Raw genomic sequence first — 144,179 nt, 5'->3', positions numbered from 1 at the left:
TTAAATTATTAAAAATAAATGATACACGTGAAACAGGAGCTTAAAAATCTTTTAAAAGATTACCTACCGATGAAAAATGTTTTCTTTCTGAATTCATTAACTAGTTTTGATAGGTATTATATTCTTATGTTCTTTATTATTTTCTATTTCCAAACCCAGGTTTCTACGCATCAACAAGTTTTCCTCATACAGTATCAATGTCATAATCACATATCCAAAACAGTTTGATTCTATACTTTATAAGTTTGCTTGCATTGCTTGAACAGACATTTCCAAATGTTCATCACTCATAGCACTTTTACCTTGAGCAAAACATTTCTTCCATTCTGTTGTCAAATTGCCACATTCTTTCAAATCTTAGGGACTTGGTTGCACAATGTATTAGGTTTTATGTCTCACTAAGAAACAGTTTGTGAATTGGACCATCCCACCCTAACAAACATAAACAGTTGATAGTATTACTGTAGGTAGTTGCCTTTAGTATGCTAGTCATAACAGTACAGGTTTTAATGCATTTGAAATCGTTTCGGTAATTATTGTTATCTCCTAAACACTATAAAGTGCAGACACTCGGACACTTGGCAATCTTCATCTTAAGTTTATTTCAGTCGACTGAAATAAACTTAAGATGAAGATTGCCAAGTGTCCGAGTGTCTGCACTTTATAGTGTTTAGGAGACAACAGTACAGGTTTTATAGGATCTGCTTATTTTTATTATAAAATTTATTGCGAAGCAAAGGTAATGGTTGTACAGATCCATTAGATCTGGGTTACTCATTGTAGAATTAAAATTTCTGAATTTCTGAACGGAATTGTTAATTTAGGAGTGGTAATCTTTTGCCTGTAAATAGTACCATAAACATATCTTAGACATAAGTATCTAGATATGCGGTATTCCTATATATAAATTGTATTTTATTTTCCTAATATTCAACTATACATTTCAGAATAATGGAAGTCATAAAACAGTATCTCAGTGTGGGTGACAAAGCGAGAGATGCCGCGGCACTTCTTGCTTCTCGTTTTTTGACTCGTCCCGACATGAAGAAAGAATATTTACCGGAATTTCTGGACTGGGAAATTAAAGTAAGTAAATATTTGTGAAAAAATAATTCGTGGATTAATTTAAAAAGTTTTCATATATTGAATATATGGTATGCAGAAAAGTAATGAGATTTGTATTGTATAGCACTGTAGTTGTAACTTACCTACAGATCAACATTATCTCCTTCAACATAGTTTTCTTTAGAGACTGTCAGAGGAACTCAAATCAGGTGAATAGGAGTCTGGAGGACAGCTGGAATTTTTTTTTTTTGTCAAATACATATGACCCCGCTTAATGTGGGGGATGCGTTCCTAGATGACAAACTGCTAAACAAAACAGCATTAAATGAGGTCGTTTTGACATAGAGTAAATAGGCAAAGGGAAACACGCAAACAAAAATAAACAAATTTTACTGTAATTTTAAGTTATTTTTATATTAGTTAGCATAATAATAATATATGTTAAATAACACACAGAAATGTATAGTTTATTTTTTGTGATGAGGTCCTGTCTCTTCTTAAATTCTTGTTTTTTGTAATAAAGTTGTGTATCAATTAATAAATAAACACGCCTGTTTTATATTCACTGAGCTTATTGTTTTATTGCGAATATAAAACAGGTGTGTTTATTTATTAATTAATTTAAACAGTGCTGAGAAGGAGATAGTTAGATAGATAAAGTTGTGTAGTTTCATTTTTCACTTATTTTTTCTTTGCTTAAGCAAATGTTGATAGCAGAAGATCGCATCCAAAACGCCTTGTTTTGTTTTTGCACTCCTTTCAAAATCCGGATCATTTGCTACAACTTGATCAATGATTTTGGTGGTTATCATTACAGATCTTCTACTAAGGAAATCTGTAGAGAAATTTTTTGGGTTCTTTGTTTTAAAGATTCTTTATTTTCCAGTTCTACATGAATTCCTTGTTTTTCCAGTTCTTGAAAGTCGTCATTGATAAGGCTCTCACCAGAAACCTGCAGTAACTCTTCAATATCCTGCTCATCTAAATTTCCTAGTCTTACTGTATCAATTAGGTTGAACCTAATTGATTAGCTTAATTAGGTTTTTCTTGTTGAGAATTCTTGGATACTTTCAGCCATAACTTCTTCCACACATTGTTCATGCATTTATCAGTTAATTCTTGCCAAGCGAAGTAAATATTTCCAATGGCATCCACAATGTTATATTTTTTCCAAAATTGCGCCAAACAGACTTAAGGAAAGTAAAGTGCTACAATGATTTGCCGATTGGTTTGTGTTTGTAAATAATCACATTACATACAAATCAATGAAACACTGCGATAATTTAAATCAGCATAAATTTTGAGCTTTTTTAGGCTTCGAGCAAACCTTGTTACATTGAATCAGCGTTAAGTGGGGTCTTACTGGGGTCAGAATGCTGATTGATATAGAGCAGCATCATTGTTTAGCATCAACTGTCAGCTTTGCTAGGTTGGACATCATGAATCTTTTTCTTAGGCATACTGGCACTTCACAATATTAGATTGACTAGTGGTCTTTTCCCATAATGTCATCCATTTTATCAAATGTGGTGGGGTCGATTTTCCACTTTCACAACTCTCTGTAAATGCCTTATGCCATCTAAACACTTACTGCAAATAGTGCAATCTGTAGGCTTGTTTCACTTTCTCATATGTTTGTGTTGCATTTTTAACAAATCTCACACAAGATTTGATTACACAGCATTGTTTTAAATGTCACTGTTCCATTTATATAATGGAGCACTTGTGCACAAACTAGAGTAAATTGCTCTAGAGGAAAGTAATATACTGCTAACTAGTTTCAACTTTTACCAAAGGTCAAGTGAAGGTGCTTTTCTCGGATGGTATCGGTTGCACAGCTAGTGTTAACACTCTTCACTGTGCACAATATCACACTACTTTTCTTAATTTAAAAATTGTTTTTTAAATATCATTAAAATTAAATTAATTTTATAAGTTGTGTAATGTAATTGTGTTGTATACATTATTATGTAATAATTATGTTATGTGCACTTCAATAGATGCTAAAGGAAATAAATTCTGAAACTACTGCAGCTGCAGAGAATCTTCAAATAGGAATTCTAGCAACTTTGGCACTTTTATTCAAGCTCGGTAAACGTGAAGACATGAAACAATACGGCGCAAGCGTACTGAAAAGTATATTAGAGTGTAATTTCCAGAATAGCAAAAATGCTCTCGTTCAGAAGTTAATGTTAAAGCTTATTCAAAGAATAGGTAAGACAATAAAATATACTTACCGTACTTTACGGACTATAAGACGCACCTTAATTTTTAAGCAATTTTTTAAAAAAAATACCTATAAGACGCTACGGACTATAAGGTGCACCTTAATTTTGGAAGCAATTTTTTGAAGAAAAAAGTGCGTCTTATAGTTTGTAAAATACGGTAATTGATTTGAATGCCTTAACTATTAAATTGCTAGCTGTAAATTTAATTATATAAAATATATTAATTTAATAAAGTAGAAATGCAATTTATAATATGACATGCAAGCTGATTTATGCAATTAAAATGTAATAAAAATATAAATTATGTGAGAGATTGAAAAATAATAATAACGGTATTATACTGTTTATTCAGTATCATAAATGGTACTTCTATCAGTAGCCAGATATTGCTTCTTACTTTCCCAGTATTATTATTCATTCTATAAATATTTATAGAAATATACAAAGCTTAGCACCTCCATTAAAACAAAACTGCTTACTTAAATGTTTCACAGATACTAGGAATAATTTCAACTGAGTTTAGGCCATGTTCAAATGTAAAATATGAGTGTTTGCTATGAAAAACTGGCTACCACAGACAGCATTCTTATTTCACATTTGAATTTATTCTGAGAATATCACAAACTGAAGTTGAAAACATTCCTTAATAAGGACCATTCAGAAAGCATATTTCACTTGACTGCAAAGAACACAAAGAAAACATTTTGTTTCTGTATTTTCTAACATTTATGTATGTATTTACTTATTTTGCAACATAATCACTTCTAATATCACGAAACTTTTTATATCATGACAAAAATGGAGAAATGCATCTTGGTAGGTCTTTTACGAGAAATTTACCCTTATTTAGGCATTAGTAATGAGAAGAAACCTGAAAAAAGTTCATGTGGCCAGCCCATTGGTTAGATGCGAACCGACGACCAATTACCAGTGTTCAGTGGTGTTATCCACTGATCCAATGATGGGTTGCTAAACTGGTAACTTTTCATTTTTTCAAGTTGTAAGATTTAGAGAGTAATAGAACTTATCATGGCATGAGTGTAATGTATTTTATAGAATAGCTTCTCTTCTTAAAACTAAATCAGTTCTATGTAGAAATTCAGATTTTGAGGATTATCTTTTCTAGTGGTGTGAAGCGTAATTTACTTTTTTAAATGACATGGAAAGTAATCATAAGAATGATAACAAAGGTCACACATTTTCTCATAATGCTGTATATATATATATATATATCATATTTTATATATATATGTTACCATGAAAGACCAAAATTAGAGAATGTCAGTATTCTTTGGTGAATGTCGACACATACAAAATACATCGATGAAAGACTAAATATTTAGTTATATTATTATACATTTGAACCATATGTCGACAAGCACGGATAAGTTCAGGTGGAGGTTGAAACGACAAGCTGAGAAGACAGCCAGAGAGAAGCGACAAAAACTCCAAATCCTTTGTTCTCTCTTGCTAAATTCTCTGCCATGATTGAGGTCGCGTGGCATGTTTTTGTCTTGAACACTGCTGTTTGTCAGTCTTATGCAAGGTTTGCTAGTACATACAACGTTTGATTGATTTTTATCTTTTTTATCCAATACCCTAATTTATATTGAATGGTTACTGCAGTGAACCGTGATCCTATTTTTGAAGAGTTACATGCATTAATTGCAAGTAAACAAAAAGACAATTGTTTTTATTTTTCTCAAGAAAAATACTTTCTGAAGGGATTTCTGCTAAAACTAAGTGCAGTATACCTTTGGATTACAGATGATTAAAATGTTTTGACATTTTAAAAATTAATGAAGAAGAGAAGTTAATTGTACCATTAAAACCAAGAGAAACAAATATACAGTATTATGTTATCAATAATGAATCGTTCAGTATACTATCCAAAACTCATATCACAATAAGCCATGGAGGAAGAACACGTATGCTTAAAGAATGGCAAATTAAATACAAAAATGTTACATATGAAGTTGTAATGTATTTAAATTTATGTAAACAATGTCAAATGGAACATAGTGCACCTAAAAAAGGTATTGTTGTGAAACCAATAGTCACTTCGGAGTTAAACTCAAGATGTCAAGTCGATTTGATATATCTGTAGTCACACACGGATGGCGATTACAAGTTTATAATGGTATATCAAGACCATTTAACGAAGTTTGTCCAGTTACGATCTTTAAAAACTAAGACAGCTGAAAAAGTAGCATATCACCTTCTTCAAATATTTTTAACATTTGGTGACTCAGCTATATTGCATTTGGATAACGGTAGGGAATTTGGTAATCGAGTCATATCCGAACTATGCGCTATGTGGAAAGTTGTTAAGATAATTCACGGAAAGAAAGACTCGTCATAGTCAAACACAAGGCTCAGTTGAAAGGGCGAGTCAGGATATACAGAATATGTTAACTGCATGGATGAACAGTAATGATAGAAATAAATAATCAAATGGTTTGCCTTTTGTTCAATTGGTCAAGAATATAACATACCACGAAGAGTCCTTATAAAGCCCTGTTTGGCGTTAAACCAAAAAGAGGCATAGCATCGTCATCTTTGCCTGGTGAGCAAGTTGCAAATATTAAAACCGAAGAACAGCTCGAAGAAATTGTTAATACTTTTGAAGAAAATTTGAGCAGTGAACATACCAAAAACCATATTCCAAAGGAAAATATTGAAGAAGAGCTGCAACCTACCATGTCTTCATATCAAGCACTGACCGAACAACACAAGTTTATTTCTATAGAAAGAGCAGCTGCAAAAGAGAATCTTCTACTGCAAGCGACAGAAATGTTACGAACCTCAAAAAGAAAATTTCCTTCTGTTCAAATTGGTGATACCGTACGAATACAAGTCCCTGATTTTGACCATGGTCGTACAGATTCCCAAAATGTGTTGGCTGTTGTTGTTGGAATAGAAGACTCCAACTTTTATAAATTAGCAAATGAAAATGGTACCCTCAAACAGCTATATACCCATAATCTGTTCGTAATTTGTAAAGAAAAGTTACTTTTTATAGACAAGGTTTCTTCTCAAGAAATGTTTCTGAGAGAAGCAGCTGCAACTAATTGGAGAAGTGAAGGACAAGGCTATACATGCTGTAATTGCAAAAAGAAGTGTTCCACAACTAAATGAAGTTGTAAAAGTAAGGGACTCCTTGGCAATTCAAAGTGTCATAACAGTTTAAGTTGTTGCAATAAATAAGGTTATATAACATTAATCACATAATTTATGTGTAAGTTTATTATTGGTATTATTTTCTTTTCTGATTTAGAATGTACTGTTCATTTTAGATTCAACAGTTTATTTACATGTGCTGTTACTTAAGCTTTCTCCTATTTTGACATATATCATATATTAAAAAGTTGCATTTCTGTCTTAACGTAATAAAAATATTTTTATTCAAAATTACCATCAGTGCATGCTGAATGTCGACATTTGCCGGTGTAGGTGAGAAATAATGATATTTAGCAAATATTTCGTACATACACCAAGTGACTATGTGAATGCTGACATTCGCCGGAGAATATCGACATTTGCCAGATATCGGTCTTTTACATTAACATATACATATACATATACCATATTAAATGAAAAGCGGTCTGTGAGACTACAGGATGACATTTATTTAACAGATTATGATGGCAGTTAAGAGTTAAACTTATAGAGTAGATAATGAAATATATCTCATTGGAACTTTCAGTAGTGGGCTCATTTAACTGGCAATATGTGGTTGTGCATTGTTAAGAAGTAACTTAATGCCTGAGCTGTAGATCTTTCTTTAAACTATACAATAACAACAATTATTTTTGCTCATTTCAGAATTTCCAAATTGCCATTAAAGTTAAAAAATTTTTATTTTAATTAATTATTATTTATTTCTTTATTTCAGGATTAAGTTTCATGCAAAGTAAACTAGCTGCCTGGAGATACAGTAGAGGCAGCAGGTCTTTAACTGCCAATTTGATTAGTCCAAATAAACCAGATAATACAGGAATGTTCAATCATACCACTGAAGATAAGTTAGAGGAGGAGGAAGATTATGACATTCCCGGAGAAATAGAAGATATTATCGAACAGTTATTAGCAGGATTACGGGCAAAACAAACAATTGTCAGGTAGTTAGTATGTATTTTAATTTATGTCTATCATGGAAAATACATGCTAATTCAATTTTTACTTGATCAGATGGTCATCTGCTAAAGGTATTGGTCGAATAACCAGTCGTCTTCCATGGGAACTTGCTGAAGATGTCATATCTTCGGTACTAGAATTATTTTGTCTCGGAGAAAGTGATACAGCTTGGCACGGTGGCTGTCTTGCTCTAGCTGAATTAGGTAGATTGATATAATCTTTTTGTATATGTATTGTATATGTTTTAGAAATTCTCTACAAGGTTTTGTAATTACACAGGAAGGAGAGGATTGATTATTCCTTCACTCTTAGAGAAAGTAATACCTGTTATATTGAAAGCTTTAGTTTATGATGAATTACTCGGAAATTATTCTGTTGGCGCACACATTAGAGATGCGGCTTGCTACGTGTGTTGGTCTTTTGCACGTGCTTTTGAACCTGTTATATTAAAACCTTATGTTAAGGATATCGCGACTGCTCTTGTTGTTACATCCATATTTGACAGGTACGTTAAAATAGATGACTCAGACAATTTTACAATTAATGAAATTATATTATGATTTAACTTTAAAACAGATGTATTTTTAATTCAGAGAAATAAATTGTCGTAGAGCGGCTTCTGCGGCTTTTCAAGAAAATGTCGGCAGGCAGGGAACTGTTCCTCACGGAATAGATATCCTCACAACTGCTGATTATTTCTCGGTTGGATCTCGTCCGAACGCTTTTTTAAATATCAGGTAAGTTCATTCCAAATTTAAATAAGTTTATTACCACTGCTATTGCCATTGTACTGTTTATTTTTTGATTTACTCAGAGTTTCAACTTCAAAACTTGTGATTTTGAAATGATTTCTAAGTAATCTCAGGAAAATTTCAAAAACTCATGAATATTTGAATTTTATAAACAAGAATTTCTGATCTAGTAAATAACACAACCTTGTAATTTTCAGTTACAATAGAACCTTGGTTAAGAAGTTTCCTCATTAGAAGTTTAATATTAAAAGTCCCAATTTTCCCTTATTAGAGACACGTAAATTTTTGTGATGTAAAATGTTTCCATTTAAGACAATATCCCACTGAAGTAGAAATTTTTCTCCATGACTGGAAAATAAGCTTGCTGAAGAAGTTTTTTGACTGCATCCTATCAGAAATGTTACCTCATACACATTTAATTGGATATGGACAAATCAAAATAATTATGTTTGGAAATGCACAAAATTTTGTATATTGTTTCATGTGAAACTTTGGGCTACTTTGAACATGGTTTAAGTGCTATTAATACATGATATTTGTTGTAAGTATTCAACAAATTTTAATACAGTAGGTTATTTGTAGATCTGTGGATTTTTTTTTTGGGAATAATAAAACATTTCATAACAAAACAGATGAAGAAGGCTACATTAGACAGATATTTCAATAAGTAAATATTGTAAAAGCCTTATTTACCGTAATGTACCAGAATATCATTAAATAAATATGAGTTATTGGATGAAAGGCTATATTATTTTCATTTCTGTTTACAGTTTTCAAAGTCTTCTTAACCATGTTCTGCCATATTGTTTTTGTTTAAATCAAGTTTTATTCTGTAGAAATATATTAGATACTAATATTCTACCATTAAAAGTTAAAATAATTTTAGAAAAGCCCTTGGTTACAATACATTATAAATTTTGAAAATTACCAAGAAAAATAATTGGTTATTAAACCAATTTTGAGAAAAATTCTTAACTTTCTACTAGGAAATAAGTCTGAAGATGAAAGTGATAAAATTACAGATCAAAATAATGAATCTATTGTAAAAAACAGTGCAACTAACTGAGAAGTTATCATATTATTCATATTGTATCAGTAATATAAAAGAAGCGATTAATAATAGTGCATAAACAAGCACCAAACTTGAAATTTTTATTTAATCTTACAAATACATTTTGATCTCTTAGTCTTCTTCAGGTTCAGGATTAAATTTATAGTATAAATAACCAAAGGTAGAAAGTTGTATTTTTATACTTTCTATAACACCTATGACCATGTATACATAAACAGTGTGACTGAAATGTCACCTGTATAATCGTTGTTGTTTCAAGTGCAATAACAACCAGAAGTAATCAGGCTGACTCTTGTGCAGACAAGTGCAGCTTGTTTTCATCCAGGACAATGAATGTTTTCTTAAATTTTACCAGGATGTTGCCAACAGCTGGATGGCAATGGTGGAATTCCTGCACAGCTACCCGTGTTGTTCTGTGATTGTCTTCGCACAATAAAACAAGCTTCCTCTCACTGTTTGATGACCTACATGATTACTTCCTGTTGTTACTGCACACAGAATAATAAGAACAGTGATTACTCCCATTTGGCAAGTGACTTTTTGGCTCCACTGTATATAATCTTGTAGATGAAGAGAACAAACAGCTTGAGATGTATTTGTAAAAGATTAAATAAAGATTATGAATTTGACTTCGGTTTATATCCTGGCCTACCTTTGGACAGTTATCATCAATCATTCCTATTTCAATTATGAAAGAAATAGTTCTTCAACTCATACATAATCATTGACAAGTTCATACCATATTCAAAGAAATATTCTTAAATGGAGGAAATCCTCAATTACATTATAATTAATTTACATTTATAACAATTTTTGTGTGCACTTGGATAGATGAAATAAAATATATATAGACCTCAATAGAAAACAATAGATTAAATCTGCTTGTCACAATGGATTTGAATAAAAATACAGTGTTTGAGAATATTGGGCTGCAATTGTTTGTGCGCATAACAGCCTGTCAACAGTTAGTGGATATATTTTTGCTCAGAAATGTAGTGTTTGTTTCCTTTGTCCTTATCGTAATCATTTTTAAAAATCTTATTTGTTGATAATAGTACATAAAACAATAATAATGATTAGAAATCATAAAATTTACTAATTCAGAGTTATTTCTTTTCAGTGTGTACATTGCACAGTTTGAAGAATATGCTCAACCACTTATTGACCATTTACTAATGCATAAAGTTAATCATTGGGATCAAACATTAAGAGAGCTTTCTTCAAAATCACTTCACAACTTAACACCTCGAGCTCCCGAATATACAATAACAAATGTTTTACCAAAACTTCTGACGTTATCTCTTTCTATGGATTTAAATACGAGGCATGGAGCCATTTTAAGTGTTGCAGAAGTGATACATGCTTTATATAAATTGGCTAAAGAGCAAGGGAAAACTTTAGAAGATTTTGGAAGTAAATTATATTTTAAAATATAAATATAATTTCTGGAACTATAAATAAATGATTTTTAAATTACTTTTTATTTTAGTTGAAGATTGTGTACAGAAAATCAGGAATATCATATTTATTCTGAAAGATAGAAATCTATTTCGTGGATTGGGAGGAATATTAATGAGACAGGCTGTTTGTATTCTGATAGAAAAGGCATCCATTTCTGCGTTACCTTTCCATTCGGACACCGAACTTTTAGGTACAGAACAATACATTTAAGTAATGAAAGGTTAAAAGATTAAGAATAAATCTATAAAATTTTTTTATGATCTAATTAATTTGAGTTATACAGATAATTGGCAAGAATTAATAGACAACTGCCTTAGTCAAGTAGATGGAGATGTCAGGAAAACGGCGGTATCAGCTGTTCCTCACTTCTGTTTACAATATTATGTTAATGAGGAAGAAGCGACATTGCTGCTGGATAATTATCTACAGAAACTTCACACTGGTTCCGAAGAATCTCGTTGTGGTCACATCTGTGCAATAGGTTATATTTTAAAAGTGTATTTATAAGAGTTGATCAATAAATAATCACTCAAAAGAACAGCATGGCTAGTTATTTATTGATCCACATTTAAATTAAATTTAATTTTTTGAAACTAAAATGAAGTTTAATCTTTTATTAATAGGATCATTGCCTAAACATGTTTTAATTGGAAAGGTGAACAATGTAGTGGATAGTTTGATTCGCTGTACAAAACTACCTGAAAGAGAGGAGACGTTGGTCGAAGTTAAACGAGACGCTCTGAAGGCATTAGATAGCGTGTGTCATACGATTGGTATAGAGATGCCCGGAAGTGGGGATTCTATTCTAAATAGGAATCACTTGCAAACAATATACGATTGTCTCGTAGAAGCATTGAACGATTATACATTGGACAGTAGAGGAGATGTAGGGACTATTGTTAGAGAATCAGCAATGGTTGCTATTCAGGTAAAACAAGAAAATAATTGATTAATGGTTAAGAACAAGTTTTAAAATAAAATGAAATTATTTTATGACATTAAAATTGCATTTATTTATTTAGGACATTACTCAGTTAATAGTTGCTAGAGATCCATTGTCTCTCACTGAAAACCTGATATCTTCAATTTTCTGTGGTATTTTAAAACAATGCGTAGAGAAGATCGATAGAACGAGAGCCATTGCTGGAAAAACATTTTCTACTCTACTACATTCGTAAGTCACAAATAGAATTAAAATATTTTTATTTAATGTTATGCATTAGTTTGGTAAATATTAATAATTCTGTTTCTCTGTGAGTAGATGAATTACATAAACCTACACAAAAGCCAAGAATCCAGAAAAAATTTCACTTACACAAATGTTTTTGTCCATATTCTATTGGACATCATCAGACTGTAGAATTTGAAATAGAGCTTTTCCGTTTGAATATTCGAATGCAATACATTATCCTTCGTTGATTGATGGAGACATTTCCAATCTGAGCTCTCACTGATTGGTGGAGACATTCCCCATATGGTTTATTGGTGATGGAGGAAAATTTCCACAGGTTGGGGAACGTGTCATCGTCGTTAAATTTGATTGCCTTCTTACGCTGAGTGGCCAAAAAATTAGAGACATCCCTTATTTGAAAGTAAATCAGTCCGACAGTGATGTAGAGTGATGTAACAATGCAGAATTGCATATATAAGGTAATCTCAGCTTTGGACGACATAGTTATCATGGAAGTTAATGTCAAAATGGGTAAGATGAAAGATTTAAATGGCTTTGAACGAGGGATGATCGTCGGTGCAAGAGCTGATGTCAGCATCTCTGAAACGACAACTTTTTTGGGATTTTCTTGTCCAATTGAGAGAATGGCAATTGAGGGAAAAAAAGTTTGAGCAATAAGGACAATTCTGGTCGAAAAAGGTTGGTGAATGAGAGGTGAAAGACGATTAGCATTTATAGTTCACAGCAACAGAAGGGCAACAACACGACAATTACAGCTGAATTCAATGCAGGTGCATCACAAAGCATATCCCAATGCACGACAAAACACACTTTGCAAAGGATGTTCTTTAGCAGCAGGAGACCATCAAGAGTGCCTTTGGTATCACAGAAAAACAGGAAAAGGCACCTATTGTGGGCCCAGGAATGACGAAATTGGTCACTTGAGGCAGTGGCGTAGCGAACATAACTGGCACCCAGGGCACAACACTTTATTGGCGCCCTCTCCCCCCTCCAGAAACACATACAGTTTGTCTTGGAGACCATTTGGGTGCCCCTCTGCAAGTGGCACCCGGTGCATGATATACCCCCTTGCCCCCCTCGCTACGCCACTGACTTGAGGACTGAAAAAAGTAGCCTGGTCTGATGAATGTTGTTTCCTGCTCCATCATGCAGATGGCAGGATCAGAATATGGCTCAAACAGCATGAATTCATGGACCCCTCCTGCCAAATGACAACTCTTCAGGCTGGAGGTGGTGGAATTATGGTATGGGGAATGTTTTCCTGGAGTACACTGGGTTCCTTGATATTTGTGGACACATCACTGAATAGAACAGCTTACCTCAACATTGTTGCCAATCACATACACTCATTTATGGCTGTAATGTTCCCTGATGGATATGGTCACTTTCAGCAGGACAATGCACCTTGTCACCGTGCTCAATTGGTCTCAAGTTGGTTTGAGGAACATCACTCATATTTTAACCAGCATCCATGGCCAGCTCAGTCTCCTGATCTCAATACTACAGAGCATTTGTGGGATGAAGTTGAAAGATCACTTCAAAGCTTGGAAACGCCACCATCCAATCTGACCCAACTTAGAGCTGCCATTATGTTATCATGAGCCAACATTCATCAGCAACTTTATTGAGTCCATACCAAGAAGTATATCGGCTGTGATCAGAGATAGAGGTGGACTAACTCGTTATTAGAGGGTGTGTGTAATTTTTTGGCCACTCAGTGTATTCATATGTCTAGAGATAAAATATAACCAGGAATATAATACAATATATTTTTTACACTCACATAGTACATAATTTCATCTTACAATTGCAACTATTATTGTTTTGTATGGTGTATTTTGGTCCCGTTTTATAATTACATAGTACATAATTTTATAAATTACTTTTACAATATACTTTCTACAATAAATGTTATTATAAAAAGTGTATTGTATTATATATATAAAAGGGATTAAACCAAGTATATGTAAATGCTCGAAATAATATTTGTACACAAGCCTAAAACCTTGCAAATAATAAACATTGCACTGCAACTGTATTTATCATGCTTTCATCCTAAAGAAACCAGCACTTGGTGTCCATACACAACTTTCAACTACAAGTAAGTTGGATGGTATTGAAAAGCACGAGTAACAGAGTCGCCCCATCTAATATCGGCGATCCTTTCTTTTATTTTTTTCTCAGTAAAACTATACAAACAGTGAATTATTAAGGCACTATTAATAATGGATGTTCAAAACTATTTTTATGAAAAGTACTTAAATGCCCAAAAATATTCAAGTTCACAGATATGTACAGTACAATATGCATTAAAATATCACCGAGATGATTCAGACATATGTCCACACCTGGATTAAAAGTAACCAATAATTTTGCCCTCACAAGACCATATTATATGGAAAACCTATATACTGTAGACAGTTTTGACTTAAAACAATTTGGCTTAGTGCAATACTTATACCATCCATTAATAATTTAGGTCGTTGAATGTTAGATTAAATTAGGCTATAGTTTGTTTGTTAATATTTGTTTTATAATGTAAGCTTTTTATTACTCGATTTTTAGTATATCAGATAATTTATGCTATTGTAATGTTATATGTAACAAAACACCAAACAATTGCCTAAATATTGAGTTACAATGTGGCTACTTAAATGATTGGTACAGAGTAATTTGTCACTAGAGGCAGACGTTAGGCGTCATCTCTTAAGTAAAGTAATATTTAATAATTTATTTAATTAATTATAATTATTAATTTACTTAAGAGATGGCGCCTAACGTCTACCTCTAGTGACAAATTACTTTGTATCAATCATTTAAGTAGCCATATTGTAGCCCGATATTTAGGCAATCGTTTGGTGTTTTATTATGTACTCATCTGGCATAGTGATATTATTTGTTATATGTAACATATATCATGTAATTAACTTTGTTTATTGATTATGTTTAGTGAGCCAGAAATTCCTTACGTACCATACAGAAAGGAGCTCGAAGAAATATTTCCTAAATCACTTTGTGAAGAGATAAATTGGTCATCACCTGCCGACACTTTTCCCTGTTTTGTGCAGCTGTTATCATTTGAAAAATACACTTATAACTTATTGTTGGGTTTGACCGTAAGTGTGGGTGGATTGACCGAATCGTTGGTAAGGCCAATTTTGAATCATTATTTATTTTACTATCATAGTTGTTCAAATAACATACTCAACAACAGCTTTTCAAATTTTAGGTAAAACATTCCTATTCTTCTCTTGCAAACTATCTTAACGGAATTAAATCCGATTCCACACATCTGAAGTACATATGTGATACATTGGTACAAATTCTATCAAATAACCTTCAAAACGAACGGATAATAGTGTCGTACTTTAGAATGACAGATCTTCTTCTTACGTCGGGAACTCTGATTTCGAGTGAAGAAGAGAGTGCCACTTTCTTAACAGATATCTTAGACTTGTGCTGGAAGGCCTGCTCCAAATCAACAGATCCCCAAAAGTTAATAGCCTCCGTCGACGTGTTCTGTGATCTCTTACAGTTCAAATGCATCTCCCAACGCTCTCTGAGTTACCTCACGATATTTCTGTGTCACAGGTTTCCAAGAGTCCGCAAGGTCACAGCTGGCAAGATATACGAAGCCCTGCTGTCCTACGAGAACGTCGTACCCGAATCTTCCCTGGATGAGGCCATGAATATACTGAGCGACACAAATTGGGACGATTCTGTAAATACTCTACGTCCAATCAGGAATAACTTCTGCGAACTCTGTGGCATCAGCCCTCCCAAGATCGTCAAAAAAACTTAATAAATATCATTTGACTAATCTGCCTTCTGTTGTAATTTTTGCCACACCCATTTTAAAGATCTTGAATATTTTTATTACACACGCTAATGCTTAAATAATAGATTTGATGCTTATAAGTTTATATATTTAATTGTATTATCTGTAAAAAGGTCTATTAAAAGTTATGTTCCGTAAATAAGCGGCATAAGTCTCGTATTTTCAACAGCAATACAAAGGCTAATGAAGTTCAGTGTTTATACTTCTGCAAGACTAGAATAGGGATTAATTTGTATCGTTCTTCAATATACTACATTGAAGAGGGATACAAATGGATAATAGTGTCATGCTTTAGAATAATGGATCTTCTTAGTTCAGGAAAAAACAGCATTTTTTCTTTACTAGAAATCTGTTTTTCTAATAAATATGCTAAAGGCTTGCGTCAAATCGACGTATTCATTAATAGCTGCCAGAGCCAAAATTTAAATTTTAAAATGGTAAATATACCATATAAATATCCAGTTGTTTAGTAACATTTAAAGAAATATGCAAATTATGTTTTGCGTCATCAAAATTTCAGTCACATTCTTTTATTTATTTTGAAAAGTGAATAATTATAATGGAGACATCAAAATATTTGACCTTTCTGATTTCTAAGTTTAATTATTCAGAAACAGTACATAACATTCCTGAAATACATTTATAAATTTTGCCAAGATTGCACTGTTGATTTGATGAATAAGAATGCAAAACATGGATGATCTGCCAAAAGGCTCCCTCGAGTACTTAACAGTGTGATAATAGTTCACAAGTGGTGGAGTGGATAAAACTACTGAATGGTTGAAGGTTTGTGCTGAACTGATAAGGTGACACATGGAATGTTCTGACCGTTATTTTGTATTTAACACCTAAATGTCCACCAGTGGCCAATCGGTCTTCGTACCTGAACACTGGGAGTTCGGTCATCGGTTCGCACCTTGCTCGGACGGGCTGGCCATGTGGAGTTTTCCGGGTTTTCTCCACATCTATAACGTCGGCCAGTTTTCCTTAAAAGACCTCCGTGAAGGCATCCCCCCTAGGCAGATCGCCCAAGTGTTGCATTGCCGTAACTTAATAAAACAAACTAACACCTAAATTGGGACCAGTTTCCAATTGGACTGGTTGCATAGTTTGCCAGGTTCTCTTCTTTTAACGCCTAAGTCAGGCCAGTTTTCCCAAAGAAAATCATTCACGAGGGATCCTCTCGGTAGATCACCCATGTTCTGCATTTCCTTACTCATTAAAAGTTAATGCAATCTTGGCAAAACTTAGGAGCATATTTCAGAAATGGAATCTACTGTTTGCATTTTAAGTTTGGGACCCCAAACCAATCTTCTATGAACTGAATACCAGAGTAAAAATATCAAAATTTAAATTAGGGCCATATCTGGGGTCTCGAGATTGCTCGCAGGGTGCATTGGTACAACTCAGAAGTAAATCAGCCAGAGGTCGCATTAATTTGAAAACAAACAAAGACGCCGATGGATCCCTGAAGAAAAATGTTTGAAGTCAACATGGAGCCAATAATTCAAATTCCACGTCCCACAAAACATGCATATTTATTCATATATTAAAGTATTCATAACATTCATATATTAAAGTGTTAAAGGATTTTACAAGTTTAAAGTATCAGAACAGGTGACTTATAGTTAAAAAATGCTCACTGGTCTATTGATTTATGTAACTTACCAATTTTGTTGTTTACCAAAAATTATGCTGAAGCTAAGTCCATTATGAACTCGGAAAACTTTATTCATTCATGTATCAAGTGTGATAAAAGCCAGAAATGAAATGAGAGAAAAAGAATGTCAGAAGTGGGGTTCGAACCCACGCCCTCATACGAGGACCAGATCTTAAGTCTGGCGCCTTAGACCACTCGGCCATTCTGACTACGTGCTACAGATTTCTAAACAGTCTATAAATTGCTTTTATATGAGCTGAAACAACAATAGTTTGGCTCTTGTTTAATAAAATTTCATAGATTTGACATCATGAAGTGAATATTAATTCGTAAATATGCAGTAAAGTATTAATGTTCTATTTCATTTCACTTTTTTATTTTTATGAAATTTGTACGTTTAACCCTTTTCTAGTCATTCAATGCCGAAACTGGTTGGTTCCCATTTTATTATTTTTTTAAACTCTTTTCACCCCGTGGGCACTAAGAGGGCCTCTTTTAGTAGGCCCATTATGGGTTCGGCCATTCCCACAATGGGGCGACCGGGGCCCGACATATCCGAACGGACCACTCCCACAAAAAACTTCTGAGGATTATTCGATCCCGGTCCCCCAGAGCGGTAGGCTGCCACCTTGACCGCTCGGCCATCCGGCCGCTGGTTGGTTCCCATTGAAGGTCATTGGGGTGAATTTACTTATATTATTTAACGTACTATCTGATAGTATACTATTAATTCCTTTTTATATTCAAGTATTAGTATACTAGCAGGTAAACCCGGCGTTGCTCGGGCAAAAAGTAAGAATAGCGAAGTTTAAGATTATTACTAGTCCCCGGATTTATCGGACAAGCCGAGGATAGTTCCGAAAATAACATATTATGTTTCTAACCGACGAAAATGAACTTTTTACATTTTTTGAACCGAAATCAGCAAAATTACTCGATTTATTGGATTTTCTTGCAATTTTTAAAATACATTCATAATATTCAGAAAAATACTCTCGTGTATGCGGTCCTTTATGCCATTGTTGGAACCGAAAAACCATTTCGAATTTCGTATCAGAAGCAGAGACACCTTTGGGCGTCGTTTTATAAACGTGTTGCCAAGTTGAATTATTGGCGTCTTAACTATCTTTTGAGCTAATTTAATTTTATTTGGTTGCTTTTTGGCTACTTTTTAAATAAATTATTGGTGACATTTCCTAAGACTTGGCAACAGTGTGAAGTGCAGAAGTGTGCGCAGCCTTTAGCTTTTATATTCGGTTACAGCTAAAAAGTTTAATGGGTAAGCATAAAAGTTCTGTGCTTGGACTTTTGTTGAAGTGGGTGAAAGGAGCGAAGTTAGCCGAGAGAGACTTTACAGTGGATGGCGCAAAAGTGTTCTGCCAGGTGTGTGAAAATACATTTGTGTGCATGAAGAAAGAACATTTTAAGGATCGTGTGCGTTCTGCAAGACACATGCAAATTTGGTGCAGCAGCATCTGGGATGTCGACAGGATCGAACATCCCAGATGCTGCTGCACAAAATTGGAATCTCAGGAACAAGGAAATATATTTTTCTTAGATACAGCAAGAACCCTTATAGGATGTAATATAGAATTGAGTAAACTGAAGCATCCCTTGTTCAGGAAGTACTTAGAAAAATCTCCCCGAGGAATCAACACTGCAGAAAAAGTATCTTCCATGTGTTCACGTGGAAGTGCTTGAAGAAATCCGCAAATAAATTAGTGACAATGCTACATGGTTTGCTGTAGGTGAAACTACAGACTCGTGTGGACGACATGTTGCTTCAATGATGGTAGGAAAACTTGGCAGAAAAGACTGCACGACTACACTGAATTTTGCTGGTTAAAAGCCCATGGGGCGTGGATATAAACGGGGTTGTGTATATCTCGAGTAGGGAGAGATATAATGACGATTTTACCTTTGAGTATCATTTACAATTGTTTCAGAGACCAATTCCTGCTTTCGAAATTAAGCTCTTTGTTATTTAGTAGTACTCAAAATACAAAAATGTTAAAGATCATAAGTAACGGAACCATTAAATGTTGCAAGAATAGATAAGTAACTCGTTGCTGAAATTTTTTTTACCTATTTACTTGTGTATCGTGAATAAAATATAACCAAAGAATGAATAAAATGTTGCGAAATGAGAAAACAATTGATGAACGAGAGTCCTCTTTCTGATGTATCTTACAGAATATTATTGCATTATATCCAGTTTACAATCTCAAAGCTGAGCAATTGTTTGAATTAACAAAACAAGTGTTGCAAGTTCTAGAAAGCATTGGTTATAGAAGTGTTGAACACGAAATTAACAAAAAGCATTGGTTATCAAGTTGTTTCCGTGATTGCCGATAAATCGTTAAATGTTTACTCTTTTTTGTGGTAGTGAATTAAAAGTATCTGTGAAGAATCCACTCTATTCTTCACAGATACATTTAAAGAATTAATATTCTTTATAATATAAACATTAATAATTGCAAGACTTTTGGTATCTTTATATGTTTAAAACTTGATATAATAAATTTAAAAGTTAATCATGCAGCGTTGTTCTTTATTTACAAAAGTTTTTGTTTTTACTTAAAAAAATGATTTAATACATTTATAACATTTAAATATTGCATCGATAAATTAATTTTTAAAAATAATTTTTTTGATGAAATATATTTGATTTAACATAAATGACCAGCAACACTTTGATGATCGGCTAAGGAAATGACCAGTACTGTCACGTCGTAACACTTACTTGAATGACGATGGCCTGCGGAACATCAATACATTAATTAATCTAGTGATGTTCTGCAGAAAGCAAATTATGAAAAAAATTCAGACAGGAAATAGAAAGCGATATCAAAGGTAGTAGAAGTGATAATTCCCTTCTGATATTTTTCACTTCCTTCTTTGCGTATTTCAACTGCTAAAAGATTTATCGTTTCCTGTTAATAAAAAATGGTTTGATAAATTGGAATTTGAATACTCTCTATTTTATTATTCATTCGTGTACTTGCATACATAATTTACTTTTTAACAACAGGAAATAAAAATTCCCTACAAAAAATCTATCGTTTTTAAATATTCTTACAGGAAATGTAAATCTTTATGGTCAGAAGAGTATTATAAGTCGTGAAATGAACTCTTCATTCAAAGATTTAAAAAACAAATAATAGAAATCATGTGAAAAAACAAAAGTTTCTATAAATATTTCAACTAACTCAAAATAATTTTATTATAAATTAATAAAATGACCCATAGTTTTTAATATTATTATTTGTTTTTAATATTATTATTACGCTCTTTTAAACTTTCTCTTATACATATTTTTCTTTTGATACGAGATTTTTCCAAATTTACTTCTTCGTATTATTTTACGTAATTTACCGTATGTAGGGGCTTACTTAATGCTCATTTACGTAAACGCACTTCTATTGCTTCGAACAGTATTGTCATGTAAGGAAAATCTATATATTTTGAGTTTATTTCATCCGGTTTTTGATCCTGTTGACATTTTGTTCTGTTCTCTATTGTTTTTAGTACCCCGTATTAAATACATTTTTCTAATATATAGTAGAATGTTTGAGTTATAGTAAAAACGTTGTGTTCTCTATTTGGTTTTTGTTATGGTTTAAACTGTAACTTGTCTTTTCTTCTTCTTATTGTTATCTTGCCGCATGATTTACATGTATTATAAAAATATTTAAAAGTATTAAACTTTTATATAGAACTTTTTTCTGTTGTAAAGGATAAATTACGTATGCAAGTACAGTACGTGAATGCAAAGTAAAATACAAAGACGTCAAACTCTAATTTATGAGAACGTGTGTATTTACCGGAATTTATTAATCTTTCGAACAGCTTAACGATGCCAAGAAGGAAGTAAATATCGCAAGGGATTATTACTTCTTGCTAATCCTCTGTTATCGCTTTTATTTCCTGTGTGAATCTTTTGTCGTAATTTACTTTCTGCAGGGCGTCACTACATTACTTAGTTATACACGTGGAAACTTTGAATTCGATCTCATATATTACTTCCTTTAAATAAAATTCTGATAAGTGATTCTTAATCATATGTAAGCTACACAAGAAAATGTGTTCTTGTTTTTCACTTGTTTTCTCTTATTCGACCATTGTTTTTATTTTTCTTGGTAATTTATTTTTCTCTTGAAGTTAACCTGTTGGTCCTTTTTGTTTTTATACGAGTCTCCTTTCCATTTTGAATGAATGGATTAGAGATTTGGGAATTTTTAGACTCCAAAAGTCAGAGAAGAAAGGAGAATTATTTTTCTGTGTACTGGCTAATAGTACAATTTGGTAAAGACGTGACTTTCAATTTCTATGGAACGATATTTAATGGGAGGTCTCTATTCAAAACACTTTCCACGTTTGTTTTACACTTACATGTTTCTAACTCTGTTTTCCAGACTAAGAAGGGACAGGACCCGACAGACCACGGTGGTAATTTTTTGGTCTACAATTTTTTTCAAATGGCAGTCTAATAACGTTGATAATAATAAAAATAATACCTTTGAAGCTTCGTAAATCTTTTATTCTGTTCCTTGTATTTGTAAAAATACTTATTAATATGTGAAGAAGTCTAAAAACAACTAAAGTACGAATAAAAGAACATGTAGGAGGTTTAAAATTTAAAGTAAACACTACACTTTTACATAAAGCAATAAATACAGATAACAGGAAATTTAAATATGTATATTCATAAGTGGTATAGAAATAGAAGACACTGCAGAATGTAAATATAAGAATGAAATGTAATGCTGACATATTTTATGCTGACAATTTTTGCAATAACAGCGCTTCTTACCGAGAGAAAAATTCACGAGAATGTCTAACACAGTGTTTCCCAACCTTTTTTGTGCTATGCCCCACCTAAGCCTTTCAAAAATTCTTATGCCCCCTAACATATACACAATTTTTAATATTCGAAAATTGAAACGTTCACTAAAGAAACTTGAATGATTGGTTTTAGGAAGAAATCACTAGGAAATTATTGAGAAAACACAGTAAGTAAATTTTTAAAACATATAATGGAGAACGACGAAATTCAAGTACAGTGTACAAAATAATTTTAATGAAAGATTTTCTATAATATTTTAATTATTAGTAATTATTTATTATTTAAATTCAGTGAGACACTCGCTCTCGATGCTCACTGCAGAGAGATTTTATGTCAGGTTCCAATTTAGTTAACTTTAGTCTCGAGTCTTCCCGTTTAGTTATATCCGGCCGATTTCTTTTTTTTTTTTTTTAGCAGCAAATCATTTATGGCACTAAATCCGCATTCGGATAAATATGAAGATGGAAAAGGTAACAATAGTTCTTTTGCACAATTGGTTGCATTTGGATATTTGTTTTCGGTTTCCTCACAAAGCCATGCCATTGCACCTTTTATATTAAATAATGTTTTAATTGACTCATTATTTTGCATTTCTGCGAGATCTTCTTGGTACTGCAAATTTGAAATATCAGACAAATCCACTAACATTGGCTGCATCATCCAAGTTGGGAAATCAATTTTTTTCAAATCAGAAAATCTTTCTTTTAAATCAGCCAATAAAATTTTCAGATGATCGACAATAACAAGTATAGCGGTATCGGTAACTTCACACTTTTGGAGCCAATGAAACTTATCAAAATTTTTGTTGTAAATATTTGTGACATAATTCAATAAAGGTAATGAAACCAAATATCTTCACTTTTGCATCGACAAGAATTTTGGTAAGTTATAAGTATGGCCTCACTGTCTCTCAAAGTCGATTCATCCATTTGCGCCAAGAATTGTCTTGATTTCAGCTTTTCGACAAGTTGTTTTTCAATATCCTCACTCATTTTGTCTATTCTTCTGCTAACAGTATTGTTACTTAGTGGCATAGCTTTAACATCTTTGTCATCTTTGTCCAGAACCGTTTTAAGAAATGCTGATATTGATGGTTTGATTAAATTCTTCCCTATAGTATGACTTTTCCCAGATTTAGTGATGAGTAATGAAATTTGATAACTAGCCTCCAGAGTACGATTGATAGTTTCTTTATGAGCAGCAAATAGGCATAGAGGCTTTAATGTTACTCTTTTTTCAAAATCTTTCTTCAAAATTTGAAAGTAATTTAAATCTGAATTAATATGAGCATTGTGTTTTGCCTTCAAATGTGCCTCAAGACGACCTCGTTTCATTGATTCGTTGGTCAAGATCGTTGGCATAAAAGACAAAAAGGTGACCGTTCATCGTGGACAGCGGGTCATAAAACCAAATTTTAAATATTTCTCCGAATACTGATGAACTTTTTTTCTCGCTTGCACCACTTATTTCCTTATGGGCTAGAAAGATGTATATAAAATCAATTAGAAACTAAAAAAAGATAATATGATGTTGGATTCATGTGAAATGGTGTAGAGCTGTAGACCGACAAAAGAAACACGTTTCAAAGACTATGTGACAGTATGGTCAACAGAGTAATTTATTTTGCATAAATGTACAGGTTTTATTTTATATTCCAACTCCACGATATTATAAAATAAGTAACAATAGTACAGTGCAAACAACATATACCGTTTGCAACAATATAAAAACTATAACTAAAACTTATGTACTAACTTAAAACTAGCGATAGAAAAATTAGTAGGAAAAAGATAAGATAGGAAATAGAACATAGAAAAGATTGGAATACATGGGTTTTTTCTTGCTGAACTCTACAATCTCTGGGTAGGATACCACGTTGAACATTTTTGGAAGGTCTCTCGTTGTCGTGTTCGTTGAAGTTTCTCTCGCACTTTCTCGTCATTGCCAAATGTGACCCGGAACAACACAACTCGCGTCTGTCCACCTTGACGTCTGGCAAAGAATGTCCTTTCTCTTCTTTCACCGGCCTCGGGGCCTCGTTTATCTCTTTGTTCTCAGTGGTTCCCAGAATTGTTAATCCCACCCCAAGGGAAAAGGGTTATAAACGAAAGTTCTAGAAGGAAAGGGAAACAAAGAAGAAAGAAAACTAAAACTAACTTAAATCAATATTTACAATAAATATGGCGTACAGCAGCTATACGGTTAACTTAAACTCTAAACAAGTCCATTTTGAATTGCCCCCCTTAAAGATCAAATTGCCCCCTTGTGGGGCGAGGGCCCCACGTTGGGAAACACTAGTCTAACAAGTGCCGATGTTTTCGAATATGTCGGGCCCCGTCCCTCACCACCCGGTCGCCCCATTGTTGGCCTGGCCGAACCCATAATGGGCCTTCTAAAAGATGCCCTCTTAGTGCCCACAGGGCGGAGAGAGTTAATTAATTTGTTTCGATTTTTACTTTCTAATTTACTCCCGGATTTTAGAACGTATCTAAGAAAGCGCTAATCAATCCATAAATTTTAAGTAAACGTATTATTGACAAAAAAAAAAAAAAAAAAAAAAAAAGAAACACTGTTCGGGGACAAAAGCGGAAACCAATTTCTGTCTGTGCCAAACATCTTTAAAAATATGTTGAGGCTGAAAAATTCAGGTGCCACGGCCAACTCATTAAGTAGGTATTTTGACTAGGTGTGACAACGTCACCCAGCGACACATGCCTGAGATAAGTCAATGGCAGGTGTCAGAGAATCTATGCCTTCAGGTAACGATTCTGACAAGTTTTCACATAGGAGGACGACAGAGGTTTGTTTTACAGAGATTTTTCTTCAAAAAAATTGCCATTATTTCATTGAGGAATTACTAAACTTTTACGACTTTCTGATTAATTGTTTGCTGTAGCCAGCTGGAAAATGTCAAGTTTAATCTGGAACACATCTGTATGTATAATGGCAGTCGCCAGTTGTTTCTTGCACATGCGTTTATCTCTGCTGTCACTAGCGGCACATTTGAATCCGGAGATGGCTTCACTGTAGAACAGAGCGCCATGTCGTGAGTGAATGAAACCTTTGTTTTTCTGTTGAATTTAACGTTGGAAAGATAAAAACAACATAAAATTACTATATTATCAGGTATAAATCTCGGTTTATTTATCTGCCATTTCAGCCAGGACTCTCCCAGGAATATTTTTTTGATTCTCTATCCGATTTTTCAATCAGGTGCCTACACATAGGTGTGAGGAAGCAAAGGATTATTACTTTAATCATGTTCTATTAAACTTTAAAACACATCTTCAGAATACCTTGCATTATCATCATGAATGATTTGCTAATACTAACAAAATTATTTTTTGTGAGAAATGTATTTAAAGTGTTTTCTGTGACAGTAAATATCATGACAACATCTGTTGAAGGGTTGATTAAACCACCAATTGATTTTTGAAAAATAAGAAAATAAAATTCTAAAGTTCCAAGTAAACCATCAACACAAATAGAACATTCAGTTTTTTCTGCAACCTTACGTGCAACAAATCAACTACAATGTGGTATTACACATGAAAAAAACTCTGTTATTGGAATTTTAAACAAGGCAAGAACATAGAAATGGTATTTCTCTTCATACATCATTTCAAGTGGAATCTCCAGGTAATCCTTCTTGATTGTTTGACTGAAAACATACAACAATAAAATCTCATAAAATGGCAAACAGTTTCCATTTTTTATTATTTTGGATTAACAATATTGTAAATGCTGCTTTAAATTGCTTGCATGTGGTATTATTGCTATTATAATCTCCTAATCTCCTAATGCTACTAAGGAATGTTTATAAGTTGTCTTGACTGAAGCCATAAAAAAGCAAATGTTGTTGCTGTCCAGTTTCAATAATTTCAACAAACAAGCTAGAAAAATTTTTTCATGCAAGCTAAAAAACCCAGAAAAACCATTTTTCGATTTGATTTGCAAATCAAATTTTAGTTCTTATCATGCAAATTTCTGAAATACTCTTCAGCTATTGCGAAAAATTTCTTGCAGTCTTTTCCATTGTTAGTTTGCATTGGGGCTTTCCATTCCATTCCATGTGGATTGATTGCATTCATAACGTCAAATTAATCATGAAGATTCCTTAAAAATTTTACTGTTGCACTAAAATTCTAAAATTGTAGTAGGTGAAAATATTTGTCACAATATTTAACTGCATCTGCAACAGAGACTCTGAGTGTTTCTGCTGCATATTTTACTTTCATTTTGTTCTTTTACCATACAATATGTGTTCTAAGCTTGTTTCCGGGATGAAGGTCTTTATTGTCTTCACGGAGTTCTCCAAAAATGTAGAAAAGAATGAACGGTGGATAAATTAATAGTTGACCTAACAAATGTTGAGGTGCCAAGAGATTATTTACGTTAGATGTCTTGTGGCTGTAACATGAACCTATTGATACACCCAAAATAAATTGAGATTGTAGCAGAAATCGAAAATGCTCTCCTCAAGATCCCTGGAATAAATGAAGAAAAGAAAAAACTAAAGACTACCTTAAAGACTTGTGGAGATACAAAGGTAAATATAAATATAACAAAAATTATATAGTAGACACTAAAGCAGTCGAGATTGTTAACAAATCAAAACGATTAACAAAATTTAAAACATAAAAATAAACTTTCTATTATTAAAGCAGACAAATTACAATAATTGCTTATACTCAGAACGGCAGAATTACAATCTACGAAATTAGAAATTGTGTCAACAGATGAAAACGAACTTCTACCGAAGGATCGTATAAGAACGAAATTGCAATGGGATCCGGTATCGAATCGAAATTTGCGCCCATCTGCATGATTACAATAGACGAAAAAACATCACATTTTAAAGGTATTTGTTACTGTGCGAAATACGTCGATGATATTTTAATAATATATGATTCACGAACAACCACAGCCAAAGAAGTCGAAGAATACTCAAATAAGTTAGTGTGCAATTTAAAATATTAATAACTTTATTAGTATTTGTGATAGAAAAAGTCTGTAACAAATATTATAAACACTAATGCACCCAGATTTAAATAAAATTATTTAGTAACTCTTTAACGCAATAATTTAACAATTTTTCGAACCTTTTATAATACTTTTTTTAGTGTTACGTGTGACTCGTGGCTTCAACCGAAGAAATACTAAACTGTGTCCTTTGGTTGGCTGAACTGTAATCGATTAAAACCTCGATAGTTAAAAGACTTGAAAGATAAAATAACTGATGTGATTTCAAGCATTAGAAATGAGAGGAAATGCAAAAATATTCTGGAGTTTCTTTTGTATCAAAGGATATTAGTGTATATCTGTTTGAGGGGATACGATTATGTTCATTTTCTTTGAAATTTAATAATTTTTGTAATGATAATTTTACTGGTTACTTTCATTCACAATTTTTACAAAACCCTCAAATTTAAGTTCTTTTTTATTTTAGAATAATAATATAAATATAAAGGTTTTTTCTTTCTCTTATACACGATGAAGCGGTGTTATAAGGAAATAGAATGTCAATACTTCCACGTTATTTTATATTTATTGCCAAGACGTGTTTCGGGTATAAATCCCTTTTCTTTCGGCTATAAATATACAATTGTAAATACTACAAAATTATTAAAACGCTCTTAAAATTGTATGACATACCTTGATATACATTGTTTCTTCCTTTCTTAAATCACATTGATTTTAATTTTTACAATTTCCTATAAATTTTAATTATTAAGTTAACAACAGTTTATGCACTTAATATTAAAACTTTATTTTTTAGTTTTTAATATTCCAATATTTTATTTAAATTCCCAGTTATGTATATTTATTGCTTTTTATAATAGTGTAGTGTTATCTTTATATTTTAAACCTCCTCCATGTTTTTTTATTCGTACTTTTAATTTTTTACTTCATATATTAATGAGTATTATTACAAATACAAGGAACAGAATAGAAGATTTACGAAGCTTCAAAGATATTATTTTTATTATTATTAACGTTATTGAACTGCAAGTTGAAAAAAATTGTAGACCAAAAAATTACCACCGTGGTCTGTCGGGTCCTGTGCCTACTTAGTCTCGAGAACAGAGTTAGAAACATAAAAGTGTAAAACAAACGTGGAAAGTGTTTTAAATAAAGACCCCTCCATTAAATATATAGGATCGTCCCATACAAATTAGAAGTCACGTGATTTTAATTAAAATATATTTTTCTGAAAGAATGACCACTACGAATCCATTTATACTGTATATATATATAAACGTGTCTAAATTAATAACACAAAAGAATGCATCAAAACGATAAAACTTAAAACAAATAACGAAGATAATAAACGATAATATAATGCAATATTCTTTATTTTGCGTTTATTCAGAGTAACATTACATAAAAGTGATCGTTCTTTAATACAAATTAATGCATTTTTTTCTGTTTTTTGTTTCTGCAGGTGTTATTATTCCTGTCGAAGACTTTGGCATTCGATGGAAGACCTTTACAATAACAAGCCAGAAACAACGCATAGCAATAGCCTCCGTTTGCCTTTAATGACTGGCAGTAGGTATTACACTAATTGGTGTTTAAAAGGCAGGAAATTCTGCAACCATTTCCACCAATCGGGAAGCCATTTTTACTTTCTACGATTACATCTGCAAAAACATAAATGTAGAAATTAGTTGAGCCTGTAACTTTCAATATGTCTGTACGAATCAATAACTCAAACGTGCATAGAAAAAACAACCAGTTGCTTAACTTTCCCAGAATCTTTTGGTAGCGCGATCTCTTATCATATTTTATTTTAAAATTTTCATATTTTTAACTATTATAAAATGCAAAAACCTTAATTCTTAAAGTAGTGATAGGTTATATAAAATCTCTCAATAATAATAACGAGTAAAATCGTAATAAGTCGGATCCTATTGGCGATACACGCGATCACTTTTATCTTCTCACTCCCACGAAGATCAATCACCAGAATATAATAACGTCGATCCCCCTAATCGACAGAAAATTTCAGAAGACAGCACAAGAGTCATTCACCTTCGAATAGAAACATCCATACATACAAGAAAAAAAAGTAAGAAAAGAATCACGAATTTGTTTGCATTTCAAAGTGCTTTAAGTCAAAAATGTAAAAAGTTTGGAGGGGTCATTTTTTACCGATCGCCATACTTTCCCTGTTATGTGTATAACAGACAACGAAGTAATAAATAAGTCGACTTAGAAAACCTTAGTTTCTACCTTTACAATTGAGTTATATTTGAAAACTGTGATCGTCTTTCATTGACTTATTGTACAATAAACTGTATAGTTTTACCCATAATGAGCCATAATTCTCAATGCAGATCATTACGTTATTTGTTGATGTCACGGAAACGAGCCCTGTTTTAGAGAGTGTACATAAATTCATGAGGATGTAAATTTTATACGAACGCTCAGAGCATTCCTCGTATCTGAACGATCGCACTACAACAGGACGATTATTGTATACATCATTGGTTTTTTTTTCAAATTATTCTAAAACGTCTATATAGTAATTTGCATTCTTTGCAAAATATTTGTAAAATTAAGTATTAGAATCCCTGTATATAATCATCTTTCGCAAATTTTCTTTTGTGAATTTCAAAATGAAATAAATTGGAAATCAAAATTGAATAAGAAAATTTATTCAACTTACCCATTACCATCAAACAAGAGATGAACAAAATGAATCCTTTCATAGTGAGGACGGATCTTAGACAGCTCTTCAATTAATTGACAATGCGATTTACTTCTTTTTGTAAATTATGCATCTATACATATATTATTTTTTACGAATACGTTATTCTGATTGGCAATTTTCTACTAATCCGACATCATGTGTTTATTTTACTTATTGTGCTTTATCCAATAAAAGCTTTCGACTAATTAATCGCGTGCGATGGATCATTTAATACATTTTCGCAGTGGCGTGCCGTCATTGGAAGCGATGGAAGCGCCGATTCCACCTTTCAATGACCTTCCCTTGAATTTTATAAAATATAAATTTTCATATTTTAACGTACTTTGCATTAATTAAAATTAATATTTTATTATAACTGCATTATGTATCTTTTACAAATTTCTATACTACATGTGAAAAAAAAAACGATAAGATTGCTATTGTATATTCGAATAATTCGGTGGCGGAAGGAATGTCGAAACCGGCTTTATATCCCGGAGCGGTTGTGGGCTGTTAGCCGTCTGCTAGATATTCGGCCACCCTCGCCCGATTATGTGAATCACGAGCAGACTAGATCAACGGCGGGCAACCCGCGGGCCAGCTACGGCTGGCGAAAAGTTTCTATCCTGCCCGCGAGATCTTTAATAGATTATTAAATTGGAAAAATAACTAATTAATAGTTATTTTTCCAATTCTTTGTAATTTTCGAAAACGATAAGAGAAATAAATGTAGTAATTAACTTTTTATTTATTTATTTCATATTTGCAGACTAAAAAAATTACGAGTCACAAGAAGGCGTCAATTAACTACTACGGCGCGGAAAAAAAACGTAAAATTTATTCTGGCCCGTGTTATAAAAAGGGTTGCCCACTCTAGACTAGATTTATAACAACCCAACCGATAGGAGTTTACTGGCACGTTTTTATGATAGTTCTGCATAGTTGACGGGAGTTTAAAAAAACTCCATTAAAATATTTGATATATTTATTCTGCGTTTATTCCGCTCTCCCATCTTATATTACTTACGGATTTCGATGTTAAACCGGTGATATTACGATTTAGTATGTCCCATCTGTAAGGGGATGCAGAAAAAACGTGTACAATTCTAGTACAGTGTTAAAAATTAACTGTTACTTTGGCAGCATCATTTACAACCAAATTTAATGAATGAGACGTACAGTACATACAATGGTACAAAAAAAAGCTCTAGAATTTATTTTCCTTAAATTTACGATTTATATATCCGTTGTCATAAAAATTTGTCTTTCCACTGTTTTCCCAAGACTACAGATATTCAGGTACAAAGTAACTGGTTTCGACTTATTTCTACTTAAGAAGTGACTAAATAATTAAGAGATTAGGGAATGAGGACATAAATAAAACCCTGTTGAAAGAGCCAGAATTTTACTTCAACAAAAGCTTAACAGAACCAATCACTCGCTCAGTACAGTGGGAAACTGATTTCCGTGTACACCTGGTATTAAAACGAATTAGTTAGAAAACGAATGACTATTAAGTTTAACATAATTAGATTTTTACAGCTACGGTGAGAAACGTTTAAAATTTACAACAGCCCTGTGGCGTCCTTTGAGATATACTAGTGATGCGACAAAAGAGGCATTCGACATTGACCGGTATCGGCACCCTCGGGATTTGGCACGCACACACACCTACCTGGACCGGCACTAGTTCCATCCATTAGCTACTCGTATCAAGATATTTGACTAAGTGGATTGTTTTAAGATTTAAAAAGTAAAGACTATTTTATGTTATTTTTATGTACGTTTCTTTACAAAGCTATATTTTAATTATAATTTTCTTTAAAAGTATATTAATACAATCGAACAATACATTGTACCAGGTATGTATATCCATCGCACATTTTATTTCACCGAGTAAGTTTTTATAATTTATTTTTAATTTTAGCCCTTATATCGTGGCTAGCGATTCAGAATGTAATTGTGATAGTAAAAATACATTTAGAGAAGTCTACAGTTTTTACTGGCTTATCGAACAAATGAATACGAATGGACCCTAGACCAGTGATTCTTAACAGGGGGCCGCGGCCCCTGGGGGTCCATAAGAAGTTTGCCGGGGGCCGCCAAATTATGCAAAATTTCCTTCGGAATATAATAATAAGAAAATTGATGTATAATCCGAATATCGTATTGAAAAGTGAAATAAGAAAGATAAAGTTTTCCTATTTAGTTTTTATTTATTTATTTTGTATTTCTTCCTACATACAACTTTGTTAGTACAGAAGAAATAAATGTAAATATGCTACTTACACCGCAGTATTTACTTCTTTTATTCCAAAGCAATTTTAAGAAACTATTAATGCTTGGAATTTTAAAAATAATTAGGAAAAATAGTAGGCTTTGAAAATTTAAATATTTTTGCAAAAGATATGCAAAATCCTTACCACAAGTGGGCGTTTTAGTTTTAGTTTAGTTTTAGCATCGACATTGGATCGATTTATCGACATGTTTCTTATTTTATTTTCTGTTAAAAATTAATGAGTTTTCGTGTTTAATTGTGAAGTTTGAATGTTATTTAAATAGATAATGAAATAATAAAGTTATGATTTACATTTATTATATAAAAAATAAAGCAATAATAAAAAAATCAATTTATTATAGATAAATTATCAAATTATCAAATATAAATTATTATTAAAAAATGGGGGTCAAAAAAATTATGAAATATTTGGTGGGCGGCGAGTATAAAAAGATTAAGAACCACTGCCCTAGACTAGACCATCACTGACGCGCAATTAACTGATTGCCATTGGAAGTCGGCTTCTTACAGAAACACAGCTTCCCTGTCATCAAATGTCACGGCACGCCACTGCATTTTCGAAAACTCTTTCTATTATTTTATTTATTATTTTATGGCCCCAGGATAAAACCTTTGCGACATTGTGATGTAATTTAATTTCTACACTTTTCGCAATGTATATATTTTAAAATATAAACGTTTATATATATATTTGCATATGTAAGGGCTCTGTCCTGAATAAGTATTCTTTCATTACTTACCAGAATTCTATTATTTTAAATACCAGTTTAGTTATGGTTGTATTGTACGTGCTGATGAGCAAACTACTTCGATTTTCGCGATTTACAATATGATTGTCACAAGTTTGACGATTAGTTTATTTAAATTACGTAATTTAGTATAAAAAAAATAAGTAAAATAGTAGCAATGTGTTACTTTCTTTTACGAAATCTGCGTGTATTTTTACTCTGTAGGCTGTTATATATTACCGAAATGAAATACGGAAATCAGCCGAAAACGACACTCCACAGTTTTACATTCCGTTTTTTATTTTATGAATGTTAGTGTGTGTGTCGGAGGTACGATATTGTTTATCCTCATTAAAGCATATTAACTCCTGTGCTTTTTGTCGAAAATTTCTGTAATTTTCCAAGGAGGTTTGCTTATTAGGAAAATTAAGGCTAATAAATTTTCGTGGTTAAGAAACAATAGGGGATAAAGATAAAAAGAATTTTTATCATCATTAATCTGCCGAAAAGATTCGTGTATATCTCGAGTAGGGTGAAATATAATGACCGAAATTACCCGTTTACATTTTATATCGTCTATTCCTAATTTAAAAACTAGTTAAGTAACGCTGCATCAGCGTGTAGTCGGAACGAAGCTGCTCGCACCTTTATTTTCCAGATTATGAGGGAAAAAGAAACAAAGAATCATTAGTTTTCAACAATATATTTGATTTCTATTGGATCATTTAAAGGTACAAATATAAGGTCAGAATAAGCCATTAATTAATTGCTATGCGAACGTCTCGTGAAATTCTGTCTTTCACTACGGGTCTTGGACTTACAGACTCGTAGAGATTTCTATTGTAACTCTTTAAAAATACTGAGTCATAAGTAACATAGGTAAGACCGATAGATGTCTCTTTTTTCCCTATATCTATTTTGATTTTTGGAAGAGTTAATCCCTGTGATTTATGTGTAGTCATCGAGTATGCTAAGGTAAGGGAAAACTGTCTACGAGATCGCAATTTACTGCCGTCGTTCAAAGAGCGTGTTATGGGGATTATTTGAAACAGATTACCATAGATGAAAGGTCCTTGATAGCTATCGAATTCCACTAAAATAAACAGAGGAAGAGCTGCAGGGCGAGCATTAGGAGCATATATAATGCAGCGTATAGTTCCTAGTGAACCATTGACGAGACCTCCTTGCACCCATAAGTTGACTCTCAGCATGATTCAAATACTTGGAAAGACCAAGAGCAGAGTCATCCTTGGACGCATGCGGGGCAATATCTGGAGAGTTTTCAGATGCTATATAAGCAAGAGGGCATCAGTTGACTGCAAGTAGTTTTCGTTGCTTTGTTTAACTTGCTCGTTTGTTGGATATAGCTCTACTCCCGTTTGGAACTGATCGAGTTCATCTCTGGATAAACAGGCTCGATTTCTCGTCGTCAGAATGTTCAGATCTGTATCAGAGAAATCACCCGAAGCTAGATGTTGTAAGACATCTGTGAAGGAACTATCTGCGCTATTTTTTCTATGAGAATTACTAAGTTCAATGAACTTCTCAAAAGAATCAAATGCGAATGCAAATGTAATGTAATTTAATGTAATGTCCCAACAGGGTCCCTACCTTTTTGGGACATTACACTCGACTAGAGAGGAGTATCTTTAACAGGAGGAAGCTGATAAAAATCACCAAACAAATAGATAAAGAATCCACCAAACGGCTCATCTTTCTCGGGGTTTATCTCCCTCAATCTTCTCTCGATCATGTAAAGCATTCTTGCACCAATTATTGACATTTCATCGATGATGACGAATTTGAGCGACTTCATCTCAATCTGGAATCTCTGTGCATCTCCATTTAGAGATCGTAATTTCGTACTAACGATAGGAAGTCGAAGGAGAGAATGGATCGTAAAGCCATCAATATTGATCGCTGCTGCTCCACGTTTTAAAAATAAAACTTTTTAAAACTTATTATTCTATAAAGATTCTTTATATTTGATGTGTATCTAGTTAGCGATAACGTTTACCTTTCAAAATTACCGTTTTAATGGTTGTCATATTTTCCGACCACTAGATAACGCTTCTACACGTGCGTGCAGGAAGCGACTGACACTTGACTTCATGCATTCCTTGTCAACATTATAACTTTAGAATGAGTTGTCCGATCTTGATGAAATTTTCTAGGACGACTCATCGTCACTCAAGGATGAACAGATTAAAATTTCAACTCTCAAAAATAATCCATACTGAAAAAAAACTCCTATCTTCAGTTCCACAAAAACGGATCATTTTTGAAAGTTGAAATTTTAATCAGTTCATCCTTGAGTGATGATGACTCGTCGTAGAAAATTTCATCAAGATCGGACAACTCATTCCAGAGTTATTTTGTTGACAAGGAATGCACGAAGTCAAGTATATGTCGTCACTACGTTCCGACAATTAAATCGTTTTCATTTTATTATAATTAAAAATGTAACAATTTTAAAAATAAAATATCGTAAGAAATGGTGCCACCAAGTAATGCAGAAAAAGTCAAGCAATTCGTGGCAGGAATTCTTTTAAACTTTTTTATTTATATTTCATGCATAAAAAATTACCAAGAAAAATAAAAACAATGGTGGAATACGAGAAAACAAGTGAAAAACAAGAGCTACACATTAAGTGATTCTTAATCATATGTAAGCTACACATTTTCTTGTGTAGCTTACATATGATTAATAATCACTTATCAGAATTTTATTTAAAGGAAGTAATATATGAGATCGAATTCAAAATTTCCACGTGTATAACTAATTAATGTAGTGACGTCCTGCAAAAAGTAAATTACGACAAAAGATTCACACAGGAAATAAAAGCGATAACAGAGGATTAGCAAGAAGTAATAATCCCTTGCGATATTTACTTCCTTCTTGGCATCGTTAAGCTGTTCGAAAGATTAATAAATTCCGGTAAATACACACGTTCTCATAAATTAGAGTTTGACGTCTTTGTATTTTACTTTGCATTCACGTACTGTACTTGCATACGTAATTTATCCTTTACAGCAGAAAAAAGTTCTATATAAAAGTTTAATACTTTTAAATATTTTTATAATACATGTAAATCATGCGGCAAGATAACAATAAGAAGAAGAAAAGACAAGTTACAGTTTAAACCATAACAAAAACCAAATAGAGGACACAATGTTTTTACTATAACTCAAACATTCTACTATATATTAGAAAAATGTATTTAATACGGGGTACTAAAAACAATAGAGAACAGAACAAAATGTCAACAGGATCAAAAACCGGATGAAATAAACTCAAAATATATAGATTTTCCTTACATGACAATACTGTTCGAAGCAATAGAAGTGCGTTTACGTAAATGAGCATTAAGTAAGCCCCTACATACGGTAAATTACGTAAAATAATACGAAGAAGTAAATTTGGAAAAATCTCGTATCAAAAGAAAAATATGTATAAGAGAAAGTTTAAAAGAGCGTAATAATAATTTTAAAAACAAATAATAATATTAAAAACTATGAGTCATTTTATTAATCTATATATATAATCGAGACGAGTTAATAATAATAATAATAATAATAATAATAACTCTCCCATGGTCACCACCTGGTCGTGGTGGGAGAGCCCAGTAATTTTACTGATCCATAGGGCAATGCAGGCTGGAGCATAAGCTCCTGGTAGGGACACCCATGCCAGTAAGGTCTATGGGGAGAAATGAAGCTAAGAGTGACCATACCCACATTCTGTGGAGATATTTATTATGGTGATAACTAGATCAAAGTGTGATACCGGCTCGGACGTCGCCCGGGTTAACAAGGTCCGCGTTCGTGAGTTAGGCAGAGGCTCACGTTCGAAAAATAGGCCACAGTCTCCCCTGGTTACCGGTGGCGAAAGCAGCACCAGCCCAAGCATGGCTACTGCAATGCCCTCAACAGATGTGAGGAACCAACCCAGCCTTGGTGTTTCTGTGGCAATGCATCCACAGACCACAAAGGCTGGAAAACCACGCCAACGGATGAAATAAACAGTAGAAATGAACGAGCTTATCATCCGTACTTACTACACAATCACAAAACTTAAAACAAACATGACAGCATACAGACAACAACTACACCATAGATTCACACAACAGTATCCTCACCTCACTGTTACCGAACAAAGGGTTGTTGATCAAAAAAGAACAATTATACACAACAACCTTATTGCACAAACAACACTTGAACTTATCAAACAACAGGTTGCTGATCAAATACATCAACAGACAGAAACATCTAACATTAATGAAGATCATGTAACCTGTCAGGATAATCCAGCAACAAGCATTGATAATAACACACATACAACAATTACCACTAATGATACTACAGACACTTCCTCATCCATCACTGATAACATAGACTTGGATTTAGTTAATACGCTCTCACTTATATTTCAGGAAACACTCACTAAATATACAGGTACAGATCCCACACAACGACCACGAATACCAAAAATCAACACGTCAAAGGAAGTAGGAAAAACACTAAATTATGTAAACACTCACTTACTACCACACTACATTCATTCAATTTCTACACTCGCAGACATTCATACATTAGTTTATGCTGGGGCAGTCACAGTAGTGACACACCATGGACTGAAAGTACAATCACAGACAAATACACAGAAAACACAATTCTATCACAAGCCTGCCTGGCAGAGAAAAATAGAAACACAAATAAATGACATTAGACAGCAATTAAACAGGCTAACACAATACACTAAAAACAACATAACACCCAAATTAAGGAAACAGCTCAAAAACATTTTTAAGAAAATAAAAACACGCACAAAACATGAACATCACAACACACACATTACAGAATACATTGATACACTAAAACAAAAACTTGCTGCCAAAGCACGTAGACTCAATCGATACAAAACATGTACACTACGAAAACAACAAAATAAATTATTTACAAACAATGAAAAACTCTTTTACAGACAAATTAATAACAAAGCAAACACTGATACACAGCACAGTGGCACACCAACAGAAGAAGAACTCACAACATATTGGTCTTCTCTTTGGTCCAGTGCTGTCATGCACAATGCTGATGCAGGCTGGATCGAGGAGGAGAACAGAAACTTGCACAACATACCAACTATGCCCTGTGTTGAAATAAACATACATGATTTCCAATACACTGTTAACAGAACACACAACTGGAAGACACCTGGTGTAGACAACATTCACAATTTCTGGTACAAAAAGTTTACATCACTGCACCAGGAACTAGCTAAACATCTAACACACATCATCATCAATCCACAAGACATGCCAAAATTTCTTACTCAGGGCATCACCTACATGAAACCTAAAAACAACAATACCACAGACCCCACACAATACAGACCAATTACATGTCTTCCAACACTCTACAAATTATTGACATCCTGTATTGCAAACAAAATATACAAACATGTTGAAGAACACGACATTCTAACAGAACAACAAAAAGGTTGTCGTAGAAACCACAGGGGATGCAAAGAACAGTTACTCATAGATTCAGTCATTCTACGGCAAGCACACAGACAACACAGAAACATACACATGGCATATATAGACTACAGAAAAGCATTCGACAGTGTTCCACACAGTTGGCTGCTACATATCCTACACATGTACAAAATACATCCATCACTCATTGCATTCTTTCAAAACACTATGCAGCACTGGAGAACAACACTACATCTCAGAGTTAATAACACTTCCATACAAACAAACCAAATTTTTATTAGGCGAGGAATTTTTCAAGGAGATTCCTTGAGTCCTCTCTGGTTCTGCTTAGCCCTGAACCCATTATCCAACATGTTAAACAACACGCAATATGGTTACAATATTAGACACAAAAAAACAACACAGTTTACACTGTCACATCTCATGTACATGGATGACATAAAACTTTATGCATCCACACAAAAACAACTTCATCAACTCCTACAAATCACACATTCATACACCAAGGACATACAAATGGAATTTGGCCTAGATAAATGCAAAACAGTTCACATAGAAAAAGGAATCCTGAAGAAAGAAGATTTTGCACTTGGAAATGGAGACATTATTGAATCCATGGAAGAGGGCGAGTTCTACAAGTATTTAGGATTCCAACAGGCCAAACTAACAGAACATACACAAATAAAGCAAAGATTAATTAAAGAATACCAAAGTAGGTTAAATGCTATTCTCAGAACACAATTAAATGCAAAACACACAGTTAAAGCAATAAACACATATGTCATCCCAGTACTCACATATTCTTTTGGAGTTATACATTGGACTCACACAGATCTTGAGCAACTCCAAAGGAAAACAAGAACAACACTTACTAAGCATAAACAACATCATCCTAAATCCGCCACAGAAAGATTAACCCTTCCACGTAAAGATGGCGGACGTGGCCTGATTGACATAGTTAACCTTCACTACAAACAAATACAGTCACTGCGAGAGTTTTTCTACAAAAAACAAGAAACATCACAATTACATAAAGCAGTAACTCTAGCAGACTCGAATAACACACCATTAAACTTACACTCACATCATATGGACACAACACAACATATAAAAAGCATAGACACCATTAAGCAATCGTGGGCTCGAAAGGCACTCCATGGCAGGCATCCTTATGATCTGGCCCAGGATTTTGTTGACAAAACTGCGTCAAACAGCTGGTTAGCTCGGGGATGCCTCTTTGGGGAGACGGAAGGATTCATGATTGCCATACAGGATCAGGTCATAAATACTAAAAACTACAGAAAACACATACTCAAAGATGCAACACTCACAAATGACACATGCAGAAAATGTCACATCATGCCAGAAACTATACAACACATCACCTCTGGTTGCAAGCTCTTGGCACAGACAGATTATTTACACAGACATAACCAAGTAGCAAATATAATACACCAAGAGCTTGCAAAGAAACACAAATTAGCAGACATCCACGAACCATACTACAAATACATTCCACAGACAGTATTGGAAAACGACACGCACAAAATGTACTACGACAGAGCCATAATCACAGATAAAACAATTTACCACAACAGACCAGACATCACACTCATTGACAAACACAATAAAATTACATACATTATAGACATATCCATTCCAAACACTCACAATATACAAAACGCATGCACTGAAAAAATTAGCAAGTACACAGAACTCGCCCAGGAAATAAGGCATCTGTGGAGGATGGATAAGGTGCTTATTGTACCTGTTGTTCTCTCCTCTACAGGTGTCATACCACACACACTACACAAAAGCCTGGGCACATTAGAATTGAATAGAAACACATACATCACTCTACAGAAGGCCACTATATTGAATACATGTCATATTGTGAGAAAATTCCTGAATACAGACACACACACTGATACACTTCTTTAATTTCTGTTTTGGTTACTATGCCTTGACTTTGGTCCGGCATAGTACTTAGCCACCGGTGTTAACCGAGTATATCTAACTTAACCCAACATAATAATAATAATAATAACTCTCCCATGGTCACCACCTGGTCGTGGTGGGAGAGCCCAGTAATTTTACTGATCCATAGGGCAATGCAGGCTGGAGCACAAGCTCCTGGTAGGGACACCCATGCCAGTAAGGTCTATGGGGAGAAATGAAGCTAAGAGTGACCACAAACCCACATTCTGTGGAGATACGTATTATGGTAGTAACCAGATCCAAATGTGATACCGGCTCGGACGTCGCCCGGGTTAACAAGGTCCGCGTTCGTGAGTTAGGCAGAGGCTCACGTTCGAAAAATAGGCCACAGTCTCCCTTGGTTACCGGTGGCGAAAGCAGCACCGGCCCAAGCATGGCTACTGCAATGCCCTCAACAGATGTGAGGAACCAACCCAGCCTTGGTGTTTCTGTGGCAATGCATCCACAGACCACAAAGGCTGGAAAACCACGCCAACGGATGAAATGGACGGTAGAAATGAATGAGTTTATCATCCGTACTTACTACACGATCACAAAACTCGAAACAAACATGACAGCATACAGACAACAACTACACCTTAGATTCACACAACAGTATCCTCATCTCACTGTCACCGAACAAAGGGTTGTTGATCAAAAAAGAACAATTATACACAACAACCTTATTCTACAAACAACACTTGAACTTATCAAACAACAGGTTGCTGATCAAATACATCAACAGACAGAAACATCTAACATTAATGAAGATCATGTAACCTGTCAGGATAATCCAGGAACAAGCATTGATAATAACACACATACAACAATTACCACTAATGATACTACAGACACTTCCTCATCCATCACTGATAACATAGACATGGATTTAGTTAATACGCTCTCACTTATATTTCAGGAAACACTCACTAAATATACAGGCACAGATCCCATACAAAGACCACGAATACCAAAAATCAACACGTCGAAGGAAGTAGGAAAAACACTAAATTATGTAAACACTCACTTACTACCACACTACATTAATTCAGTTTCTACACTCTCAGACATTCATACATTAGTTTATGCTGGGGCAGTCACAGTAGTGACACAACATGGACTGAAAGTACAATCACAGACAAATACACAGAAAACACAATTCTATCACAAACCTGCCTGGCAGAGAAGAATAGAAACACAAATAAATGACATTAGACAGCAATTAGGCAGGCTGACACAATACACTAAAAACAACATAACACCCAAATTAAGGAAAACAGCTCAAAAACATTTTCAAGAAAATAAAAACACATACAAAACATGAACATCACAACACACACATTACAGAATACATTGATACACTAAAACAAAAACTTGCTGCCAAAGCACGTAGACTCAAACGATACAAAACATGTACACTACGAAAACAACAAAATAAATTATTTACAAACAATGAAAAACTCTTTTACAGACAAATTAATAACAAAGCAAACACTGATACACAGCACAGTGGCACACCAACAGAAGAAGAACTCACAACATATTGGTCTTCTCTTTGGTCCAGTGCTGTCACGCACAATGCTGAAGCAGGCTGGATCGAGGAGGAGAACAAAAACTTACACAACATACCAACTATGCCCTGTGTTGAAATAAGCATACATGATTTCCAATACACTGTTAACAGAACACACAACTGGAAGACACCTGGTGTAGACAACATTCACAATTTCTGGTACAAAAAGTTTACATCACTGCACCAGGAACTAGCTAAACACCTAACACACATCATCATCAATCCACAAGACATGCCAAATTTTCTTACTCAGGGCATCACCTACATGAAACCTAAAAACAACAATACCACAGACCCCACACAATACAGACCAATTACATGTCTTCCAACACTCTACAAATTATTGACATCCTGTATTGCAAACAAAATATACAAACATGTTGAAGAACACGACATTCTAACAGAACAACAAAAAGGTTGCCGTAGAAATCACAAGGGATGCAAAGAACAGTTACTCATAGATTCAGTCATTCTACGGCAAGCACACAAACAACACAGAAACATACACATGGCATATATAGACTACAGAAAAGCATTCGACAGTGTTCCACACAGTTGGCTGCTACATATTCTACACATGTACAAAATACATCCATCACTCATTGCATTCTTTCAAAACACTATGCAGCACTGGAGAACAACACTACATCTCAGGGTTAGTAACACTTCCATACAAACAAACCAAATTTTTATTAGGCGAGGAATTTTTCAAGGAGATTCCTTGAGTCCTCTCTGGTTCTGCCTAGCCTTGAATCCATTATCCAACATGTTAAACAACACGCAATATGGTTACAATATCAGGCATGAAAAAACAACACAGTATACACTGTCACATCTCATGTACATGGATGACATAAAACTTTATGCATCCACACAAAAACAACTTCATCAACTCCTACAAATCACACATTCATACACCAAGGACATACAAATGGAATTTGGCCTAGATAAATGCAAAACACTTCACATAGAAAAAGGAATCCTGAAGAAAGAAGATTTTGCACTTGGAAATGGAGACGTTATTGAATCCATGGAAGAGGGCGAGTTCTACAAGTATTTAGGATTCCAACAGGCCAAACTAACAGAACATGCACAAATAAAGCAAAGATTAATTAAAGAATACCAAAGTAGGTTAAATGCTATTCTCAGAACAGAGTTAAATGCAAAACACACAGTTAAAGCAATAAACACATATGTCATCCCAGTACTCACATATTCTTTTGGAGTTATACATTGGACTCACACAGATCTTGAGCAACTCCAAAGGAAAACAAGAACAACACTTACTAAGCATAAACAACATCATCCTAAATCTGCCACAGAAAGATTAATCCTTCCACGTAAAGATGGCGGGCGTGGCCTGATTGACATAGTTAACCTTCACTACAAACAAATACAGTTACTGCGAGAGTTTTTATATGAAAAACAAGAAATATCACAATTACATAAAGCAGTAACTCTAGCAGACTCGAATAACACACCATTAAACTTACACTCACATCATATGGACACAACACAACATATAAAAAGCATAGACACCATTAAGCAATCGTGGGCTCGAAAGGCACTCCATGGCAGGCATCTTTATGATCTGGCCCATGATTTTGTTGACAAAACTGCGTCAAACAGCTGGTTAGCTCGGGGATGCCTCTTTGGGGAGACGGAAGGATTCATGATTGCCATACAGGATCAGGTCATAAATACTAAAAACTACAGAAAACACATACTCAAAGATGCAACACTCACAAATGACACATGCAGAAAATGTCACGTCATGCCAGAAACTATACAACACATCACCTCTGGTTGCAAGCTCTTGGCACAAACAGATTATTTACACAGACATAATCAAGTAGCAAATATAATACACCAAGAGCTTGCAAGGAAACACAAATTAGTAGACATCCATGAACCATATTACAAATACATTCCACGGACAGTATTGGAAAACAACACGCACAAAATGTACTACAACAGAGCCATAATCACAGATAAAACAATTTACCACAACAGACCAGACATCACACTCATTGACAAACACAATAAAATCACATACATTATAGACATATCCATTCCAAACACTCACAATATACAAAACGCATGCACTGAAAAAATTAGCAAGTACACAGAACTCGCCCAGGAAATAAGGCATCTGTGGAGGATGGATAAGGTGCTTATTGTACCTGTTGTTCTCTCCTCTACAGGTGTCATACCACACACACTACACAAAAGCCTGGGCACATTACAATTGAATAGAAACACATACATCACACTACAGAAGGCCACTATATTGAATACATGTCATATTGTGAGAAAATTCTTGAATACAGACACACACACTGATACACTTCTTTAATTTCTGTTTTGGTTACTATGCCTTGACTTTGGTCCGGCATAGTACACAGCCACCGGTGTTAACCGAGTATATCTCACTTAACCCAACAAAATAATAATAATAATAATCAGCGCAGAGCCCAAACGGTTAGGAGTTGAAAGTTGAAATTTGGTACATAGTTAGGGTACGTCACGAAAACGCACACTAAGAAGGGATTTTTTCGAAATTCTTCTCCACGGGGGAGAGGGACAGGATTAAGTCTTAACACTTCCATCAACAATGGAAATGTTAAGTAACAATGTAAGTATTAAGTAACAATGAAAGTGTCAACAATGGAATTGTTAAGAATGGAAGTGTTAACAATGGAGGTGTTACGTAACAATGGGAATGTTAAGAGCCCAAACGGTTAAGAGTTGAAAGTTGAAATTTGGTACATAGTTAGGTTACGTCACGAGAACGCACACTATGAAGGGATTTTTCGAAATTCTTCTCCACGGGGGAGAGGGACAGGATTAAGTCTTAACACTTCCATCAACAATGGAAATGTTAAGTAACAATGTAAGTATTAAGTAACAATGGAAGTGTCAACAATGGAATTGTTAAGAATGGAAGTGTTAACAATGGAGGTGTTACGTAACAATGGGAATGTTAAGAGCCCAAACGGTTAAGAGTTGAAAGTTGAAATTTGGTACATAGTTAGGGTACGTCACGAAAACGCACACTAAGAAGGGATTTTTCGAAATTCTTCTCCACGGGGGAGAGGGACAGGATTAAGTCTTAACACTTCCATCAACAATGGAAATGTTAAGTAACAATGTAAGTATTAAGTAACAATGGAAGTGTCAACAATGGAATTGTTAAGAATGGAAGTGTTAACAATGGAGGTGTTACGTAACAATGGGAATGTAAAGAGCCCAAACGGTTAAGAGTTGAAAGTTGAAATTTGGTACATAGTTAGGTTACGTCACGAGAACGCACACTATGAAGGGATTTTTCGAAATTCCTCCCCACGGGGAGAGGGACAGGATTAAGGCTTAACACTCCCATCAACAATGAAAGTGTTACGTAACAATAAAAGTGTTAAGGGAAAGCGACGTGCAAGACGCAGATGGAGAAGAAACGGGCGCTGGAGGAAAAAAAAATAGAGTAATATGTTAGAGCATATTCGATTTTCAAATTCGACCTTTTATTAAAAATATTTAGTTTGTTGATGAAATTACTATCTTTCTTTTGTGACTATAACGTAATAATCTTAATCTTCGCTATCGTTACTTTTGCCCGAGCAACGCCGGGTCTACCTGCTAGTTTATAATAAAATTATTTAGAGTTAGTTGAATATTAGCAATAAACGGCTGTGATTAAAAGGTATACTAGAGTCTATAGTGAAATATTTATAGAAACTTTTCTTTTTTCACATGATTTCTATTATTTGTTTTTTAAATCTTTGAATGAAGAGTTCATTTCACGACTTATAATACTCTTCTGACCATAAAGATTTACATTTCCTGTAAGAATATTTAAAAACGATAGATTTTTTGTAGGGAATTTTTATTTCCTGTTGTTAAAAAGTAAATTACGTATGCAAGTATGTGAATGAATAATAGAATAGAGAGTATCCAAATTCCAATTTATCAAACCATTTTTTATTAACAGGAAACGATAAATCTTTTAGCAGTTGAAATACGCAAAGAAGGAAGTGAAAAATATCAGAAGGGAATTATCACTTCTACTACCTTTGATATCGCTTTCTATTTCCTGTCTGAATTTTTTTCATAATTTGCTTTTTGCAGAACATCACTAGATTAATTAATGTGTTGATGTTCCGCAGGCCATCGTCATTCAAGTAAGTGTTACGACGTGACAGTACTGGTCATTTCCTTAGCCGATCATCAAAGTGTTGCTGATCATTTATATTAAATCAAATATATTTTATAAAAAAGCGCCGCTTTCCTGTAAGCCTAGAAGTTCGACAATGGCGTTTGGAAAGTCAGTGGAATTATGCTCGACATTCCAAACGCCATTGTCGAACTTCTAGGCTTACAGGAAAGCGGCGCCGAACGTCCGACGTATACGTTTTCGCGTTTAAAACTTTGGCCTCAACCTCGCTATTAAGTGATCTGGTTTCTCCAGAAGTTTTACATTTTAATTAATAAAATATTCAGCAGTTGCAGAGTAGACAGTACTATTGTATGCTGCTACAGTAGTTGGTCGCGAGTTTTCGGATAAATACACATGGTCTAGTGGCTCTGTGGTTTTTTCAGATATTTTTCACGAGTCTCACATCTATATAGGAGCCACTTGTTTATAGAAAAAGTCCGCGAAACATACCTTTTTAACACATCGCTCAAGTGTTGCTTTGCTTTATTTTATTAATCCTACAAAATTCGTACAGATCGCATTAATATAGTTTTTCCCGTAAGGTCTGCCTAAATTTTGAAAATTTTGGTGCGGATTTTGGGCGATATTTCGATTGTAACTTCAGGTGGAATTTATCTGGCAACCTGACAGTAGCACGTGTGGGGGATAGTAATGGCGGATGATACGGACGAATCGGCAGGTAACGTGGAAGAACAAAAGCCGCAGAAAAAGGCGGCTAAACACGACAGCGGAGCCGCAGATTTAGAGAAAGTAACAGATTATGCGGAGGAAAAAGAAATAAGTTCTCAGGACATCGCTGGAGTAAGTATGGAGTCGTTTTTGTTGTTAGTCACGTGGGAAGCATTGAACTGGCAAAGTGCTTTGGTTTGGTCCCGAAACGGTACAAATGTGTCTCAGAATGGTCAATTACGTATTGTGACGTCACAATTATGCAATTTTTAATTTAAAAATTACGTGATTTCCAGGGTTCAATTCATGCTCCGAATCAAACGGTTGGGACCTCATACCTATAGGTGCAAAAAAGTCAAAGGAACCATACGTCTACAAGCAACCCTTTGCTAGTTAGACCCCCGAAATTGGCTTACTTCCAGATTGCATGCCCGTTGACTGTTCGTGGAGTACTTGATGTAGTTTTAAGGAGTGTGTGGCTCGCCCTCGTGCAGGTACTGAGGTGCAAGTACCAAAGTCTATGATTACATGCAGAGCAATAGCAAGCCTTGACTGATGCAGAGCATGAAGAAATAACAGTATATTGGTTTGCAGTAAAAACTAACCTTTGGAGGTGAATATCTTGCGCAGGGTTACATGTACAGGAGGTATGGTTTCATTGAGTTTTTTGCTCGTACAAGGGGGTCTATAACTCTGGAGTTGTAAATCCCTCATTCGGTGTTCACGTCTTACCAATTTCGGGCCCATACTGAAGTTTGTATATAGTTAATCAGTCTTCTGACCCCCCCAAGTGTTCTTTATCTAGTCATGATTTTCATCTCTGTTCTCAAGATTAAAGGACAGGTGGATGATAGTGGGAATCTATAGGTCTGCAATTCGAAAATTACAGCCCACTGAAGTGGTTGGGTCCTTATTACAGCTATATACTATAGCTATCAGTTTCTTTGACTCCTGTGGAGTCAAACTGATGTCTATATGTGACTCTTTGCTAAATGTAATGGTATAGTATGTATTTGTTATATATATAACTCACACAAAGGATCACATGTATGTCATCAGTTTCTTTGACTTTAAGGTCCCAACTGCCTCATTCAGAGATGCATTTCTACCTTAATGAGTATGCTGAATGCTATACATGCTATAATACTGTATGTAATTGTTAACTCTATTACAGCTACATTTGTATTAAATTGAATAGATTTCTTTTTGGATGGTAAATATATATATATATTTTTTTTTATAAAATGATATCTTTTACATGTAATTAAAATCAAATTTCATAACCTAGGTATAGCACTGCTCTCTCTCTGAATTATTTTTTAAAAAGAGACATATTTGATAACATAATTGAAGCGTGCAATGCCATAATGTTGTAAATGCCAAAAAACAAACTTTTCAGGAGAGAGAAAAAACACTTTTTCTAATGAACAAACTTTAATCAAATGCTATAAAAATTATTTGAACAATTTACACTTTGGAATAAAACATTGGGTTTAATTTCAAACACCCAAGTATGATGGTAAGGAAACAAAAAAGTTTAAAAACAGGGTTAGAGCCATAACGTTGTAAATGCCAAAATTGTGCAAGTGCATAAAGTTGTAAATGCCAAAAACAATTGCAATCATAAAATTAATGTTTCTACAACTGAAAAACAGTTTTGAATACCAAAAACTTACATTTAAATTATTAAACACAATTTACAAATTCAATATCAATTTAACATTAAAAACTGGCAATAATCTATTAGTGACTGCTTCCTGGCTTCAACAATGTTGCGCCAAAAGTCACGTGGCTTGCACTTTGGCACTTAAAACGTTATGGCTTGCACATAAATTTATCTTCAAAATATAGCCACTTAGAGCGCCACTATCGCCACAATATTTTTTTTTTTTTTTGTAGGAAAAAACATTGCATTTAAAATTCATTTCTTCAATAAAACGTATTTTGAAAAAAATGGCATTTACAACCTTATGGCATTGCACGCTTCAATATAGAATTTTTTGTCACCAACCCATATAAAAAAGGATATAAACAAAAAAAATCATAGGACTACATATAAACTCTGCACCGTGGGCCTGCATCGATTGCATAAGCTTGTTTCTGTTGTAGAGTGTCACATTGGACAGCAGAGGCATACGAAACATGCCACGTGACCCTGCTTTGATGTCACTTGGTCACGTGACTACCTCAAAATGAAACATCGGCCATGTGATGAGAACTTTTTGGTCTAAAATGTGTGGTTTTATTTTTGAACATCAGCCTGAGGATGTTCATTCAAGATGGAAGAAAATGTTTGTTGTTTTTAATGTGAAAATTTAAATTTGTATTTTTCCTTTTTATAAGAAGAAATTAAACACACATGTTTGCTAATATGTTATTTGCTAACATACTGTATAATTGTATTTAATTTAACTTACTTGTTCCTGAATCCATATTTTTAATTTTTAATTTCTTTGTCATATAGATAGGCTTACAATTGTGGCTAAGCAGGGAGAAAATACCGATTGAATTTATTGCTGACGAGTCATTTTAAAGTTCATGCTCTATCCATGGTTGCCACATGCAGTTCTACTAGACACTTATTGCACTTCTATATACAATTTTTTTTTATAATAAATTTGGCAAATACAAACACATTTAATATTTTTGTAACTTTTCTATTGCATAGTGTAATATACACAGCAATTATAAGTGTAACTCACAACTAGGGTTTCTCCCGACAGGATTTCGGCTGTTTTTTAACCGGGGAAATTCTTCTCATCCTGGGAATCACGCAAATTTCTTTAAAATTCGCCTTTTTGTTATTTTGTGTTAAATTTGAAGAAATTTTGCAAATAGAAAGTATAATTAACCCATAAACTGTCAGAATACATTTGTATTTATTAATTTTAAGCTTGCTTATTAGTTTTTAAAATTTTTGCTTATGGCATGTCACAGATTGTCAATAATTAATATGTAGCCTATTTATGACAGGTCTCTGAAAATTCTTTACTTCTCAGAACCTATAATATCTGGAATAAATGTGCTTATGCTGTCTTAATTTTTAACCACGTCCGGTAGCTTCAATAACTGCATCATGCCAGGATACAGACAAGTACAAAGTATGCGAGTATGAAGATTTTCTTCATAAACCTGATTATTAAAGCCAGACAAACTGTCAAATTTATCCGGCTGTAAGCTTGATGCTTCTATTAAAGCAGTTGAGGTAGACAAATCAAGAATACTAGACGGCTAAGGACATACTGTAAAGCATCGCGAAAACGAATTAGAAATCTTCCAGGTTACAGGTGATAAAACACATAACATCTGTTTTCCCTTAAATGCATTAAAGACTATTCTACCCACATCAATTGAATCAAAAAGGGCATTCTCGGTAGCAGGACTTTAGTAAAATAAGAATCAAATTGAGTGTGAGAGTATTGACCATCTCTGCTTTTTAAAATGTTAATATAAAATAATATTGTAAATTTTTATAATATGTTGTATTTAAATACATGCTTGTCCCAGGATTACGGGAAAAAGTGCCCGGGACAGGCAAATGTTCGGGTTTGGGAAATGAGAAAACCCTACTCACAACATAACATCAAATGGTCGACTGAATTTAGGGTATCACATCATCTATTTATACTTAAAATACTATAAATAGATGATGTATTTCAGAGAAGCAGTGTATGGCTCTTACAATGATAAGGTTTAGCTAGCCGTGTACTGTATGTTACCTGAATTGGATAATGAATAGATTGTTTCCTAGTTCTTGGAGGTGAAGTGTATACGAATGAAACTAGCTAACCTAATTTGTTGATGTGTTTGTTCTTTGGTATTTCCTATAATTGGATAGAAATTAATTGACTGATTTATTTTTACTCTTTCATAAATAAGTCTGTATCCAGGTGTAAGAAGTAAAGTAGTTATAACTCAAATATTGTTGTGCACATACATAGCTAATATCCTTCACTTCTGGATTAGTCCATGCTACGGCACGCAAGAGCATCCTAATCCGTATTCACGAAATGCATCGTAACTGTTTTGTCATGTTTGGAAGTTTTGTATAGATGTAGAATCCACTTTACCCATGCACCACTTGAAAATTAGACTTCTTTCAGTATAAACGATGACTATTCTGGAGAGAATGTGTGATTCTTTGTGCGTCAACTGTTTCTTCAATAGTATTAAAGACAATAAACTTTTAGTTAGATAGTTGAGTAGTAAAGGCAGTACATTATTTGGACTAAATATTGGCAGTTTAGCTGCCATTTTGTGTTAAATTTAATAATTAGAAATAGATTAATTTAGAATATAATCAAACATCTATTCTTTGTCTGAATTACATATCTTAAATTATAAGGCTAATATGTTTAATAAGAAATTTAGAAAATGCTTTTGTTTTGCATGTCGTAAAGTTATAACTCTTAGAAACTGCATGCAGTAAATAATTTTAGTATCCGAAGCATGTAAATTCAGTTATTGTTAACCTTTTTCTGTGAGATATTTTTTGGAATTTTGTACTTTTAAAATGTTTAATGTGGATATAAAGCGTAGTAATTATCAAAAAATTTTTCCAGGCGATGTCCCTGATAGGTGACAAACATTCAAAGGAAACTGCGGAAAAGGCGGCGAGACAAAAGGAATTGGCTAAAGTGACGATAAAGAAGGAAGACTTGGAATTAATTGTAATTCTGTTTGCTTCCTGCTTCTTATGTTTGTTTATATTTTCTTGGAATTTTTTTAAAATTTAAAAGCATTAAAATTTTGGAATTATTTAATTCATTAAAAATTTAAATATTATATCTTGCAATTTACATGCTAAAGTACTAATTTTGTTTTTTGTCAGATGAGAGAAATGGAAATACCTCGTTCTGTAGCGGAGTTAAAGCTAAGGGAACATCACGGAAATGTCGTGGAGGCTCTTATCGAGCTAACCAATTGAAAATATTGTCTTTTTTAATTTGTTATTTATCAAATAAAACAGTTGTGTTTTCTTTTCTCTTACTTTTTGTTATATAAATTGTTTTAAAAGTTACAAAATTTGCTATTTTGTGCACTTTAATTTTTTACAAATTCACTTGAATTAGCTTCAGTTCTGCTTATAATACAGTTATACGAAACGTATAAAATAAAACGATGGTTATAACTTCTGAAATTATACAAAAATTGCTAAGAAACGAAGCTTAAAATCTCCTATAGTTTTTTTTAGCATATTTCTGATAAATTTAACTATTCAAATTGCTGTAAACAATAATGAATTATTTATGCATTCTTTATTATTCTGAGATAGCAGTTTAATAAAATCTTTGATACATTTAAATTATTATTTAAGCATACAAAATTTAAAACTTGAGGAACTCTGTGTGCCCATTGTAGTACATTAAATTACAATGGGAACAGTTGAATGACGAGAAATGGAGCCCAACATTACCTGGGAGAGACCACTAGTGAATAGACATTCCTAACCCTTGGTAACCTAAAACAATAGGCTTAGCATCCTTACCACCTTGGCATCTGGTCTGTTTGGATGGCTAGGACATTAATTAAAGATGGTTTCCTACTGTGGAGATTGTGTTCAAGTCTAGGTTTAAACAAATACACACCAACGAAACCCGATAATATAAGTAACAACACACCCAACAGCCGTAAGTGAACGGGTTAACCTCAAATTTTTTGAGTGGTTTGATCTAATTACATTAGACTCCATCATTTGTAACTTATTCTTTTGTGGATTCAATCGGGCCCATTGTTTTGTTTCTGGCTGAATAATGAAAAGGCCCTTTTAATTAGTCTTTATGATTTGCTGATCCTTTATTTTATCTGAATGAAACATTTGTAACTTCCCAATGTTTTGAATCATTGGATCAGAGAATCCTCTTATACAGTGTAAATGTTATATTTATCCAAAGATGCGAGTTACGTTCAAGTTTACTTAGTACCCGAATTGTTTCCTCTCTACGACGGCTTGCCAATTTTAATTTCCAATTTATTATATATTTGATCGGAGTGCCCGTATAAAGTCTCGGCTACAGGTATAAGACTATACGAAAGGTAGAACGGATCCCCTTTCCCATCTTGTCTTTGAACAAAAATGCTTAGGATTTTCTTTAGTAAAATTGACATTAATTTATAAGGTTAGGAACCGTTGTAGGACCCCTAAGTTTCCTCTGGGCTCGGGGAAAAATCCCATGCCGAGATCATGAAAATATCTCGAGCATATTGGAATCTATGCACCAAATTTTGACCGACGTATAGATTTAATTACGATACATGCCCAAGCTGTTTGGATGAATCGACAACGAGCCGTCCACGACGGCATGTTGTCGATTCATCCAAACAGCTTCCATCGACGGCAAGAGTCACCTCTCCGGAGGAATCGGGTTCGAGTCCGGGTTCGTTCAGAAATTTTCTCGGTTAGATGATGCAGATATGTTTGGCCATTCCTAAACACGTGGCTGACCCATTGTGAGCTTGGCACACTCAGGATAGGGATGGAAGAACATTCCTAGTGAACCTGGGGGGGGGGATTAAAAATTTATTTTTTTAATGTGGATATGTGTGTATAGAAGTTTTATCAATAAAATTTCAGACATTAATAATAATAACGCAACAGGCTCAAAATAATTTCTTCAATAATAATAATAATAATAAAATTTTTTAAAAATGCAGCAGATGGCGCCCATCTCGTCGCTTCCGATTTAGGCGCAACCGGCATCGATATCAAAAACACTGCAAAAAACAAAAGACTCATTTAATTAATCGGAAATTGTAAATAAATAATTATGAATACAATTTCGGAAAATAAAAAATAAGTTAAAAATTTACATAGATGAATCAACGTCACGTCTAACAACGGTATATATACCCATGTGTGACGTCAGCTGTATTACAGTATCGTGATTCACGGCAATGGCGACGTTTATCTCCATCCCGTTCAAGAAGACTAACGAAGTCGATTTAGTCAAACCGCTTAAAAACTTAATATCTACTTACTGTAGTACGGCCGACGAACCCGTAGACTGCACGGATGCATTGAACGAGTTGGAAAAGCTTCGTATGAACTCGACATGGAGGACACTAGACAAACACGAAGGATCGTTAGATACGATGTGTCGGTAAGTTTCCTCCCGTTTTAATTAATTAACTCATTCGAATCGTTCGGCTCGCGCGACTTTAGGAGGGAAAAATGCGGCGTGGATGTGAAATCGGCACATTTCGGCCCGGTCACATGACCGGGGAGGACGTTTTCAGTGTCGATGTTTACCAACGTCGAACGAATTATTTGGGTAAATTAAAACGAATTTTTTGTCGTCGTAAGCGTCGAAGTGACGAAATTCCATTGTTTCGTTCGGCCGTTGCCAGTCGTGTAGCGGGGAAAATGTTGGGTAAATATCCTTATCTTGATTATCTTCAGATTCGAAATTAACATTTGAGGTTTGTTGGAGATTAGATTTGATGTAAAGTCTTATTTTCCTTCAATGTTTTGTTCTTTAAGAGCTATTGCGTATGTGTGTACTGTTTTGGTTGGGTTTGTGTGACTTAAAATTACACTTGGGTATGTAATTCGGAATTGTTTGCGTGGATGACAAAACCCTTGGTTTGCCGAATGAAACGCTTTAAGGACAATGCTACTGGTGTTACCTCTTTGTATTGTTTTGTATAAAACATGAAGCTAAACACTGACAAATACTATGTCTTCAGTGAGTTTGCTAAACAATCAGACATCACAATTTGTAGAGAAAAGAAATACTTGCGTAATTGTGTGATCACATGTTTTACCATATAGGTTCCTTTCACTATTACAGCATCCATAGCAAGAGTGAACCAGTTGTTCCTAACTTGTGTTTTGCGGGAGATGCCTCGTCGGTTACCCGAACTCTTGTCGGTCTTTTTGGCCGTTACGATTGTCTAGCTCGATGGCGAATCAATGCCGACGCCACACACCTCGGTAGAGTACTCTATGGTCTATTTAGAAATGTCATTTACTTCAGCATTAAGTTGACCGTTAAATATAGAAATGTACTGTGCCTTCTGGTTTCGTTGACTTAATGCAAGGTGGTGTTTTGATTGCTAACAGCTGTTGCTTTTTCTTTTTTAACCAAAGTGCTAACAGAAAATGGATTTCATTTTATCATCGCTTTTAACTTAGTTGAACAACGAATGTTTGGTTATATTATGACTACAAAAACACATCTGCAGTATGTTTTCTTACAGCTGAAATGTGCTACCGACAATCAATTTTGTCGGCCAATACACTAAATGACTCGACGAATTCTTTCTGTTAACATTATGACACACAAAAACAAGACACTGTGAAAATACTGAAACAAAACACTGTCTCTGTATTAGCTGGTTGTGCAAATGATACTAATAAACAGAGAATAAGAGACGATTATTTACTTCAGTGATTTTTTTTTTACCTTTACATAATATAGCATTTTGAAATCTTCCTTTAAGGAAGTTACATGTATAAACAATAGAGAATATACACCTTAGAGATTCCTTTATTTATAATACACATTCCATAGTGTAGGTACTCTACAATTATAGAGTCTCCATACAGTGACACAAATCAAGCCCACCAGTGGCCGAATAAATAAAACCATTTAACACTGGTAGATGCTCATTGGTTCATGCCTGACCAATGGGCTGGCCACCATAGTGTTCTGGGTTTTCTTCACATATCTAACACCTAAACAGAATCCAGTTTCCACGTAGGAAGTCCACCCCATTGGCGGATCACCCACGTGTTCCGTTGTCTTACTCCATTAATCCACTGACACAAATCTTAATGCTGACATTTTAATGTTTTGTGAATAAAGTTACATTTCACCTTTATATGTATAGAAATGTTTGGGACACACTGTAGTTGATAATTTTAATGGAAAACAAGTTGTTTTTGTAACCTTTATATTATTATCAACAGAAGAAAAGAACTTATCATTTTTACTGTGGAATGCTAAGAACGCGAGAAGGATGATATTAAAAGAATAGAGAAAAGCTGGCAGGACGTCTTGAAGACTGCTATGGAATATTCGAAGAAAATGGAGGGAACCAACTAGCTTAACTTGATATGTTGCCCCTTGGGGTAGAGAATGATAACCTATTTTCAGTAGAAACTGTAATTTAAATTTAAAAATTTTGTTAATGTTACCTATGGTTCCAAGATGGCGGCTCATCTCTGATTCCAGCAAATAGAAGAAGGGAAGCGGTGGGGATGCACGTACTAACCTAACCTAACCTAACCTATACTAATAATTTTGTTGGTAATAATTATGGTAATTTATTAGAATAGGTTAGGTTAGGTTAGGTTAGAACGTGCATCCCCACTATTTCCTTGCTGGAATCAGACGAGCTGCCATCTTGAAACCATAGGTAACATTAACCAAAAATTTAATGTGTCAATATTATACTAATCTGGAATTGCATATTTTGAAAGGAATTTTATTTGACTTGGCTACAAATTTTATATAATTTTATTTCAAATTTAAATACATTTTAAAAGTTTACTTTCAATTTTTGTTTTGTTATCTGATTGGAAATGCTACGAATAGTAAAAACAAAAGTATGTATTAACTTCAGCCATCTGATAATGTGGAATAAATGGTATGGACCCAATACTGGTATGAAAGCTTCACTTAGTCTTATTAATGTTTTCTGCTATGAATTTTGACTTAGGCCAGGGAACTTCTGATTCACACATTGGCTTTATCAATAAGTTGGAGGAATGAGTGTACACAATCATATTTCCTTTTGAGTATCCTCTGTATTTTAATGATAAAATTGATCAGTTGATAAATTTTTATTCATTGATAGACTCATTTTATATCTCAGACAAGTAAGATTTTGGAATTTGGAAACAAGAATAAAATATAATTTGCCTGAAATCGGGATATTACAAATCAAAACACCATAAAACCTGTTTCATTAGATAGAACAATAAAAAAAAAAGAAACGATATGCCAAAATAATGCTATTATTATAATGTTTTCGGCCATAACTGGCCTTCCTCAAGAACAGAAAATCGTAAGCAAGTTGCAATTTACGGTTTGTGTGGTTCAACGTATCGCCGCAGTTTCGAATTGTCGTATCTTATCGGTTACCCAGACTTAAAAAAAGGAGGTAGCCTTAAGCATTTAAATAATGTAAACTTTAATTAAAAGTTGTTTTTGCTCTCCAAAATAGCACCGAATCAAGTATGGTGCTAAACCAGAGCATGTCAAACAGTAATATGGCACAACATAGAAAGGACACTCCACTTTACATCTCCGGTCCTATTTTATATATATATATATATATATAAAGAAATTTGAAGCTTGAAATATTAATGAACCTAAAAGATGTGTTGTTTTGACTTTTGACCTTTTAAAGGTAAAAATGGTTATAATTTTAAATAGTAATTCGCGTCTTGCAGTGGATCGTTTCTAATGATTTTTTTCTGCCAAATCTAATAAAGTAGGTATATTAATAGATTTAAAAAGCTGAAAATATTAATATAACACCACCTAGCATATTTTTTCCTGTAAATAGTAATGAGTATGCATGAATTTGAGTTTGAGGCTTGCATAATTTATTGATGGTGATTTTCAATGCAAAATCATACATTAAGTAACTCCCAAATATCAAAAGGTATGGCAGTTAACATTTAAGGAGAAGATACATTTGTATTCGTTGATGCTAGGTTAATGTTCGAACGCGTAAGTTCCGAAGTTTGATTATTGATTATTGTTAAAACGTGAACTTCTTAAAGCTTTTTGCAATTCAGGATAGTCTTAAATTTCATAATAAAGTATTTAAATGGCAATTTTTAACATAAATTTTTATTTAATCTGCTATTTCTCGATCTTATGATGATTTTTTAGTTAGGCCTAGCTCTCAAATTGTTTTTATGTATAAATCTATTTTAAGAAACAATTTTAAAAATTTCTTTCAGATATTATGATCAGTTGACATCATTAGAAGTAAAGTGTCCTCCTCACGAAGTACAGGTAAATGTTGTTGTTATTTTATTTTATTTTTTACAGTAAAAATGTAATTTTAATACAGTAAAACCTCTAATCCAGAATCCCTCCTTAAGTTGATTGTGGCAGATGCCAACCAATCTGTTAAGTTTGCAATTGTCCTTTCTGCTTCTTGCCCAGTAAAGTAGCTTTAATACAATCAGATAAGCAATCCTCAAAATAAATTGGCTACGTTATTGGCTTGTTTATTTGGCTATATTAAAGCTGCTGCTTTACCGGGCAATGCGGCATTTTCCAAACTTCTCGGTAAAGCGGAACTCTTAAGCAAAGAAAGCTCTCTTTGCGGAGCCCTCGTAATTGAAGTAAATGTCGGGGATGTAAGTATATCATACTCTGTTATTCTACTGCTTTGTACTTTGTGTCTGAATTAAAAATTTCGTACGTTTGCATACGTCCTTACGTAGAATTCTTACCATTTTTTGTTCTTTTTGAATTCAACATTGAGAGGTTTTACTGTAGATACGTGTATATACAGAACAATTTTCATAGCATTCGAAGCTGTATGCTTTGAAAGTAAAGCAGTTTAACTGTTTTAAAGTAAATTAACACAGTATAGTCGGCACAATTTGAGTCGGCTCTTGGTTGGTTCATTTTTGCATTTTTAAGGGGTGAGAGAATTGTTTGTGAATACACACATACTCCCTTGGGCTTCATTTTCTCTTGAAAAGGAGTCAAGTGTGTGTAGTTAATTTAATTAATTACAACTGCATTATCATCTTGTAACAAATATTTATATTTATAGAAAATTCCTGATTACAAATCAAGAAAAAAAAAACAAAAATGTATTGTCTTATCAGGCTCCCTTATAGCACTTTAAGATGAACTAATCCAACAGGCAAATGTGGTTGTGCCGACTATGTATGGATTAAAAGGAACTTACTATTGAAAACAATTACTTGCCTCGGATCAATAGAAAGATGATTGTAAATTCTCATTAGGGAATGTAAGAAAACAACAGAGAGAAACTGTCTTCATAGAACTTCACATTTGAGACTTTAACTTGTTATTATTAAGAAAACAAAATATAACACGCAAAACATTATACAAGACGTTGCAGGCGGAAAGTCCGAAACCAAAATATTTACAGCATTTGTACCTCCTTTACAATTATATAGATAAGCTGAAGTGATAAGGGCATCTGTCCACTACTGTAAGGTACCCGATTATTCAATTTGGCTGCGATATTCAGAAGTTTTTATTGTGTCAGGTCTCATTTCTCACCTTCTAGTCTCTATTGTTGGCCTTGGTAGAAAGAAAACAAGTCTCCTTAATGTCTATAGCGTGAATGGAGTTTTAAAACATTAATGTCTAGTAAGGTTTGCTCTCATGTTTTAATGGAGGTTTTTCTCTAGGTTAAGATCCTTGAAAATTATTGCAGAATTTGACAAGTTTCCAATAAATCTTGGAACTTTAATAACTGTTTTACTTTTAAATTCTTCCAAACAAGATAATTCTGTAATTTAATTAGCTCTAAGTACTGGTGTTTTCAGTAATAAAGTAGTTTTAATTTAGAATATGCAAATTATATCGTTAATTAAAATTCGTTATGAAAATTAGTCAGTTAAATCATTTACATAACTACTGAACCAGCCTACAGTACATAGCAGTTATCTAGTATTATATCTAACTGAATGGAACATAGTTATTTTGAAAAAATTTGTAAAAAATAAGCTTGTTTTTGATTACAATTATTGTAATGGACGAGCTAATCCGATATTACCGGTTGACGGATTGTGCGTTATTGATACGACTGTGTTTATGCGTGTGTATAGAAGACTGGCTGGATAATTGCCAAAATTATCCATTTCCTCCATTTTCCTCCTGCTTGATCATTGTTAACGTTCAAGTTTTTTTTTTACGTTACTGTTTATATTTGAAATTAGTTGCGAGGAAATGTTTTTGTAATTTTACCTTCCTTATTTATCTTCTGTGAATTATATTATGTAGTTTTTCCTTTTCTTGGTTAATTTTATCTTCAGTATGTTTTGAAATAGCTCATTATATTACTATCTTGTGTACTCGTGCTTGTTGCACATGCGTCTTGTCATGGTTACATTGTTCGTTTGCATTGCAACTTGGAACCTTATAATAAACCAACCTCCTTTTGTCTGCTATATTTTTTCTTTAATGTGAACGAGTATTGTTGGCAAACGGTAGTACTTTCTACTTAGTTCTTTAGCCATATTTAAAATATTAATGTCATTACTAAACTAAAAACAGTCGACATTTTGTATCCAAAAATCTAAAAATGATACATGCAATCAGTGGCAAGACTTTCGCTTATCTCACGCCATGCCTGTGCTCTTTTCTCTTTTCTTCAATAGAACGAAGAATTAAAACTCCACGGGCATCTATGAGCAAATAAGCTCGATCCACCTCGATTCTAATGCTGTACCGGTCGGTATTTTCACTTTTTGCCGCGACGATAACTACTTTTAAAGTTGTCGTCATATGACAAGGCACAAAGGCATTTGCCGATTGGATGCACGTTTGCAATGGGCGCGAGCAGAACAAACTTTTCGTTTCTAGTTGCAGTCGCACCAGTTTTTGAAGGGGGGTTTACTAGTTAACAGAACAGCTATTGAAGTTGCACTTGCCCGTGCAGCTGGAAAGTGCAAGGTGTGGCCACGACTTAGGATGACAAATGGGTTCTGGATAGAGGGATAAGACACCTCATTAAATGTAAAATTTCTGTTTATACCAAGTTGAGGATAAATGAAGGCTTTTACTGTTGTAACTTTATTAGATACTAGCTGACCCGGCCACGCGTTGTTGTGGCTCTAAATGTATCTATTATAAATGTGTAACACTTCCCCCGTGGGGGGAATTTCAAAAAATCCCTTTTTAGTGTATATTCTGTTGACGTCACCTATTAAAATGCAATTAAAAACGCAAAAAACCGCATGTAGAATAGTATAAATAGAAGCCGAGTTATTCACGGTAAGCCTTAATCCTGTCCCTTTCCCCACTGGGAAATATCGAAAAATCCCTTTTTAGTGTATATTCTGTTGACATCACCTATTAAAACGCAATTAAAAATGCAAAAAAACTGCATGTAAAATAGTATAAATAGAAGCCGAGTTCTTCACGGTAAGCCTTAATCCCGTCCATCTCCCCACGTAGGGAGAATTTCGACATGTATATTATATAAAAACACGTGCATATTCGAATGCAACGTTGTGTCAAAATTTCAAAGGAATCGGTAGGAACAAACAAACGTTGTATTTTATTTATATAGATAGGTAGAAAATGATCTGCTTAGGTCCATTCTCACAGAAAAGCAAACTTAGGTCGTCTGAAGTTAGCGCCATCTGTTGGACATAAAAGCCTTAATCCATATATAAATATATTTTTGAAAGGGGGGAAATGGTGATCTTCACATATGCCACAAACCTTCGTGGGAATGTATTAAACAACTTCCCAAAGTTTCATGGCAATCGGATAAATGGTGTGGTAATGCATGAAGGACAAACACACACACACACACACACACACACACACACACACACACAGACACAGACATACATTCGTTTTTATATATATAGATTAATATATTTCCAAAACTGGCTTTAAGCTGAAAAAATTGCATTAAATATTATCCGATAATTGGTGGAAACACACTGAAAATGAACTTGTATATCGAAATCTCCCAATGCAGGAAGAAATTTAAATAAGTAACTAGCAAATCTGTATTGGTTTATATTCTGTTTTAATAAATGTTTAGGCATGTCTATTTACATTGTTTCTTCAGATTAGTCAGTTAAACATAAACCGTTCCTAATATTACATATATTTAGATTGTATGCAATTGTTCTACGGGCTTTGAACGTTGAAGAAATTTGAGTAGTAGCGAGGAGTGTTACCAGTAGGAATTGTTTGTGACTTTACTTTTAAAATTAGAGGTTGAGAATAGAAAGAGCATTAACGAGCAAAGTACAAAAGTGATTGAAGATACCAGTTTTTCTTCTGAAATTATCTTGCTCGTGTTTATAAAACATGACGAGAAGGAAAATTCGGACGAAAAACAATAAGAATATATCAGTAAACAGTTACTTTATATAGGGAGAATACTAAAACTTGTATTAGATTTTGTTTTCATTGCAGTATCTTTTGTCCAGTATCCAAAAAAATAAGTGTCATTTTTAGATTTATTTGTGGACCTAATGCGAGTGATTATCATTAATATCTCCTGCTAACACTCCTTTGTCATTATTTGTCCTTCTTTTAGTGCAGATTTTGTACAGCCCAGGAGTCATCAGACCAAGTGGAATTCCTTATCATTTCCAGTCTGAGTACTGTCTGGATCCCTGATTATGTAGCATCCTTAATTTGATAAGAATCGGTATTGTCAGTGATGGTTAGGTGTTTCCTTCATTGTAAATGCTTTCCTAATTTCTGCAAAAGAGGAAAAGATTACGATGAGAGGGGTGAAAAGAGAACGAAGGTTGTTTTCTTCACGTTCTTCTTCTCGTTTCAAAAGCACACTTATAAACAATGATAGCATTCAACCTTTTTATGGAGACTTCTTGTAGATATGTAGTAAAATACTTAAGTAATCTTCATATCAAAGGTCAAACATTGTCATTGTGTGTAAGGTGTTCTTGACACAACAAGAGGAGGAGAGTAAGATGTTTATTTGTACATTTAATGAAACTATTAACATTAAATTCATTTGAGAATATTTTTTCCATTGTTCTTTGATAAAGAACATTTTTATATTTTAATAAACATTTTTATAATGATTCATCTTGTAAGTTGACTTTGATAGCAGATTATTTATAAATCATATCTGTATAATGGTAATGTAACGTTTATAGACATATTAAATTTAGCAATTTAAAATATACTTAGAATACTTTGCATGTAATAAAATTTTTATAATAATTTATAGTTTTATTAATTCAAATGAATAAGGCAGTGATTTTTTTAGTGACGTAAAGAAAAAAGGTAGTGTTTACTAGCAGTTGCACTGCTTGATGATAGCATGTTTCACAGTAACACACTGATGTCACTGCCGTGAGAATCTGCAGGCATTGAGTGAAAGCTTTTTCTTAAAAAGGGTCATTGGGAATTAAATCAAAACATTATTACTGTGTTAAAATGCCACATTTTTGTAATTTTGTGGGAAAGGATGAGAAAAGGGAAATAAACCTTCCTTTTCAACTATCGACTCTCTGGGACGAGATGTTATTGCATATTTTTGACAAACATTTGTTAAATCGAGTCGTTAGCATCCTGTCACATGAGAATAACATAAACATTGATTGGTGGGCATGACGAAATAAAAGGAGCAGAGATCCGAATCTCAGGACAGACTCTCCTAGAAGCTAGTAGGCCAAGCCCCATTAGTCGGCCTCTCCCAACTCACGTCCGTCTCCAGACCACGACCCTCTCGTCGACATTCATCACTGAAAGATCCGTCAAATAGAAAGAGGTATTATGCTTATACAAATGTAAAATCTCTCTCTCTCTCACCGACTCTGCTCGCTCGAATGTTAGACAGACACCTCCACTTGAAATATTGAATCATCCCACATGGATGTAAATGGAGAATTAGTTATAATTGCGAGGCAAGACTTGATCGAACATTCTTGCCTGGTGTCGGGAGCTGACATCACAATGGAGCTTGCGATCTTGTGACAATTTAAACTTATAAAGCTGTCCAGTGACAATGCAAGCGGGCCTAACTGTCCCGAAGCTGCTAAAAGGCGATTTGAACCCTAGTTTTGACCCAACGGATTCTCACACTGCTAATCAGCATTACAGTTTAACTCTGCTTGTCAAATAGTCTGTGTTTTACTTTACGGAAAAATATAAATATTAATCGTAGAGAAATATCTTAGGTAAATAGCATGTGTTTAACTATCAAATAAATGTTAGTACTAAGCATTACTTGACTTGTGTGTAGTAATGTTCTCCTTGTAAGTTTCATAGATTGCAAGGCCAAGCTACCCACAGTTTTTGACTGCAAGATCGGTCTTTTGTAAGAATATACAGGAGAGTTGCGGACTATGTATTGGATTGATGAATAGCATTACAAGTGCTAAATATCGCATTGATTAAACCAAATCTTGCCAAATAGTCATTGAATTTGCTGTGACCAGAGAGAATTTGCATAGTATTGAAACCGATGTTATGGGACAGACTGGACTCCTTCCATTTGGAAGTTCCAGTTTTGTTAGTCATTCGTTTAGCTATGGAAATGATCTTAGGAATAGGATGTATGCTCCATATGTAAATAGAGATTGCGAGCAGACTGGCTTGCCATCCTCCTTGAAGCTTACCGCATCCAACAACTTATTGTTGGTTTGTAATGAAACAGGAGGTAAATAAAACTAATGTCAAAGAATAAGATTAGCATTCATTGTATGCAGAATTCTTATTTTTTGTCATACATAAAATATTGGTATGAAAAAACAGTGCGTTGTGAAGTTACATGCTTTTGTGAATTGAATGTTTTACAGTCAAAATATAATTGAAGTATTGAAACTATCATTCTTTATTTCACTATTTGACACTCACTACAGTGCCTCTAATGATTAGTCAGAGCCATGCTAAACACTAGTAATTTGTAAATATAATTTATTATTATTTATAATAACTAAAGGGTATCATTATAATGCATTACAGTAAGGTGGAAAAATTGACATTTACATCAATTACAATTAAATATTCTCAAGGTCATTGTAGCATGATAACAAAGACTGGTTTTCCTCCACTTTCATTACGTGTTAATGGTTTTATGACGATGTTTCGCTGTTTTGTTCTACTTCGGTTAATCTGATCTTTTTTTCTTTGTGCTTTATACAATCTTGGTGCGTTTTATCAGAAAAAATGCCGGGATTTCATTTACTTTCAGTGATTTTAAACTATTTATTTAATCGTGTTCCCCCTCGCTGAACGAGCCTGCAAAACCAGAAAATGTCAAGGAAACTGGTAATGTGTAAAGTCAAAAAATTTATTAATTCTACTGGAAATTTACACACTTTTTTCTGTTTTTGTGTGCGACTGTATATAATATAAACTTATAATCAGTGAGATTACTATTTTATTTAAATACAGACTGTAAAAATGAAACTTATTTTTAAATATTAAACAAATAAACTAGATTGTATTTCCCAATCGGAGCTAATTTGTCAATAATTTTCATGTCATCTGTGTCGTGAATGTTGTCAAATCTCGTGCATCGTAACAAAAACAAGACAGTGTTCTAATATTTGCGGGCGGTTTCCTCTTTTGCCATTATATTTGTCTTCCTCCGGATATTATTATATTGTTATTATCTGCCTTTTTCTGAGGCTGTATCGCAGTCACTTTCAGATATATGATCGTCGTCTCCCAAATTGCTCTTGTTGCAATCAAGCGAAACTTCGTTCTGAAGTTCGTTGAACCATTTTAGCTCTGGTGTACTCTTCATACTAAATCGATTTTGCTCTAACTTTATAATGGACTTTTTTCCTGTGTTTTGCACCGTTTCCAAGATGGAAGCACCAACTTCCGACGGTATCACAAGGGTGCCGCAAGCCATCTGGTTGTTTAGAACATAATCACTTTATTGTAACTATACGTCATTTGTAACCGTAGCTATCTGCATTCGTCAGTTACTTGGGTGTATAAAGACTTTCTGCATGATATAGAAAGTGTGTTGTTGTATGTTTTGGTGGAATGTGTAATATCACAGCATTACTTATGAAAATAAGGACTACACAAGATATTATTGCCGAAAAACAGAACTTGTAATCTGGCATTGGCGCATCTTTTTATAATGCCAAATTAACTTAAATTTCTAATGTTTGTAAAAGGTACTTTGTCTGTCAAATTATCAGATTTTAATTGTTTAATTAAGCTCAAATTAATGTAATTGTATAGTTAAATTATTGCCTATCTAATTGGATAAATTTAACTTTTTACAGGTCCCATTTAAATGGAAAGATGCGTTCGATAAGGGAACTTTGTTTGGTGGGTCAACCAGCCTAAGTGAGTATCTTACATACACAAATATGTAATTTTAATGATGTTTTATTCCATAGCTTGCATACTACAATTAGATAAAATGAAGAAAATATACAAAAAGTTCTTGAAAACGATGATAAACATAAGTGGCCCAAATTCTTTTATTTATTAAGACCACAATGGCACTATCATTTCAAACAGAACAAAGAAATTTAACTGAAGTAAAACAATATGTCTGCTGTTAACTATTAGAATTTACAATACATTTTTTTCTGATTTTTTTTTTTTTCTTTTTTTATAGTAAATAGTTAGAATTTTTGTTTTCAGTCGTGATTATTTTCTCTTCTATTTTCCAGCCTTGTCCACTTTAACATACGAAAGAATTTGTATTCTTTTTAACATTGCCGCCATGCAGAGTCAGTTGGCAACTAGCCTCTGCACCGACTCTAAGAACGACACTGCTCTGAAATCTGCTGCCAAGTATTATCAGGTAATTACGCAAAATACACTTTGGTTTGTATTTCAGACTTGTTAGACACGTTATTAAGTCCGACCCTACTCAAATTGCAGCTTGCTGGTGGAATATTTAATTACTTGAAAAACAACGTGTCCGTCTGCATTCAGCAAGAACCAACGCCAGATCTTCAACCGGACACTCTGAGTGCTCTGGCAGCCATAATGCTTGCCCAGGCCCAAGAAAGTTTCTTCCTCAAAGCTACTGCAGGTATTTTTTCTTTCCTTCATTTTTTTTTCTGCACTATAAAATAAATACAGCAGCGAAAATGTGCAAATTTACGGAAAAATTTGTTACAGATAAAATGAAAGATGCCGTAATTGCCAAAGTTGCTTCTCAATGTGAAGAGTTATATGCTGATGCTCTGAGACAAATGCAAAAAGATACATTAAAAGTAACATGGGAAAAGGTATATATTTAAATATTTACTTTTTCATTAAGATACTATTATGATTAATTTAATTACAACAAGAAAAATGTTACTTAGCACAATATTAAAGTACACGTGCATGAATTTGTGTGCACTATAATCAAGTTTAGGGAGATAAAAGTATGATATACTAACCATGTCACCGGATATATATAATAATAATTTAAGGTAAACGTCTATGTTAGTTTAAGTAAAGAATTTCTCAAGTTTTAGAAATGTTTTGAGGCTTTAAACTATCATTTACAATAAATTCTTTGTCATAGGAAGAGAGAGGCAAACTCAAGTAGGCTTATACATATGTTAATCTTATACATTCTTTACACAGTTATTTAATAATATATTAATTAATGCTAGCTTTTGTACACATTTAATCTGTTTGTAAGTGAACAACATTCTATTACAAATCTTTTTTATTTGACTACAAACACAATATAGTGCTTTCGACCATTAACTAAATAACAGGGAGAAGAAAAGCCAAGTGATCGTCGAAAGCACTATATTGTGTTTGTAGTCAACAAGAATCAAGCACAACACGGTTTCGAGTCATTAATTAAAATCTATTTTACATCTGTTCTAGGATTATATACCATTAATAGCCGGAAAACAAGCTGCCTTTCACGCAATTGCCGAATATCATCAAGCTTTGGTGTGCAAACAAAAATCTGATATTGGAGAACAAATTGCTAGACTAAGTGTAAATATTTTTAATATAGATATATAACAATTCTTAGCTTAGTGTTTATTAAATTTTTGATGTTTAAAATAGCATGCTCAAGACCTAATGAAAGCAGCTGAGAATCGAGCAGGAATTAATTTCAGTTACAAAGATTACGTGGGTCAGATCAATCGGCTATACGACGAAACAAAGAAGGATAACGATTTCATTTACCACGAACGTGTACCCGACGTAAAGAGTTTGGCGCCGATAGGGAAGGCCGCTTTGGCCAAACCGTTACCTTTACCCGAACATCTGAGCTCAAATTATCAGGGTAAATTAATTAATACAGAAAGGAAGCAAAAATTAGTGAATCAAATTTGTTATGGTTTTCTTCTTTGTTTCTAGATTTGTTTTCTAATCTGTTACCGGTAAGAGTCCAACAGGCTCTTCAGACGTTCGACGTTCGAAAAACCGAAATTGTTAATAATGAAATTGGAAGTCTTAGAGAGCAAACGCAAATGTTGAATGGGTAAATATTAAGTTTATATTTTTATATTACTCTGTAAGTTTGTTTTCTAATATATGAATATTCTAACAGAACATCCTGAAAACATTAATAATTTTATTTTTCTGGAGAGATATTTTTAATCTAATGTAAGAATTCAGCAATATAGCAGAACGTTTGTTATTGATACACAATGTACGTCGTTGACTATTGGCCATTTGTTTTTTTGGACCGCAAATACGACTCATCTATATTATAAATTACTTTTTAGAGATAGCTAAAGCATAAAATTCTTTACAAACTGTATGAAAATAAAATGTTTTGAGAATGTATATCAATAGTTAGAGAAACTACTTTATCATATAAAATGGGTGGCCGAATTTAGGCAATGTATAATTCCTATCGTGACAATCGGAAATATGAGTCACGTCTTCTATATTATACTGTATACAGTTAAAATACTGCAATAATTGCTGTTGTATAGTAAATATTACTGGTACTTTGACTGATTAGGTAAACAATCACTTAACTCCTTCAACTTTATGAATTTTGAAACAGGAAATTGAAAGCTAAGTTGCATGTTAGGTTTAAAATCCCTCTGTATAATAATAATTATAATCCCTGTGTATATTTTAAACAAATTTAGAAATTATTGTATATAAAAGCTTATAAAAAGAACTTGTCTAAATATATGGGAACCGCAATAAGCGTCTAGAAGAGTCATGTTTTTTGCAATCCATCATGGGTGTAAAAGAGGTCTTTTTATTAAATTTATAATTTTCTTTTCATCAATATAATATTTAACCGTATGAAAACTTTGTTTTATATAATATAATTTCAGTATTCTCGCTTCGTTAAATTTACCGGCCGCCATTGAAGATATTTCCGGGGATTCGCTACCTCAGTCTATTAAAGACAAAGCCAGTACCATAAGGATGAAGGGAGGTATCGAGTTCATACAGAGGTTAATTAACGAACTACCTGCTTTACTGGAAAGAAATAAGCAAATTTTAGACGAGGTTAGTATGTAAATGTGCATTGAGTTTACTTTATTATACAGTTTTAAATGTTTAAAACTGTATAACTTTGTCTTGAGCCTTTCAGAAAAAGCGATCTTCTCTTCTCCCTTAACCCCCCTTTTTTTGTAATCTTATCTTAGAACAGTTTCCTTTCATGAAAGAAATGACTTCTCTATCCTTCTGATCCACTAACATGTTCGATAATGCTGGTAGATGTGTTTGGAGAAGAGTGGTTCCACTTTTTCCATATTTTAGGGTGGTAAAAATGGTGGAAAGGTAGAGGGGTGTGCAATTCAAAATTAATAATTTTGCAGAAAGCATTATTAAGAGTTACTTAACATTTATCTCGATACTTTATGTATATAGTGTCGTAAATATGACTTCTACCAGCAGCAAAGAAAGTCTATTTGATGATGTAACGGAAAAAGTGGAAGTTGTAGAGCATTACCAAACGTGTTCCTAAGACTCCTAGATAATATATGTTAGAGCTTTTATCATTGATATTAAATGAAAATTCTTTATTTTTTACTGTATTAAAGTTTACATATACTAGAGATTAGTCCTTCCAACAGTAATAGTGATTGCCGAGAAACTTTCTATTATTTTCAAGTAACTTTGATGAAATTTTTCTAGTACATTTTATAGTAAGATATCAACAATTATTGCACAAGTTTGGAGAAAAATGATTAATAAATAAAAGTGATAGATACTATTAGTAAAAATAGAATGTCCGACGTTAATAGAACATCTTGACTTGTCTGCTAATTTTAACTTAAAGATATGATTTTGCTACCATTTTCGGAAACAAGCTGAAAAATACGATTAGACATCGAATTAATCAAAGATTGCAGTCATTCTTGTGGAATATTTTTTCATGCCTCAATGAAAGCAACTTGTAGTTCAGTGACGGTCTTATATTGCTTTCCACTGCTATACATTCGGAAAACCAAGTCAACCCAAAGATTTTCAATTGGATTTAAATTGCACTGAGGGGTGAACAGTTCAAAAGTCTGACATTTTTGCTCTGAAAAAAAGATACTGTTGATTTTGATACACGGAAGTTTGCATTATCCTGCAGGAATTCAAAGATCTGTCCGTAAGTTTGAGAGTTGTTTCGACTTTCAATAAATATTAGATCTGTCTTTCCATGCCATTTAATCCCCACCCAAGTTATAAGGTACCACCACCAGCGAGTACTGCTTTTGATCTAGTCTTTTGTCTGCCAATAATACTTAAAACTGTCAGGTCCTATATTTCTGATTTTACAAGAATTTAATTCTTAATTATATCATTGTAATACTCTAATTTAAATTATTTACTCATAACTTTAATATAGTATAAGAAAGATAATTATAAATGTATTATTAGGCCGAGAGAATGTTAAATGAAGAACAGCAGTCGGACGAGCAGCTTTTGTCGCAGTTTAAAGAGAAGTGGACTCGGACAAGATCCGGCAAATTAAACGAGCCCCTACGTGCCAGCTGTAACAAATACAGGAGCATTCTCGACAAGGCAGTTTCGGCAGATCAAGTCGTTCAGGAAAAATTTGGCAAACACAAAAGCAATATCGAACTTCTCTGCAGAACTGATGTAGATTGATTTTTATATATTAAAGGAAAGGAAACACATAAAAGTTGTTATAGAAATAATTACATTTTATTGTTAATTTTACAGGAAGAAATCCAAGCTGCCATTCCTTCGAGTAGTCCCGTTCATTCGTCTAACAGTTCTGCGGTGGATCGTCTGAAGCAGTTAATGAATCAAGTGGATGCACTTCGTTCCGAAAGAGAAGTATTAGAATCCGAATTAAAAAAGTGCAACTACTGACATGAGTAATTTTTTTTTATCTCTAAATTAATAGAATCTATTATACGAAAGAGTAATGTGAATATAAATTGTATTTGAAACAATTAGAATCCAAATTTATGAGTGCTCTCAGCGAAGATGGTGCTATTAATGAACTTAATTTATCCGTCGAAACTCTGGGAGAAGTGTTTGGTCCCCTTCAGAAACAGGTTCGAGACAGCATTGCCAAGCAGGAAACACTTACTGCACAAATACAGGCAAGTTTATTGGCTTACACTTTACATTACAAAGTTATTTGTTATATTTATTTCAATTTTGGCTTGTAGTTAGAGACAGCTTGGGCATCTTTTTAGATTTTTCATTGAAAATATTAAGGTACAAAATTTGAATGAATTCAGTGTCTTTTAGAAAGAATGCTATGATTTTACTATGGCCATGTGTCTGAGCAGTTACCACTATTCGTTCCATCTCCTTGTCTTGCTTTCTGTTGCAATTCTTATGGACTTTCCTAGCAAGTCCTCTAATGGATGCTATTCTATAGTTGTATGGGTCATTAGAGTTGGCTGGGATGTATATTGGAATAAAGTTTGGTTTACTGTATATTTTAGTATCATATCTACTATCATTAAAGGTCAGGTGCTGGTGTCTAGAAAATTAGCTTCCTTGTTATTCATTTGTTTTAATTCAGTCATGAGACCATGTGGATTGTTGTTTATGCAGTTGATAAATTCATCAATGTCTTGCTTAGTTTTCCAGATGATGCATGTATAGATTTTATTATAGGAAAGGAATTTGGGGATGATTTTGGCTTCCAAGAGACTTACTACAATGTCAGCCAGGTCCCTCAACAATGGGCTACCTGTAAGTGCTCCTCTTTTTTTGAGGGAACATCATCTTTCCATCTAATTGAAAGCGGGAGGTGTAACAAAGTAGCATAATGGTTTTCACAAGTAAATGCAAAGCACAATAAGGTTTGTGAGTTTTATTTATAATAATGCTTTGTTGATTGGAAATTATTTAAATAAATCTGCATTCAAAAGAGAATTAGACTAAATTTTTGAAAAGAATATTAGAATAGGCAATAGTTTAATTATTTTTGTCATTTTTACTGGGCATATTTTGAATTTTGTTGTAGTGGAAAATGTTAAGAACAGAATTTTTCCGCTCTGCACACTGCCATCTTATTTATAAAGTAGGCTTACTTGGATGCATTAAGTTGTAACAAAATTGTGCATGCATTTGTCAAATCTTGAAAGGAACTCCTTATGGTTTTTCTTTAGGCTTGAAACAATGTTCTCTGGTGGCAGTTCAAATGCCCACCTACCAGTAGGCTGACTACTTCCTCTCATTTTTCACAAACAGGGCATTAGTAAGATATGCATTACAGTGGAACCTTGCTAAACGAGCATAATTCGTTTCAGAAACTTACTCGTTAAGCGAAACAAATTTTCCCATCTAAATTAATTTAAAATACAATAATAATGCATTACACGCTGGAAAAATACTCAAATATTTTATGTATAACGTTTATTCAAAGACTGTTATACAATATACATTGTTAAGGAGCATGAATCATCAACCTCCTTTCTTCTAGTGCAGAATGAACCAACCTGGAATGGAATTTGATTTGCAGAAAACAAAAAGAATCACGGATAATATATCTGATAAACACACCAAACGATATGCCAAGAATTTGGCATATCGTTTGGTGTGTTTATCAGATATCTTTAGTCAAATTACTTTTTAATATTTAATTATAGCTTTTACATAGTCCAACAATTTGGCATATCGTGCAGTGTGTTTGTTATATAACGGGCTATAATTGTCAATGTTTATACGTAATATGTGTGAACACAAGCGACACTAAGATGCTAGCAGAACGAGTGCTAAACACAGACTAACTGAGCATGCCACAATCCGGGACTTTCCCTCTCCTCTTCACTCGCTAAGCGACTCAAATTTTTACAGTTTAGTTTGCTCGTTAAGTAAGGTTCTACTGTATGTTGTTTCACATGATCGATGCTTTGTTTGCTAGGTTGCAAACTCGCAAAGACACCAATATCAAGCAATTCAAATTTGTAATCATACAACCATTGAAACAAAAATTTTTATTATGTTTTTTTGGGTTTTATTGGTGGACACAGCACTAAAATTTGTCGATGCCTTCATGCAGTTGCTCTCCACAGCGAAAAATAAAAATAACTATATTTTTTTACATAGTTACACAACAAAAATTTCGTACTTGTTTTCTCATAGGAAGCAAACACCGAATTTTGTAATTCTCGAAGTGGTGATAGAGGCACTTCTCAACGTGATGCCAAACTTAGTGAGCTGGCCTCTGCCTATGATGCTTTCATGGAATTGACTAGCAACCTGGAAGAAGGAACAAAGGTTTTATTTTAAAAGGAACTATTAATTACGTTTTATTTAGTCTTAACTCTCTCTAAAGAAATCTATTATTATTTTCAGTTTTATGAAGACCTCACTTACATATTAATTAAATTCCAAAACCAAATAAATGATTTCACGTTTGCCCGCAATACGGAAAAAGAGGACCTGTGTCGTGAACTACAGAGAAACATTGCCAATCAGGCTGCGCATCCGACTCCCTCATTGCCGGAATATCATAAGAGTACGGTAGATCAGAGTAAGTTCCCTTCTTATCAAGGTTCTGATGGTTTAAATCAAATATAATTTATGCAAAATAAATTTACATTTGGAATTAAAGTCTATGTAGTGGATATTGATAGTTCCAGTGGTTCTAAAAGTCAATCTGTGACTCATTCGAACCAAATCATAAACAAACTAAGTGCTACCAATGTCAGCATCCCATTATTTTCTGTCAAAATCATCTTAGATGCATTTTAACATGTCAGATAGTTTAGCACTAATTATAAATGTTTATAAAAATTGCAAACAGTAGCAATGAACACATCCAACATTAACAACTTCAATGCCACCTCACCGTCGGCAATGGAATGTCAGAATTTGCTCTTAAGTTAAAAATGATGATATGGGCTAGGAGCTCATGTCCATTGTATATCACCCCGTGGTAAAGTGTGACATAATTGTCATGTAATAGTAGTTGCATGCATTTATGATGGTTGTATTGCAAGGAATAATGCCTTCCGGGAGGTCCGTTTAAGGGTAACTGACTCCTATTCAGGTGTTACAGATGTGGAGAAAACATGGAAAACTCCACGTGACCAGCCTGTCTGGTGAAGTGCGAATTTGCGATTGAACTCCCAGTGTTCAGGGAATGGAAACATTGGCCAGTGGTAGGCCATCATGGGGTAATGCTCACAGAATGAGAAATAACACTACGCTGAGTTGGAAAATGCGTGGGTCGCCCTTTGTTTTCAAAAAATTAGCAGCAAAGTCCCTCGGGCACGCCGACGAAAACAGAGAGAAATTTTTTGCGAAAAAAACTGACGATAACCGAAGTCAATGAAAATCAAGGTATTACTGTAAAGCCATATTAATTATTTATTAAAAATTTATTATCTATCACTGGCTAAAGACTGACTTCGATAATACTACACAACCAGTGAGAGAAGTTCAGAATCAGTATGAAATTAAATTTCAGACATACGGTCAAATTGTTCATAACTTTAACGTTTTGTAAGTAGGGGATCTCCTGTATTTTCAATCAGCTTTTGATGCCTTTTTGAATCCATCTATTCATTTGTGATTGCAATAGTTCATTTTCTCTTGCAAAAAATGGCACCCTATACCATAATGGAATCATCACACGTCTGTTGTCAAGATAAAATCATCTATTCTTTGCACAAATCATGATGATAATACTTTACTATATGAAGTATTATCATCATGATTTCAGACATATCATCCAGACAGTCCAGATTAAACTTTTTATTAGAAAAAATTGCCTGTTGCTAGTCTGTATCCCAAGATATGTGATCTTGTGCATAAGTCAATCTTGCAGTTTCATGTTCTTTAGTTAAGAGCAGTCTTCTTTCAAGTCATTCTGATGGTTTTATTACTCTTTGAACAGTACAAGGATAAACTGTTAAGTGAAATTTGTTCAGTTTTTAATACTGATGTCACACCGTTGCTTGTAACCCTCAAAATTTTCTCCTTATCTCGTGCATTCAACTTCAGTCGTCATCCACTTGTGACTTACAGCATAGTTATGTCAGTTTTATCATCGCTTGCAATAGCTGGGTTCTTCTCAAGCAGACTGCCTGTGTGAACATCTAGACATTCGACTAGCGACAGTTACAATCGAGATCAAAGTGAGTCCTGTATTGTGTGCGAACGCAGTATTAGGCATAGGATGGAAACTGCCCGAAATTGATACTGGTATATTAATAGTTACATTGAATTTTGAAAGAAATTGGCAAAAAGAAACCCATTTTTTCATTAGAAAAAGAGGATAAAATTAAATTATAATGATATGAAATCTTTTTGCATTGACTGTCCACTGTGAAGAATTCTATAATCCTTTTATTTGATGAAATATGTAGAAGTAAATATTTTAACAGTCACCCGATAACTTTGGAGTTTTTATTATTTACTAATTTTATTAGGAGCCAAAACTCTGCCAACTTTTCCAGTACATTAAGAGAGTTATTAGATATCATAGTATTTACAAGACTTTTTAAAATATCATAATTGATGAGACGTCATTCACAAAGTATCTTAAAAGAGGTAAGTAGTCATTACTGAGGATAGGAGCCATTTGCAAATCTGATACGGACGATCAAATGGTTCGTTCTGATCTTTATTGTAACAAATATTTAAGATTAAATCGAACATTAAAATGTCTAATAGAAAAAGCACGTATGTATATTGTAATTTCTTACAAACAAACAAATGCATAGGAATGATGTTGACTGTATCATGAATGGTGTATGCCGTTTGAACTCATCTGTATATATTATGTTCTGTGACTTTTATTCGTGTATTTTTATCATTAGAAATAGTATATCTATCTGAGAGGGTTAAGGAATTCAGTTAGTTTGAACTATGGCTACTTCGTAATTTGAAATGAAAATTTCGTTCTAACTGTGATGCGTTTACGTTAACTCGTTCATTTATATCGCAGTGCCTCTGTACTTTAAGAGAACGATAGACCAAGAACAATTCTAAACTGGTCAATATGGCTTTGCTTTTACAGTAACAGATTTTTGGGTGTTGCCTTACTTGCGGAATACCCTTGTTTTTTCTTATAAAATATGGCTGGTTTTCGGGATTGCGAGATTGGACTATAAGTAGCAGATTGAGATATTTGTAGGGCTCTAGGCTACTAGATTTGGGCAACTTACTACTTTTTGTGCTACATTTTAAGGAATCTCCTTTATTTTTTTTTATAAAACCTATGTAGTAACCTGTGAGCTTGTCATCAGATATGTGCGGTTTACCTTCACAGTTATATTATTATTACTGTAATTAACAAAAATAGCATTCTGTATTTCATTTGCTTAAAAACTTGCATTGGTTACACGACATTAGGCATTGTGCAGAAATACATAAATTTCGGATAATTCGAAACTGGTGATTCAAAGTTGCGATTGTCTTGTCTTTTGAATTTCAAAGTAACGAGGATTTCCTGTATTAAACAAGACAACTTTTTAAAAGAGAAAATACATCAAATGATCTGCTGGCTATATTAATACTAACTAATAATCCAAAACAAGGCAATTTGAATTATTAATTAGTCTTAATATAGCACAATGAAAGTCAGGCAGATTGTTTGTTTCCTTTTACTAATCTGTCAGGTTATTTATACGTACATAATATACATATATGTAAATATTACTTACTGTTTTTATTCTCTATCCCATTTTCACTACACACTAATCATACTCATAATGGGGATAGCCGAGTACCGGTGGACAGCATCCAACATATTTAGGATAGACCACTCGTAAAAAATTCTTTGGTTGCTTGCACAGATTCAATCTTGGATCCCCAGAGTGGTAGTAAATTCGAATGAAACTTGGTTTTTATTTCAAATTGATTTTAAGTCTGGTTTATATAATGTAAACATTCAAATGCTGGAACTGTTGATTAAAAACATTTCACGTCTTATACTTCAGCATATAAAGTTTAATGAATGCACAAATGTTTACAACCACTTTAAAGAGCATTCATTAGGCATGCGAGCTATTTTGTACATCAAACCAGATAAATAATATTTAAAAAATAAAACAGAACATTCCATACATATAATGATGCTTCATCTAACATAACCTTAATTGTTCCAGTTAATCACGTTCATACTTGTTCAAACATTTTCGACCCAACTCTGGGTCATCTTCAGGAAATTGTTGTAATAAAATAAATTAACGTGCGGAATTGGAACGTTCAAATCGAATCCAGTCCGATTCAAATTACTATCAAACGGTTAAGCTTGCTAATGGAACGATTCTCTCGTGCTATGATGACAATATGGCGCGTGAGAAGATCTTGGTGTAAATTTGCTGCATAATTGTTAAATTAATGTCTTACGACTCAATTACCGGGTGTTTTCCCCCTCATAACAGTATTTCTACGCTTGTGATATGCTAGCTGCATCTTTATAGTTAATGCACATGTTTTTTAATCCAGCTTTGTAAATTTTTAGTGTTTCCATTATTCTGAGCTGGTCCTTGCGGTGGGCGAGTCTTATGAGATGGGCATTTTTTAGATCTGCAGTGATTCCAGGTTCAGAAGCTACACGCGCCAGGGCGGTGGTATGTTTCCGTTTGTCTATGTCATACTTGTGTTCTTTCAACCGTTGTTGCAGGGAGCATTTGGTGGAGCCAACACAAACCATGTTATTATTGAACCTGCTATCCCACATAGGGATCTCATATACTCCCGGTGCGCAATTCAAGTCTATTGGGTCCTTTTCATTGCAGAGTAGGTCATATACCGATGGTGGCCTAATATATGCCATCCTGTTTTTTGTGATGTTTGAAATTTCTCTATAGATTCCATCAAGGTGGCTGTTGTACGTTACAACTTTACTCATTAGGTTGTTATCGCCCGACCCCATTACGTCTATGTGCCTGTTGTTCCTGTTCCCATGTGTAAGTGCGTGCGATGTTATACATTAGGTTCTTGCTGTACCCATGTAGTGTTGCCATTTCTTGTATATGTCTGAGTTCAATTAAGGTGTCCTCATACTTCAAATTGTGCGTGAATGCATGATTAGTTAAGGCCCGGAACGCCACAATCTTGTAGGTATAGGGATCTTCCAAGTTGGCGGGGATGAATAACGGTATGTAGCAATTTTTGTAGAAGACCCTAAACCCAATCCCATTATTGTATAATTGAAGTTGCAAGTCGAGAAAGTGTGCTGATGAGTTGCTCTTTTGGTCTAATTTGAGGGATAAGCCTAGTGTTTCCATTATTCTGACCGCACGTTGGTTTATTTTATTACAACGATTTCCTGAAGATGACCCAGAGTTGGGTCGAAAACATTTGAACAAGTATGAACGTGATTAACTGGAACAATTAAGGTTATGTTGGATGAAGTACATTCCTCCAGTTTTTTTGTATGATGTTCGTTTGAAATATAATGATGCATTGTATGTATGGAATGTTTTGTTCGGGTCTGGAAAAGGCTAATTTTTTTTTTTTTTTATTTTAGATAAACAGAATCCTCCACCCAGGCCACCACCACCAACTTCTAACCGATCCGCTTACGACTCTCATGCTTCTGCACCCACTACGGCCACACCAGGGATAAATCCTCCTTATCCAGTTCAGTCCACTCCATATCCGTACAGTGCCTATACTTATCCGATGCCAACCGTACAGATGCCGATGGCCTACAATCCTTATTCCCAACCGGTGATGCCATACCCTCAAGGTATGTACAGAAGATAAGTTGATATTTTGACATTTTTACACAAGTGTAACATAATTTTTTTTACAGGTTACCCAGCTCAGCCACAGCAGCAACCTCAATCTCAACCCCCACCTACACAGATGCACAATTACCCTTATCCTTATCCCTATCCTCAGCAACAGTGGCGTTGAAAAGTCAACTTTTCTGTCAAAATTTAGCAGGCGTCTTTAGACGAGACCGCTTTGGGACCACGCGATGAATATAATTGGAGCCTAGAGAGATTTTTGGGCAGCAATGTTGTCGTTAAAAAAGAATTTATGCCTCTCAGAATATCAAATGCCTACTCTTTGCCTCGTTCAGTCATTAAACTCACGTTAAGCTGTCCGAAAAGACGATTGCCACTTTTGACTTCAATGTAATAAAGTTAAACAAAAAACATATATAAATTTAAAATGTAGAATAATGTGCACAGATTTGTAAAAAAGAAACTAAGAAAAATAAAACTTGTTTTCTATACTTGATGATTGCAATAATTTACTATTGGTCCTTAAAGAAATCTTAATTTATTCTGCCAATTTTCTTACAAAAAATACTTTTTCAGATTTGTAACAAAAATTTAGAAAAATAGACATTCAATGTGAAAACAGTAGCATAGTTTTCACTCAAATTATAATGCATAACTAGAAACACAAAGTAATTGAATAAGAATGTGATCAGTGTTCTCTAAGCTGCGTAGCACTTTGTGGAATTGTGCAGGTGATTTGGGAGGAATCTGCAGTATTCCAGATGATACATTGGATTTCTGAAGCACTCATTTTATGTTCATATATTTTTGTTTATAACCTGAAAATTTACTCTGTATTTTCAATTTTCCATATTGTTGAGTGATATTGAAATGCACCTCGCAATGGTATGGAAAATTGGAGGAAACGTATGACATTTATTTATTTATTTATTAAGTATCTTAACATTTCATTGTTTGAGTACAGACAAATTTTCCTCTGGAAAAATGCTTTAGTTACATTTTTAACTAGAACAATAAATACATTTTCTGCTGTATAAGTGAAAGTTTACTAGTTTCGGCTCATAACTGCTTCACATACAATTTTTAATTTTATGATCACTTTCAGATCTTATTCTCATGTTAGTTTTATACCCCGTCCATTTATAGCTCGGAAAGTTTGGGCTTGGATCTATGATAGTTGACAATACCCGTCACGGATATTGTGAAAACTTTACAGTCGGAATATTTATTTTCCAAATTTTCAGTTTGCTTATGGTAGATGGAGAGAGCTTGACTTGTAAGTTAATACAACTGATTTTTTTGTTTCAAATTCAACAGTTTATATGAGAGTTATCTTGCAATTATGTCACTTATACCATTCTAGTTTTTCAATATCCCTATTATGTATAAGAAATTATGCCTCATTTTATGAGTGTTGCAAAAGATCTGTTCTGAGAAAGTACAGTAATAATTCACTGAATAGAATTTGATTCAATGAAAATTACTGGATAAAATGGAGAAGCAATTCAGATGTATTATCTTCCATATATGTTGTGCTGTTGATTTCCATCAAATGTAAGGTCTAGAGATTTGGAAAATGTAATGATTAAGCAGTCATTAGTCTTAACCATTGTTTTAATTGATTTCATTACAGTAGTTAAAAGTAAAAGATGCTAGCAATTTAATTATATGTTGATAATTTGTTTCATCCACTGCCTGCTGCAAAAACAGTTGGCAAATAGAATGAGTTAAAGATTAATTACACTCACCATGTATATACAAGTGTTAAAAGTATCCTTATTCAATGCTGTGTAGGGAACTTTATTAGTCCAAATGCATCCAATTTCGGTACAGTAAATTTCACGTTATGGGAAATACTTGTATACAAACACCACTAATGACACTCGATGCTGCAAGCAACAAACTATTTGTACAAGACATTCTATACAGAGATTTACTGCTCGGTATGGTCTCCGTACCGAAGACCATAAAGTGTATTCAATAGGTAATCGTAATTGTTTATTAGCGGGATTGATTGTATTAAATTTTAGTGGTTAAAGGTCGAGGGGGTGGAGAAATAATGGTGGTCGTGTGCATCTCTACTGAGATATACATTTATAATTTGTTAATTGCCTCCTGTAATCCTTGTATTCAGATCTGAAGAATATATTTAATAAGATCAAGTATCATGTTCGTAGTATCTCTTGCTTGTTATCTTTATTTTATAATATCTCAATCAGTTATTTTTCTATTTACCTTAATTTTTATATACAGAATGTCGTGAATAACAATCATCATCTCAAATTGAGAGAACAATTTTTTGTTTTTTAATTTTTGGTCACTGTAAGTCTGTTATGTATGAATATTTATGCTGCCAATTTTGTATTATTATGAAAATTTCTGATGCATTTTTCATTTTTATAATATATAGTAAGGGAAAACTTGTCAGAATTAGAACCATTTAGTAGAAACTCGTGCTATACAAAGATTTACTGCTCAATATGATCCCCGTGCTGAAGATCATGAATTAGGAGAGGAGCCAGAGATATCCCTCTACATGGGTTATTTTGTTTTCTTTCGTAGAAGTGAACTACAAAAAGCAGCAACAGCATGACTACTTGTGTTTCCTGAATGTATAGGTGATTAGAGGAAAAAAATCACTGTGAGGAGTCAACTATTCGAATGGATCGCCTTCAAAATAGTCTTCAAGATACTTAATTTACGATTGTGCAAATTCTGGAAATATTTTGGAGTTGCTGTCCTGAATAATAGCGAGGTTGAGGCCGAAGTTTTAAACGCGAAAACGTGTACGTCGGACGTTCGGCGCCGCTTTCCTGTAAGCCTAGAAGTTTGATAATGGCGTTTGGAATGTCGAGCATGATGACTTTCCAAAACGCCATTGTCAATCTTCTAGGCTTACAGGAAAGCGGCACCGAACGTCCGACGTACACGTTTTCGCGTTTAAAACTTCGGCCTCAACCTCGCTAATTTCTTCAATCGTTGTAAATTGCACGCACGCAAACAATAAATTTATGGTGATCTAGTTCTAGTAATAGTCAACATATAATACAGCTACCATAGGAAATTTAATAATAAATTTAGGTTTGGAAAATAAAAGGGAAGGTTAAATCCGGTAAAGAATGACCACGATGATTATAAAAACTGAAGTATTAATATTTCGAATGGAAAAAGCATGATTGTGTAGATGCATTATTACAACTGTTTTACCATGGGCCTCTCCATTTAAGGTGTCTTAGACAAGTGCGAATGTAATGCTCAGTCTGGCCTACTATTTAACATACAGTGTTAGCTAGGATGCTATGATCTTGTACGGAATCAAATCGTGCAAGATCCTACATTGTATTATATAAACTTGTATAAAAAGAACCACGCTTGTGTAATATCTGTTACAATAAAAAAAAATCAATAGATCTGGAGAAACCAGATTTCACATTAAGCTTTTTGCCTTTCTATAATATAATAATTAACAAGTTCAGATCTTTGCTACGTTTAGAGGATGGCAAGGAATCAGTTCGTAGTCTTTTTCAATGTTCAAATATAAATATTTTCTCGTTTAAAGTAATCGGTTACTATAAATATGAACTAATGAATATGAATCAATTCGTTTTATTGGAAAAAGTTCAGTAAATGTACCAGAATGAGCCACCCGATAAAATTTCATAACATCAATTTGTTGTTCAGACAAAGTTTAGTAATGGATTCATCCGATTACTCGATTATTTTCAAGCGAAATATCTTGTATTCTGAACAATCTAAACATAAGTGAAAGTAACAATAGAAGTAAAACATCGATTGTATAATTAATAACAGAAAAAAAGAAAATTGTTTTGTTCAATTAGGCGCCATTTTCGTTTAATTACTAAATAATGCGATATTATATCGCAAGATGGCGCGACGTGATTTCGTGACTTTTCAGCCTTTTACACGCTATTTTAAGGTTTCCATTTTGAAAATACATTTCTTAGTAAGAAATTACGATCAAAATTTCGAATTTTAGTGTATTTTGCTTACTTTTCTATTGTTTTCGATGACCCTAACAATAAGCAAATTGACTTTCCACGTGGCTTCGATGATTACGCACCTCATCTAGGAAGTGAATGTAATTGGATAACGCAACAAAGATTATTACGATTAAAAGTCTTTGTCCTTTTTTACATCTGTGTTAGTTGCATTATGCATACCCCTAAGCGTGGGTGGGGAATCATTCCGCATTCCATATACAATCCCTCCTCGGGGCTGGGCATGTCTGATGTGCAGGAGTTTTATGGCAAGAGGGATGAAGGGCATATCAAAGTGCACCATTCTTTCTCCAAATTTTGCATTTTTTCAACTGAAATTTAAGTTGTTTTTTTTTTAAATTCTGAAAACTAAAATTTCATTGATGCCACCGATGATGAAATAGGCATTGACTGAGTTTTAATTCGTAATTAAGTACAGTAAAATATAAGTTTACATTCCTTTTCAATAAAAACATGATTTGCTTTTTTTTAAATTTCTGTAAAGTAATTGTTGTAGTAAATTCCAGAATTTAGCTTTAGAAATTCTGTTAATTGCATAGAAAGGAATTAAATTGAGGGAATATGTTCTAGGTGTGGTTGATTCTTCTGTCATTTTGCACGTCTTGAACTCGTAAAAATACGGTTTTTTACTGGGAGAAGATCTTCGAGATAATTACTTTTAGTAATGGAAATGGTTTAAATCCATCTGTTTAATCCTCGTGTTTCTGTAATGAAATCGTAAGGATTTTAATTATTTTATGGGAATTTTGTACGTAATTAATTCTAAAATGAGAGATAGTTATGGATATTTGTTTGAGTAGAAACTCTTTGTATAGTAAACTGGTACAGTAAACTCTCAAAAGACAAGAATAAAGGCTATCTCAGTCATTTAATAAACACCCGATACTATATTGAGTCCACTGTATGTATGATAATTAAGTAATATCTATCATAATTTGTTAACTAGTGTTGGCGTGATATACTCTATAAATTAATTCCATATTCGTTTAATGTCTAAAATTACGTAATAATTTAATTATATATTATTTTCAATTTTTGTGTCTTACTTTTACTTAAAAGTAGTGTACAAAAGGCACACAACAGAGTTATTTATTTACCGTATTTACGGTATATAACAGGTATTTACCGTATGTTTCTACAATTAAATTTAGCCATTCAAGTTAAAATATTTATTAATTATAGACAAATATCCTTCTATAATTCGTGAGAAACATAACTAGAATATAAATTACACGCTACTCCTTAATTATACACTTGAATTGTGACTTAACTCTTGCAACACCATTTATGTCTATTACAACATCCCCGTGATGTATTTTACTTAAAAAATATTCTATTTAAAACGTTAAATTATCGTTATATCTGACAAATTAATCAAGTTATGGAGCCAATTTAGATGTTGCAATGCCTCAAAAAATATAAATAAAAATTTATATTATACAAAGCAACCGGTAACAGATACACATATATAGATATATACACACATATAGAGACTTACTTTATAAAAAAAATATTCATAAAATATCGTATATCTGAAGAGGACATCTTAATAATTTTTGCAGTATAATGCTAAATAGCCCGTCCGGAATTGACGCTTACATCAAAATAAATTTATAGAGACGTATCAAGGACGAGCAATGGATAAGAAGACAATGGCAAAGGGAGGCCCACCCTCCACCACGTTAGACCAGTAGAGATTTGCAGCTTTCTGATTGGAGCCCTTTGGTTTTTTTTCCCAACCTCGTTGTACCCAGACACAGTCTGAATGGTTGATGAGAAGAACAGAGAGCAGATGCTTCTCAACCACACCTTTCAACGTAGATCCTCCACAACTCCGAGTCAAAACTTTAGCCGAGGGCTAATCGAATACGGTAAACCCATTATTATTATTAACATATTGTTAAAATTAATCAGTTATTCTTTTATAAATATTAGTAATTTGATAATATATATATATATATATATATATATATGTGTGTGTGTGTGTGTGTGTGTGTGTTATATATATACATATATGTGTGTTTTGTAGTTGACTATATACAATTCTCCTCCCCCTTTACTTGCTTATGCCTAATGGGAGTTTCGCTCCTAAATCTAATATGGCTGGAAGAATCTCGTTGGAATCTTTACATTTCACATTGATAAACCCTTTTATATGGCATTAAAATTCATGAAAGTGTTTAAATTTTGTTTATTTTTATAATTTTTAAGGTTTATAAGTCATTAATCTTTGATTTTTATACGGTTTTAATGGTTGTAAACGTGCTCGGACTTATTTTCAGAATATTAAAAATGTCACTTGCTGTAGGCTATTTTGGCTCGTTTTAACTATCTTAACATGAAAGTATGTAATGTTTTTTATGGATAAATGGTAAAAATTGGGCATATTTTTAATGGTATAAGTTATTTTCGAAGCTAATTTAATGTAAATTATTCGAAAAATAAGGCATACTTTCTGTCGTTTTCGTTGGAAAAATGAAGAAGTTTATGAAATGAATTTATGCTTCAACAGATGTGTTACGGTAGGCCTTCGGCCTTCCTTGACTTACATTTTATTGATTAATAATTTTATAAATCGTGACACGACTTTTAGACACATCATCAATCACCCTATAAATGCAAAATATGCTACCTAATCGGTGAAATGACTTAAAGTATGTATGTATGCTAGCATAGTTTCTTCTAAAATATTCACTTGCAACGAGTTACCCAGAAAATGTAACTTTCTGCATTTTTCAGTATGTATAACATGCAAAGAGCATTCATTCTGGCATACAACTATGTAAATTGCCCATGTTGCCTTACTTTACGGGTTAAAAATATAAAGGAGTTTCCTGTAAAGTGCTTAATTGATGATACAACTTAATTCGCATGTTAAACTTTCTGTAAACTTCATAGGCCTTAAGTGTAACGTATGACCAAGAGGTGTTAAATGATCAATTATCTATAGGCCTACTTTGTTTGTTCTTGAATTCTGTAAATCTAGAATTTAACTACTTATTTTCTTTATTTTTCTATCATTACACAGTGTTAGTGATTCATACAATGTTCTGACTCACCTCTAAGTAGATTGCTGAATGAAAAAATTGCTGTTTTTAAGAAAATATACAGTTATTTTTGCTAAAATTAACCTGAAATATGTAATTCCCACTTCTTGAACTCTAATTTACATCAAATATTGAAGATAAAACACTTAAAAATTGCTACAAAACATGAACTTTCCTCTGTGTTTTTCATGTACTTCCATTAAAGATCACAAGCAAATTCTGGGATTAAATATTACAAACTTGTAAAAGATTTAAATGAGTTGTAAACTATAAAGCTCAACAGTTGTATATAATACAGTACAGTTTACAGTACATTGGAAGTAAAACTGCTAAAGGCCTATAATCTACAGTAGTAATATCTGACTTTAACAATATGACCTATACTGTACTGCTTGATATTATAACTTTACAGCACATATTCGAGCTGAAATACTGAATTATACAAGCCTGATAAACTTTATACTCTTTACAGACCTCATAATTCTGTATAAGCTGCGTACAAAGTCTTTATATTACTCTCACTAAACTGTAACTTTCAGGCTGTTTGTAAAGTTAAATAGAGATAAATTTTATATAAATTTGAAATTTTTAATAGATAAATCCTGGTAAAATCCTGGTTTTAAAACCTTTACAGAAGTATGTAAATGTACAGCACTTACTGTAAACCTGTGTAGGTTGTGAGTAGAGTTTTAGTAAAAATTACTTTAACAGCTCGTAAAAATGGATTAAAATAATTAAGTTTTCTACATTTCATGGACTTTGCTCGTTAGAAAATTGCAGAAAAGAACTAAAACCTGAAAACAAATACAAAGTAAAGAGTAGAGTTAATCTGTAACTATGAAGAATGTGGAGTTAACGAGGCACGAATTTGAATTATTCAACATCTTTTGCTAATTATGAGTTAACTAATTTAAAATATAAGAAGATAATTAAGAAAAGTAGAGAAAATTGTGCTTTAAATTGTAATTAAAAATTGCGATTTTTTGAATATTTGGTGAGAAATTTCGATTATTTTCGGCCGTGGTAGAAATAGTTGTCTGCCATTAAGAAATGCCTCCACGTTAATGCTACTCCACCCTCATTATAGCACATTATTATGGAAAAGGCAAACAATTTCACTGGCACTACACCAAATAGCCGTCTTGTTCATGTTTAACACTTCATTTTCCACCCAGTTCACTTTATTTTTGCTCCTCTCTCTCTCTCTCTCTTTCTCTCTCTGTACAACATCCATTCACACGCTTGTAGGCCTTATAATGTTTCAACTTAGATATAATTCTTAAATTATTTTAAATATTAAATTCAAAAACGAAGAAAAATTGCATAAACCTTTATTACGTTTACGTGAAAACGAAATTATTCGCGTTATTGGTTACGAGCTGACCAATCCGATATCGACATTTTAAAATTTTAAAAATTTGAAATGATGTTTAACGGTCATTCTTTGAAATTTATGTAAAATGTCGGTTAAATTACGTTCAAAAGTAAACGAATTTTTTAAAAAATGTCTAAATTTCTACATTTTATATTGATTTTTATAAAATTATTCAAATTATTTCTATAGAAGCCGAACATAGAAAATTGTAAACATGCCTAATACATTTTATAGGCAAATTAATTTACTTAGGCCCACATAAATTAAGAAATATCGCACCTCGTTTGAACTAATTTTCTATTCTTTTAATCTATTTATAAATAAAATTACTTAGTATTTGTGTTTATTAATTTTATTTTCAGCCATTTTAGTTTAGAATTACTCAAAACTGTTCTAGGACGATATTCTGTGTCTACATTCTAGAGTTTTTTTTTAGAAACTGCGGCTAATATGTGAAGTACAGAGAAACCTCTAAACGACGGCCACCGATGAGAACATTAGTTAAAACATGGTCGTTGTTTAGAGGTTATTTTGTATGCATTTCAAAAGGAAACGTGCCGCCGTTTGAAGGTTACCATTATTGGAGGTTCGAATGTATTATTAAATTTACTTAACAGTATAATTTTTGTTAATCATTATAAAGACCGAATTCCTGTCTTATTTTGTAGCCATTTGTACAATTTTTTTTTTTTTAATGAAAGAAACACTCATTCTGTTTCACCGGTATAGCTGGAACACAGAAAGGGGAGATACGGGGGTAACTTTAGGGCCATCCTGCGCGTGTTAATAACAATACACGTTAGAATTACGCTCATTTTGAAAGCTTTTTACTGCCTACGTCACAAGGAACCATCGGCCGCCTTACGAACAAAGCCGAAATTTGATTTAATAGAAGGACTAGTGTATTCATCCACACACGAATCCACCCACATGTAAAGGTCAAGCAGCGTATTAAAAAAGGCCCGTTGCAGGTAATTTGGCGGAGGTTTGGCTAGTTTCTACTCGTTCAAAAGATCCAAAATACTAACCGTGGCCCGGGGCGGTACACGCTTCCCGAACCCAGAAGAGAGACGAGTAGAAGGTTTCGTTGGTGTTTTGGCCTCCTGACATCTGCTATGCTCTCATCCTGTACCTTAAACAAATGTCACACTTGTTTCCCGCATTGAAAGGTGAGTGAATGGTGAATTTGTTTAGCCAAAAGTTAAGTTCGTTGTCCCTCTATCCGGCGATCCCTCCTCTAACACTCGATTCTAGGAAGTTTACACCATTGACTCCTTCGTTCAATCCGGAAAAAGGTGGTAATTCTGTGTTACAGTAACTTAAGTTGGCATCAATGAGGACGATTATATACATTACTTCACATTTATCTAGAAGAATTACTACTTATTCTATTCAATTTTACGTTCTAGGTGTCTTCTATTGTTCATTTTTAATAATTTAATTAGAAAATTGTTCTAGATATGTTCGCGTTTATACATCTGTTTAATTATTATTTAGATTTTAACAGTTATTTTTTTTCTAGAATTTTCTGTTTATCTAGAATAATATTTTAAAATCGTGTGTCAGTTACAATAATACAGAAATGTTTCAATTCTAGAAAACTTCGTTAAAATGTTAATTTTTTAAATTAAAATAAATCATTTCTTACGCAATTTTTTACAGATTTTTATGTGAAATTCATGGTATGAAATTTTGAAATTCTATAATATTTCATATCTAGAATTTAAAAATAGAATTTTCTACATTTAATTCTCCATTTTGTTGTAAGTGTTCTTATGTTAGTTTTATATTAAATGTTACTTTTCTTTCTGTATACTCCTCCCATTTGTAAACTTTAATTTTTCTAGAAAATACAGTTTTTCTATATATATATATATTTATTTATTTAATTTAATAACCAGCTAATGTAATAATGAATATCTCAGTTACGAATTAGCTTCCTGGAATCAAGACTGTTTTCTGGATTTAAAATCGAAGTTCTGGACTTTTCTGGAATAAAATCATGGTTTTAGACTGTTTTCTAGATTAAAATTATGTTTTTAGGCTATTTTTTGTATTAAAAATCGTGTTTTTTGGATTAAAAATAGGATTTCAACTAATCATAAATCCATACAGAAATAAGTAAACGAAGCAGACACGCCAATTTATCGACTGGCGTTAAATTAAATGCGGAATGAGAAAAATAAATGACTTACTTTAATTGATATAATATGGGATAATTGACCATTATTAAAGCATATTTCCGTGCCGTAAATTTAATGGATTTCCAAATCTATTAATTGTTATATAATCTAAAGTGACGATTAAGTTTATAGTCTACAGTTTTGTATCTTAATTGAGTTCCAGGTATTATAGATACATCCCTACTTCCTTTACGAGAAAATGGGTAGAGTATATCAAATTTAGTGTGGCCATAAATGCATCAAAGTAAAGAAAAACCCTGGCATGTACAGTAGTAAACCATAATTTTCGACAAATTTTACACGAAGGACCATGAATCAATCAGCAATTAAGACGTCCGAGTGCAGCGATTAGATAAAGGGAAGAAAGACGTATACAGTGTAATGCACTGAACATCACAAAATTCTAGAGAAATAATTCTTTCTATATTAATTATGTAAGAATTTTTCTGATAGGATGAATCAATGAATCAATCAGCAATTAAGACGTCAGAGTGCGGCGTTTAGATAAAGGGAATAAAGAAGTACAGTGTAATGTACTGTACGTCACAGACTAAGTTCTAGAGAAGAAATTCTTTCTATATTAATTAATTATGTAAGGTCTTTTCTGATAGGTGTTTCGAATTTTCTTCTACCTTATCGGCTCCTTTAAAAGTAGTTATCGCTGGCAACTTTGTTTAGATGGAAAGATTTATCTAGACGTCAGAATCATAAATCTACGTTGTTTTCCCCGATGTACTTCTTATAATGAAGTATGAGCTTATAGCAGAGACGAATGTTTTCCTGCCATTTAGGCACTTGTTCTAACTATAAATCAGCTGGCTCGATACATGAAGAGGTAGAGGGGTGTAGGGACTTTAAAATAAAAAAAAAGTAGGGGAAAAAACGGGGGAAATTCCCCCTGCAACAGAAGAAAAAAAACGGCCAAATCATCAATTCCCACAGCTGTAATTACGCGACGAGTTTTATTGTTGCTTTACATAATACATTGTTTACACTGATCATAAAAATCATTATGCGCTCCAAGCGATTAGATTTTTAATAAGTTATTTTATCTGGTTCCAGGTTTACGACTTGGAAAAATATACCTGGCATCCCCCTCTTCCTCTGTCTCTCTCTTTCTCTTCCTCCCCTCTTCTCTGGCAGCATTAATAATTAATCTAGATATTGTGACTTGTTTATGCTTTGTTAAACTGAATCTTCTTCGTGTTACTGCGTGAGAATTTTATGTAAGTGAGAATTTTCTTTATTATTATTACTATCTTCGCGTTTTGGTAGTCACTTCACGTTAAACATGGCGTCTTTATGCATCCATAAAATAACTGAACGTTCGGCGTAAGTCTGTACGAGATTTTAAGCGTTTAGTCTCTTCTTTTTTCTCGTAAAAATCGACAAAAACTTTAAAGTTAATTAAAGTTAAACTGAAGAATTAACGACAAGTCAGGTGTTATTTATATAATAGCCAACAATGCCTTCTACAAAGCAGGTCGCCGAAATTCTTCCATCATCCTCATCATCATACAAGTTCCTCATCCTGGTAAATTCTACAGAGGAGGTGATCATCAGTGGGATTCAAATGCTACACTTTGCAGCTTGACGCACAGAGGAGGAAACACAAGTAGAAGGCTCGCCAAGGGGTGAGCCTTCTACTTGTGTTTCTATCTCAAAAAATACTTTTAAAACATTTTTTTTTAAATATGGCTCGAGTTACATACATAAATTACTCTGCCTCTATCCTCGGCCTAAAAAGTGTAATTTATATATCTAAAGTAGAAACAGGGGGAATACAGGCAAACTTATTGTTTAAAAGTATTGACAAGAAGGTAGCTTTCCATTATAAATTTCTTTTTTTATTTTCTAATTTCTTGAAAGAGAAATTCGGTTATTTTTTTCTTTTTTACTTAAAGAATCGTTTTGGTGAGACTTTGTTCGATTGGTCAATCGATTATCCGAGACACAAGCAATTTTGTTAGACCCAGCGGGCGGTTGGAGTGCACCGCCCTACTTGACAGTTTGAGACAAGTAGTAGTGGGTTTCAGACTGTTTTCTATCAATATTATTAACAGTTTATCCAGCTACACATTGCAAAAAATGCCCAAGTAACTCTGCAAACAATGGATCCTTCAGTTTAAACAGTTGATTTAGCGGGTACTTTTGAGGCTACTACCAAACTAAATCGGTTACGAAATGATAATAAATCGAAACTACCCCGTCGAATATCTTGACCGTGTTCTCTCGACAGTTAAATCTTCAGTGTGATGAGCCTTTCGTCGGCATTAACACGGGAGTGCTGTGTTAGGAATGACAGGACCTGTTAATAAACTGAGTAGTTTCTGTGTTTTAGTCAATCTTTTAACTCTTACACTAGGATATGTCAAAGAGAATGCTTGTTTACAGGACAGTACAAACACTAGAAAGTACTATGTACTTTGTATTTATGTAAAAAATTTTCACCTTTGTTGCCCGTAAAAGTACTTTCACTTTTTAACAAACAATACTTTTTGTTTAGAGAATTGTCTATTAAGTCTGAGCTGTTAGGCCTCCAACTAGCCGATAAGCAACAAATAACTATTCATACATAAGGTATATTAATTGTAGATTGGCACAATTACAATGTGTAATAATTGCTTTCAATTCCATCAGTGTAATAACCACAAAAGTATAATTATTTAAACAAAACGGTATAAGCAACACAGCTTACATAGAGGTGTGTAAATAGAAAAGGGTGTTAAAAGCGGGTTAACACGAAAGAAAAAAAAATTTCTTATAAGAAGGGGGAAGGAAACTTTAATTCAGAATGAAAAAGTGTTTTGACAAGCTGACTGGTAGGGGGTGAGTTTGAGATTCCACACAGCAAACATCCGGAGCGGGCCATTAAGATGCTCAGCAGAGTGGAAAATCTGATACGGCATTGATCCGAGTACAAAAGGACCGTAGATGGACACAAACTTCAAAAATCATCTGGGTTTACGTCACACGTGGCCATTGTTTAAGTTATTTTTAATTGTTTCGCTTGATTTCCATTGTGATTGTCGTTAATTTAAATCAGCGAATACACCGAAAAGTTAAGAAATAATGTAAAGTAATAAACAAGGGTAGAAGCAAAGTTGACACTAAATGTCTTAATATATCTAGAAAAGTAGAAGCCTTATTTGTCATCAATGACACTGGCTACAACTTTCCATTAATAATATTGGCCTTTCTTTTTATACTCTCCGCTACAATAAGGTAACACCCACTACAAAGGTTAATAGTTTTGACACCTTGGGGAGTTGGGGAATGGCCCGGATAAGGTTCTAGTGTCGAGTATGATAATTATTATCTTAATAACACTAGTAAGCGACACAATAGTGTGTTTATTAACACTTCATGAATAAATTATTCATGTCTGAATGAATACGATGCGTTTATTAGGCACGTAATTAACTGAATTTAATGCTTTAATTAATTAAATATTAATTAATGCTGTACACGAGAGGATGGAAATCGTGTGTTGCTCCCGTTTACTTGTGTCGAGAAAATGTAATTTCCTTTACGATTCGTGATTAAAATTCCTTATATGCGGGTTCATCCCTTGGTAATGTTCCTCTTACACGTGTTTTTCCTTGGTTCCCCCCCCCTTGTCGTGAAAGCATTAATTTCTTTGGTTTTTAAGGTGTATTTTACTTTACCGAGTGATTTTTTCTTGAAAATTTGCCGGATTTTAAGTGTTTTTGGAAGTTTATGTTACATTAAAAAGCCTTATTATTTTATATTCTCCCTCAGTTTCCGTGCTACTTTCAGCTTGATCAGTAATAATACTAACCATTTACATGTATAAACTAATAAATATTCATTTTAAACGAACCTGCAATAACGGACACCCTTTAAACAGAGACGATTTCCTCAGGAACATTTTATTTATGCATTAAAATGCATACAAAATTAACCTCCAAACAACGGACACTTTTTACGTATTGTTTTCACTGGCCGTTGTTCAGAGGTTTGACTATTAAAATTGCCTAAATTAGTTGCTTTATAAGCATGACAGATCACTTATAAAAAACCTTAAATTTAATTAAATACAGTAATCATATTGTTCAACAAGCGTAATTTATATAACTGTTTTCTGCTTGTTTAACTCATTGATACTCTACGAAGAGGATTGGTTATTTGGCATTTCTTGGAGGATTGGGGAAATAGTTGTTTAATTTTTAATCCTTTAAACAAGATAAAACTAAATTACAACGATTTTCCTTCAAGAAAAACTGTCTAAAATAAAAAAATATACCCGGAAAATCCAACAATTTACAACAGAAAACAGCAGCAATTATCATTGAACCGAGTAAACCAACAATACAACTCCAGGTGGATGGCGTTACTGTGGCGTTACTATAGCGTTACTCTGTTTTAAAACTATTTAAAATAGTAACAAAATTTCCTTCTCCAACTTATAAATCACGGACAGTAACTGATTTATTAATTAAAACTTGTTTTAAAGCTAACCTTACCTCCGATCCTTCACCAGGCGAGAGCAAAGGGGTACCCCTTTGTAAAGTTATGTTTTTGGTAGGGTTATCTAATAATTTCGATCGAAATTTTTCAAAAATATAGGTCTAGTTATCGGTATTGTGTCCGCAAAGTAAGTACCACGCGGGTCGAAAAAGGGATGGGTTTCATATGGTATGCACTTCACTATAAAGTACAGTACATGAATATGAGGGTAGGGCATAATGTGAATACCCGTTATTAGTGTAAGGTGGGCGTTCGACACCGGCCATTTCCCCAGAGGTATAATATCCAGAACAGTCTTAGATGTGGCGGTAAGAAACTTTAGTGGGCCTAGAATTTTACTTGATCACGATAAGGTCTTCCCATTGAAATGGCGTATTTTTTGGAATTTTTGGTGGAAAATTATATGATTTTTGTCTTCTTCCTTCCTCTCTGGTAGAGGAGAAACATGAGAAATTATGCAAATGAGATGGAATGTGGAAACTGTATATAGAATGCGCATAAAAATGCTGTACAAGTTATGTTCTTACTCGTGTAGAGGAGCTGTAACAACTTTTCTCGCATTCTTTCATGAAGAAATGTGAGAAAAGTTATGTCACTGCTGCTCCTCTATATGAGTAGGAACATAACTTTTAAGGTATTTTATAAAGGAACGACAACGGAGATGTTATTGTTGTTGTTTTCTCATTTCACTTCTATCAAAAAAAAAAAAAAAAACAAAAATCTAGGTGCTGTTGCTGCTTTTTGTAGTTCACTTCTATCAAAGAAAACAATAATCTAGGTGCTGTTGCTGCTTTTTGTAGTTCACTTCTATCAAAGAAAACAATAATCTAGGTGCTGTTGCTGCTTTTTGTAGTTCACTTCTATCAAAGAAAACAATAATCTAGGTGCTGTTGCTGCTTTTTGTAGTTCATTTCTATCAAAGAAAACAAAAATCTGGGTGCTGTTGCTGCTTTTTGTAGTTCATTTCTATCAAAGAAAACAAAAATCTGGGTGCTGTTGCTGCTTTTTGTAGTTCACTTCTATCAAAGAAAACAATAATCTAGGTGCTGTTGCTGCTTTTTGTAGTTCACTTCTATCAAAGAAAACAATAATCTAGGTGCTGTTGCTGCTTTTTGTAGTTCACTTCTATCAAAGAAAACAATAATCTAGGTGCTGTTGCTGCTTTTTGTAGTTCATTTCTATCAAAGAAAACAAAAATCTGGGTGCTGTTGCTGCTTTTTGTAGTTCATTTCTATCAAAGAAAACAAAAATCTGGGTGCTGTTGCTGCTTTTTGTAGTTCACTTCTATCAAAGAAAACAATAATCTAGGTGCTGTTGCTGCTTTTTGTAGTTCATTTCTATCAAAGAAAACAAAAATCTAGGTGCTGTTGCTGCTTTTTGTAGTCCATTTCTATCAAAGAAAACGAAAATCTAGGTGCTGTTGCTGCTTTTTGTAGTTCATTTCTATCAAAGAAAACAAAAATCTGGGTGCTGTTGCTGCTTTTTGTAGTTCACTTCTATCAAAGAAAACAATAATCTAGGTGCTGTTGCTGCTTTTTGTAGTCCATTTCTATCAAAGAAAACGAAAATCTGGGTGCTGTTGCTGCTTTTTGTAGTTCATTTCTATCAAAGAAAACAAAGACAGGAGATTACTGTTTTCTCTTAGCGCATTTATACAAAAGGAACAATAAAGTGTGTGTTGTAGTTGTTTAACTTTTCGTTTATTTTTACAAAAGAAAGAAAAAAAAAAAAAAACAATTAAACAGCTTTATTTACAGAACTTTTACGAAACCAAAGATAAACAAATGGTACAAATGGTAATGCGCAAGATATAAATCAACAATTCGACTTATCCTTTTAGAAAACGAGAAAAATCCCTATAAAACTCGTAGGGGGGTTGATATTGGAAATGTCTCACTTAAAGAAGACATTTTCTTGAAAGTTTTTCTCGATAGTTTCCCTCCTTATTCTTACAGTTTTATGATGTCGTAAAGTTATGTTCTCTTAATGATATCAGACACCGCCATTGTCTCTGTTGATCGTACGCTTAGAGGGTGTGTGCCACAAGAACCAATTAGGGTGCGCCCCGGTATACCCGTTTTTAACGACATACTTTACGATCGTCCCTCATCCTTCTTCATCTCCAAGCCTACAGCAAATTGGAATCCATAATACGTTTTCTGAGGGAACCTTTTTATAAAACTTTGTCCCTTCTCGCCGTTTTTATATAATCTACACACCGGTCAGTTTTTAGTGCGAGTAAAAATCGTTAGATTGATAATGGCTTCTCCCCGTCTTCGAAATAGAAATAAATGATCGATGTGTTAATTCGTTTCGTGTATTTCGAACGGCCCAGTGTATTTATCGTAATTTATTTTATTTATTAAGAAAAAATGAATTTTGAGACAAATTTCCAAATTAAGCTTTTAGAAAGGTAATATAATTGAGTAAGAAGGAAATAAAATTTATTATTGGAGATAATACGATTAAGAAGACAAGTTTTACTTGAAAAATGTCCCAAAACTCGTTTGATATATTTGACCCCCCTCTTCTTTTTTTTCTTGTATTTAACTTGAAAATAGAAAAATCTGGTTAAAGGGCTTTTCTGGAAATTCCCTTCTGAAAACACAGCAAAAAAAAGTTCTTTCTGTGTGACAAGTTTATGTAAGTCCTTACTTTACTGTCTTCGTCATCGTGCAACACTATATTTCACGTGCACGGGCCCAAATAGAGGTAACTACGAGTACCTTTGACTGTGTGCCCCGCGCTTAAACGGCCCCAAAATTTACTTATTTTGTATACAGAATGTGATTCGAAGGTGTTGTAAATTAAAAGATCCTTTCGATATGTACTAGAAAATTTATTTTCGTGCCTTTCGGAGGAACGTGAGGCCTCCAGTTCTGTTAGACTTACCTTGTTCTTTCAGGCGATATATATATACACATATATAAGGCCTCATTTTTCTTCTCTCGTGTTCTGTATATATATAAGTATCTTTGTTATAATCTCACTTTTTCGGGTCTTATATACACGTAACTGTAGCGACCTCAGTTCGTTTGGGCCTCATATATACGTAACTATAATGCTCTATCTCACTGTTTTCGGGCATTACTTTGTCAAACCTTGCGCTTATATATATATATATATAGGGCTTTATCTTATTTCACTCAAGCAGTACGACCTTATTTAAGCTCTTTCATTTCACCGGGTCCTATAAGCGTGGTGTGTATATGCCTACATATAAAGGCAATTTCAGGCCTTACGCGTATATAAAGGGCCTTATCTGACTTGTTTTAGTTTATTGTAGGGTGTGATAAATTCCAAGGAATTTCACTAGTGTTAAAACTAGGTAATAAAAAATGCTACCAGGTAACAAAATTGGAGAAGGAACCATTTTTTTTAAGGGTTCATTCGGGTGAATTATAGTTTCCGAGGTGACGTTATGAAAGTTTTTTTTCTTTGGTTTTTATCAGATTTACAGCTTTGGGAATACAATGGTGTATCTTATGATTAATGGACGTGTCAAACAAAGGATATCTGATTGAAGTGACTTGAAGATACGTTGTGATGCTTTTATGATTTTCTTTAAAATCATCCTGAATGAAGGACATTATAGTGATGACGAGGACGATGATGATGATGATGATGATGATGATGATGAGAGGAAGGAAGAAAAGGAGGAGGAGCAGAAGAAATTTTGTACTTTCCTCCATTACCTTAAATTTTAGCATGTTTTATCCTTAACCTTTGCACCATAAACTAATGGTTTTAGTATAATTAATCTTTTAAGGTGTTTTCATAGTGTGTTTAGATGCATTTCGCTCAATAATCTAAAAGAAATTAATTCTTTAAATGTTAATATTTACTTAAAAAAATGAAAAAAATTCTATTTTACATTCTCTAATTTACATAATTTTCAGGTTTATATACAAAAAAAAAAAAAAAAAAAAAAAAAAAAAACTTAATATTTAATACCCAAAAAGTGCGCATTTTATGTCAAATTTTTCAGCTTTCTACACCAAATTAAATTGAAAAAATACATATTTTATTAATAAAAATTCATAATTTCTTAGTCAATGTATATTATTTTAAGTATAAAAGTGCTATTTTCTGTTTTAAAAAATCTTCTGTACATCCTTGAATACGTGAAGAAGTTGCTGCTGACAGCATCAGCGACTTCTCAACCTTTCTGAATGTGGAATTAACGCATAAAATACCCTTAAAATGATCGAAAAATCTTAATGGAAGCCTGAATTTTTATACAAAAAAATCGAGAATAATTTTTATTTACAACAGTGTGGCCCTACTAACTAGAAAACTAATTTACCACACACCGTTCCTTATCACATCTGTTGCGAGGATCTAAGCAAGTAGCATGGGGGCAAAGATGGGATTAGGGACATAAAAATGGATATTTGAACTCGACAGGTTTTGATAGTTGTGTTCCAGGAATAAAATCGACTCCTAGAAAAACTTCTGGTGGGTTGACAAATGAAAATTTGACACGTGTCGTTATAAATCATAGCTGTAGTACACTGTAAATTTATTGCTACCGACTAGTTTAGTGCCAGATAAGATACATCTTACCTTACTTGATACCAAGGTTACACTGTAATAGATTTATGTAACTAGAATTTTTTGGTGTTGTTTCTTTGTGTTTCTGATTGGAAATTTTGCCGTTCTAACACCCGAAATATGTATAAAAGGTAAAAACTTTTCCGTAACAGAACACTCGGCAGACACGCCTTGGTTATCATTTACTTTTGGGTGGAGGCGATGCTTCAGTGAAAACAGTGAAAGCTATTCATATTTTGGCTCTACCCGGATTTAGATTTTAATAAATCTGTCAAAATACTATTTTTCTTTCTTTACTTCTTCATTCTTGTGTTTTGTTTAGAGAAAATATAAGAGAATGTAGGTCTTGTAGGTAAGGTACTAAAGCTCGTTTCTATGCTATTGTTATGTGGAATGTTGGCCTAGAAAGTAGTTTCTTCTGTAAGAAAATGGTATTTGTATAGCCTATATTGTGTTTTTAACAAATTACTAGCCGCATTTTTAATATAAAAATAGAATTATTCCGATAATTTCTCATAAAATTCTCTAATTTAGCAACCTTATGAACTGAACAAAATCATAAAATATAACAAAATATAGTCTTATTTTGTACCGGATAGTACTATAATTGATACTGTACAACTCTGTACCAATTGTAATTTAAGTACAGTACTTAGAATACGAGAACTAAACGCGGTTAACTAAACTTTTATGTCACCTCGTATGCAATTTTTGACGTCGTTTTGTACAGGAAACTGTGAATTAAATCGTTTTCTATCAATAAAAATTCACACAATACACAATTTGAGCAGGAAACAAACCGGATATCCCCGTCTGAAATCTTTCAACAGGCGATTTTAAACAAGTTTGTACACGTCAGAATTTTCTATTGTTTCTGATAATTTATCTAATTAAAATTCCCTCACATCATTTCTAAATATAACCCCCGGAAACGTACAGCAAGGGAAAGAAGGGGGGGGAAATCGAGCCCTCGAATGTCTTTTCGCCATGTTGATGACACGAAATCAAATGCATCCTGACAGTTATTATCCACACATCAAGATCTAATTAATTTTGATTAGACAAGCTCTCCTGCTTGACAGAAATGACTAACAACGTTCAAAATGGTATCTGTTAAAAAACTGACATTTTATTTTTTTTCCTTTTATCTCCTCGCGGAGTTCACACGAATTCGCTCTTACTCATAAATGACGTGTCACCAATGACGATTGGTGATACGTCACTTATGAGTAAATTTAAATTAAATACCCCTATCGACTGTAAGATTATGTGTGTGTGTGTGTGTGTTTTTTTTAAGCGTAAAATATGTAAAATAGTCATTATTTTTTAAACAATTTATGCGTAATATTTGTTTTTTTATGTTATAATTTATGCATTTTTTAAAATCATTAGCATGTGAATATCATTCGTAGATTGAGATAAGGCAAAATTATGCAAACATTACTTATGTTATGTTATTAAATCCGATAAAATATATCATTAGAATGGATTATTCATACAAATAGAACATATCTAGAACATAATTAGGGGAGAAATCGTATATATTTATGAATAAACTCGCATAAATTGGTGCTTTGAGAGGTGCAAAAATTACGAATTTTGGACGGTTTTATATTCAAATTTTAAGTAAAAAAACTGGGCATTTATTTAGATTATGCTAATTAGAGTCGTTGTATGAAAAAATTACGTCAATACACTAAAGTTTATTACGTCAAAAACCTTAAACACAACGTATACTTCGATACAGGTGTTAAACAGAAGCACAGATGAATGTATATATAAGTAAGCTCTATAAATATATATACAAATATACAGATATACACGGCCCAAACTTAGTTAACTTCAGTGACTTTCAGGTACAGTACTTATGTATTAGTTTTCGGACCACCCTGTAAATACTACTGTAATTAACAGTAAAAACACTAAATGAAGTGTAGAATATACAGGAATAGTTAATAAGGAACCATACAAATCCCTAAATTCCCTACTCTTATTCCACTTTAGCGTAAATTTCGTGGGTTATGTTTAATTGAGTAAGACGAATACATAAAACCATAATTGAATTCGTTAAAGGGGGATCGCAGAAAATATGTAGTAAAGAGGGTGTAACGCGATAAACCCCTTGAGCAGCAGGCAGCAATTTACTAATGAGGATAGCATTTAGGAAGTTTTATCAGGTATAGATCGATTATGGTCTATGGCTAAACGAGTAAATTCTGATTTGTCATCACGTTGAAACTTCTAGGAAATTAATTGAACGTTAGTTAAGTGGGCCATTTATCAACGTGTTCGTATAGGAAGGGGGTATACCGATTACATTTTTCTATCTGTAGAAGAATAGATTAGCTTCGTCAATGAGACTTTTCATTAAATTTTGATAAGGTAAATTGGGATGATTAGGTAAAGGTTAAGTTGTAGGTCGAAGGGGTGAAACTACTTAACAGATTTAATTCAAGGAGAAACTTCCATTAGTTAATGATGATAACAATTCTTTACTGTAAACACCCCTCGAAAAAAAATATTTAAAAAAAAAAAAAAAGGTTTCTGCCCTTATCTTTGTTCGATCTAATTATTAAAGGCAAATAATTCAGCCTTATCTCTTAAGTAGAATGCTGTCAAACCACTTTTAAACTATTTTTAATACCCCTTCGATGCTGTTTTTCAGTAGAAAATTGTGTAGAATGGTTAAAATTGTATCTCTTAAACAGTACAATGTTGCTCCCAGTACATACGATATTGCGCTATTAGCGCATAATTCCTACGTACAATTGTGTAATGGCGTAAGCCTGTACGCAATAGGCATTCCTCTTTAATTATAATAAAATAAAACTAAAACTACAAGCGATAATTCTAATTTCAGCCATCATTCTCTAAGGTTATAAAATAATTAAGTTATTTTAAACACTTGATGTCTTACTTATAACCTTCTTCGTAAGGCTAATAGGTAATATATAATTTAACCCTGAGAGGCCGAAAGTATACAGAAATGTCTGTCTATAACTCCATATTTCGTGAAATTTATATGGCGTAATTAAAGGCTATCGTTAATTCCGTGTTTGTGTAAGATGGAAGTAGAGACACTCTTCGAACAGAATTTTAATTGTTGTTTTAAAGTAGGCCTTCAGGCCTACTAACTTGATCCAGGCCTAAATTAAATATGGTAATTTCTTCACTCTCGTTGGTGCTGGAGTTTGATGGAGTGGATTTTACCATTTTTAATGATGTATATTATATAATTATCAATGAATGCACTTAATTTGTTACATACGAACTCCAATGGGTTAAAATCCAGTGACAAATTGACATTGAACTGAAGCGCAATGCGAAAAACACAGCACGGAATGGATCCGAAATTTGAATTTAACGTAAAAGGTGTGTTTAAATTCGTAAAAAGATTACCATAATTAAGCCATGTAACATATATTACAGCGTTACCATTTCTTTAATAAGTGACCTGTAATGTTTATTAAAGGTTCTCACATGTGTGGGTTCTCACAGAATTTACTTAATTTGTAATGAGACAAGAGGATAACTGGAAAAACCTCATAGAAACATTGCGTGGAGAGAGGAATTTGATACAAGAATCCGCCATTTCGAAGCGATTTAGAATGTAGATAAGTAAATTATCCCGTGAAATTACAGTATAAATTGCCGTATTCGATGCCAAATTTAATTTCTTAATGACAACTTTTACCATTAATTGCTACCCGCTTTAATGTCGGTGGCGATATACTTCACCCCCATTAAAATATTTCAATTCATTTACATAATGAACCTGCCTCTTTGCCCAATTTTTTAGTTCATTACAGCATTAATTACGTCCACATTTTACACAAAAACTCGTGCCATAGGTGAAGGATACGCTGGTAGGTGCAGATGGAACCAATGATTTTTTCTTAGTCGCTAGTAATTTATCAAACATAAACTACCCTCGCTTTATCAGACGTAACTATGTTCCATTTAGGGAGGAGTTAAGGTATTTATCTGCCAATCTGCCCAAACAGACACACACAGAAGGGGATAGAGGGAAGGGGAGAAAAAAACATGATTGACATGATCATACAGGAATCTCTTGTGTTGTTATGTGGTCTACATGTTTATAATGCGGGTCTAGAACAAACAGATTGTATCCTCGATGGGGTGTGGGTATACAAATATCCAGTCGATTATCAAGGCTATAATTAACAACCAATCGACTCTTCTTATCCGGACTTAATTCTTGAAGCGGGCCACCTGTAACCTGTATGAAATGCTCTTTTTTTTCCTGTTACTATTAATGAAGAGATGTAATTAGGTGTATTCATTCTTTATTTTAAGTAAATGAATGTAACTCCAAGGTTTAAATGACGTTCGGCCCACGTACAGATGAAGAAGAACGATTACTCGAAGGCTGTTTTTTAAGTACTCTTCGCGTGTTTATGACGGCAAAAATTAAGATAAAAACTGTAAAATTCAATAAAATAATTGTTAAATTTTCTGTAAAATATTATTCTGTATCAGTTTTAAGTCAAAATTTCCTACTGTAAAGTGAGATTATACTGTACTTTGATGGTATCTTCCAAGCGTAAAATCCCACACAAATGAGACGTATGACCTATATTTTTGTGTAAACAAGCTTATAAATGAAGAAAGATATATTTAAATATGATCCTGCATGAATTAAATTTAATTTACGCATCATTTTATACCGGGAATTTAACCTACAAATATGAAAAATCGCGTGTAGTTTGCCAGCCGTTTAATGGAAATTGATTAATCCAAATGCTTTTATATGATTTTTGTGTCACTATGTGACAATACCCATAAGAAAATAATGTCTAAAGTAAATTAAAGGGAATGAATATTTACAGTATTATACAGAACTGTATTATACATTCAACCTTTTGCAAGGTGTATAATCTATACGTCCGAGCTTTCAAAGAGTACAGATACGTGAGAACTGTGTGGAATATTTAAACTCTTCCAAAACTAATTTTAAATGGTGTTTTGTGTGAAATTAAGAATAGGCTGTTACTACACTGTAAATTTACTTAATCAGAGAAGAAAACTTGTATTAAAAACGCTGCTCCGAATGTAAAAGTGTAAGTAACTGTACTTTTTCTTATCGTTTCAGTAAAGAAAAAATGAAATTCTGAGTAAGATGGAGTATCGTTATGCGTGCAACAAGTCCAAAGAAAATCTAAACTTCCTCTCGAAACCAGCAACGTCGGGTCGAGTATCACCTTGTCACGATTTGGGCTACCACACGCTTCTGACACGAGTGGTGCCTACGTACGAGTGGTATCCAAACTCGACACCAGCTGCTCCGGTCGTGCCTAGATTCACCCCCACTTTCAAAGCAAAGAAGCAACCAAAAACGTCTCAATTCGACAGGTTGTCCGACGTATTAATAACCCGGATATTTTCTCATCTGTCAAGTAACCACTTGTGTATCTGCGCTCGGGTCTGTCGACGATGGTACTTTTTGGCATGGGAACCTCAATTGTGGACCAGCATTTCGTTAAACAGCGATCGGATCCACGTGGATCGCGGACTGAAGACTCTTTTTCGACTTCTTTGTCGGCATTCTCCAACTGGTTGCCTGGCTGTTGAGAAGATAAATCTAAACGGATGTGGTAGATTAACGGATAAAGGTTTGTTGACTTTAGCTAGAAGATGCCCCGAGCTGAAGACCTTCCTGATACGAGGATGCAACGAAGTTACCATCAACGGAGTGACAGAAATATTATCTCGTTGTCTGAAACTTGAGAAGCTTGATGTAACAGGTGAGTGAGGTTTGCAATCGTCACGTGAATACACATTGAGTACTTGCAGCTCTAATGTTTTCTAGCGATTGTACTAGTTGCAGAAAGCTTCTCTTGTAATTGTACCGTAGTACTTACAGCAAGCTTCTCTAGTAATTGTACCGTAGTACTTACAGCAAGCTTCTCTAGTAATTGTACCGTAGTACTTACAGCAAGCTTCTCTAGTAATTGTACCGTAGTACTTACAGCAAGCTTCTCTAGTAATTGTACCGTAGTACTTACAGCAAGCTTCTCTAGTAATTGTACCGTAGTACTTACAGCAAGCTTTTCTATTACTTGTACCGTAGTACTTACAGCAAGCCTCTCTAGTAATTGTACCGTAGTACTTACAGCAAGCTTTTCTATTACTTGTACCGTAGTACTTACAGCAAGCTTCTCTAGTAATTGTACCGTAGCACTTATAGCAAGCCTCTCTAGTAATTGTACCGTAGCACTTATAGCAAGCTTCTCTAGAAGTTGTAGCAATTGTAGCAAGGTTCCCCATGATACAATTTTCTACATTTTACATTCCCCATTACATAAATAACTTTAAAATCCCGTTTTATATTACACCCTTCATCTTAATTGCCAGACCTCTTCAAAAATTTTTCGCATTAATCTTTGATGGTGTGTTGTAAGAATGCACTAATTTTTGAATTTTTAAGCTATTTACTGCATACACTCATCCAAAATAACTGTATAATTTTATAATTTACTTATTATTGTGTATCCGAAAATGTTCAGGAAAAACAGAACGATTCTCGTCAAGTAGGCTACTCTAAACAAATCCAGAAATCTTAGAGGGGTGCAGAAACAAAACAAACAAAAGTTTGAGACAATATGCTTTGTTCGAGAAAACCTCAGAGGGGTGCAGCTTCACCCTGCGCACCCCTAAATCCACCCCTATAAACATTGCATTCGATATTTTATACCGCAGCTGATCCAAGACAATTGTGCTCTAAATTCTTTCGGAGACTAACCCCAGGCAGGTGTATTTTATTGAATGATGTCCTCCAGTTGGAAGGAAAGAAATCGTATGAGTAATTTAAGAAGAAAACATATAATAAGACGTTAATATGTGTGGTGTGTGTGTGTGTGATGCGCATTTATGGTGCAAGCCACCAGCTGTGCCTTCCGATCTCCATCTGTCAAATAATCAATCAGAGATATATATAATCAAAGTGCCCGCATAAGCTACAAATTCCCACGGGTTATTTTTGTCACCTCGTTACCTCGGCACTTAAGATAAGCCTAATCGAAGCATGTCTCTTCTTCTAGCTATTAGAAAGGTGGACGTCATCCACCCTAAGGGAATAGAATAAAAGGCGTTTCTGCGGTCTGCCGTCTGTACAGACGATGGATGGTGGAGGCGTGGCCTACTACTATGGCAACAAGGTCACTCTTTTCTCTTTTTTTCCACAAAAAAATTCTCCTGGGTATTTACATTTTACACGAAACATTAAAGAGGAGCAACTACTACACTACGGAGATTCATTACCATCTTTACTTTCGGGTTTACTTTCCTGTACTTTAGAAAGTTGTAAGCCTCTACAGGCTATTGTACAGGCTACAATGAAAAAATGGAAGTTTCCTGTATTCTAGTATACATTATAAAATAAAAATTTATAAGTTTCTGTAGGCTCGTGTAGGTTCTGAAGTCGACAACTTGTGAACTTTGTAGGGTCTGGAATGTATGATTTCTCTAAGTTTCTGTAGTGTCTGAGGGAAAAATAAGGCCTTTCTATAAGCTCCGTACGCTCTAAATTGAAAAATATATGAAAAATATTGGTTTCCTGTAAGTTTTTTAGGTTCTAAAATAGAAAATTGTAAGCATCTACATGCTCTTGAAAGTCTAAAATCGAAAGTTATATGACTCTAAATTGAAAAGCTGAGCCTTCTATTAACTAGATTTAAATGGACTCTTATAAGGTATAAAATCGAAAATTTGTCTTTCAATTCCGTAGCCTTCAAAATCTTACATCAAGCTCCATCACACAATACAGTGTAGAAGTCACGTGTGTTGTGTATATTTTGTTTCTAGCTTTGATAGATATGATGGGGACCATCGAAGCTTGGTAATGAATTAGTAAATTACTTTTATATTGTTTGTGGGATTTATTTACAATACTTCCTCTCGTGATAACGTATTATATTTCAAATATAAGATACTTATTACATGAGGGATGTATATCAGAAGAATAAAGAATGGCTCCCATTAAATTTTCCATTCAGTTTTGATTACGAAGCGATTTAGTTAATATATTTTGCATAGTAGGTCAATATTTCGCCTGGAGCTAAAAAATTTAACAATAAGATTTGCAAAATAAATCATGCCCAACTCCATACAACCTTAGAGTGGAAGTAAATCTATGAGGTCCAATTGAAATTGTATTATTAAGACACGCACATTTCCCTCGTCTACTAATAAAGTAGACGATGAAAGGGTTTCATAAAGCAAAAAGGAAGCATTAAAATTGACAGTAGACAGTCTGGTGGGATAAAATTCTCTAATTTGGGACGTCACACTTGATAGCATCACACGTACAAGGAACAATAGTCTAAGTATCAAGAACCCCCAACTTATGTAGAAAGTCTGACAGGCCGAAAAGTAAAATGCCTTGGAGGATAACAAGACATGAATGAAATGTATTCAAGCTGAAGTTAGGATCTTCTGATATAAATTACCATCTTTCATGCGTGGCTCAAGGAAATTTATGTCCCATATCAAAAAGTACTGTACCCTACTCGTTCATTTACTTTCCTAAGTTTTCATTAAAGTAAAGGTATAATCATAAGATAATTAAAAGAATGCTAAATTGAACACCGAGCTAAAGTTTCCATAGCGAATGGGTTAAAGCGCAAAAAAATGCAAATTGGGCGCACGATTGGAAAGGCCGCAAGTGTGAATCGTGGAAGTATTTAGGAGCTGTAGGCTACATCGGTAAGAACCCATAAGCAATGAGAGGCGAAGCCAACGCCCTTTAAAAGAAAGTCACGCGAAGAGACTTGGTAGAACCCGAGGCGAATCAGAACGGGTAAACAGAACTCAATGCAGTCAGTGAGTTATGGGCAGTCATCGGTAGACCATAATTAAAGTTCGAAGCCCGTCTATTAGCAGTGACTAGTCCTCGGGCCAACTCTGTCCACGCCCCATGATGATGATCACGGAACTACGGTCTCACTCGCTTGTCACCCAGACAAATTGCTATTATTGTATTAATTTTTAACCATTTTGTGGTTTATTACTCGTTGTAGATGCTCGGGGATGACCTTTTTTACTTCTGTCCTCGTTTTTCAATCCTCTAGTTGGGTTTTTGAGTCCCTTTTACGCGGACAAAGAGATGCTCTTCAACGTCTCTTCATCGTTTATCCAATTTTCCTTTATGTGTCTTAAACAATTACACTTGGATTTGAAGTGCACCCCCTAATTAGTTTTTTAAAGGACAATACAGTTTCCTTTCTACTTATTTCTAAACCCTTTATTCGTGTGTAATAACGGGTTATCGAATTAAAAGGGATAGAGTTTACGAGATTTTGAAAAATTACACGAAAATACACAGGGATAACAGGGAATAAATCTGAAGTACATTGTATCTATCTACACCAGAATGAATTGCATTCATACATTTATAGAAATCGTATGTTCTATCACGATAGGAGGTCGAAGTCGCTACTATACAAACCGCATAGAGAATGCGGTGTCTATGACCTTCTACCCCCACCAGTGACAGCAGACATGTTTATACAGTTTACCGCCAATGTCGGAGTGACATTTTTGACCTAACAGGTGATAAATATTTAAACTTGAGGTTGACATCAAGCTGCGGTGGTAAATGGGTAGACAATTTAATGAAAGATCCAAGGGATCAGCTTAAGGTCAACTAATTCCAACTGGCCTGACAATTTTTTCCCCTCTTTACTTCTTTTACACTAACACATCATTTTTCCTTGACCTTTGGGTCCTTAGACATAAAGTTCTGTCATTGGGCATCCTTCTTTGCGTCATTAAATAAGATATTCGTCATTTTTCATACAGGAACCACTGGTACAATTGGGGGGGGGATTGAAGCCAACCGGCTTATTAGGAACGGGGCTACCCTTCTTTATTATGCATAACCCTGCGGCTCGTGTCATAATCTGATCTTAGGATCAGTCCTGTACTTTCTGATCCCCAGACAGTTGCGCAAATATTTTAATACGTCATGCATAATCAGTAAAAATTATTAAAATTCAAACAAAAAAATAATTTCTGTATAAATAATATATAATAGCTTAGCAGTTCATTTGGCCACATTAAAAAATAACGATTAATCTAAATGATCATTTACACATTCTATATTTTAAATAGCATAATTATACAGCGAAATACTCGAAATAATGCGCTAAAAGTAATTAGCGCCCATTACAGAAGAGAAAATAATGACAACAAGTTAAAGAATTAATTTCACTCCACTAATTAAATTCTTATCAATTTCATTGAAGAATAATTATTAATTAACTCTTCTAGATAAGGTTTTTTAGATTATTTTGATAAGATGAAGAGATATAAAAATTATAATTAGGCATATCCTGTGATGAAAATGATAAGATTTCTAACTACTTTTGGGTGTAAGTCGTTATGACTTTTCTACCCATTTAATGTACTTAAATACATTATGCTGATGATGCTTTGTATAACAAATTGCTTATTATACTGCCACGTTAGACAGATTAAGTCTGACAGGACGAAAAAAAATCTTAGTTCGAAAATAACTTCATTAAACACACATATACAGGCATAACTTACATTAAATATACTTTAAGTTAGTTTTTACGGTACAGTCGAACATCCAATAACAGTCACCTGCATACAGCGGACAGTTTTTTAGAAAATTATTTCGAACCAAATAACCTCCGAAGAACGGCCACTCGAGAATAACGCAGCCAAAATGGCCCCTGCGCCAGTAACAAGTTAACCACCCGAACGGCAGCCATTTTTTTATGTTTGCAATGGTCGTTGTTCGGAGGTTTGACTGTATTACATTTTGTAGATAAGCCCCTACATTATAATTATATTGTCATACAGATTAACTTTTAATTAATAAGTATGAAACCGTTAAAAATTAAAAAGAAAACGTTATAACCTGTGAAATTATGGATGAAAATAATTATAATACGACACGAGAAACAGCAACTGTATTAAAAGTTTATATCACTGGTACTTAAAAAGTACCGATGTATTAATTTTATCCATAGGTTATAGATATTCCATAATGTAGATTTACATAATTCGATAAAAATACTATTTAATGAAAGTACTCAATGAAAAAAGTACTATCCAATGAAAGTATCCAATGAAAAATACCATCCAATAAAGTACCCAATGAGAAAATTACTATTAAATAAATCTACCCAATGAAGAAAGTGTCCAATTTTTCATTGGGTACTGTACTGTACTTTTATACCTAATGAATTGGATACTTTTTATTAAATAGATACTTTTATTTAATAGTAAAAAATACTATTCAATGATCTAATGAAAAAAGTACCAGTTGATATATTTCATTTCGTATTAATTATTTTAAACTAATATCAACTACTACTTACTTTCTCATAACACTACGAACAGTATTAATTTTAATCACAGCTTTATAATGTAGACATTCTGAAGAGAAGTACAGTACTAGCCCATAAACTATACTTAACCAAAATATACCATTTAGTAGTACTTTTTAAAATATCAAATAATATGTATCAAGCAATAACACATATTATTTACAACGTACTATTATTTACTTACTATTTTTTACAAATAAAACAATATAAAGCATGACTCATGCTGTGTATTCTAATTAACTATTAAGCGTTACAATTAAATATGTATGACAATTACTTATATATTTATTTATTATCTATACTAAAAACCTGTTTAGTGTTACAGTTTTTTTTTTGTGGTGAGAAAGATTCAATTGTTCGTTGCAGGTTGCTTCAGAATCACAGCAATCCAGTCATTGTCTAGGATCAGACAAAACGATTCAGGAAGTGACACGGAGTCGCTCCTGCCAGTGGGGCTCTATCTACAATATCTGGACCTGACAGACTGTCATTGTATAGACGACGCGGGTCTGGAGGCAACAGTTCGTCACTGTCCCCAATTGACTCACCTGTACCTGAGAAGGTGTGTCCAAATAACAGATGCGGGCATTAAGTACGTGGCTAGTTATTGTTCAGCCATGCGTGAACTCAGTATAAGTGATTGCCTGCAGATAACCGATTTTGGACTGTACGAATTAGCCAAATTAGGCCCCAGTCTACGCTATCTGAGTGTAGCCAAGTGTGACCAAGTTTCGGATGCTGGTGTTAAACAGATCGCGCGACACTGCTACAAACTTCGTTACCTTAACGTACGCGGTTGCGAAGCCGTTTCGGATAACAGCGTGGAAGTACTAGCGCGTAGTTGCCCCCGTCTACGCGCTCTGGATGTTGGAAAGTGTGACGTCACAGATCAGGGCTTGAAGATGCTGTCCGAAAATTGTCCAAATCTTAAGAAGTTAAGTGTGAAGTCCTGCGACTTGATCACAGATCGGGGGATACAATTTATTGCTTATTATTGTAGAGGGTTGCAACAGCTCAATATACAAGACTGCCCGGTAACTGTTGAGGGGTACAGAAAAGTTAGGAAGCTCTGTAAACGTTGCATAATAGAGCATACAAACCCGGGATTTTACTAAATTTCCTGTTATTTAACGCTAAAATTTGGCTCTTTAAAGGCCCAAAAATTAAGTGAAGAATCTTTGAAATTCGTGAATCCTATCCTACTTGATTCAAGTAGGATATAGATCTGATTGCAGAAAATACAGGATTTATAAGAAATATAGGGCAAATTTAGAATAATGGGCAAGTCCATAACAGGTTAATACCGCTTTAATTGCAGTGTCGCTCACGTTATCTTGTTAACACGCCAATAAAGAGTGATCACTCGCGTAAAGGCCTACATATTAGATAATTATAACTTTAAAGTTACGCGAACAGAATCACAAATTGTGATAGTAACTTAGTAGGATACGTTGTTAAAATTATTTGAAGGTATATTTATACATAAGTTACGTGTATCGTGTTTGTTTATGTGAATTACAGGTCTAAAAGACTTGATCTGTGTCTCGCACCCTTTATAAAACACTACTTTTGTCATGTAATGACCAAAAGAAAAAAAAAAAAAAACACTGTTCGTACAATAAATTATACAGGTAAGAACTTGTATCCCGCATACTACAAGTCTTAAAGTTACTGCAGTAAACACAAGGGCATTGTAACGCAATAACAACACCAAAGCCTTTCAAGTATCAGCCATGTAGTGTTATCGCCATTTCTACGATTTTGTACTGTAATTTCATAATTTTAACAGCAATTAAAATAGTTATAGGAAATTAATGTCGAATGCAAAATTCTAGAAGTGGCGATGATTGCATTTACCCAATTATCCTGTAAACAATGTAAATATTTTCCTGTCATTTACAATATTTTTTTTAAAAAAATAATATTTAATGTTTTAACGTGAATAAAGTCATTAAAATAATAATAATTTTCTGTTTTTCTTTATCTAAATTGTAATTTTAACTTAATTGAGTGCTCTGAATTACCCAAATGTGAAAGGGTGAAGAGGGAATTAATGGGTGATCACCCCTTCACATTTTCGGCTTTTGTGACGTATAACAGGTGTTCCACGCTACAAAAAATGTCCTTAAAAGTATTAAAATATAGACTTATTTATTAAACAAAGCTTAAATTATTTACATGTCACTTCTGCTGATTCCTTTCTGGTGCACCTTCCATTGCAATCGGCCTCACTTGCACAGAATAAGGCGTTACATGTATTTGATGCAAATTCGGATGATCTCCCTGTTTCGTCTCTGTTTTAGGTCTTGGTGAATTTATAGGTTTGACATCAGAAGACCTAAAACAGGTCATTAGCATATCTAAAATAAGTTCTATCACTTCTACAATAGTCACTAGAGAGAGTCCAAGACATAGACCTAGTGTGCCACCAATATTGGCTATTAGTGCCGGTGTCTGAGGAGAAAACACCCGATCAGTATCACGTTACTGTACTAGTTTACTTGATAATTTTTTTTTTTTATATCTCACCGTATATGTGGGTGTTTGGGTCTTCTTTTCGAATGTTAAGTCTTTGTAGTACACGTGTATCCCCATGATGTCCCTGCATTGCAATTTTACTGTAAATGGTGTTGTAATTGTAAACATTATCTAGTTATTAATGCGTATACTTACGTGTAACAAGTGGAGTTGCCACACGAGATTTTTTCCGGGCAATTTTCTTCAAAAACGAACTGGCTATACGAAACACTAGTATCGAACGTCTCCTCGCTGATAGGAGAATAATATAAGATTTATCATCACCCATCAGTTTCAAATTCGTCTACTCACCTGCAAGCGGGATTACACTCGCAATCTGCACCCGAAATCACACTTTCACTGCAGTCGTCTACAAAGAAAAGAGTTTAAGAGCTTAAATATGTTCCGGGCACAATATTACAGATAAGAACAGGAAGTTTCACCTTTATCTTTGTGTTGCCTGCAATGGATCACGTCACCCCTGAGAGACTTTCCAATTCTGATATTTAGAGTGCAATCACATTGGTCTAACACCTTTTGAGAGTGACAGGCTTTGATGCAACCCTGAAATTGCTTCATTTGTTAACACAGACGTCACCTATCCGCGATATTTGGGTGCGCTCACCTGTCGAGAATAGGGCAATTCGCCAAACATCTCCTCCCAGTGGGGAATGGCCGTATTGGTGGTGCAGTTGCCATGGGGTGGTCGCAGTCGTTCAATCTCTTCCTGTTACGGGTGAAAGGTTAAGTGATACGCTCGCTAATGTAACTGATTAAGTTAATTATCGGTTACCTTCATGATTGCAATGTCGGCTAACATGCAACGAGGCACGTTGATGCCGTCATCTTCCGGGAATGGGAATTCGTTAGGAGAGTGGACGATGGTACGTATGCCACTGGTTCGAATATTCGGATCGGTGTGAGTAACTTTAATCACTAAATGCAAACCTGCAAAGGAAAAATGAAAGAAGAAGAGTTTAGAAAAGTTGAAGAAGGAAGGGTCGAGTAGAGTTGAAGGAAGAAGGGATAAGAAGAGTCGAAGAAGAAAGGGAGGAAGAAGGGTTAAATTTTTGGGTTACTGTAAGAAAACTTGCAACTTTTCTTCGTATACTGTAAGAGTGTTTCCAACACTAAGCTAAATTTACTGCCAAACTGAAGTTGCACTTAAAAGCTGTAAGGCCATGTCTATGCCTCTTTGTACTGTTCCTAGAGCCTTACATTCTTTTAATCTTCAATACGTACGCTTACAGTAAGTATACTGAAGTAATTTCAATGTGGTACAGGCCAATTAAATTAGACTAACAAATTTTTTTTTTTCTGATTTTCACGAATGATTAGTTGGAATATAAACGTTCTCTAATGATGTTATCTTCGTAGATGATCTAAAACTTGAAATACAAGATCTTCATCATATAATTTCCTTAAATAATTACACATAATGATGGCAACTTGAAGGAGTTAAATTAACTATCATCGTTCATCGGATAATAAAATCATTACCACTGGTGGATCCAAATTTGGTAGTCTTCCTTACTTCACTGAACGTATAGCATTTACCATAATCTTCGCTCTCCCATTCCTTAAAATGGCTAAAATTTGAAGGGAGGAAAAAAGCGTAATGATGTAGTGAGGTAGTAAAATCATCTTTTAATTGTAATTAAAAAGAAAATTAATTTTGATGCACCTGTAATTACATTCCTTAAGGTCGAAACTGCAGATGAGGATGGTCTCTTGGGCGCTACCGTTGTATTTTATGTGCTTTTCGAATTCGAAGTCGCACATGCCGTTTTGTCTAGGGCCTGTAAGAGGCCTTTTCGTTGCCTGAAATTTTCTACCGTTTCTTTTATCGGCATTATTTTCGTTCCAGCTGTTCAAATTGAAATTGTTAATTCCGCCAGAACCCTTCCCTATTGATAAGTTTCTATACAAGGGGTTGACATTTTTCTTCGGCGGCTCGTAAAAAGTTTTTCCTGTCAAAAAAACACACAAAATGATGTTTACCTTCTTCGAAGGACAGCCTTAATTTCGCGTTATACAAGTCTACTAATAGGATTTACGTAATGTCGCGGCAATAACGCTATATTTATGCACGTAAACATGCCTGAATCGATGCAAAAATTGCATGTTTCAGACGAAATGTTATTCACGCAACAATTTGCTACGAAATTTTACATGAAAGAGAGAGATCTAATGAAGAGTAGTTCAATGTTTTTGAAATAATAAAAAACCTGTTTAAAGCGGACACTGTCCGTTTTGACAGGTTTTAGTTTCTAGATTGTTACCTACACCTGTAGTCGTTCGAGGATGTTCTATTATCGCGACTACATGTCGAAAAAATGAAAAAAATATATGGATTATTTATCCAAAAATTCCGTTTTATACAGGTAAATTCGTGCAAACGATATTCAAAAAGTCTTCGTTTTCTGGATTATTTTAGTGTTCTACGCAGCGTAGCGTACAAATTAGACAGGTTTCCGTTCTACGGGGTGTCCGTTTTAGACAGGTTTAAGTGTATTATATAAAAATCGTAATTAAAATCTATGAACTTACCCGTTGTACGTGGTGATAATTGTCTATTATCGTTGGTAATATCGGATAATGGCTGAAAAATATCCTGTGTTTTCTCCTCACACCTGAAAAAAACGCAAACTTGTGTGTGTGTTTATTTTTAAAAAAATACAGAAATGCAAATTTAGATTCCATTTTTTAAGGTTAAAACTTTACATTTTTTTCTTTTCATAATGGAAATGCTTCGGCTTTAAAAGGACGCATATCGTTATTGCTGGAAAGTCCATTTCTTTCGGATCTTCCATCTGCAAAACGCAATTTCCAACGAGTTTAAACACGTTTAACAAAATAAAAACCCATCCGAACAGCTTTAATAATTAAAATTTCAACAGATTACTGGAAGAGAAGGATGAAGAGGATTAGGAGGAAGAAGAGGATGATGATGGTTATATGGGTATTCATGAAATTGACGTGTGACTAAACGTTCCGTAATGGTAACGGAACGATTTATTCTTTATTCTTGTCTTTGAAGTGTCGCATGGAGAAACAGTACTGTGGTCGCGGGTTCGGACCTCGCTAACTGGCTGGTGTTTTATTGGTTTCATTCGCTTTTTTCGCACCCAAATAGGAGCCAGTTTCCTGTAAAATATCCTCCAGGGATGCATACTTCGTGGAGATCGCCCACGTATACAAGCAAACAACTGACATGAGAACCGTGTGTGGCACTCTGTTTTTTTATGTCATACGTATAATTAATAATATACTGCACCCCGTGCTGTGTATTACTACAGTTAAGGAATTCGTGGACATAATCAATATTGGTCTTACGTCCACGAAGCCCCGACCACTGCCCCAATAGTACGCATATTATCATGGGTCCTCCATTAAGCTTTACGTAATGTTTCCCCATGAGTATATGCGTAACATGGGGCACTTCATGAATTTATGGGGCCCCATGTACAGTGTTGACTTCAGATACTTTTCTTTGGGAAATACTTTTTATAAAAGATGGGTTTGAGGCCCTTGTTGGTGTTGCCCCTTTTTACTCATAGGATAACGCCGCTCAGCGTTACGAGGAGTTAAATGAGTGGATCCCAACTTTAAGGGGATCCGGACCCTTATCGTTGACACAATTCGTAGCTGAAAACGTGTAAAAATAGCGTTACGCATGGGTGACCCTTGTAGTGACGGTGATAACGATGGTGGTGCGGTAATGGTGACATCTACGGTGACGACGATGAGTGAGTGCTATGTAAAGCGGCTTTAATACAACTGGGTATGTAAACCAATGACGTAGCCCGTTTCATATTAAATGGGCTACGTCATTGGTCTGTGTTCGCGTGGCCTAAATTTAATATACTCAAAAGAGAACACAGATTAAATAAGTAAATAATTTCCCGTTCTGGGTATTGAAATATTCTATAAATCGATAATTTTCATCAAATGAATGTATAAATTCTCCATATTAATGCCATTGATAATAACCGTTTAGTTTATTTATGATATATAAATAATGAGTTACGGACAGACACACACGCAGAATTAAATTTATAAAATCGTCTTATCTTAGAAATAGGCCTAATATCGGCATGGATTCTACAGGAAAATTTTTCAATTTTTCTCCGAAATTTAATAAGGGTCAAAGGTCATCTCGTAAAGATCCTTTTAGATAAATTGGTGTAAGAATATAAATTGGTCTTCTAAATCTATCCCGAAGTTTTCTCGTTCTCAACTTGAATGATTTTCGAGATAATCATCGAACATACGCACAGACAAACAAACGGATAAAGTGACAAGATAAGCCTCTTACATAAATCTTTACAGATGTTTATTCAGATACGGTACTTCTTTAATTTTTTCTTTATTTAGAGTATTCTTTTAATTAAAACGATTTGAATATTTTGTAATATAATTTTAAGGTTAAATATAAAAAAATGTAATACCTCACTTTTACGACACTAGAACACCGTCGTAGATCGAGTTGTTTTTTATATAACAGTGTACATTATACCATATCTAATTTCCCTATACAAGATATCTCTAAAAATCCCTACACGGGAGATTAGCATAATGCAAACCTTACACAAACATAACAGAAAACTCCTAGAAGCACGGTCTCTATATCTTACTTCTTATCCAGAAGATCTCTATACTTTCTCTATATATCCTACTCTAAACACAAGAGATCCCTTTACTTTCTATATCCTACTCCCAATACAGGAGATCCTTACGCTCTATATCCTACTCTAAACACAAGAGATCCCTTTACTTTCTATATCCTACTCCCAATACAGGAGATCCTTACGCTCTATATCCTACTCTAAACACAAGAGATCCCTTTACTTTCTATATCCTACTCCCAATACAGGAGATCCTTACGCTCTATATCCTACTCTAAACACAAGAGATCCCTTTACTTTCTATATCCTACTCCCAATACAGGAGATCCTTACTTTCTATATATATCCTACTCTAAACACAGGAGATCCCTTTACTTTCCCTCTACAGCTTACTCCCAACACAGGAGTTTCTTATGCTCTCTATATCCTATCCCAATACAAGAGATCCTTATACTCTATATCCTACTCCGAATACAGGAGATCCCTATACACTACATCTATATGCGCCTTCCTATATAGGAGAATGGGGTAGATAATAGTGTACATAATTAGGGAAGTAATAAGGCAATATTTAATACACACTGGATACCGCGTAACCAGTGTATTAAATATTGCCTTATTACTGTCCTCGATATTAAAATACTACAAACAGGTAACGAAATATTCGAAATGTTATACACTTAAATTATCATTTTTAACATCATTAAAGTGTAAATAATACATCACTAACGGTGTATTGTATTATACAAGTTATTCGAGTATTTTCACTTTCAAGTCACTGGAAAACACGACCTTGAACTCATTTAGAGGCTGTTACGCTCGATCTGTTACTGCAGCAGTTGAGTGATCAAACAATTGTACTGGTTAAAACTAAATAAATTATTATTCTGTTAGTGGATTGTGTCCTACTCGATTGTGTGAACAGTAGACTACTATACCGAACCGAGATCAAACTTTAAATACTAAAAAAATGTTACTTCGTAGTACCATAGTACACTATATACAGAATAACTCCCAAAACTTACAAAGTTTAACGCTTTATGACAATAAAATACTTAAACTTATTCTTGATATTCACTTTCGATTACACCTGGATAGCCTACTTGCCCAACAGTAGCCTATGGGATTAAACTACTAAACACTAGTCGTGGGTTCGCACCTCACCTCATTAACGGACTGGGCACGTGGAATTTTCCCAAGCTTCCTTCATGTGTCCAACGTACATAGGACAATTTTCCATAAAAGCCCTCACGAGAGACAAGTTGTTGGTCCGTATATTTACCAGGTATGAACTCTTGACACACTGGCTCGAAAATGTTCACATTTTCTTTCTTGTCTGGAGTCAATGATCCTCATTTATTTCCTCTCCTAGATAAGTTTACCCATTGTCATACAAATAATAGAAACTGGAACACGTTTCATGGAAGAACAAGAGGAGTAATTTAAAATTTATATTATTATTATTATTTTTCTCACTTAACTTATTTGCACGCACGTACTGTACAATAATAGGCCTATATAAAAGTTAATCTCAAGTCTGTATCGATGAGTGTTTCTTCTGTGTACAGTTTTATTGATTGCAGTAACGTTTGTTTAGGTGCCGTTTATTAAGTCGACTGAGGTTATAATTTATAAAATAATTTTTAAAATTTTTAATGCCCTCTTCTAGTGATTTATTTACACGTAAATATATTTATTAGTTACATTTTCTGACGTTTATTATGACTTTAACAATACATACTTGAGAGGGTGAATCACTAACAAAATTCCCGCTTAAAATTCTATTTACGCTTGTTTAAGGCCTCGAAACACACTCCAGTAGTGTGTTTCGAGGCCTTAAACAAGCGTGGATTTATTAAACCCCTTTATTTATTAATTAGTCAGTTTATATAATATAGAACCCATTGTCAGTTTACAAAATTTAACACTGGATCGAGTGTGTATTTGTGGCTTCTACAAGTGCTATAGGCCTATACTAGATTAGATACTAGTGTTCCTTATATAAAACGCTACTATATAAAATTAAAATTTAATTCTATAGAAAAAAAACCACCAGAAGAATAATAATAAAAAGGAGTGACAATGATGGAAAAGTATAATAAATAGACATTTTAATAATATATTACGTTTTCTAACTCGTTTACTTTCCCTAATTAACAAACACTTATCCATTATGACGTTAACAACTATCGAACAGTAGCCTATAAAGCTGGTGAATTGCAAGTGAAATTTATTGAAACTTCTATTGTTACCATCGTACCCAGAATCCAGAGAACCCGGCCATCCTCACCTAAACTCTTAAATAATATAAGTTATATTATCGTATTAGAATAATGTAACTAGAACCGTTATTAGGGGGCTCGAGTTAGAATGTGAAAACATACATAAACTCTATACCACTGTGGATGCAGTCACCACACCCCCAAACCAAGTGTTTGTAAGAAAATATTCCCTCGAAGAAACATGTCTGAAATCAACACTGTACATGAGGCCCACTAATCTAAATTTGCCTGGGCCTCACGTGCCACTGAGTCTCTAGCGTTATAATCTCTTAAATACCTCATATAAGAATTTAAGTTAGGGTGGCCCGTCTCCCCGTCCCTCTGGCCTCCCTGGTTTCGCTTGTAGTAGCCTAATAGAATTTTTTATTAATTTCTAAGTCAGACTCCGCGCGAGACGTGACACTTGACTCATTCTATCTCCCCACTCCCTTAACGTTTAGTCACTAAAATTTAACAGTATTAATGACCCCAATACTCGAACCTCCCTGCAGAGTTTCAGAAATTTTCGACAAACGACACAGGAGATATTAAGCTTCAAATTGGGTGAAAGAAATCGTTCCCTATACAAACAAGTAAAATATTCCCATTTCTTTACGTTTTAAAGACCCCCGAGTGTTGGAGGTGGTCATTTTTTGACAACCGACATACTTTTCCCTCTGTTTATATAAGTAAAAATCGATATAAATAATAAAATCTGTGTTTTCATCAACTTTACTGATCCCACAGTGACACAGTTTGAGAGCATATTTTACACCTTTACACCGGTGTGAATCGATATTCGTAACAATCAATTAATTGCTATAAAAACCTGTCGATCAAAGTACAAGAAGATTTTTAAAAAAGTGTCAAAAACTTTTAATGTTTCTTCGAACTTTAATACTGCTCCCTTTTATTTTTGTTTTATTGTTACTAAGAATTGCGAGAACTTGCAATAAATCGTATCGATTCGTCTCGAATTTAATGGTGGTTCTGTAAACGAATGCATTTTGATCATTAAAGCCATTTACGAAGGTCGAATGATTATTTTCTTGATACTCTTATACAAAAACGTGAAGAACACGTGCAAAGTAAACTTGTGTCTTTCTACATTTCCATTGTACATTTTTTAAAATAAACAATTAATTAATGGGGAAGTCGCTCACAAAATATGTGTCGTTGTATCAAATATAATAAAAAATCTGAAGTAAGAGTTGTAAATATTATTATGTTTATTCTATTAACTTTTTTCCAGTATGTCCTCCTTTCTCTACGTTTATACCATTCCCATTTTCTTATATAGCCTCACTATTTCTGAATATTTCCTTATATTTAGGCTTATAATGCCCATTTTCCTCATATATAGCCTTATTATTCCCTAATTTTTCATCATATTCAGGCTTATTATTCTCTTATTATTATTAAATCTGCATTTAAAAACGTTTTTCTATACTTTAAAACAGTAATGTGAAGTAACAATACTTTATTAAATAAAATGATTATAACAGTCCCCCGTTTAACGACTTGACTGGTGTCTAGAATATCGTCGTTAAGCGAGCCGTCGTAGTGTTTTCATAGGTTTTGGGTAATATCTTAGTTTCTAATCCCGAAATTCAACTTTAAACTATAAAATACCACACCTAAATGTTCAAAAACAATATCTACTTAGATATATAATATCATACGATTAAGAACTTTACCGCAGTCGTAGAAGCGGGGGTTTGTAAAGCGGAGTATACATACTTTCTCACAAATTTTAATAGTTATATTAAATGCCTGAATTATATCTTGTCAACTACTTTTGGCCACTCTTTATGTTAACGTAAGTTATTAAAGCGTTCTATTCATTTGTTCTTACTTTAACTACAAGTTTAATAGACGTATTCGTAACGTTTACCATAATAATTCGTACTGTACTATTAATTAATATTCACTTTCGGTTCCCAGGAAATTCCTATTGTAAGCCTGGCCTAACCCACATTTGCCTGAAAAAAAGGCCTATTAAATGCTCACAGGAAAGAGATATCATTGAGGAAAGACTATAGTAAAACCATGGGGCCGTCCCGTATGAATTTTACTGTATTTTCTTCACATCTAACACCTAAAAAGATGGTGTTTTTCCATAAAAAGTCTCTCTAGAAGGATTTTGTGCGGAAAGCTTGAGAGTTGGGTACATAATATAATATAAATACTCCATAAAAGTGCTGAAAATGCTTCGAATTTAACCTTAGATCCAAATGATTCTATATAAGTAAAATATATAATCATATTATATCACATACTTCTGAATCGTTTTAACGTACGTAACAGTAACAAGATTATTATTATTATTAGTATATATTACAGCTTCTAGATATAGATGATATCTAGAAACCACAACTCACGGTATTGGCACCGTGACACTGCTCTTAATCTTACAAATAACGATAAAAGTAATTGACTCACCCTAACAATGAGAGCAGTTGGATAATTATAATACTCGTCCACAACATCGTAACAATTATAAATCAAAGACACCAAAGCCATAACAATGACAATGATCCAAATAATCTTTCGTGATAAACTTTGTGAGTATATAATCCTCCTGAATCCATGGGCGCTTGTGTTTTTCATGAAGTAAGTAACGACTTTGGCCATTTTTGTCTCATTAACCATACCTAAATAGTTGTCGTGTTAACCTATATAAACGTAAACGATTATAATGGTTTTTCTTAATTTGTTTATATCAAAATACTTATATAGATTTATTATTTTTCGTAAATTTATCGATCCGAGTAAACACCTGGCAATACTTCCTACCATACTTCACCTTATGGGTACATTAATCCAATATCTTGTTAGCCTAGTTAATGATACACTTATCGATTTTTCTGCGCAAACTCTAACAATTGATCTATACTATGTAAATACAGCGAAACCTCTGAACGACGGCCACTGACAAGAACGTAATAAGCAGATAAGTGGCCGTTGTTGGCAGGTGGATGCTACTAAAAGTTCGAGTGTGCACGAAATAAAAGATTTATAAGTTTTTAACTAATTTCGACTCATCATTTACGATAAAAAATCATAAATTTTGAAATTCATTTATAGTTTTTGACGATTAAAGACGTTCACCCACGTGTTGTTTGTATTCAGATGGGTTTCTTTCGTGATAAACAGGGGTGACTATACCATATTGGCCTACATTAATTATAACATATAATAACCATAGCAATAACAGTTAGTGCTAAGAAACTTAATCTATAACATTCTTTCTTCTAATATTAGTTATTTCTAAAACAGCTAAAGTGAAATGATGGTCTTAAGATTGGAAAAGTCTAGCCTAAGGCATGGAGTGCATCCCAAACTAATTGAAAAAGTAGACAACAGTAACAGAGAGCTGGGGTTTTACCATTGATTTACGTCTGTTGAAGCATTCTGTACACAAACTATAACAATTCCATTAAAGAAATATTGTATATAACCTGAAAAATTACTACTCGATTTCACGTGTATTAACATAATTGACAGCTTTATATAGGCTAAAGATTATTTACAGATATCACACTTATAGTTTAATAACGCCTCGTGTACAAATGTGATTTTATTATATAAATAAATTAAATCGTTTAATATATAGCAAAAACTATTTAAGAATTACAAGTTCCAGGTGGTTTTTGCAAGTCCAGGTTGATCCAAGAGTCAAGGCGCAACTTTAAAACTTTATGTCTCAATAAAATATGAACGTAAACATGGAAATTTTCAGCCACACTGCAACTCTTAAACAATTTTATGCAAATATGCATGGATCAAAATTGAATCAAGTCCTTTTTTTTTAAACTACATGCGTATGTCCAACAATCCATTCACATTAATGTGACTGGTATTGTTGGATGTACACAAATTTCTCACCATTTTTTAAAAGAAATGTTAACTAAGACATGCACGTAATTATTTATATTTGTGAAAATGCGGTATTATTTCATGAAATTCTGTGATAACCGCGCACGTTATAGAATCGAAGTTCATAGAGGTGAGACTGATTGTGTATCATCCTGTACTTATGCTTGTATATATAACGATTTATATTCGTCATTATAGCACAGATCGGTTTATAATTACATGGAATAAAATTATAATTTATTCAAATATTTTGCACATCATTGAAAAAACTGAGGAAGTGCAAGGTATTGAAGCTTGACAATTATCTCTTACATAGTACACACCACCTTAAATTAATATCTGTAAATTAAATTCTTAAATAACTACTCATATTTTTTTACGACTAATAATGCACTATTTATTAATTTTTTTATTACACTTTAATAAATTAAAGAGTAAAAATACAATTTTCTACATTAGAGGAATTTATTCACAGAAATCTGTGTCGCCATCTAGTGAGTAAAACTGGAAAGTTTTTTTTACATTTTAAAACGGTTAATTTATTGTTTAAGTTACGTTAAATTACAGAATTTAAGTAATTTTTAAATTAAAAAGTTGTTTCTTTAATAAATATAATAAATATATCTCACGGTTTTGAAAACATTTAAATAAAAAATAGATCACGGTATTCAAATTTTAACGCAGGTTTCTTTATATGCGTTACGTCCATTTAAAATAATAATAATAATAATAATAATTACCTTTTACGTTATATTGGTGAATCAGTCACGTATGTCGAGATCTACGTCACAAGCATCGCTACCTGACGTAGCTAATTGTACAAAGTAAGTAGTTGTCTACCAAATAATAGTACCAGGTAAAAAAGTTAAGCTGTTTGGAGACTCTTTGTTTTCCGTTATCATTATTGTTTGTACCGTGATATGTTCAAAGTTGAACCCGTAAACGTTGACCTAGATTCATTACTTTGTATCCTAAGAAAGGCCTTCTACAGCTTGTATGGGGATTCCGGGCTTTGAGAGGGCTCGTTTTGTATTTTAGCCATTATTTTTTTGAACAAATGAAACGAATGTAAGTTTATTTAAAACAATATGTACAATGCCGTACAATGTAAATTTTATATTTATATTGTTCAGCAAGATCTCTTCAAACCCTATAACTCGCATCTTCAGAATGTTTATTCTCTATTAGTGGAGTGAGATAAAATAGATGCAATAGGACTCAACTTGTACGCACTTTTTTCTATGAAATTTTGAAAAGTTGATACATTATTTATAGAGGCGTCATACATATCTAAGAATTAAGGCTTCATATTAATCTAACAATCGTACTTATTTCAAACCGTTATTTTTCTATTATTAGAAGCCGACTTGAAGAAGAAATCTCTCAAAAATTTCGAACTTCTCATCATTATATTTTGTCGCTGTATTGAATCGAAACGTCTGCAGAAAGTAAATAATACTCCGTTTCTTGATCTGCGTGATTAAAATTGAAGAAATCGCCGGCTTGGAAGATTATACTTATTTACATTCACGACTTTTATTCAACCGAATGTTTAATTTAATTAATTACATTAATTTATAAATAGTTCTTATTGTTAAAACAGCATATCAGGACTGTACCCTGGAATTATTAAATTCATCGAAAGATAAGTCTGTAGTATTTTATTATATATGGAGAAGGGTTATTTACGCATTACAAAATATAAAAGTATAATTTACCAGCTATAGAAGAACCAAAGTACATATACTGTATAAATATCAATGCAGGATGGAGAGAGAATCAAAGATAAAGAAGGGTGTACGAAAACGCAGGCATACTGTTTCGTTACCTGTTTAATAAGTATATTGAAGAGAAGATAGCGGAAGAAAAGTCAAGTGTATAATAACAAAAGAAAAAGAAATGCACTCTACGAGATAAGAACAATGAAGAATTGAGAAACAGATATAGTTCAGATGTTTAGTATACTGCACGAAAACTAACATTAGTGCGGTTTAACATAAATATTAAGAAAACAAAAGCAATTGAAAGAAAGGAAGAAGAAGACGAGGAAGGAAAAATTATCTGCGACAGATCAAAGCATCTGTAAGGTATCGAAATTTTTTACGGGGTTTGATAAAGACGAGAAAAATCTGTCCATGTTGTTAGGTAAAAAGGATATGAAAGACGAAGACAATCTCGAGAAAGACTGAAATCGTTTGGTAAAAATCTTCCATGTATGAAGAATCCAGGAGAATTCGACATACCTAAAAGATTTATTATAGATTAAATAAAACTCTAGTTGAGAGAAAGCATTTTATTCCAGCGACAACAAATTGCTTTAGTAATAGGTAAAAAGAAAAACGATAATTTACGTGTAAAGTTCGCGCTGGTTTGCTACTTGCTAATTATAAAAGTTGTAGCAAATTTGTAGAAAATTACTGCTTTCGAGTTTGAGAATTCTGAACCGTGCGATAACAGAAGTATTAACCGAGATTCTAATAGAAAAAAAGTCACATTAAACGTCTTACATCATCTGCTAGACAACGCGTGTATCACTAAAAACACTACAATCGTCCTTACACGTTATGACGAAGTGAAAAAATGACGTATTAAAGCAATTTTTAAAAATACACAACAGGAAGCAAGGTTGCATGCTAATAATTTTATTTTCTTAAATGCGTTAAATTCATATTACATTGTTTAAATTCTAATGATGAGGTTATCAATTCCAAATTAGATTACGTATTTAATATTTTGTATTAATTATCAGAATATTACTTGTATCATTTTTTGATTATTTAAACAGCCCTAATTCAAAGCAGAAATCCGGGATTTCTGAAGGACTGTTTAACCAAAACGAACCGCCTAATAATTTATATAAAATATTTAAAACAAGTCCTAAGTCATATTCAAGGAAAGTTAATAAATCGTCACACGTGATATCGTTAGCATAAAGTTGCTTAAGATACTCTTCGAGGCAATCCGTGAGTGCCGTAAAACACTCGACAACGTAATCCAAGCAATCCAAGATTTCCAGCTTACCCAAGTAGCAACTTATATAACTCGTAACATTATTAAGTATCGGACAGATATTGCTCATCGATGACAACGGGTTATCCGAGTCCGGATTACAATCGTCGCATCTGTCCTCGCGACCAAATCTGCCTAGGGTATCACCTCTTGAATTCGAATCCAGGCCAAGAAGTTGACATTCGTCGGGGTTTAACCCAAGCTAAGAAAAGAAATAAAGATTATTTTCATAAATTTTAATTGATGATAATTTTCAATCTATAATTTATAAAATTATAATGAAATTAAATTTATTAAATTTTAATTTGGTAAAAAATTAATTACTTTCTAAATTTCATAATAAGATTTAATCATGTTTTTTAAAAATAAATCGTTGTTTTATGACAAACAACTTTTATTTATTCATTTTCAAGAAGAGAGTTAAATAAACTTTGATAAAATTTTTAAGAAAAATATCAAAGGTTACGTTATTATCCTTCACGACAAAAATTGTTGATTCTCGAACTTAGTTTTAAAATATTTGAGGACAGACAAAAAGACGTACGATTAATTTTATTACTTTTCAATTTGTTAATTTTTGAAAGAAAACGTTCGAAATTACGTTATAGAAAGAATAACATTTCTATTAATTCTAATAGAAATTAATGCTGCGATGTAGCATTAATTAAAGTATTATAAAATTGAATTAAAGTGAAGAAATGAAATGAGATATAAAACATAAATATTTTTATATCAACAAAATTTATAAACTTTTAATATTATTGCGGGTAACAAAATAAATATTTGCAACAAAGAAAAATGATAATAATTCGAAATTTTATTAAAATAGAAAAATATGTAAAACTTACCTTGTCGAGAATACAATCTAAAGTTTTAAAAAGGTCGGGGTTCAAACTTTGAATAAGATCAAGAAGTGAGAGTGTGTTGGTGTTAGGGGACGAGGGAACACCTGGTATTGAAATACCTGGCATAACTCGACTTGAGTCCGTTTTAGAATTGTATTTGTTCTTCACATTTTTTACACTTCTATCATCGTCCACAGACTTTTTCTCGCCTTTATCAAATGAGACATCTTTCTTTATTTTTTTCTTGGATGCTTCGCTGTTTGCTACGATTGCAATTCCTAACGAAATAAAAAATCTTTCATTAATCCTAATTCATATCTAGTAAAGTTAATTAGCACAGTATTGATGAAAAATTTAAGAACATTTACAATAATAGGTAATATAATTTTAATTATTTTGCTTGTTTTTAACCCAGTAATATATTTAAGATTTAACTTGAAATGTAACGAAAAGTCACAAAGATATATATATATTTACAAAATATATATATTTAGATAAGTTTAAGCATTGAAAATTAAACATTAAATATAATGAATGAAAAACACGATTTAAAGTATATGGTTTCCACCTGAAATTATCAGTGTCCTGCCCCTTTACATCTTCGTTTTTCCTTTAACAATAGAGTGGTGCCAGTCACCTATCTAACACCTTACAGGGGAAAAATTGAATTGAAATAAAATGAGTTCCAGTTTTCAAAGAAAGTTCCAATATACTTAATTGGAAATTGCTCTTTCCTTCTGTTTTTAAATCCAGTCTCATCTTTCATATATCTAAACCCGTTTTCGAGACTAAGAAGAGACAGATGAACGGACGGACGACGGTGAAAATTTATAGATCTACAAACTTTTCAAGTTGCAGCCCAATTACCAAATTGAAAATTTAAAAATTTTAGAAAATACTCAACTTACCAACAAGGACCAGTAGAAAGAGGATGGTTTTCATGTTGCTTTCGGTTTGTTGATCGCCGAAATGTGCTTTAACGGCAGTTTTCCATGCCTTTTTATAGCAAAATTCTGCGTAGGATTGCCTGAATTCAGCGCTATTTCTCCTCCTACCTGTCAATCCAAAATTTTGACATTGCAGATGGTATTTTGAATTTCGAATCCAATGAAATTACTTCATTTAATTTACGTAGATTTTGCCCGTCCTTTTTCGATTCATTTCGTATCCGGTGGTTACGCTTTACGGATCTGCACGAAAATATCCTTTAAATCGGCGATCAGAATTATCGCAAGTTAGTTTAATTATTGTTATAATTATTTTAATATTTCACTAATGAAAAGTGGAAGAGCTTTAGATTCGTTGTAAAAGTATCGTAGCGTATTATTTGTATAATAAAGGTTGAAATAAAATATTTATTTAAATTTATAAAACAAATCGAACTTCCACTCGAAGAGTCTTCAACTTTATTATAATTAAAACGAGAATTTGTGGTTAATACTTTTATTTTTTATTATTAAATAACGAAGCACAGAAAAGTAAATAATAATTTACACGAAAAGTAAAGTCAAAACAGCGTAAATTATTTAATCGAATCGCATCACCAAGTAATTCGGTTTTTAAATCGAACTTAATTAAATATTAAACTAACCATTTTATCTTCTGACAATTATTCGTTTGAAGTAACAATTAAATATGCATATATATATATATATATATATATATAGAAACCTAACTCGAATGTTTTTTAATAAAACATTTTCCCCCTGAAATATGTTAGTGGATGACCGGAAAGACTCTATAACTAAGTGGAAAGTATCATGTACAAGGACAATCTATCATTAATTTGAGGTGAGAGCATATATTTTAAATTAAATTATTTAATAATACGACTAAAAATTGCCGCTTGGCATTGTGACGTTGTCACAATGAATAATTGCTCGTAACTTGTTTATATATAAAATAAGACGAAACAATTTAAGATTAAACTAAAGTAATTTTATTAGTTGTGAAGCTTAATTTTTATCTAATTAATGTTTATTCATTAAGCATTTTGAATTTGATGATAATATTTTTGAGTTATAAAATTCTAAAGTACTAAAAACTAATTTGGATCATTTCAATTATTTTTTTTTTTACTTTGGAAACAGAAAATAGGTGTTAATTATAATATATATTAAATAATTTCCATCTAACATTAATTATAAGTAATTTACAAGTAAAATATCTTGTCGGTATAACTAGTAAATATGACGAAAGTAAACATTAAATATACAATTTTTTTTAAGTAAGTAAAATAATAAAAAATATATGAAACTAATAAAAAATCGAATTAATAATTCATAGTTAAATGCGATAAATAAGATTCATTATGAAATATTACAATTTAATTAACTTAATGAAATTAATATATAAAATGTTAATTTATACGAGCACATTTTATAAATCTGTCAAATTCGATATTAAAGAGAACGTAATATATTATATTAATATTGTCATATATATTTAAATTTATAAGAATAAATTAAATAAATCTATTATAATTCTTTATTGTGTGTCGATTTTTATGGCTACAACGAGGAAAAATACTTTAATTAAACCGCTGTTGAACTCTTAATGAGGGTTTAGGGTGCAAAATAAGGTTTAAGTTTTAATATCTCAGCTATTTATCGACCATAACTTTTTTATAAATTTATAATTTTAATACATTTAAAAATGTGAATATAAACGTTTGTATAAGATTAATAAAATATAAGCCTTATTTATAATTATGTGACTTGCTTTGTTTAGTAAATGAACATAGAAATAATCGAAACATCTGGGACAATTGTTCTATGCCACGTCATCAACAAAGTGGCTTTCTGCAAAGGTAATTATCGATTATGTTCTGTTAATTAAGATAAAATAACATATTTAATTAATTTTCAATAAAAATATTTTACTTTAATGTAGATATTATAAACCCTGCAACTGTTTGGAAGTTTTAAATACAAACACTTTAATATTTATTAAAATTAATTGCCGTTTAAGTTAGATTATAAGTACGACAATCTCGAATACCTTTTAAACGTGCGATATATTAAAAAATACATTTAAGTGTATAAGTATATTTTGTAAGTTATAAATATATAAAATACGTTATAAACGTATGTATATTTTAAAAATAATCTGTTATTAAGTGTTTAGTAATAAAAGTATTTATGACGAAATGAATTCACACTGATATTTCGAGCCTAATTTTTATTTTAATAATATAATTTAAACACTAAGAATTGCATTTATTTGAATATGATGATTCTTATGATGCAAATTAGATTTACGTAAGTTGAAATGTGTGAAAGCAGTTGTTAAAGAACACCTGTTGTTTGCCTTCTGAAAACGTTGGGAACCGAGGCAGAAAAATTGGATTTAAAATAATTTTTAAATTAAATATATTTTATTCTTATTTTAACTAGACCGAAATTAAATTTTCTAATTTTTGACTTAATTTAAAGTATTAGAAAATTAACAAATCTAATATAGGAGATTTAATAAATTTAAGAAATTTCAAATTCAATAAATATAAAGTAAATAATAATGATTTTGTAATTATACAAATTATTATAAATTAATTACTGTAATTAGTTTTTAATAAACAGTTTTTATTCTTTAAAATGAAAAAACAAATGTAACACGTTATTATACCAATCAACCTTTGTAAGATAACATATTTGAAATTTTATAAATCTATTTTATCAACTTTGAATGTTAAAACCTCTATATATATATTTATTTGTAGTATAAAACATATACTAGCTCAGCCAATAATTAGTCTAATTCACAAAATAACACCTTTTATCTATAGCTGAGATAATTTTTATTGAGAAAAACTAACGTTTTCGGCTTATTCAATAAGCCATCCTCAGGTTTTAACTTTCGAAAAAAGAACACTATCGTTCCATTAAAAGAATACAATTGTTTGAAATTCAAAACATCAGTAACGGACAAAAAGGAAGAACATGGTAATATAAATAAATAAATATACAATAAAATCGTTATAGAGGAAATAAGAAGTGAAAGATGATAAATAAAAAATGAAAATAAAAATGATTCCACTGGTGATACTTTTAAAAAGAATGGCAGATTATCGAGGAATGAAAATTTATTTGTAGTTTATAAATACGATAAATATAAGAAAATAAGTTACTATTATCATTCAATACTAAACATATTCTAGAAAAATACAATTTACATTGAGATTTTAAGCTGAATTTATATTTGAATCGTTTAATTTAAATATTAAAAATTGTATTTATTGGAGTAATTAAAAGTTATTTTATTCGATGCAAAGTAGATGTAACTCGAAAATATGTAAAAGCACCTGTTTCTTCCACGTGGAAACTGGGAAAAGCTAAAACGAAAATTTTCGACTTGAAATAATTTATAATTAAACAACAATTGAATATTTTAATTTATTATTTCGTTTACAATATCAGAAAATTAACAGATATAATTTAATAGATTGTAATTTAAATATTTTAAATTTAGTTAATATAAAATAGACAATACTAAATTTTAAAAAATCTTAAATATTTTATATAATTTATGAAAAATTTAAACAATTATTTCTTGCCCTGAATATTTCATTATATCGACCGGTTTAGATAAAACAATACATTTATTATTGCCTATAGTGCATCGTAGAATTATTTAAAGATAAATATTATAAACTTAATATTAAATTATGTAAATGTAAAAATATGAATTAATTTAAATAAATTAATGAAAGTATAGTGTAAGATTTATATTATTTTTTAACAATGGTTTATATTTTCTAACTGAAACTGTGAGACATGATTGAAGATTTATCTTCTTAATTAGCCTATATAAATTTGTCAGCTGAACGTTCGTAACTTTCAACTGGTATACTTATATAAATTTGTTATATAACGACAGTTGGTATACTTATATAAATTTGGTATACTTAAAAGGTGGTATACTTATATAAATTTGTCAGCTGAACGTTCGTAACTTTCAACTGGTATACTTATATAAATTTGTTATATAACGACAGTTGGTATACTTATATAAATTTGGTATACTTAAAAGGTGGTATACTTATATAAATTTGTCAGCTGAACGTTCGTAACTTTCAACTGGTATACTTATATAAATTTGTTATATAACGACAGTTGGCTTTACTTTTAATTGTAAAATAAGTGATAAATTAAACGTTTCCGTTGTAAAAATCCTAAGAAAAATGTTTAATCTAGATTATGATTTCTATCATAATCTACATTAAACTATTAGTAATGTAGTAACTTCTATTAGTAACTTTTCATTGACATCAATAGAGTTTTTTAATTTAAGTAAAATACAAGTTAATGAAATCATATTTATTAGCCATCAAATTATTTAAAACCACTGTATTGACTTTATTATAAAAGTAAGTAGTCGCGGGATCATATATTTTAAAATATCAAAGTATGTGATAATAATAATTAGTAAATAATGATATAATCTACTTTTATAGTTTATTCAAAGAAAATATTATTCATTTAAAAAATGATATTCAAAAATGAGATCAGGATTAAGTTCTAGCTTTGGTTCAACATGCTAATTCTTCAAACACGACAGCCAATTGGCCTGTAATGTGGCAGCCTGCATCTTTTCGAGGACCCTATGAAATTTTTTTGGGGGAGATGATTCGTCCTGATATGATGAAACTCTACCATTTTCATCCAGCCACTCCTATGTGGGATAAATGATCCGATATTGAGTTTGAAAAATCCTCTTATAGCCAACATGGAGAAAAAAAACAGTTTTTAAAATCTGAAACCTGGTTTTTTTCTATTAGTACTAAAAGTAATTTAAAGGTTTTATCGAAATAGAATTGTATTATTAATGATTTATTTATGAATTGTAATAGGAGTAGATTTAAGGCTGGATAGTTGTTATTTGTTAGGGTATGTCAGACTTTCTATCTAATTTATAAGGATTGATTTTTTAGTTTTAATTAATCTCATATTTTTGTGGGTGAATTTTTGATTTGTTTAGTTTACGTGCAAGAACAAAGTTTGTATGAAATTTTCAAGAGTTTCATTAATATTTTAATTTGATTATTTTGGGTGATTTTAATGTTAAGAAAGATTTTTTTATCAATATGTAAGTGTGAAAATCTTCAGCGTGAGACAATATTGTTGTTAAATTAATATGTGAGATAGAATAGACCGCGTGAGTTTACATTCTTGTGAGATAGTTAGTGACGAAAGGGAATCTGCTGACCTATATATACACTGGGAACAGTTCCCAGTGTATATATTGTCTTCCTGTTGAGAAATTGTACCTCACACGTAGAGGACACAGCTGCAGGCATGAAGCAGTGTTAGTTCCCATCTCACAAAAAAGTTTTCACCTCTAATTGAAGATAGTTTTATAAGATAAAAAGGACAGAAATCCAATGTTTTCAGCAGACACTCCTTCCAAAGAATATAGAACAAAGTTTTGCTGGTCAACCTCTTGCCTCTGAATTAGTCTCCACAGAAACTCCCCAGCTACTAGGCCGAAGACAACCATTATACAGAAAGACATCTGTCTATGCAACAAAACTGACTAAAAACATTCTCTGTCGGTATACTAGCTGTTAAGTAGCTAGCTTGTTAATTTTAACCTCCTTGTATGTGTTCATCCAAGGCTTACCATATTCATTAAATTTATTGTTTTGTTTAATTGATGTTAATATCAGTTCTTCTGATGACCCTGCCACCTACAGACTTATTCGTGACACCTCTCACTCGAATCCTAGCCATCCAGTGACAACGTGAGCGTGTCTGAACGTCCTGACGCTGCAAGCAAGTTCAAAGTAACAATCTCTGCAACCCGCAACTTTTCACATTTGCGGTGTCAATAGTCGTACGTTTGATAGATATTGACTGCCTCACAAAGGTTACCAGGAGTTTAAATTCTTTTTCTGATCTCCACACCTGAAGTCTAATATTGATGCCCAGGGAGTTTGACCACATCTTTCTGAAAAAAATACATATTGATTATTTAAAGTAAGGTTGTTCAATGGATGGGTATTGTCTACCAAAGACAGGTTTTCATACCATAAAGTAGTTTTTTTTTTTTTTTTTTTTTTTTGCTTGAAACAGGTTGTGGCCTACTTTGAGTTATTCATAAATAGGAGTAAAACATATGATATAGTAAGTAGTGAGAGACCACAGATTTTAGCAGGAAAATTTGTGTAAATAAAAGAAAACTTTCGTTTTTTGTTCAAAAATTATTGTAAACAATTACAGATAGAAAAAACTCGTTGCTGAGAAAGGGGCAGATGTCTCCAGTAACTGTCAACAGTTAGGTGGGAAAGTTGACACTTATTCACAAGTCATCATCAACAACTGACTGCTTCTCACACTAACACTATAAAAGCTCGTGCCACACGAAACTTAGCGCACTCACATAGGAAGTTGTTCCTACAATTGTGTCTATTCGTTCTCCATGCCCAGGAACAAAGTCCTGTCAGAAAAGACCGACAGCAACTCTTCCACATTGTCGGCGACCGCCATACATCGAATTATATCATCCAATCTTATGCCAAGAGGTATTTTGTTAGGATCTTTGTAAACTCTCTCTCCCGCAACAGCAATAGGCTTAGCTCATAGCCTCCTGTTTGTTTAGAACTTCTAGAGCTTTATATCTACTTGCATATAACAGCATTTAATCGCATGGTATTGTAGAATAGTTGTAATCACCTTGTATTCTATTCTAGTTATTCAAAAAATGTTTTATATGTTAACCTGTCTCCTGTCAATCCAACCTGCCTGTTGACTTACCAACGATCTCCCCAGTCCCTTTTTGCCCTCCTAGCCATCCAAGGACAAAGAGATCAGTGCAGTGTAAGTGGTCAGCGAGGATAAACCCCTGACCTTCTGCTTATCTCACACTGGTGTCAGAAATGGGGTGAAGCCAACTTCCAGGCTTTCGACAGGTTTGTCCGTCAAAGACAGTGTCTGTCAAAGACAGGTTTTGTCCACATTAGACAGGTTTATCGTAATTAGCTAGAAATGGAAGGTGCGAATTCATGAGCTATGCCCAAAGAAAATGGGATCGCTTGTCTTGTTACTTCCCTGTTTTACTGGTAAGATGCAAGGTATCAGAATCACAGACTTTTTCAACTCCTTAGCTGATATTGCAAAATTATCAGGATGGTCCAAGGCACAAATGCTAGCTGTTGCTAAGTTAAGACTCATGGGCATAGCGAGGGAATTCGTTATAAAAGATCGATATATTGAAGCAGTGGTAGACTATGAGGAATTTAAGAAAATCTTAATTGAACGTGTTGACAAGGAACCTTTCGTGGTTTGGCTGAGTAAATTTTATGCTTGCTTCCAACGCCCCGATGATGATGTGCAAACCTATGCGGTTAGGCTTCAAGCGCTAGCCTCTCAAATAGAGATAAAACACGAAGGGGTGGATGCAGCTGCAACTGCAGTTGTCTAATCCATACAAGCGAAGGAGTTGGACGAACGATTGAAAGCACGATTTTTAAACGGCCTCGATATATGGATCCAAGAAAGGACCACAAGTAGGGAGCCTGAGACTTTCGATTCCGCTTTAAAAATCGCCATTAGCAAGGAAACAATTAAAAATCTAATGACTCATCATCACGGGAGCATTTGAACTGTTCAATCGAAGCCGGAAACATGGAAATCCGTTTTAATAAACCACATAGAGAAGTTAGCAGAACAAACGTACACCCTTAAGAAAAACTTGGCAAGCCTCCAGGAAAGATCGGCCCCTCCTGAACCAGAGAATTGAAGAAGACGAGGAAAAAGATAGTGGAAACTCGAGCGAATCCAACAAATTCATCAATCAGATACCGATTTGTAGGATAAGGAATGGTGGAAAGGCGTCAAATGGGCTGTAGGGACTCAACCAAATTCTATGACCATTTTAAGGTACATAAATAATTTTCCAGCGAAATTCATCATAAATCCTGAGTCAAATGACATAATGTTGTCGAATGAAGTGGCTAACCGTCTTAAAGGAAAGGCACCTGTTAAGTTCCAGGTTAAGTCTTAAAGGAAAGGCAAAACTACATAATGGACACAAAAACCCACGTGGACAGCTCATGGACCAGTTTGACGAACTTTGCTTAGTTACGCTTCCGTAACACCGTAACATTCTATAACAAAATTCACAAGCTAAGATTTCACAACGACAATATATTTTTCGAGATTAACTTGTTAAAAAGAAAACAATCAAATTACTTTAAAATTTAGATTAAATGTTTATAACTATAAATTTATAAATACAGTCAAACCTGTTTTTATGCGGGGGATAGGGACCGCATTAAAAAAAACGCATTAAAAAAAATCTCACGAAACTTCACGAATGGCTGTAAATAATAGTTTTCGCAACACAATTAAAAAAATAATTTTTTTATGCGGTCAACAGGGACCGCATAAAAAAAGTCTCACATAGAAAATAACTCAAAACCGTACGAAATAGAATTTATTGACAACAGATGTCAGCACTTGACTGCATCGTCTGGTCTATCGTCTGTTTTACATATTTTTGTCCAGGTGGTGTTTTGTTGACTTAAAAAATAAATTATTTCATTTTTCGCATATTCATGCAATAATATTACTATAATAAGTGCATTTATGCTATAATAAGTTTATTTAGCTATAATAAGTCAACGTGAGACATGACGAATCGCACGAGACTAGTCGCCAGACTATACCGCACAAATAAAAAAATCGCACAAAAAAAACCGCACAAATTAAAAATTCGCATTAAAAAAATCGCACAAATAAAAATCGCACATAAAAAGAGCGCATAAAAACAGGTTTGACTGTATATGTGTTTTACATAGCCTAACTAATCCTTTAGATTTAAAAATTAAAGTTATATAACAATAATTTATATGTAAGATGTGGATCAATAGGCTACTACATAAAGACTTTTTTGTTTGGTAATGTTTTACTGAGAAACAGCAGATGCAACACGCATCAGAGCGATGTTCTCACACCCAGTTTTTTCCCATTCCAATACCTCGCGAACCAATACTTTTGTGAATTAAAATAAAAGTAATGATAAGGCGGATCACAGTTTGAGTACGTCCAGTTAGACCGCGAGTGACTTTCTTTTAATTTCTTCTATGAATCGCACAAATTTTATTTCTTATCAGACTTTTCAATTAAACACGCAAATATCTGCAGCTTTTCACACCAAATGTTATAAAAAATGATTCCGTATTGAAAGAAATCGGAAGTAACGTAGTCGACAGAAAATTGCTGACCAGGATGTATTTGGCTGGATTCTTAATGCCTAATGTAACGAAAACGTTTGACTGGTAAAAGTTTTGTGCTTGATATCTGAAAAGGTTGGGTTATTCATTTTTTAGTAACGCCAGCTTAAAAACAAATCTTTAAACTTGGAAATTTTTCCTACTGCTTTGAGTCGAATAAAGTCAGATAAATGAAAGACTTCTGAACGTGTTAAGCGACAATCAATCCTAAAGAACAGTAAAATCTTATAAGTTACTTGTTGTTGTAGCACTCTTAAATCTTTTCTAGAAAATTACTCTTTTAAAAGAGATTTTGTAGAAAAAGTAGTGTATATTTTTAATATTACTGTTAACGGTTAAACGTTTAAGAAAGGAATACAAACACAGCATTAAGTAACGCAAAACATTTATTATATTACATAATTCATTTTTACATAAATATTTGCATATACAAGCACCATAATGCAAGTTCATTTCGAAAACTGCGCAGATAAATTTTTTTGTACTGTGTAGACTCAGGAAATAACAAAAATGACAAATTTTCATGAATTGCTCGTAAGCAAAACATAGAGAATACATTGAGGGAAAAATAATTTTTTTAATGACGTTAGTAAACTTGTAGACCTTTCAAAAAGTAATTGATGAATCAAAATTTGGGTCTTAACTGCAGTTCAAATCTTCCCAGTTTATTTCTCACCAATATCTTCAGTTTTTTACTTGCAATTTGATCGTTCCATGCCGATTCACCATTTATATCTTTTATACATGCTATACCACTTTCTTGATATTTCTCACTTTCTTCCAAAACGGCTTCAGATGCAGTTTATCATCCAGTCCAGACATTCATGTCCAGACAATACAGATGATAATTATTAATTTACAAGTATTTCCTATAACAATAGTTAAAATGTTAATTATTTACAAGAACAAACATGCGCACGAGAATTACGTTTTTCTGTTATTCAGAGGTTAACTAAAATTCCATTCAAGGTCTTGCCTAAACACATTCTTAAGCATGTAAATAAAATATTTTTATAAAATTTGACCATATGGGAAGTGTTTAATGTGAACATTATATTGTAATTTATCTTCGATCGTTACGTATACAGTATTTGTTGTCAGTTAATTCTTTGATGAAAATGGTATCAGAATATTGCGGGTGTAACTCGTAATAATAATATCGTCTACTTGGATTAATTAAAATATTTTCTTTTGAAATTATTTGGAAAAATAATTTTTCCTTACACCCCATAGCTACCTGTCAATCTTCATTACAGACCCTTTATAACGTATGAGTGAAATTTTTTGAAGGTCCACTGACAGTTTTACAAGTTCTGAGAATTTGAAGTCGACTAATTAGATGCGTAAAATGTGTAAAATATTTGAATAAATACATCAATTTCCCAGCTTAAGGAAGTATGCAGCAAAAATTCCAAAGTTATTTCTTACAACTTTTGTATGTGAATAGTTTTTTCGTAATGAATTTACTAAGAATTAAAACAAGAAACCGGCTAACAGACACATCGAAAATAATTTAAAACTAGCAGTGACTAATATTTAACCAAATATTTCTGATATATTACGTTTACATCATTTCTCTAGAAGCTAAATAAATTACAGTATATGTTTATTTAACAAAACGACACTATGGCCATTAGCCTTTTCCAAGTGTCAACAAAAATACATATACAGAAAATAAACAATCAACAAAACAAAAAATAAATAATACACAAAACTAGACATCGTACAATTTTTTAACAACTTGTTTAAATTGCCCATAAGTTCTCAGATCTTTATATTCTTTTAAAGCATTCCAGTTATTTATGAGTTGTTAGATTGGTGCATCTTGGTCAAAACAGTGCTTAACTTTTGGTAGAATCAAATTATTTTTCCATTGATAGTTATAGTTAGAGGTCCCGAAGTGTTTATTTAACTCATCACTTATTTTTATAAATTCAATTAAATTTATGAAACTCATTATTCTTTTCAATATTCCAATAAATTTAGATAAAGACTATGTTAGATTATGTATGTGATTGTTCCATCGTAATTTATCATCAATTTCAATACCGAAATATTTTACGGTATTAACTCTTTGAATACGTTTATTATTAATTCTTACTTGTATATCATCTAAGTTGATTTTTTTGTTCTTATTTGATAAACAAGTAATATAAAAAAATTTTTTAAAAGTCAATTTTTACTTAGGTCAACAAAGAAAAATTTTAGTTTAGTTCACACTCTGCTAAATATCTTATATAATAGAAATTTTTTTCTTCCATATAAAACTAAAATTAATTAATGAATTAATATTTGAAAAAACTGTATATTAACATCAAGTGTCATCCACTACAAGTTTAAAAAAATGTATTTGAACTTGAGTGGATGAATAAAAAGTATTTTATTAACGATTGAAAATTTGAACAAGATATATAAATACATATAGGGAGAGTGTGAACTAATAGTAGGAATTTAATACCATATATTTTTGTTTTATTCTCATTTATTCTAAAGTTATTACCGTATTTTACGACTATAAGACGCACCTGAATTTTGGAGGCAATTTTTCGAAGAAAAAAGTGCGTCTTATAGTCCGTAAAATACGGTATTCTTCACGTATTTAATTAATTTAGCCAACAATAAATTTATGTTATTTTTAATTAATTGAAAATTCCAGCCTGCATGGGTTATAACATCTGATAATATCATCTGCATACAATATATTATTATTTTCGGGAATGGTTTCTATAATATCGTTTATATCAATATTAAAAAGCAGTTATGCTAATTTGTAATTACATATGAGTAAATAATTGTGATTTGCTGGCATTTCTTTTTCTCTTGTATGGAACCCGTGTTAGTTCAAAAGGTTTTAAATACGGCCGTTAAATAGAAAAAGGTTGCACATCCCTGATTATACTAAATGATTAAGTATAAGAAGCGCGTATAAACGTATTAAAGTACGAACTTAGTTTTATTTTATTTCATTCATTTAGAAAATATTACATTTACAGCAGAAGGAGAAATCTTATTTCAGATAGAAAATAGTTAAGAAAATTTATTGAAACATCAAATAAATACATTTTAAAACAGTTTTAGACGTTACTAGTAAAATTTCATTTTATAATATAATACTGTGAATATTCTTCAATACAACTATGTATAATTTTAGCTTAACACTATTTTATTTACAAGTTTAATAAGGGTGCTTTCGTGGATATCTGATTAATCACAATTAAATGTTGAGAATTTGAAAGCCATATTATGTGTAAAATATAATTTAAAAAACTCTTGCAAAAAATTTAATGACATTTTAAACAACGACAGCAATCTACTAAAAAATTCACTATACTGAGAAATATGCAATAAAAGAATAAAGAGTTTTTATAGATTTATAATAGTATATAAATTTATTATATTTGTAAATTTTACATATGTTGAGATTTAAAAAAATATGTGGGTGCTGAGAGGTGGACGGAGTCGCACTTCCTTTTTCTCGGCTAACAGGTCCAGGTGACGTGCCCACGTCAAGATAGCGGCTCGGTTCTGTTACGCGTCACGCGTTACGCGAGTGAAAGTGCGGAAGAAGATGGGTTCGACGGTAGAGTGGCGGTGATACTCGAATAAAGGACATGAACAACGTATAATAACAACAACAACGATTTATTAAGACTAAAGCTACAGATACAATTAGGGCGAGCTACTGTCGCCTAAGTTCGGATACGCGGAGGGAGAGTTTACACGACTTTGGGGAAGCCATACCTCATAATCCGAGTCGATCTTGTGACAGGGTTGAGATATCCTCGGGTATATCCTCTCGTTAGACGTCGGGAGGCGCACATACTATCCAAGGGACACTACGTAACCAACTTCGAGTCGATCGGACAGACTCTATGTAATCGACCCCCTTTCCTCTCTCGTCGCCCTTTTATCGTCTCGGTCACGTTTCTCAGTTTCACCAACCAGCATTATTCGAATGTTGTTCCTCATGATTCATGTTTTCTCTCGTGGGAACCAAACAATAAAATATTTTATTATTAGCGTTTTGGTTCCGGCGAGTTCAAATTTTCACACCACCCTGCACTTTCTAAAATCGTACCTGCCCAGGAAGGGCAGGTTCGATTTTTTTCTGGGGAGGATGGCTATTTTTGGTGCACTTTCTCTCCCTAATTAGTGATTTACATGGCGACTTTACCTTCGCGAAATTATTCCTTCGCGACAATAAAAGATTTTTCGGTGCGCGGTTACAACAATTTGTTACAGTAGACCAGACACTGTGGTTTGGTGAACAATAACGGCGTTCCTGGAAGTAGGGTGGTTTTCCTAGCTGGCACGTGGTGCCGACGTAGTTTCCATTCGTCTCTTGGGCACGAGGGTAAAAGTTCAAAGTTCTAAGTGTTCGTTAGTTCCCCTTTTGTTGATGTACGCTTGCTGGGTAGTACTACCTTGCTGGCTTGTCTGTTGGAAATAGAAACTGGGACTTAATGGATGGACGATTCAAATGACTCGTTGTAGGGTAGCGGTGTTGGTGCTTTCTTAACTTCGGTGGGTATTTGTCATCTTCGGTGAGGGTTCCGTTGAGGCAAGGATGTGTCACCCTATTTGGTACTCACAAAAGTTAATTATAAACAGTCATTTGAAATGAGAATTCCATTTGTTTTCGGAGAGAGGTACGCATTTTACAGATATATAATTGGGGTCTACTCTCCCTCAGGCCGATAGGATATAATAATAAATTAAGTCTAAGTGGGAAAAGCGACTACGTTCTTATAATTCAAAACGTTAAAATGGCTAGATAAAATTCGAATAAATAGAATATTTAATATAATATATATAATATGATATATATAGTTTTATGATTACATTAAGGTTGAAAACTTCGAGAGAAAAGTTTGAACAAAAGACCTTAAAATGGCGGTGTTAATAAGTTCGAACAATGGACCGTTGGTGAGGTCGGGTGGTATCGCTCTGGGGTGTTTCCTGTAAGGGTGCGTCACTTTCCGGAAGCGGGTTAGCTTCCCTTTCTCGAAGTGGGATTCCTTCCTGTCTATTCTCTTGCGGTTGTGACCGGAGGGTAGGGGTCTCTTTGACCCCTCGTCAGGATGTGACACCACCGAGTTGGTCGAAACTCGGAAATCGCGATGCAGAGTTTTTTCGTCGCGCGAGCGGTCGCGCGTGAGCGGGTACGTTCGCGGTAGAGGTGGAGGTAGGAGAATCGAGGAAGTGAGTCACTCAAGACACCGGCTAAGTAACAAGGCTAATTTTAATAAGGGAGTATAACAAAAGTACAATAAGACGCATCGCTAATACGGATGTATTTTTAGATACGCGGAGAGAGAGTTTACAAATGATTCGCGAGTTGATAAATACCTTAGAGGGTCTTGGAGCCGGCGTCTTTGCGATAATACGATCCACGGGGAATCACGATTTGAAGGAACAGTTCACAAGATAATCCGCACTATGGTCTTGGTATAAATCCACAAGGGTCTTTGTTCGGAAGATGGCGGGAAGAGTCCAGATTATTGTCCCGATAACTAAACGACGACTGATGGATTTGTCATTGTTCGTTCGTTTTATTTTTTCACTCGGGTTTTTTCCATGAGGGTCGGGTGTCCAATCCGTAAATTTCTTCTAAAAGTTCCTGGTGGCATACGTCCCGACGATGGGTCATCCTCAACGAGGAAGCAAGTTTGTGGGAAATAAGTTTTTATGGGTTTCCAACTGATCTTGTGATAAAAATGGTGGAGAAAAAAAAAATTCGAAGTTTTGATTGAACACCTTCGTTCTTTCGCCCATCACATCGCCCGGCCTTTCCAAAATCGTGTTTGTTTTGAGTGAGCAAGGTCGATTTTAATGAGTACAGGAACCGTAGTGGTTATGAACGTTCTCTCTCTCTCTCTCTCTCTCGAGGTTTTTATTTATTGTATTAATTATATTAATTTTTTCCGTCATTACTATAGTTATCGTTACAATTAATTAGTTCCGACAATATCCAGTTACACGCGGTATGTTAAACATTTTTCTACAGTGAGGGTTGAACAAGAATAAGTGTAGTCTCTCTTTCTCTCTCATAGAAATAAAGTACAAGGACGCAATTGGTTCGGCGTACATAAGAGTATTTATTAAATGAAATCTTAAAATTTACTTTTCCTTTCTGGAAGGGCTGTTCAAGTTGCGCGACAGTAGCTAAGCAACGGTAGTTGACAGGTAATATCAGTGTTATTGGAGTTTGTGGGTGGGTTGGTTGTCCCCTTGCAAATTGGATGAGAGCATTCAACGCTTCTGTATCATGTTAACAAAATTTTGAAATAAAGCGTTATTCATCAAAAGTTATTTTAATGGATGATCGTCGATGATCGAAGAAATGGCACTTTACGTAGCTACAGAGGAAGAAAGGAATTATTTTAATGCGTCCATATTGAGAGGTGCCTTTTTCTGGGTTAGGCGCGTTTGAATTAGGTTCAGCTCAAATTGATTGAGGTTGGGTGTGGTGTGTGTTATCTTGTCCTTTTAGCTTTCCCTTTTTGTTATCTTGGGTTGAGTGTTATTTCCTCCCTTTGGCGGGCTAGCCTTTCGCTTGGGGATGCGACTTCTTCTAGGAGTTGGGAGGATTTAGGGACGGTCTTCCACTGGTCCTTGACTGCGTAATGCATAGGAATGGGCTGGAGTCGTTTCTTCTGGCTCTTCTCTGGTGGTAGGTTCTATAATTATCTCTTCACTTTCGGATTCGTCCTCTAATTCTGTTCTCGTTTCGGATTGCGGTTGAATTTCAGCAAGGATGAACTCGTCCCAAGAATCTACATTGGTCATAAAGGGTTGTATGGTTGTAGGTTGTGTTACCGTTGAGCTAGGAGACTGGGTTAACTCCTGGGATCTTTCGAACTCTTGCCTAGCCGTGCAGTGTTTTAGTCGATTGGCATGTACTTGGATTTGTTTTTTCGTTTGTATGTTCTCAATGAGAAAGGTGACAGGAATAAATTTGGATATAATGCGATATGGGCCTGACCATCTGGGTGCTAACTTTCATTTTAACCCTTGAGCAAAGACTACTTCGTTGAGGAATACTCGGTCACCTAGCTGATAGGTCGGGATTTTATGGGTTCGGCGATGTATCTTTTGACGTTCTCTGGCTGCGGCTTCGGCATGTTCTTGTGCTAAT

General features: G+C 33.4%; 6 protein-coding genes, 1 long non-coding RNA gene and 1 other non-coding gene across 8 annotated transcripts in view; 4 read left to right on the top strand and 4 right to left on the bottom strand.

Moving 5' to 3' along the window:
- Tbcd (tubulin folding cofactor D) overlaps positions 1 to 15,887 on the top strand; it is a 21,387-nt gene extending 5,500 nt beyond the window's left edge. The window contains exons 3-15 of the mRNA XM_067277506.1: positions 948 to 1,086; positions 3,066 to 3,279; positions 7,189 to 7,414; positions 7,485 to 7,633; positions 7,710 to 7,935; positions 8,024 to 8,167; positions 10,375 to 10,667; positions 10,744 to 10,905; positions 10,999 to 11,196; positions 11,339 to 11,643; positions 11,738 to 11,889; positions 14,858 to 15,053; positions 15,137 to 15,887. Of these exons, the coding sequence (XP_067133607.1) occupies positions 948 to 1,086; positions 3,066 to 3,279; positions 7,189 to 7,414; positions 7,485 to 7,633; positions 7,710 to 7,935; positions 8,024 to 8,167; positions 10,375 to 10,667; positions 10,744 to 10,905; positions 10,999 to 11,196; positions 11,339 to 11,643; positions 11,738 to 11,889; positions 14,858 to 15,053; positions 15,137 to 15,709 (2,977 nt within the window). The 3' untranslated portion in view covers positions 15,710 to 15,887. The remainder of the gene's footprint in view (positions 1 to 947; positions 1,087 to 3,065; positions 3,280 to 7,188; positions 7,415 to 7,484; positions 7,634 to 7,709; positions 7,936 to 8,023; positions 8,168 to 10,374; positions 10,668 to 10,743; positions 10,906 to 10,998; positions 11,197 to 11,338; positions 11,644 to 11,737; positions 11,890 to 14,857; positions 15,054 to 15,136) is intronic.
- Positions 15,888 to 17,530: 1,643 nt separating this feature from the next.
- Positions 17,531 to 17,614, bottom strand: TRNAL-UAA (transfer RNA leucine (anticodon UAA)). The gene has a single exon. It is a non-coding gene; the product is annotated as a tRNA-Leu (tRNA).
- A 5,464-nt stretch (positions 17,615 to 23,078) lies between these two features.
- Positions 23,079 to 23,585, bottom strand: LOC136981224 (zinc finger BED domain-containing protein 5-like). Its single transcript, XM_067277503.1, has one exon. The coding sequence runs from the start codon at positions 23,583 to 23,585 to the stop codon at positions 23,079 to 23,081; it is 507 nt and encodes a 168-aa protein (XP_067133604.1).
- A 23,291-nt stretch (positions 23,586 to 46,876) lies between these two features.
- On the top strand, positions 46,877 to 51,896 carry LOC136981226 (huntingtin-interacting protein K). The gene is made up of 3 exons (XM_067277505.1): positions 46,877 to 47,039; positions 51,470 to 51,577; positions 51,739 to 51,896. The coding sequence occupies exons 1-3, from the start codon at positions 46,890 to 46,892 to the stop codon at positions 51,832 to 51,834; spliced, it is 354 nt and encodes a 117-aa protein (XP_067133606.1). The 5' UTR covers positions 46,877 to 46,889; the 3' UTR covers positions 51,835 to 51,896.
- A 1,876-nt stretch (positions 51,897 to 53,772) lies between these two features.
- ALiX (programmed cell death 6-interacting protein-like protein AliX) lies at positions 53,773 to 79,120 on the top strand. Its single transcript, XM_067277504.1, is given in 18 exon segments — positions 53,773 to 54,007; positions 57,826 to 57,880; positions 65,827 to 65,890; positions 66,223 to 66,356; positions 66,437 to 66,590; positions 66,680 to 66,789; positions 67,388 to 67,504; positions 67,577 to 67,799; positions 67,874 to 67,997; positions 68,815 to 68,992; positions 70,361 to 70,582; positions 70,667 to 70,816; positions 70,818 to 70,824; positions 70,907 to 71,055; positions 73,055 to 73,189; positions 73,268 to 73,445; positions 78,399 to 78,620; positions 78,687 to 79,120. Coding segments are annotated over 18 exon segments (2,532 nt in total). The 5' UTR covers positions 53,773 to 53,801; the 3' UTR covers positions 78,791 to 79,120.
- A 5,160-nt stretch (positions 79,121 to 84,280) lies between these two features.
- Positions 84,281 to 111,609, top strand: LOC136981222 (F-box/LRR-repeat protein 7-like). The gene is made up of 3 exons (XM_067277502.1): positions 84,281 to 84,514; positions 103,407 to 104,058; positions 110,038 to 111,609. Exons 2-3 carry the CDS (start codon positions 103,434 to 103,436, stop codon positions 110,784 to 110,786), a joined length of 1,374 nt encoding a protein of 457 aa, XP_067133603.1. The 5' UTR covers positions 84,281 to 84,514; positions 103,407 to 103,433; the 3' UTR covers positions 110,787 to 111,609.
- A 1,234-nt stretch (positions 111,610 to 112,843) lies between these two features.
- On the bottom strand, positions 112,844 to 113,752 carry LOC136981228 (uncharacterized). The gene is made up of 3 exons (XR_010881665.1): positions 113,689 to 113,752; positions 112,982 to 113,136; positions 112,844 to 112,915 (listed from the first exon to the last, which is right to left on the bottom strand). It is a non-coding gene; the product is annotated as an uncharacterized lncRNA (long non-coding RNA).
- An 11,830-nt stretch (positions 113,753 to 125,582) lies between these two features.
- On the bottom strand, positions 125,583 to 128,013 carry LOC136981221 (uncharacterized). The gene is made up of 4 exons (XM_067277501.1): positions 127,942 to 128,013; positions 127,719 to 127,865; positions 126,814 to 127,088; positions 125,583 to 126,167 (listed from the first exon to the last, which is right to left on the bottom strand). Exons 2-4 carry the CDS (start codon positions 127,750 to 127,752, stop codon positions 125,730 to 125,732), a joined length of 747 nt encoding a protein of 248 aa, XP_067133602.1. The 5' UTR covers positions 127,753 to 127,865; positions 127,942 to 128,013; the 3' UTR covers positions 125,583 to 125,729.
- Between the last annotated feature and the right edge of the window lie 16,166 nt (positions 128,014 to 144,179).

The sequence above is a fragment of the Centruroides vittatus genome, unplaced genomic scaffold, assembly GCF_030686945.1.
Source record: "Centruroides vittatus isolate TY-2023 unplaced genomic scaffold, ASM3068694v2 contig_748, whole genome shotgun sequence".
NCBI lineage: Eukaryota > Metazoa > Arthropoda > Arachnida > Scorpiones > Buthidae > Centruroides > Centruroides vittatus.
Note: the sequence above shows the minus strand (reverse complement) of the source record. Positions and strands in the feature narration are given on the sequence as shown.

What these genes read in the sequence shown, in the direction of transcription:
- LOC136981224 (XM_067277503.1), bottom strand. Translation starts at nt 23,585, where the DNA reads ATGAAACGAGGTCGTCTTGAGGCACATTTGAAGGCAAAACACAATGCT.
- LOC136981226 (XM_067277505.1), top strand. Translation starts at nt 46,890, where the DNA reads ATGGCGGATGATACGGACGAATCGGCAGGTAACGTGGAAGAACAAAAG. An exon ending in GTTCTCAGGACATCGCTGGA is followed by an intron (nt 47,040 to 51,469) that starts GTAAGTATGGAG and finishes AAATTTTTCCAG; the next exon opens with GCGATGTCCCTGATAGGTGA. An exon ending in AGGAAGACTTGGAATTAATT is followed by an intron (nt 51,578 to 51,738) that starts GTAATTCTGTTT and finishes GTTTTTTGTCAG; the next exon opens with ATGAGAGAAATGGAAATACC.
- LOC136981222 (XM_067277502.1), top strand. Translation starts at nt 103,434, where the DNA reads ATGGAGTATCGTTATGCGTGCAACAAGTCCAAAGAAAATCTAAACTTC. An exon ending in TGAGAAGCTTGATGTAACAG is followed by an intron (nt 104,059 to 110,037) that starts GTGAGTGAGGTT and finishes TGTTCGTTGCAG; the next exon opens with GTTGCTTCAGAATCACAGCA.
- LOC136981221 (XM_067277501.1), bottom strand. Translation starts at nt 127,752, where the DNA reads ATGAAAACCATCCTCTTTCTACTGGTCCTTGTTG. An exon ending in CTTTCTACTGGTCCTTGTTG is followed by an intron (nt 127,089 to 127,718) that starts GTAAGTTGAGTA and finishes TTATTTCGTTAG; the next exon opens with GAATTGCAATCGTAGCAAAC. An exon ending in TAGATTGTATTCTCGACAAG is followed by an intron (nt 126,168 to 126,813) that starts GTAAGTTTTACA and finishes TTCTTTTCTTAG; the next exon opens with CTTGGGTTAAACCCCGACGA.